This window comes from Hordeum vulgare, chromosome 5H (genome assembly GCF_904849725.1).
Source record: "Hordeum vulgare subsp. vulgare chromosome 5H, MorexV3_pseudomolecules_assembly, whole genome shotgun sequence".
NCBI classification, from domain to species: Eukaryota; Viridiplantae; Streptophyta; class Magnoliopsida; order Poales; family Poaceae; genus Hordeum; species Hordeum vulgare.
In genome coordinates this window covers 509,210,669-509,335,753 of record NC_058522.1, presented here as the reverse complement: position 1 = coordinate 509,335,753, position 125,085 = coordinate 509,210,669, and the positions used below count along the sequence as shown (strand labels likewise).

At 45.5% G+C, this 125,085-nt stretch overlaps 22 protein-coding genes and 2 pseudogenes across 25 annotated transcripts; 11 read left to right on the top strand and 13 right to left on the bottom strand.

Annotated features, from left to right (window-relative positions):
- Positions 1 to 15,404: 15,404 nt before the first annotated feature.
- On the top strand, positions 15,405 to 16,968 carry LOC123451809 (protein PHLOEM PROTEIN 2-LIKE A10-like). Its single transcript, XM_045128353.1, has one exon. It carries the CDS (start codon positions 15,551 to 15,553, stop codon positions 16,625 to 16,627), a length of 1,077 nt encoding a protein of 358 aa, XP_044984288.1. The 5' UTR covers positions 15,405 to 15,550; the 3' UTR covers positions 16,628 to 16,968.
- Positions 16,969 to 17,126: 158 nt separating this feature from the next.
- On the top strand, positions 17,127 to 24,236 carry LOC123451824 (auxin-responsive protein SAUR36-like). Of its 2 annotated transcripts, XM_045128366.1 has the most exons (4): positions 17,127 to 17,923; positions 18,255 to 18,322; positions 22,274 to 22,341; positions 23,582 to 24,236. In XM_045128366.1, exon 4 carries the CDS (start codon positions 23,687 to 23,689, stop codon positions 24,107 to 24,109), a length of 423 nt encoding a protein of 140 aa, XP_044984301.1. In that variant the 5' UTR covers positions 17,127 to 17,923; positions 18,255 to 18,322; positions 22,274 to 22,341; positions 23,582 to 23,686; the 3' UTR covers positions 24,110 to 24,236. The 2 variants fall into 2 exon arrangements, with proteins under 2 accessions (XP_044984301.1, XP_044984302.1); XM_045128367.1 differs by lacking the exon at positions 17,127 to 17,923 and having other exon boundaries at positions 17,974 to 18,322.
- LOC123451828 (auxin-responsive protein SAUR36-like) lies at positions 18,343 to 20,204 on the top strand. Its single transcript, XM_045128371.1, has one exon. It carries the CDS (start codon positions 19,276 to 19,278, stop codon positions 19,693 to 19,695), a length of 420 nt encoding a protein of 139 aa, XP_044984306.1. The 5' UTR covers positions 18,343 to 19,275; the 3' UTR covers positions 19,696 to 20,204.
- Positions 20,322 to 21,626, top strand: LOC123451821 (auxin-responsive protein SAUR36-like). Its single transcript, XM_045128363.1, has one exon. The coding sequence runs from the start codon at positions 21,085 to 21,087 to the stop codon at positions 21,517 to 21,519; it is 435 nt and encodes a 144-aa protein (XP_044984298.1). The 5' UTR covers positions 20,322 to 21,084; the 3' UTR covers positions 21,520 to 21,626.
- A 929-nt stretch (positions 24,237 to 25,165) lies between the features above and the next one.
- LOC123451822 (auxin-responsive protein SAUR36-like) lies at positions 25,166 to 26,544 on the bottom strand. Its single transcript, XM_045128364.1, has one exon. The coding sequence runs from the start codon at positions 25,743 to 25,745 to the stop codon at positions 25,317 to 25,319; it is 429 nt and encodes a 142-aa protein (XP_044984299.1). The 5' UTR covers positions 25,746 to 26,544; the 3' UTR covers positions 25,166 to 25,316.
- A 689-nt stretch (positions 26,545 to 27,233) lies between these two features.
- Positions 27,234 to 28,474, bottom strand: LOC123451827 (auxin-responsive protein SAUR36-like). Its single transcript, XM_045128369.1, has one exon. The coding sequence runs from the start codon at positions 27,671 to 27,673 to the stop codon at positions 27,254 to 27,256; it is 420 nt and encodes a 139-aa protein (XP_044984304.1). The 5' UTR covers positions 27,674 to 28,474; the 3' UTR covers positions 27,234 to 27,253.
- Positions 28,475 to 30,823: 2,349 nt separating this feature from the next.
- On the bottom strand, positions 30,824 to 31,683 carry LOC123451811 (auxin-responsive protein SAUR36-like). The gene has a single exon (XM_045128355.1). It carries the CDS (start codon positions 31,510 to 31,512, stop codon positions 30,901 to 30,903), a length of 612 nt encoding a protein of 203 aa, XP_044984290.1. The 5' UTR covers positions 31,513 to 31,683; the 3' UTR covers positions 30,824 to 30,900.
- Positions 31,684 to 32,416: 733 nt separating this feature from the next.
- Positions 32,417 to 33,478, bottom strand: LOC123451812 (annotated as a pseudogene).
- Positions 33,479 to 33,671: 193 nt separating this feature from the next.
- Positions 33,672 to 34,316, top strand: LOC123451829 (annotated as a pseudogene).
- Positions 34,317 to 35,100: 784 nt separating this feature from the next.
- LOC123451830 (auxin-responsive protein SAUR36-like) lies at positions 35,101 to 35,545 on the bottom strand. Its single transcript, XM_045128372.1, has one exon. It carries the CDS (start codon positions 35,538 to 35,540, stop codon positions 35,127 to 35,129), a length of 414 nt encoding a protein of 137 aa, XP_044984307.1. The 5' UTR covers positions 35,541 to 35,545; the 3' UTR covers positions 35,101 to 35,126.
- Positions 35,546 to 36,765: 1,220 nt separating this feature from the next.
- LOC123451831 (auxin-responsive protein SAUR36-like) lies at positions 36,766 to 37,285 on the top strand. The gene has a single exon (XM_045128373.1). The coding sequence runs from the start codon at positions 36,766 to 36,768 to the stop codon at positions 37,174 to 37,176; it is 411 nt and encodes a 136-aa protein (XP_044984308.1). The 3' UTR covers positions 37,177 to 37,285.
- A 1,103-nt stretch (positions 37,286 to 38,388) lies between these two features.
- On the bottom strand, positions 38,389 to 39,948 carry LOC123451826 (auxin-responsive protein SAUR36-like). The gene has a single exon (XM_045128368.1). It carries the CDS (start codon positions 38,888 to 38,890, stop codon positions 38,471 to 38,473), a length of 420 nt encoding a protein of 139 aa, XP_044984303.1. The 5' UTR covers positions 38,891 to 39,948; the 3' UTR covers positions 38,389 to 38,470.
- A 6,528-nt stretch (positions 39,949 to 46,476) lies between these two features.
- LOC123451818 (auxin-responsive protein SAUR36-like) lies at positions 46,477 to 47,201 on the bottom strand. Its single transcript, XM_045128360.1, has one exon. It carries the CDS (start codon positions 47,110 to 47,112, stop codon positions 46,657 to 46,659), a length of 456 nt encoding a protein of 151 aa, XP_044984295.1. The 5' UTR covers positions 47,113 to 47,201; the 3' UTR covers positions 46,477 to 46,656.
- A 386-nt stretch (positions 47,202 to 47,587) lies between these two features.
- On the top strand, positions 47,588 to 48,369 carry LOC123451816 (auxin-responsive protein SAUR36-like). Its single transcript, XM_045128357.1, has one exon. It carries the CDS (start codon positions 47,783 to 47,785, stop codon positions 48,242 to 48,244), a length of 462 nt encoding a protein of 153 aa, XP_044984292.1. The 5' UTR covers positions 47,588 to 47,782; the 3' UTR covers positions 48,245 to 48,369.
- A 1,093-nt stretch (positions 48,370 to 49,462) lies between these two features.
- On the bottom strand, positions 49,463 to 50,423 carry LOC123451819 (auxin-responsive protein SAUR36-like). Its single transcript, XM_045128361.1, has one exon. It carries the CDS (start codon positions 50,089 to 50,091, stop codon positions 49,636 to 49,638), a length of 456 nt encoding a protein of 151 aa, XP_044984296.1. The 5' UTR covers positions 50,092 to 50,423; the 3' UTR covers positions 49,463 to 49,635.
- A 68-nt stretch (positions 50,424 to 50,491) lies between these two features.
- On the top strand, positions 50,492 to 51,335 carry LOC123451817 (auxin-responsive protein SAUR36-like). Its single transcript, XM_045128358.1, has one exon. The coding sequence runs from the start codon at positions 50,742 to 50,744 to the stop codon at positions 51,201 to 51,203; it is 462 nt and encodes a 153-aa protein (XP_044984293.1). The 5' UTR covers positions 50,492 to 50,741; the 3' UTR covers positions 51,204 to 51,335.
- A 1,105-nt stretch (positions 51,336 to 52,440) lies between these two features.
- On the bottom strand, positions 52,441 to 53,285 carry LOC123451810 (auxin-responsive protein SAUR36-like). Its single transcript, XM_045128354.1, has one exon. The coding sequence runs from the start codon at positions 53,283 to 53,285 to the stop codon at positions 52,611 to 52,613; it is 675 nt and encodes a 224-aa protein (XP_044984289.1). The 3' UTR covers positions 52,441 to 52,610.
- Positions 53,286 to 53,740: 455 nt separating this feature from the next.
- On the top strand, positions 53,741 to 54,349 carry LOC123451815 (auxin-responsive protein SAUR36-like). Its single transcript, XM_045128356.1, has one exon. The coding sequence runs from the start codon at positions 53,754 to 53,756 to the stop codon at positions 54,213 to 54,215; it is 462 nt and encodes a 153-aa protein (XP_044984291.1). The 5' UTR covers positions 53,741 to 53,753; the 3' UTR covers positions 54,216 to 54,349.
- A 901-nt stretch (positions 54,350 to 55,250) lies between these two features.
- Positions 55,251 to 56,561, bottom strand: LOC123451820 (auxin-responsive protein SAUR36-like). Its single transcript, XM_045128362.1, has one exon. It carries the CDS (start codon positions 55,793 to 55,795, stop codon positions 55,358 to 55,360), a length of 438 nt encoding a protein of 145 aa, XP_044984297.1. The 5' UTR covers positions 55,796 to 56,561; the 3' UTR covers positions 55,251 to 55,357.
- A 102-nt stretch (positions 56,562 to 56,663) lies between these two features.
- LOC123451823 (auxin-responsive protein SAUR36-like) lies at positions 56,664 to 58,430 on the bottom strand. Its single transcript, XM_045128365.1, has one exon. The coding sequence runs from the start codon at positions 57,470 to 57,472 to the stop codon at positions 57,047 to 57,049; it is 426 nt and encodes a 141-aa protein (XP_044984300.1). The 5' UTR covers positions 57,473 to 58,430; the 3' UTR covers positions 56,664 to 57,046.
- A 453-nt stretch (positions 58,431 to 58,883) lies between these two features.
- On the bottom strand, positions 58,884 to 59,552 carry LOC123451832 (auxin-responsive protein SAUR36-like). Its single transcript, XM_045128374.1, has one exon. The coding sequence runs from the start codon at positions 59,364 to 59,366 to the stop codon at positions 58,941 to 58,943; it is 426 nt and encodes a 141-aa protein (XP_044984309.1). The 5' UTR covers positions 59,367 to 59,552; the 3' UTR covers positions 58,884 to 58,940.
- Positions 59,553 to 66,947: 7,395 nt separating this feature from the next.
- LOC123451808 lies at positions 66,948 to 70,576 on the bottom strand. Of its 3 annotated transcripts, none has more exons than XM_045128350.1 (5): positions 70,407 to 70,576; positions 70,213 to 70,302; positions 69,713 to 70,115; positions 69,263 to 69,355; positions 66,948 to 67,419 (listed from the first exon to the last, which is right to left on the bottom strand). In XM_045128350.1, the coding sequence occupies exons 3-5, from the start codon at positions 69,969 to 69,971 to the stop codon at positions 67,328 to 67,330; spliced, it is 444 nt and encodes a 147-aa protein (XP_044984285.1). In that variant the 5' UTR covers positions 69,972 to 70,115; positions 70,213 to 70,302; positions 70,407 to 70,576; the 3' UTR covers positions 66,948 to 67,327. The 3 variants fall into 3 exon arrangements, with proteins under 3 accessions (XP_044984285.1, XP_044984287.1, XP_044984286.1); XM_045128352.1 differs by having other exon boundaries at positions 66,948 to 67,423; positions 70,407 to 70,567; XM_045128351.1 differs by lacking the exon at positions 70,407 to 70,576 and having other exon boundaries at positions 70,213 to 70,387.
- A 7,752-nt stretch (positions 70,577 to 78,328) lies between these two features.
- On the top strand, positions 78,329 to 84,528 carry LOC123397793 (ankyrin repeat and SOCS box protein 5-like). The gene is made up of 8 exons (XM_045092324.1): positions 78,329 to 78,486; positions 78,590 to 78,736; positions 78,832 to 78,963; positions 79,066 to 79,214; positions 79,361 to 79,447; positions 79,634 to 79,762; positions 81,230 to 81,382; positions 84,152 to 84,528. Exons 1-8 carry the CDS (start codon positions 78,402 to 78,404, stop codon positions 84,230 to 84,232), a joined length of 963 nt encoding a protein of 320 aa, XP_044948259.1. The 5' UTR covers positions 78,329 to 78,401; the 3' UTR covers positions 84,233 to 84,528.
- Positions 84,529 to 86,237: 1,709 nt separating this feature from the next.
- On the top strand, positions 86,238 to 91,719 carry LOC123397069 (ankyrin-1-like). Its single transcript, XM_045091760.1, has 11 exons — positions 86,238 to 86,322; positions 86,428 to 86,574; positions 86,691 to 86,822; positions 86,924 to 87,069; positions 87,209 to 87,295; positions 87,446 to 87,574; positions 88,562 to 88,714; positions 90,431 to 90,532; positions 90,973 to 91,143; positions 91,227 to 91,306; positions 91,463 to 91,719. The coding sequence occupies exons 1-11, from the start codon at positions 86,238 to 86,240 to the stop codon at positions 91,506 to 91,508; spliced, it is 1,278 nt and encodes a 425-aa protein (XP_044947695.1). The 3' UTR covers positions 91,509 to 91,719.
- The last annotated feature ends 33,366 nt before the right edge of the window (positions 91,720 to 125,085 follow it).

Here is a 125,085-nt window from a genome sequence, read left to right as displayed (position 1 = left end):
TCATTCTGAGCATGGACGGGAGGGACCCGATTGCTTTTTTAGAACTTTTAGAGAGACATTGTGTTTTTCAATTTTAAGGAACCGACATGTGGGCTCCAAATGTCACTTAACAGTCAAACAAACAGTCAACCGACGTGCGGGCCCCAACTATCATAATCAGGATTAATTTTAAAGCACTCGATGTTTTGGATTTTTTTAAAACAACCGACCCCGATTTGGTAGTTATTAAGAAAAAATCCCGATAGTTTTTTGAAACCCTAACCCGTAAAGTAGTAGTATTATGCTATTTACTCCTCGTCCTCACATGCCTGTGGCCCATGGACTATGGAACTCTGCCTGCATGCTTCAAAACACGCGACCTGTATGGAGCGGAGGTTTCTTTGCATCGTCAAACATCTTTTAAAAGGAACCGGTGACAAAAAATTTATCTGTTCATTAGTTTAGCGGAAGAGAGTTACCGGTTTTTTTGTGGGGGTAGAGACTTGCCAGTAAATTAGTAGAAAACTAGGCGAAAACAGATACCGTATTAACTATGATATCTAATCCTCCAAGAGGGTATGCAATGGCATATTTCAAACCAAATTAAAAAAATGGCATATTTCAAAGCCTGTGAACTTTGTAGAGACATCTTTTTCCAAATCAAAGAAGAGTAATTACATTTTACGAAATTCAAAACTTTGCAGTGACATATGTCAAATTCACCCTATCTTGAATGGGTATGTTTAAGAACTTAAATTCACTTAAGAATTTAAAACCACAAGAACGAAAAAATCTTAACATAATATGACAATGTTGTTAGCGCAGTTTTAGAAAATGTTGATAGCCTTAAAAAGAAGACCGTAACAACGAAAAAATGTTCTTGCTTGTCAAAAAATGTATGTGATTTTTTTCTAAAGGCGTATACAACGAAAACAAATGTTTATATGAGGTGTAAAAGATATTTCATACTCCCTCGGTAAAGTAATATAAGAGTGTTTATATCACTAAAATAGTGATCTAAACGCTCTTATATTAGTTTGCAGAGGGAGTACCACTTAAACAATATGCGTGACATTTAACATAAATATCTGGCATTTAAAAAAATTGTTTGTCACATTTTAAAAAATGCTATATAGAATCTAAGAAAAATGTTCACATAGGTCAATAAAATGTTTATTTCCATTAAAATGTACTTGGCAAAAAGCCGACAAAGAAACAGAAAGGAAATAAGAAAATCCAAAGAAAACCAAGAAAATAAAAGTATAACAAAGAAAGAAAGAAAACTGAAAAATGTAATGAGAAAGCAAATAAATTCAAAGCAAAATAAAAAAATCAAAGAAAAATCGTTGAAAAAATCATAAAGCCGAAGAAAAAAATACCAGACCTGAACGAACCAACGGAATGATACCAGAGGCAAGGGAGCAACCTCAATAATGAGTCGGCCCGCTAGACATCTCCCATAGGTGTTTTTATTAGGAATCGGTACGAACGACATATGTTGAAATTATTAATTGAGAAATACTTTTTTTTAAATTACTTTTACTTTTTAAGATTGTAACAAGTGGCGTATTTCATGTGTGCCATTTGTCGTAACCTAAGAGTTTTGCCTTTCTTTGTAGATCCGTAGTTTTAAAATGTTTTATCTTTTATCGTGCGTTCAAATCTCGAACCATTTTTACCGTTTGGTTTCTCGCATCGAGATCTTTAAAACTAAATCCCAAGTTAATAGATTTTTATGAGCTTTTTTTCATTAAAAAAACAACGGAAAATCGTGCCTCTCACGATAGAAAAAACAGAAAACGCGACGTTTCTGAGAGGCACGGCCTCTCATGAAGGAAAAATTATGTCTCTCAAGGAAAAAGACAACAAAAATGTGTTTTTTCTGTTGGCACGGTCGTGCTTCTCACGAAAGTAAAATCATACCTCTCACGGAAGCAAAATCAGGCCTCTCCACGAGGCAAAATCATGTCTCTCACGAAAAAACACATTTTTTTATTTTCGAGACGTACGGTTGTGTCTCTCACGAAAGGAAAATCACGCCTCTCGAAAAAGCAAAATCATGTCTCTCACAGAAAAGAAAAATAGATAATGCATTTTTTCGTTTTCTATATGCACTGTAGTATTCTCGTGAAATCAAAACCGTGCCTCTCACAAAATAAACACGTTTTTTTCGTTTCCAAGAGACACGATCGTGTCTCTCGCGAAGACAAATTGTGTCTCTCGTGAAAACAAAATCATGCCTCTCGTAGAAAAAAAACACGTTTATTTGCGCAATTTTTTTTTAGTTTTTTTCGTTGCAAACTAAAAAATACTGGTGAAAAATGAAAACATAAAAAAAACCGGGAAAACATTCTAAAAAGCAAAAATGCATGCGGAAAAATAAAAAAAAACTCAAAGAAAATACTCAGAAAGCGACACGTAGCGATGGTTGAGAACGGGTCAAGTGACGACACACGAAAGTAATAGCTGAAAGGCTTTAAAGGAATGCTGGTTAACTAGTTACTCTCACAATTTGTAGCCGTGCATAATTTGAGACTTTTTTTTGAGACACTCATAATTTGACACCTGAAGTGCCGAACAGGACATCCCTGATCTCCCTGATCTATGATGGTTGGGCCCATCTGCCAAATTGGGCGTAAATGTGCGCTCGTGCGGCGTGAAAGAAAGGGTCCCATGATCGGGTCAAGTCAGCTTTGGAGTCATCCCCTGCCTACGATTTTGTACAACTGATAATACCATTTATCGTGATTTACATACTTCCTGCATTTCATAAATTAACGTGATCACGTTTTTTGATATTTGAATTTAACCAACATGATCGACTAGGACGGGAGCAGAAATTATATCGTTGTAAATCTATTTCGAATACGAATTTAATGGAATGATGTTTGCTTTCACCATAGTTGTTCACACTGATTAAATTTATGATCAAATTAAAATTTCAAAATGCACGGTCACACTATATTATGAAATGAAGGAAATATCATTTTATTTGTAATATAATTCGGTACCAAAAATACACTTTAGCCTTCAATTAAACCGGTGCTTATTGATTTAAAGTAATATCCATCATGGTTCATATCCCAGAGTTCTAGGTTTACTTTAAGCTTTCCAGCGATGTCCGTTTAATGAAAGGAGACGTTTTCGTTTACTACGAAGCTATTGCGATGAATTTGTCGATATTAAGATGTTGTGTTGGCTCAGTATCTCGTAAGTGCTTGTAGGTGGGATGAGGAAGGAGGGTTACCTGTATGCGTTCATATAGATGTATCTATATGCATGTATGTGATATGCATTTACACTATGTTCAGTAAAATTTAAAATGATATAATTTTAGTTTAGTAGGCCAATAAAGCAAAAGGCAGTTGAGGCAGTTTGGTGGAAAATATGAAAATATTGGTAACACAGGTGGGATGAAAAAGGATGAAACCTTACATATTTTTAAGCAGGAGATATAATCTTTTCAATCTTTCTCTGAGATTGACTAGTTATGTGTACGCGGCAGGCTACTAGCTGTACACGCACCTGCTGCCGGCTTGACCCGTTGCTGCCAAAACCGACGGCTGCTTTTGTTTAATCTTTTCTGTAGTTTTCTTTGTGACAAGACTAATCAAAAAGCTATAAAGCATGACGTGACTGGTGGTGATTATGCAGAGAAATGAATTGGCCAACAGCCCGACGACAATTTCAATGGCAGGCCGTTGCAGTGAGCTGGTTGACTAATGTTGAGTCCATGGTTTAGATGCACTTTCACCTTCCACCATCACTATTTTCTTAGTGCCGTGCAACTTTCACTGGTGCACAAAATTCATCATTAGCCTCGTTCAAAATAGCCATCATAACTACCTACTATGGCTTTTTCAAAGTCATTCCAAGATATATTGACATGCAACTACCACCATGACATGTGCCACCACGTCTACATTGACATTGCATGATCGTAAGATAGCTAACATGATGTTTCCATTAATGTCTATCTCATGCTAGATCATTGTCATGGTACACTACCGAAGGCATTCCATATAAAGTCATCGTTGCTCTGAGTTTTGAGTTGAAAGTGTGATGATCATCATTGATGGAGCATTGTCCCATGTGAGAAAATAAAAGAGGCCAAAGAAGCCCACCAAAAAAAAAGAGGCCAAAGAGCCCACCAAAAAAATGAGAGAAAAAGAGAGAAGGGACAATGTTACCACTTTTCCACACTTGTGCATATTAAGCACCATGATCTTCATGATTGAGAGTCTCTTGTTTTGTCACCACCATATAGCTAGTGAGAAATTTTCATTATATAACTTGGTTTGTATATTTCAATGATAATCTTCCTCAAAATTGCCCCAGGTCTTCGTGAGCAAGCATGTTGGATGCACACCCACTAGTTTTCTTTAAGAGCTTTCACATACTCTTAGCTCTAGTGCATCATTTGTATGGCAATCCCTACTCATTCACATTGATATCTATTGATGAGCATCTCCACAGCTCATTGATATGCCTAGTTAATGTGACCGTGTTCTCCTTTTTTGTCTTGCAACCTCCACCACACTCCACACCACTTACAGTGCTAAAGCCATGGCTCATGCTCATGTATTGTGTGAGAGTTGAAAAGGTTTGAGAAAGTAAAGGTGTGAAACAATTACTTGGCCAATACCGGGGTTGTGCATGACTTAAATTCGTTGTGCAATGATAATAGAGCATAGCCAGACTATATGCTTTTGTAGGGATAACTTTTTTTTGGCCTTGTTATTTTGAAAGTTCATGACTACCTTGCTAGTTTGCTTGAACTATTATTGTTTCCACGTCAATAGCAAACTATTGTTTTCAATCTAATGGATCTGAACATTCACGTCACATAAGAGGAGTTATAAAGGACATCTATGCTAGGTAGCATGAAAGCATCAAAAAATTCATTCTTATCACTTCCCTACTCGAGGACGAGCAAGAGTTAAGCTTGGGGATGCTTGATACGTCTCAAACGTATCTATAATTTTTGATGATTTCATGCTGTTATCTTGTCATCTTTGGATGTTTTATGTACCTTTTATATCTTTTTTGGGACTAACTTATTAATTCAGTGTCAAGTGTGAGTTCCTGTTTTTTCTGTGTTTTTGACTCTTTTCAGATCTGATTTTGGAACGGAGTCCAAACGAAATAAAATCCCCGAAATGATTTTTTCCCGAACGAAAGAAGATCAGGGGGCTTGTGGGCCAAGCCAGGAGGGCTACACGGAGCCCACAAGCCCCCCATCCGCCACCAGGGGGCGGCGGTGGGCAGGCATGTGGCCTCCCTGGCGCCCCCCTGACCTAAATCCTGCGCCTATATATTCCCTAAAATACATAAAAAAATCAAGGGATCCACGAAAATACTTTTCCGCCGCCGCAAGCTTCCGTTTCCGCGAGATCTCATCTGGAGACCCTTCCCGGTGCCCTGCCGGAGGGGACTTTGGAGTTGGAGGGCTTCTTCATCAACATCATCGCCCCTCAAATGACTCGTGAGTAGTTCACTTCAGACCTACGGGTCCGTAGTTAGTAGCTAGATGGCGGTGTGTTTGTCGAGATCCGATAAATTGTGGATTTGTGATCAGATTATCTATGATATATATTTGAGTCTTTGTTGATTTCTTATATGCATGATTTGATATCCTTGTAAGTCTCTCTGAGTATTGGGTTTTGTTTGGCCAACTAGATCTATGATTCTTGCAATGGGAGAAGTGTTTGGTTTTGGGTTCTTACCGTGTGGTGACCTTTCCCAGTGACAGTAGGGGCAGCAAGGCACACATCGTGTAGTTGTCATCAAGGGTAACAAGGTGGGCTCTATCGTAGATATGAGATTGTCCATCTACATCATGTCATCTTGCTTAAGGCGTTACTCTGTTCTTTTGGACTTAATACACTAGATGTATGCTGGATAGCGGTCGACGTGTGGAGTAATAGTAGTAGATGCAAAAAGTATCAGTCTACTTGTTTTGGACGTGATGCCTATAGATATAATCGTTGCCATAGATGACGTCACGACTTTGCGCGGTTCTATCAATTGCTCGACAGTAATTTGTTCACCCACCGTCTACTTGCTTTCATGAGAGAAGCCACTAGTAACACTACGGCCCCCGGGTCTATTCACACCTATCGTTTCCACTTTCACTTTTACTTTGCTTTGTTACTTTGTTGCTTTCTGTTCTCACTTGGCGAACAATCTATAAGGGATTGACAACCCCTTCATAGCGTTGGGAGCAAGCTTTTTGTGTTTGTGCACACACTTGTGATACTCCTTCACTGGATCGATACCTTGGTTCTCAAAACTGAGGTAAATACTTACCACCGCTGCGCTACATCACCCTTTTCGCTTCGAGGGAACACCATGTTGGAATTATGCCCTAGAGGCAATAATAAATATAGTTATTATTATAATTCCTGTATCAAGATAATCGTTTATTATCCATGCTATAATTGTATTGAATGAAGACTCATTTACATGTGTGGATACATAGACAAAACACTGTCCCTAGCAAGCCTCTAGTTGGCTAGCCAGTTGATCAAAGATAGTCAGTGTCTTCTGATTATGAACAAGGTGTTGTTGCTTGATAACTGGATCACGTCATTAGGAGAATCACGTGATGGACTAGACCCAAACTTATAGACGTAGCATGTTGATCGTGTCATTTTGTTGCTACTGTTTTCTACGTGTCAAGTATTTTTTCCTATGACCATGAGATCATATAACTCACTAACACCGGAGGAATACTTTGTGTGTATCAAACGTCGCAACGTAACTGGGTGACTATAAAGATGCTCTACAGGTATCTCCGAAGGTGTTCGTTGAGTTAGTATGGATCAAGACTGGGATTTGTCACTCCGTGTGACGGAGAGGTATCTCGGGGCCCACTCGGTAATACAACATCACACACAAGCCCTGCAAGCAATGTGACTTAGTGTAAGTTGCGGGATCTTGTATTACGGAACGAGTAAAGAGACTTGCCGGTAAACGAGATTGAAATAGGTATGCGGATACTGACGATCGAATCTCAGGCAAGTAACATACCGAAGGACAAAGGGAATGACATACGGGATTATATGAATCCTTGGCACTAAGGTTCAAACGATAAGATCTTCGTAGAATATGTAGGATCCAATATGGGCATCCAGGTCCCGCTATTGGATATTGACCGAGGAGTCTCTCGGGTCATGTCTACATAGTTCTCGAACCCGCAGGGTCTGCACACTTAAGGTTCGACGTTGTTTTATGCGTATTTGAGTTATATGGTTGGTTACCGAATGTTGTTCGGAGTCCCGGATGAGATCACGGACGTCACGAGGGTTTCCGGAATGGTCCGGAAACAAAGATTGATATATAGGATGACCTCATTTGATTACCGGAAGGTTTTCGGAGTTACCGGGAAGTACCGGGAATGACGAATGGGTTCCGGGAGTTCACCGGGGGGCAACCCACCCCGGGGAAGCCCATAGGCCTTGGGGGTGGCACACCAGCCCTTAGTGGGCTGGTGGGACAGCCCAAGAAGGCCCTATGCGCCATAGGAAGAAAATCGAAGAGAAAAAAAAGGAGGAGGTGGGAAAGGGAAGAAGGACTCCACCTTCCAAACCAAGTTGGATTCGGTTTGGAAGGGGAGACCTTCCCCCCTTGGCTCGGCCGAAACCCTTAGGGGTCCTTGGACCCCAAGGCAAGGCTCCCCCTCTCCCCCCTATATATACAGAGGTTTTAGGGCTGATTTGAGACGACTTTTCCACGGCAGCCCGACCACATACCTCCACGGTTTTTCCTCAAGATCGCGTTTCTGCGGAGCTCGGGCGGAGCCCTGCTGAGATAAGATCACCACCAACCTCCGGAGCGCCGTCACGCTGCCGGAGAACTCTTCTACCTCTCCGTCTCTCTTGCTGGATCAAGAAGGCCGAGATCATCGTCGAGCTGTACGTGTGCTGAACGCGGAGGTGCCGTCCGTTCGGCACTAGATCGTGGGACTGATCGCGGGACGGTTCGCAGGGCGGATCGAGGGACGTGAGGACGTTCCACTACATCAACCGCGTTCACTAACGCTTCTGCTATACGGTCTACAAGGGTACGTAGATCACACATCCCCTCTCATAGATGGACATCACCATGATAGGTCTTCGTGCGCGTAGGAAAATTTTTGTTTCCCATGCGACGTTCCCCAACACCTTCTACCTACCCCAAGCCCGCGCCCCGATCCTATCCGCCAGGGCCTACCGCGCCAACCGTGCTGCCAGATCCAGGCCGACACGAGCCGCCGGGACGCCCCGCCGCCGGATCCGGTGAGGCCTCCCCCGAAGCGACGGGATGGGTCGTGCTCCTCCCAGAGCTCAGCCCGACCGACGGTGCTAGCCAAACCGCTCAGGCCTCTCCCACGGCAGCTGTCGATCTATTCTTCACAAGCTCTCCCACTCTCTGTTTGTTTCTGCAAGTGAGCTCGAGGAGGATGAAGGGGTAAGGGGGAAGTGGACACAGGGGCAAAAATGTCCAAAATAGAGCACCGTATGTGGTCAAACGATGCTGAGCAAGAAGAGCCGTGACGGAAGGGCAAAAACGAAAGAACTCGAAAGTGGTGTAGACAGAACCGGTGACTTTCTCAAACTAGGGGTAAAACAGACGAGGGGGGCACAACTAGGGGCACAAAGATAATTGTCCCTATCATATATGTGCTTCAACTCTATATATAATATATGTGTTGTGAAAATGCAAGGAAATAATAGAAAATAAATAAAAGGGGATAATATAGGCACTTTGCCGTCTGCCAGCCGACGACAAAGGCCTTTGTTGTCTGCCAGTCGATGGAAAAGGTGCCACATGGCAGCTACGTGTGCAACCTCGGAGTAGTAGGTCTGACCCATTTGGTCATTTTGCCGTCTGCTCGCAGAGGGCAAATATCTACCAGGCGGACGACAAAGGCTTGGCAGGAGTGACATGCAGCCGCAGGACTACTGATGTCATAGGGCATACGACAAAGGCATGTCATTGTGTCGTCAACTAGCACACGACAAATATGTACCAGGCAGACAACAAAGGCTTGGCAGGAGTGACGTGCAGCCGCAGGACTGCTGATGTCACAGGGCAGACGGCAAAGGCTGACTCTCTTTGTCGTCTGCCTACTGAAGTCAAAGTACGTTGTTAGCCGCCTAACGGGGCTAACCTCCATACGTTGCCATCTATATCCTTGATGTCAGCTTGGCTACTAAGGCCGACGACAAACTTCTTTGCCGTCCGTTGTGGGTTTGCACACGGCAAAGAAGCTCATTACCATGACCTTCAGTGCCGATAGTGGGGCCATTAGCCAGCGGACGACAAAGGTGTTTGTTGTCCATGACCTGGTCCTTTGTCGTCTGCTATGACAGACTGTAAGTGCATCTAGTGCCCTTAGTGATTTTGGTGGTTTGAAGACTTATAGGTTAAGGAACTAATGTGTTTGTAAGTGTACACGTGCTCTATAAGTCATTGAGGAGTTTGAGTTATACGATGAATATCGACCCATAAAAATGAATGTGTTCGGCTCAAGAAAGTAGTCTTAACTTGAAGACTTTGATCGCGAAGAAACTGATATTCCTCATGAAGATATTGAAGATGAGGAATTCGGTGTGTCCTAAAGAAAAACAGTCTGAAGACTTTGAAGCTTGAACATTTACTATTTTTGTTTCATTTTCCTTACTCTTGAGTCATAGGAACACCGTACTGTTAAAGGGGGTCGAAGTAATACTACAGAATGAATTTCCTCACGATGCTCAACCCAAGCCTAAACCTACAAAAGCCTCAAGTGAGGAATATGAGAGACATGAGGACTTTCACACTTGAAAGTTCCGACCGTTGTCGCGACACGCGCCACCTCACTGACCTTATCCAGCCAACAGTCACAATAGTTAAGGGCATTCATGTCAAATCATGTCGGGATGCTCCCAAGCTATAAATAGCCGCCCACACAACCACTAGCTAGTTGGATGCTCCGAGAGAAACTGACACTTGTCATTTAGAGCAACCCAAATTCCTCAGAGTCTTCGAGAGAAAATCATCAAGTGAGGAAATACCCCAAACCAAAAACCAAGTGATTGAGCATCACTGAAGAATTCCTGTGTGGAACTGAAGCCTTTTACCTTTGAGGAGTGCATCCTCCAGACGGCTAGGCGTCCTGGTCTAGAGCATCCAGCAGTCAATTGTGGAACGCCGGGTGACGGAGTTTGTGAGGGTTTGGAAGTCTTCCCTGAAGACTTACCACGAGTATTGGGCGAGGACTGTGTGTCCTTAGCTCAAGGAGAATACAGTAGGGACCGTGTGTCCCGAGACTATGTGTCCTTTGGTTTCAATACCAAGCCGCTTCAAACCAGACGTACAACTGTCACAACAGTTGGAACTGGGTCATCAACAACTGCCTTCATCGTGATACGGGTTCTATTTCTTCAACTCCTTCATTTCCTCAGAATTGTATGTTGAAGACTTTCATCTTTGTTGTTTGAAGAATTTGTCTGAAGACTTTCTCTGAATTTCCTCAACCTCAAATTCTTCATTCGAGTTAATCTTCACCCGCATTCTGTGTACCTGCGTATTGTGCAAACCGATTCTCATAATCTTCACCAAGTAATCTGCTGTAGTAGTCTTTGCACTTCTGACCCTGCGCTATTTCCGTTGCACGTAATTCATCATTGAGGAATTTCCTCAACAATGAAATTCAAAAATTCGCCTATTCACCCCCCTCTAGTCGATATAACACACTTCCACAAACGACAAAGAAATTGTTTCCTGTAGTGAATCTAGAAATCCTCTCAAATCTAGTGATTTTCTCATAATGTACTTCTTTCCTACAAAAATAATAATGGATAAGCCTTTTGATTTCCATCAATGAATTCTAGAATTGACATCGTCCAACTTTCTTGTTAGTTTGGAAGAGAGTTTGCTTGCTAAGATATATGTTATGCAACAATTCCTACCAAATCCCTACTTGATTTTCAAGATCCCAAAACCGTTGTTCTAGTAAAGAAATATTCATAACTCGGGATTTAGACCACCCAGTAGCCCCCATGTCTTTAGGGAACAATATATCTCCGACTTAGCTAGTTGATACTCTTTACATCCTATATCTTCATGCCAAAGCAACCTTTCCCCAAAACAATCAACTATTTTTTCACACCTTTAAAAACTTCATAGAAGGAGAGCACATACAAGGGTTTATGCTATTCAAATAAGAGTTAAGCAATGCTAATATGCCTCCCATGGACAACAATTTCCTTTGTCAACATCCCAACCTCTTCTCCGTATTGTTTCCAATAGGTTTCCAATCCTTCAATTTTTTAGCATTGTTAATGGGGATACCCCAAGTATTTAATAGGAAGTTGACCAACCTAACAAGTAAAAGTATTCTCATAGTGATCTTATTTTTGAACAAACTCCCGAAGCAAAAGGCCTCAATTTTGTGGAAGTTTATTTTCAACTTAGAAAGTCGTTCAAATAAAGATAAAATGAATTACAAATTTATAACATTAACTTCTCGCCCCCCAAAAAATAGGTGTGTCATATGCATATTTGCAAGATTGTATGCCCAATTTCCTTCCTAATGGTCATAGGCCATCCCTTTGTTCAAACAAATATCTATCCTTTATGAATAAGGTAAGAAAGAGCGTGAATGCAATGTTAAAATGAGGGGCGTGGGAGGAGTGAGTCCCCTTGTCTCACACCTTTAGGCCTCCTTTGGTTTGGAGGAATATCATAGGAATTATAGAGGATATGATTCTTATAGGATTTTTTCCTTTAGATCCCTTTGGTTCAAAGTAATTGATTCCTATTCCTATTTTCCAACATAGAATTCGTTCATATCCTCTACATTACAAAGGAAAATAAACATGGTCCTAGGCTCAATGGAAAAAAATCTATGATGTGAACCAAATGACATCTCTTTTTCTGTTCCTACTCATAGGATTTAAGATACATGTCATCTCATTTCCTACAAATTTCCTATTCCTACGATAATCCTATCCTCTGAACCAAAAGAGGCCTTAAAGGTTTGAAACAGGGCCCAACTAATTATGGATAACACACCTTACCATTGACTATAACACCCACAATCATGTGAATAATTGGATTAGAGAGCCCTTTAAGATTCATAATTTACAAAAGGAAAGTCCACTTAATATTTATATGCTTTCTCAAAGTCAGCTTTAAAAAAATACTCCAGATTGTTTATTAATTGGCACATGATGTATAAGTTCATGCAAGGTGAGAATTGTCTCCATGGTATTTCCACCTATCACGAGTAGTCTGTGATCTCCTCAGCACAACCATTCATTATATATTATAAACATTTTTAGTAAGTATCCTGGAACATTAAATGAGGAGGATTTTTATTGTTGCAAGAACATATAGGGCTAAACTAAAGGATCTTATTAGCACCAGGTAGTTTTTGGATCAGAGAAATGGTTCCGTAATTTAATCTATGAACATTAATGTTTCCTTGACAAAAAAGAGACAATATCTCCTTCGAATAATGTTCAACTATGACCCAAAAATGTTGATAGAAATCAATTGGAACCCATCAGGCATCCACAAAAAACATAGGGCTTTAATTTCTTCGAGAGAAAGTTCATCCGAAATGTTGTTTTATATCACTGCCAAGGGCATGATTAAACCAAAATTTAGCATCAAAGCCACTCCTTTCTATAGGTCCAAATAAATATTTATAGAAAACAATTTTATATTTCATAAAAGTACGCCGCCCAAGAAAGAATGGTGCGTTCAAAGCCACTCCTTCGGGTGTTGGAACAAGCAAGAATAGTGCGTTCAAATTTCTAAAAGATAGGGTTCAAAGCCAAGGGAATGACATGCTTTATGTTTTTACCCCATTCTTGGCGTGGATCCAAATCCCCGCTTTGGTTTTGGATGTGCTTTCTTAGGTATGTTTTCTTTTTTCTTTCTTTCTTTGTTTCCTGTTTGTATATATTTGCTTTGATCGAAACAATTGACTCTGGCTTTTATTCCACAGTAGGTAGTTAAAGAGCAACTAGTTAGCAAGCACTTCTTCGGGAACCTTACAGCGATCACTCCCGCGTGCCGCCATTTGGCGTGTTCTCAGTCAATGTCACGTGTCGTGTTCTGAGCGTTCCCTTCGTATTTTTATTTTTTTATTTTTTCGCACGTGTTTTCGGCTTTTTAGAATGGTTTTTTACGGATTTTTCCGCACGGCCGGGCCTATCAAAAAGGGGAAAATGCATTGGATGCAAATTTCAAATAACAGTTGTCACCAATAAATCTAATTTATCTATGTTACATTTTATTGCCATATATAGGCTAATTATGATCAATGGCAACAAGAACTCGGGTGGGTGAAATCTTTTACATATAGGTTTTGCATGGTTGAAGTAGTGCATTATTTTTTATTAAAGTGAGCTCCGTTGCAACGACTACTTGAGGTTACCGTAGTGTGAGGCTGCCCATACTAATTATTCATATCAAACTTTTATACTTGTTTGCAACTTCTTTGTCAATTCGTAGTCATATATAATATAGTGTACTAAATTTAACAATATTTTGTAATAAAAGTTATTTCTCTTTAATATATTAGGCCTTAAGAGGGTACGTAGACTAAAAGCCCTCTTAAGTCTGAGAAGGTAATAGAACTTATATAACCACACTTTTTGGATTAGTTTGTGTCTTGCATGAATATAGTGTATAAGTATTTATCTTACAAGGTGGTCTTACAAGGTGCAGAATGGGATCGTGACACGATTCCTACAGATGCGGAGGCCATCGTGCCAATATCGCTATGCACAAGGCATATCGATGGTTTTTGGTCTTGGGTCCATGAGAAGAATGGTGTCTTCACTGTGAAGTCGTCCTATCGTATGCTTGTTGAAACAAAAATGTGGAGAGAGGCTTGGCTTGAAGGGCGGACAACTTCTTCAAACAATGAGCGAGAGTCTAAAGTAAAGTTCTTTTTGTGGAGACTAGCTCACCAGTCAATCCAACTGCGGATGTTTGTGACGACCGGAACATGTCGACCGATACTAGTTGTGGCCTCTATGGTTCTGAGGACTCATGGCAACATTCGTTGCTCCATTGTACTGTCGCCCGATGTGTCTGGGCGTTACATAATTTAGATCTCTTGGACACTTTAAAAAGTACAAGGGAACTTGAAGCTAAACGATGGTTGTTTGCTCTACTGGATACGTTTTCCACATCGGAATTTATTCAGGTTTCAGTAACCATTTGGGCACTTTGGTACTCAAGGAGACAAGCTTTACATGAAAATATTTTCCAAAGTCGTATTTCCACACATAACTTTATTATGAAGTACATTAGGGAGCTGGAAGAGTGCAAACCTAAGAAGCCTGCTTCCGATCTTGTGCCAGTTCAGCGACATACTCCATTACGTTGGATTCCACCACCATCTGAATTTGTTAAGATCAGGGTTGTTGCGAGAAACCGTGATGAAGGTTCTTTCAGTGTAGTTTGTAGGGAGTCATCGGGACTCTACCTTGGCTCATCAGCGATCAGAATATCCGGGGTTACTGACCCTCCAACGCTAGAAGCTCTACCATGCCGTGAGGCGTTGGCTGTTGCTTCAGACCTCGTGGAGTCACATGTCATCACCGCCTCTGATTGCCAAGCTATGGTGTTGGACATTAAGAAGCAAATAGGGGGGGATGTATGCAAGCATTGTCAAGGAGATTGTTCACACCGCAAGATCTTTCGACGACTGTACCTTCATCTTTGAGGGTAGAGCTTCAAATCTCGAGGCACATAGCCTCGCTAAGCACGCCTTTGGTCTGGATTTTGGGCGCCATGTCTGGCTGTTAAACCCACCAGATCTTCAATGTATCATTGTGAACATTATTGAGCAGTAATAAAGTGTGTTTAGATTCAAAAAATAAAAATACGAAGTCCTTCAACCATCCTCAGTTCAGATCATGGGCGAAGACCACAACGAAGAGCCCGTTGATGATACGACTCATCTCTCATGGTGGAGGTGGCAACTCACGGGTCATCTAGTGTCAATGGTTGTGGAACCATCGCACCCCTGAGATTGGCCTCCATTTATCCAAGCTGTAAGAAAATGATGCGGGGACGGTGAAAGAGAAGGATGCTTAGGATAACCAACTACGACCTCATGAGAGGACGAGCATGAGCACAGAGGAGAACGAGATGATGAAGACGTCGTCATCATCTCCTCCGACTCCGAGGACCAACCCAACCATTTTTATAAGCGAAGCAGTTAAACTAGTTACAGAGTCTACGCGGTTGATCAAAGTCGAGTGTTTCATACAAATGCACAATGCAGGAGAAAATGCAATCGAAATTTCCATTGGGTTATTTTTTGGGCTGGGCTAGACTGCAGCCTCTCAATTAGTCAATAATGGCCAAGAGTGTTTCTCAGCAGGTTTTGGGACGTTAACAACGAGGTGGTTAGTGGCGAGCACGACTGGGTCGAGCTCGGTCAAGTCTCGTCTCGTGTTCCTACCAGCTAGACTAGATCAGTCGATGGCGACGGCGCGGGCCGAGAGCGGGCCGGCGAGATAGCGCACGCCTCCGCACTCTCCCCTCCCCTCCCCCGCCCCGCCCCTCGCCGCAGCCCATGGACGCTCTCGCGCCGGCCGGCCGCCGCCGCCTCCTCGCCGGCGCGGCCGCCGCCACCGCCTGCTACGGCCTCTACAGCCTCTACCTCCACCACCGCCGCCGCATCGCCGCGGCGCTCTCCCTCGCCGACGCGCTCTCGCAGGTCGGCTCCGACCTGGCCGGCTTCCTCCGCTCCGACTCCGACCAGGTGCCCCGCAGCCTGCTCCAGCTCTCCAAGCTCGCCGCCTCCGACCACGTCTCCTCCGCCGCCTCCGCGCTCTCCGAGTCGCTCGCCTCCGGGGCCCTCCGCGCCTTCTCCTCCCACCGGGCCGCCCGGGGCCCGGATCCCCCCTCCCCGCCGCTGCACGACCGGATCTTGGACCGCCTCCTCTCCCCCGACGGCGCCGGATTCGCCTCCGCCGTCCTCGGGGGCTTCGCCAGGAACCTCGTCCTCTCCTGCCGCGATCCCGAGCCTCGGCCCCGCGCCCCTGGCCAGCCGGACTGGCTCGCTGCGCTCTGCAGCGACAGGGGCAAGGAGGCCGCCGCGGAGCTCGTCCGGGTCTTCGTCAGCACCGCCGTCGCCGCCTACCTCGACAGGACCGCGGCCGTGCCCACCTCCGACCAGGTGCCCGCGGGCGTAGTCACCAACCCCAAGCACGACGCCAAGCTCAAGGACCTGCTCGTGTCCGTGTGCAACGGCGCCGTCGAGACCTTTGTCAGGACATCGCGGCAGGTCGCAAAGGAGGCCTCCATTTCTCGAGCTGAAGCAGCAGTAGTGCAAGAGGTCTGCAATTCAGGTCCTAGCTGTGTAATGGAGAGAGTATCCACCACGTTGGCCATGCCAAGCAACCGGAGGTTTGTATTGGATGTCACGGGAAGGGTCACCGCCGAGATGGTCCGGTCATTCCTCGAGTTCTCGACTCAGCGGGTGTCCGCTGGTGCACGGAAGAGCATTGTCGTTGCCCGGGATGAAATCGCCGAAAGGGGTCTCGTCGCGGTCAAGTACCTGAGCGCCAAGTCCATGGCCATCTTCACCTTATGCCTCACAATGTGCATGCACATTTCGGTTGGAATGAGGTTCCCGTTGCCGGCCTAGGCATGGCCTCGTGTGGATTTCAAGGTGACATTGTTCCATTTATCCTGATTGTAGTTGGAAAGTAAAGTATGTAGATGGCAAATTGATCGTTTGCTACTGCTAGCCTTTTTATGTGTTGTTGACTAGCATTTGGAAGCAGAAATCTGTTGGATTTGTAGTTGTTGGTTTGCTGTTTGTGGTAGTCTGATCGGGAGTATATAGGTAGTTAAACAAGAATGGGTAATTTCAGAATTTTAGTGTAATTTCACGTGTATTGTGGTTGTATCCTAGTAATCTTCACCATCTCTTCGGAAAGAAGTAGTTGTCAGTATCTTATTGATGCTGACTTTGATGTTCTTCAACATTCTGTGTGTGTAATTAAGCTATTTCGGGCAACAAGAGCAGGAAACTTCTCCACTTATGCTTGCCATCATCTCTTTGCTATGATTTGTAGAAAAGCAAAGATGAATTGATCAGAGGTTTGTGCCTGGATATTTTTGCATTCTGACTTTGTAGTAGTGTTTTTGTTCCAGTTCAGCTGTTAAATGTAATGTGTCATGTAGAAGTTGAGAAAATAGATAAATGCATGTCTTCTTGAATCATTTCAACTGGATGATGAAATCATTGATACGGACATATGGTCTATTGTAGCTGTTTTTTTTAGCAACTATTGCACCTGTCTCTGGGCAGTTGATTGTTTTCCAGCCAACATCGTATGTGTCATCTCTATCCACTATTAGAGGAAAAAAAATACTTAGTAGACTATATAGTGCAGTCAAACAGCTCTTGGTCACCAAGGAAGTAAGAAGTACACTTCAGTGCCACAGTAAAACCTTAGATGACCGCTCAGTTTGGCACCACTATATATGCTGGCTTCTCCGCTCCTCACTATCGTTTACCAGAACCATCCAGATTCCCACCAAAAAAATACATCCAGATTCCAAAGCAGTACGAACATCTGAGCTCTGGTCACAAGAAAAGATGGTTAGATCGATAAATTTGGATAAAAAGAAGATATTACTGAGGTATCTTATGCTGATCTTAATTACTAATATAACAAGATTAAGTATTGGGAATGGCTATGGGTGGTATAGGGAATGGGTGTGAAACTGGCTCCACATGTGCAGTAGAATATGCATCCATGTTGGATCTCTTGCCACTGCCTGGAAGACTGACGCTGCCACCGCCGCCACGTGTCTGGCGCATGTCAGTGGGACCTCCACTGGGCTATTGATGGTGGGATCGGGCGCGTTTCTGGTCTACGTGCCATAGGGGTGCCACGTGGCGGCTCAACCACCTCGTCCACTGCACACACCGGTGAGGGTTTCAAATCTGCCACACCCTCTTATCAGCAGTAGGTAGCAACACAACTTTTTTTTTTTCAGTTACTTGCTTAGGGGTTTAGGAGAAGGGGTACATCGTATAGCCATTTGATGTTTGCTTGGGAATACACTGGTCAGTTTCTCAAAATGATGTGGATGATTGGTTCTGACCGCTGCCTTTGCTCTTCTGCTCACTAGAAATTAAGATTCATAGTCGTATAATGATACACTGGTAGCGAAGTAGAATGCCTAGTAAGCCATCATTTCGCAGATCTGGTACAGAGCTGTGCTCAAATGGCTAAACCTGGTATAACTATTGGCTGCAGATTATTTGGCATGAGGGCACATCATTTCGGAGATCTGCTGAGGGTCGGAAGTAATTTCTGCAATACATGTAAGTTGCCATCACCTCTGGATGCTTTCATGTTTGTGCATCTATTCATTGATTTCTGAATGTGCCTTTGTGTTAGAATGATGATCTGACCCAGTATGCCCCAAAAATGAATGTGCTTGTGGTTGCATTATTTATGGGATGTTTTTTCTTGAGTACCTTGGAAGATCTGATCCTGCAAACTAAATTGATTTCATAATGGGACAAGATTTCAACATCATATATGATGATGATCCCTAGTTGAATTCCAATCATATAGGCGCCCCTAGAATTTTAGTCCATTTTGGGATCGAACCAGATGGGTCAGAATCAGCTGCCACAGTTGAAAGTTGGAACCAGGTACTGCCCACAGCAAAATACAGACCAGGAAACATGAGTTGGGTGCCTTTGAATCACATGGCGTGCTGCAAAATGCAGACTAGAATATACCTCTTGATATTGCAGCAATTTGCAAATACCAACTCGATCAGGGCCCCATCAGCCCCCCAAGGATAGGGCATGCCACAAGCCATGGGCTTCGTCAGACATCAACCATCTCATGCCAAAACACATTTGAGACATGCTGGTATGGATGGCTTGTCATATATATTTTGGCTTAATGTCTCTAATAGTTGAAGGAATCAGTACTACAGTACACCAGCAATCACGGAAATGGAAGCATTGGCTCCACCCCACCCCTTACTGATAACCAAAAATTTGGTCCCAAAAAAATCTGATCAAATCATTTATCACATTGTCTGCAGCTGCAACATTGCACGCAGAGCACTCATGGCCTTGTCTCCTATGGTCCTGCTCACCACCTTTTCTGGTAGCTACACATAACCCCATCCCTTCAACTATATAAATCCATAACCTGCTCAACACAACTTCATCAGCAAACAAGCACCACAATTTGTGAAAAGGCCTATCACACCATCAGAGCAGAAGTGCAATTTAGCCAAGAGCACATAACAGCCATGATCCATTCAAAGAAGCTTGCTCAACTTGCCAAGAAGTGGCAGAGGATGGTGGCAGTCAGTGGCCAGCAGACTGCAGGCACCGACGGATGCTGCAGCACCACCTCTGTTGCAGACAGGGGCCATTGTGTCATGTACACTGCTGATGGGTCTCGGTTTGAGGTTCCGTTGGTGTACCTTGGCACAATGGTCTTCAGTGAGCTCCTGAGGATGTCTCAAGAGGAATTTGGCTTCTCCAGCAATGGCAAGATCACATTACCTTTTGATGCTTCTGTCATGGAGTATGTGATGTGTTTGATTAAGAGAGATGCCTCTAAAGAGGTTGAGAAGGCATTCCTGAGTTCCATAGCAAGGCCTTGCCACAGTGCGAGTTGTGTAGCTTCAGTGAGACTTAATCACCAATTTGCTGTTTGTAGCTAGTGATAAATGTTTTTGTTCAGTTGAATGTAAATTGAAGAATTGTAGGGAATGAAAGGAATATACAGACTTTTTCTCATCTTAGCAGACCAGTTGATAATTTCACTGAAAATTTTGAATTCCTCATTATTATTTATACCCACATCTTTGGTGTTTGTATTCGCTAAATGTTCTACTCCCTCCGTCCTGAATTACGTGTCTTAGTTTTGTCTAGACGTTCTAGTGTTACATACATCTGTATCTAGACACATCTCAGACAAGTAATTTGGGGCGGAGGTAATAGATAGGACTGAGACAGCTATTAGACTGACCGACTTCATTGCTGAACTTTGAAAGACATTTGCATAAAAAAGGGCAGCCCGGTGCATGTAGCTCCCGCTTGCGCAGGGTCTGGGGAAGGGTCCGACCACTTTGGGTCTATTGTACGCAGCCTTTCCCTACATTTCTGCAAGAGGCTGTTTCCAGTTTGAAAGACATTTGCATAAGTTGTAAATTAGATGGTTAGATTGTTAAGCAAGAGTTGTTCAGAAAGAAATCTGAACCTCTCGTTTTCTGTTTTGTTTGTTTGTCTTTCTTGAAGTTCCTGTTTTTATCAATGATTTTTTTTTCTGTTTTGTTTGTTTGTCTTTCTTTAAGTTCCCGTTTTTATCAAAGAATTTAGCAGCTTCCTGCTACTTTCCATCAAAGAGATATGATTGCTTCAGGTCTTAACTGAGAAATATGGTCCAGTAGAACTGCTTACAGCTCAGCAATGACAATAAGCTAGTTGTAGTCCTGTAGGACCATATAGGAGAGTGTAAGAAGCAGCGACGAAATGGAGCTCACATGAGATGCTACTAATCAAACAGACAATGAGCAAAAGACTTTATGAAATTGCCGGGCAAGCTGTTCACTTATCTGAACCACTAAACACATTAAAACTGGTTGTTCAGAAACAATGGGCACGGAAAACCGCCGGACTATGTATCTCACTCTCTGGGGATACCCAGATCTTCAAATAATTTATATCTCATTTCCCACATAACTGTTCCTCACTGTTCACATATTGGACCCAACTTACATGTAGTCCTCATGACTCATGAAGCATGCCCTGATCCATTAAGCAGGTCAGTATGGCGGTACATTGTGATATCCAATCGCCCAAACACTACCACTGCTGTCTGTAACAAGTGCCAAAGGGGCATCTAAACATTGCATGTTTGAAGCTCATGGCCTTGTCCCTTGCCAGCTTGCTTTGATAGCTCCACTTAAGCTGCATGCCTATCTTCCCCCCCACCTATAAATACATCAGCTCTGAACCACCGGTTCCATCCACAAGCAAAGCACTACCACTAGCTTAGCACTCGACACAAAACTCTTGAGCTTTCTGCCAAGAAAGAAGGTGATACAACCATGGTCAGTGCCAAGAGACTTTCTCAAATGGTAAGGAAGTGGCAAAGAGTGGCAGCCATTGGGAGGAAGAGGCTCATGTGGACTTCAGCAAAAGAAGTCGGTGAGTGCTGCACTTCTGTGGCAGTGAAGGGCCACTGCGCCATGTACACTGCTGACGGGAGGCGGTTTGAGGTGCCATTGGTGTACCTCAGCACGACGATCATCGGGGAGCTTCTGAGGATGTCTCGGGATGAGTTTGGCTTCACAAGCGATGGAAGGATCACACTGCCTTGTGATGCAGCTGTGATGGACTATGTCATGTGCTTGCTCAGAAGGAACCCATCAGAAGAGGTAGAGAGAGCTTTCTTGAGCTCTGTGGTGAGACCTTGCCACTATGGAAATGGTTTGGAGCCATCTATGGGAGTTAGCCAGCAAGTAGCTGTTTCTGGCTTCTGAGGATTCATTGTTGGTTTTACCTTCTATTTTCTGTCCATCCTTTTGGATGATGTAAATAGTTTTATATAGGAGAAAGGGAATGAAAGAATCATATTGGAAGTTGACCATTTGACTCTCGTTTTGGCTCCTGACTGCATAGTTCCATAACTCTTCTTTTTACGACGAATTTAGCTAAGGCTCTATTGTGTAAGACAAGGAAGTTCAGACTAAAGTTGATGAGTCTGAATATTGACTTGTGCAAGCAGACAAAAATTTGAACAGAACTTGGTACTAGTTTAGCAAAATGGTATGGAATCATGGTCATGTAAAGTTATCTTTTGCAATAACTGTTAGAACCTCTTGCAGATTACTAACCTAATTCCAGGTGCTCAAAACTAAAATCCTGTTAAAATTTTGTAGGAAACTGTAAGAACAAAATGTGAAGTGGAGTTCACATATTAGATGCTGCTAATCAAACAGAGGTGCTGTGAGATTATTGAGCAAGTTGTTTGGACCACTGGACACCTTGAATCTGGTGGTTCAGCAGAAACTCATTATGGGCATAACCAACTTTCAGACTATATATCTCCATCTCAGGGTCCACACTATGTATTTTATTGGGATGTACTCAAGCACTCAAATAATTTGTATTATGATGCATAATCACTAGAGATTATACATTGTCTGTGATCATGTGACAGATCCTTACATAAACTGAATGCAAACTAAGAAATTACGATCAGATGGCTAAAGCATGCATAACTATCGCCTGCAGGTTATTTGACATGTGGATGCGGCATTTCCAAGGTCCGCTGAGGGCCAGAAATTACTCTCGCAATGCTTGTAAGCTGCCATTACCTCTGAATGCTTTCATGTTTTCACATGTATAAGTCGATTTCAGACCCTACTTTTCTATAGACTATTTTTAAATACAATGTCTGAAGGATGTACTCCCTCTGTACACTAATTTAAGACTTTTTTGCAGTTCAAATTGAACTGCAAAAATGCCTTATATTAGTGTACAGAGGTAGTAGTTGTGATTGCGTTTTGACATGGATTGTCCTTGTGTACTGTTTTGATCCTATCCTGCACACACAGCTGAATGATATCCAGCATTTTAACATCATACATCATGATGGCACCCAGGTTATGACTTGATTGAAATTAAGTGGATGCAATGTGAACTGCAAAAATGCCTTATATTAGTGTACAGAGGTAGTAGTTGTGATTGCGTTTTGATATGGATTGTCCTTGTGTACTGTTTCAATCCGATCCTACACACACAGCTGAATAATATCCAACAATTTAACATCATACATCATGTTGGCACCCAGGTTATGACTTGATTGAAATTAAGTGGATGCAATATTTTTTTTTGAATTAGACTAATTGCTATTTCAGTATACTAATCTATTCTATGTATATTCAAAGATAATATAATAGAAAGACTCTAAAGCGTCCTAGAAAAAATTATATGTAATTTCTTTTATTCTCTATACCAGAGAGGTTTGTTCTAACAATATCAAATAGATGCACCAGAATTTTGGTCTATTTAGTTGCCCCGGTATGATGGTGTGGATCCAGCAGTCTTGTTTCGAAGTTGAAACAAGACGCAATATCCACAGGAAAATGAAAACTATAGGAAAGATGGCTTGAACGAAGCAATCGTGTGAACGCACTGCAAATGCAAATTATATATTGCTACAAGTAGCTTGTGTTGAATACCGGTATGTTCAGGGCCAGAAGCATAGGTGGTTGCACAGAAACCATGGGCTCTATCACTCTTCTCACGATGCAACACATTTGAGACATGGTGATATGGAGGAGCTGGTCCATAAAAAATATCTTAGTTTTTCTAACCATTGCGCGTACCAGTACTACAGTACTCTCATCCAATCAGTATTGGTTGCTGCATCACATGCCATACAGCTGGTCTCATCAAAATCTTATCAAATCAGACTTGTCTCTTCAGCATTGCACATGCCATGTTTATAGCCTTGTCTCCTATGGTCCTGTCCACACTTGTGCTCATAGCTGCACCTAACCCTTCTATTGCTCTCTTCCTTCAACTATAAATCCACAGCTTGCTCACACAACCACTTCATCCACGAAGGCATGAACAAGGTAGCAATCTAAGCATCACACCTTCCTGAGAAAAAGAGCATTTTAGGAAGAACACCACAGAACCATGATTCATCCAAAGAAGCTGGCTCAACTGGCTAAGAAGTTGCAGAGGCTGGTGGCAGCTGGTGGCCAGGAGACTGCAGTCACTGACGGAGGCTGCAGCACCGCTTCCGTTGCAGACAGGGGCCATTGTGTTGTGTACACCGCCGATGGATCACGGTTCGAGGTCCCATTGGCTTACCTTGGCACAATGGCCTTCAGAGAGCTCCTACGGGTGTCTCAAGAGGAGTTTGGCTTCAGCTGTGATGGCAGGATCACGTTGCCCTGTGATGCCTCTGTGATGGAGTATGTGATGTGTTTGATTAGGAGAGAGGCCTCTGAAGAGGTCGAGAAGGCGTTCCTGAGCTCCATAGTGAGGCCTTGCTACAATGCGAGTTGTTTAGCGCCATCAGCTGGATTTTATCAGCAATTTTCTGTTTGTAGCTAGTGGTACATGTTTTTGTTCAGTTAGATGTCAATTGTCAGGACAGCAGGAAATGCAACAAAGATACCTATTTTCTCATCTTAGCAGACCAGTGAACTTTCTGAAAATGTCATTTTCCTGTGATTATTCACATCTGCATCTTTTGCGTTGCTACTCGATAAATGTTCTTGATAAGATTAGCCAGCTTTCTTGTATAGAAGAAGTTAGCCTGCTAGTCAGTCAATTGGTTTCGTTGATGAATTTTGGAAGACATTTGCAAAATTTGAAAAAAATAGTCAACAAAAAATTTGAAGCTACACTTGCCAAATTAATCAAGCACTGATGAAAGAAGAAAAAATAGAGGGCTTACACCTCGATTACATAATAGTGTCAAAAAGATGAACTTGAACTGGAACCGACCACTATGAACCTCCTTTCTTTTGTTCCATTTGCTTGTATTTCGTCTGACCTTGTTGTAAATTCCTGCTCTGACTAACGAACTTGGCAGCTCTCAACTGAGATACGATTGCCTTGAGTCTCGACTGAGAAATGTGGTCTACATTTGCAATGCTAGCTAGGTGTTGTTTTGTTAAGCAGCGCTTTGGTTGTTGTGAGTCTAGCAACTTGCTGGACAGTTCATACGGTCTGTATGATTTCTTAGGCCCTGTTCGGAGACGCTCCGCTCCACAGCTCCGGGAGCGGAGCTGGCGGAGCTACAGTTGAAAATAAGAGAGCTGAAGTTTTCCAGCTCCGCAGATTCGGGGAGCCGGTAGAATACGGAACAGGGCCTTAATCCCAGCTACTCTCTTCATATAGAGAGGCTGGTAAAAAAGAAGGAAGCAGTCCTAGTATCCTAATGAAAAGCATAATTGTCTACTGGACCGGGGCATTATATTAGTAATCCCATTTGGATGGATTTATCAGACTGGGGGATATTAGTGCTTGGCAGTTTATAAGCTCATTCATGAACATTTCTCCCACCACCTGATCGTTTCTTTGTAAATTTCTGGGTCTGAGGCCACGTAACTGCGCAGAAGAATAAGTTGACTTGTTCTGTTCAAAGTCCTAAAAGTGACCAGTCTGCAGAAAATATACGCTTGGGGAACGATGTTTGTAACTGTTTTTCGATTGCTTAATCAGTTGCAAAACTACTTTTTTTGCATAGAACATCCTCTTTCCTATTTCCTACATCGAACTACTTTACGTACAAAAGTACAAAACATGATGACAATTAGCAACTGTAGACAATAACATGCTGGCTAACTCCCACAGGTGGAGCTGCATAGCAGCATGGCATCACCATGGAGCTAAGGAACGCCGCCTCCATCTCAGCAGAGGCACTTCTCCTGAGCAAGGACATGGCGTACTCCATCACCATGGCGTCACAGGGCAGCTTGATCCCTCCTTCACTGCCTGCGAAACCAAACACCTCTTCGGACATCCGCAATAGCTCACTGAAGACCACCGTACTGAGGTATGCCAATGGCACCTCAAACCGTCTCCCATCAGTGGTGTACATGACACAGTGGCCCTTTCCTGCCACTGCTGTTGAGCACCCTTCGACTTCTTTTGTTGTCGTCGTGGAAAGCCGCTTCTTCCCGAGAGCTGCTACCCTCTGCCACTTCTTTGCTAGTTGAGCAATTCTCTTTGCGTTGATCATGGTTGGTTCTTTTTTGCTGGGAGCTGGAAACTTTAGTTGAGTTGCAAATGCTTTGTTTGTGGATGAAGCGATGCTGTTTTGAGGCTACTGGAGCAAGAATTTATAGCTCGAGACATGAGCCCTGTCAAGTGCCATTGATGATTGGGTAAGGGGACAAGGCCACAATGTTCATTTGTGCAATGCGGCAAGCAGATCAAGGATTGTGTATTTCTATGGGCCAAATGTTTGGTGCATGATGGGTACTGCCATAGTGGCACGTCTGGTGGATAAGTGACACGAGGACCCCATGCTAACAAGATTTCAGCATTGTGCAATGAGATATTGGCAGACAAGCCTTGTGCAGGCATCTTGGGTCCAGCCTTTTGATGGATGGGCTACATCTTATTCGGAATCTTGTGTTATGAGAGTGACACCGTCAAGGATTAGCTACTTATGCTTAGTTGCAAGAGTAATGATTTCACAATGATCAGGGGATCCTAGTCTTGCAATCTGCAATTCATCAACGCTGAGATTGCGATCAGTTGGAGGGTCAGTGTCATGGGGTTAGCTAGCTAGCTAGCTAGCATGGTTTGCACTTTAATGGAAATCATTAACATTTTGATTAGGTTTGATGGGGATTACACTAACTGATGCAACACGAGCAAGTTGCTGAACAGTTTCATAACTCATAATCAATGGGCTACCTGACTTCTACGCGGCATCCATTTCTCAGTGCCTTCTCCGCACTTTCCTGTGGGTCTACAACCAGCTGCAAGCTTGCAAAACATGGATCCTGTAAATTTAGCTGGAAGTCATGTTTGACAGGTATGGACTAGTCTTATGCTGCAGACTCCCCTTTGAGCATTTTCAGGCCTACTGCCTTCTGTAAAGTCTTATATTATCCTTTCAAGGTCCTTCAATTTATATGTAACAGTTAGGCATAACCCATTATTTTACTTTAAAAAATTGCTCTATAGTTTGTACTGCTAAATGAAAATTTGCTCTTCTGCTTTTGAACTTTATGCAAAACTTTATGATATAACTGCTGATATGTCCTGTCGACTGGTGAACATCTTCTAATGTATTCTGAGCAAGAACACCCTCAGTAATTGCAGAAAATTGCTTCTGTAATATGTATCATTTGAGAGAACCGCATATATTATAGATCATCGAATAGTGAAAGAGTTTGAGTTGCTGTTAATTTTCTTGAAATTATTGCTGTACTTGATCAATAAATATAATTCTTTGGTTTATTTAGCATATAATAGAATCACATTTTTGCTTCTCTTAATGGTAGTGTTGCTTGTCACTTGTCAGCGTTAGCTTCTATGAGCTAGACATTGGTAGTCTGAAGCCTGACGTTGGAATATGGTCCAATTCTATATAGTTGTAGTTAAGGGGACTCCGTAAGATGCAACACACTTGGTATGATAATATGTAATTTCCATTCTCTAGTGTTCAACTATTTTCCATCGTATTGGACAAGACATGCAAAATGGAGAATAATGAGGCAAAAACTCTGCATATATTCAGGAGCTACAAACTGCAAGCTGTTGATGCAGCGTTTCATGTGGCACTGTACAGCTTGGATATTGGCAAGGCATCACTACAGAGCTCAGGAACGCCCTCTCTACTTCCTCTGAAGCATTTCTTCCGAGCAAGCACATGACATACTCCATCACCACTGCATCAAAGGGCAGTGTGATCCTGCTGTCGCATGTGAACCCAAACTCTTCCTGGGACATCCTTAGCAGCTCGCCGAAGACTGTCGTGCTGAGGTATGCCAACGGGACCTCGAACCGTCTCCCGTCGGCCGTGTACATGGCACAGTGACCTTTATCTGCGACCGGCGATGTCGTGCAGCATGCTTCGTCATCCCTGGCCACCATCTTGACCCTTTGCCACTTCCTCACCAACTGAGCAAGCCTCTTGGGATGGGTCATGGTCATGGCTAGGTGTTCTTGGTTCTCAGGTATTTCACTCAGAAATGCTTGGTGTGAGTTTCTTGATGAAGTGATGGTGTCTTAGTCTTAGCCCATGAATATATAAGCACAGAGATACGGGACTTACTAGCAGCTGAGAGGGGACAAGGTGTGTGGGCTGGTGGCTGTAAAGGGAGGCAGCCAGATTCAGATCAGATTTTGCTGGGCCATGGCTTGCTGTGTAGAGGCAAAGGTAGCGGACTAGTGGGCTGAGCAATCAGATGCATACTACAGTCCTAGATGCTGAAGTGGGCAGGGGCATTATATGCAACCATCTATGGTCCAGCTTTTATGGATGTGTTCCATTCGCTACGGTGTCCTGTCTCATGAAATTGGGAGGTAAGCTAGTTAGTCTCATTCAAAAGCAATCATTTCTGAATGCTTTGATGATCCTGTCTTTGTAGTTTGTACCCTTGCAGCAACCCGGTGGTTTCAATCAGGTGAGGTGAAGAGCCAGTGTCACAGGGGACACTGCATATGATGGTCAGGAGTCTTTGCTGAGTAGATGCAGAGTATGCTTCACTGCTTTTTGGTGTGCTTTGCACTGACAGCTGCAGCTGCATGCTAGGTGTTTGTTGGTTGCTTCAACAGTACTTTGATTGCTGCAAATCTAGCAAGTTGCCTGACAGATCCATATCTCATGGTCTGCATGATTTCTAGCACCGCATGTGACGGTCACTTCCTGGTATCTTCGCTGCATTTTCCAAGGCCTACAGCAGTTAGTAACCATCAGGTGGCCAACTTCAGCGAGAAAGTCAGTCCATGGCTTCAGGTAATGGCATTGAGTCCATTTCTACGGAGCTGTCATTAGTTCATTTCAGTATTGCAGTATTTTTTGGTGGGGACCAGGACTGCAATAATGCAAAATGAACGTAGAACTCATTTGTTAACTGATAGTTTACTTACATGTCCATGACAGATTGACAGGGACTTTGCTAGCAGTATCAAATTTTGTTTGCTAAACACAAGTCTTGATGAGATGTTGTGTCATATAACTGATTTCTGTATATTCGCCGGTTTTCTGATCCCAATACAAATATCGGCAGGTTTTTCTTTGGTGGTTGACCAAAACACACCAGCCTTTTCTCCAGAAGGTCAGTTTCCTTTCTCCATCTGTGAAGCACTAAAGATTATGTCATTTGTTGTAATATTTTGGGTCTGAGGCCATATAACTGTGCAGAACAAATTTGTCCTGCTTATGCCCTAAAAAACTGTGATCAATCATTTATCTCCCCAACAAAGTATATACATCGAAAGAATATCGGCCTTATCTTCCTTGGCTGTTTGTTTTTCAAGATCAAAATGCTTTACATAAACAGTTTCCCTCTTTCCCCCAGTTTCCCTGTATGTAACTCAGTTACATACAAGAGTGGAAAATAGGTGGCAATCAAGAGCTGCAGAGAGCAACATGCTGAACGACTCCCATACGTGGCGCCAAACAGCTTGCATCATACTGGCATGGTAATGACATTCTTATGGAGCCGAGAAACGCCACTTCCATGTCCATGGAGGTGCTTCTCCTAATCAAGCACATGACATGCATCGTCACTGCTGCATCAAAGGGAAGTGTGATCTTGCCGTAAGCGCCTGTGAAACCAAACTCCTCTTGGGACAACCTTAGGAGCTCGCCAAAGACCGTCATGCCTAGGAATGCCAGTGACACCTCGAAACGGACACTGTCAGCTGTGTACATGACACATCAGCCATTGCCAGGCACCACCGAATACGACATGCTGCACGATCCTTTGGTTTCTTTCTCTAGAGCCACCGAAGACCAGGTGAGCCTCTTCCTCCCTAGGACCACCATCCTCTGCCACTTCTTGGCCAGCCGAGCAAGTCTCCTGGCACTCACCATGGTAGCTACTTGTGTTTCTGGAAACAGAAGAGATTCTTCCGTCAGCTGAGCTTGGAATGGTTTGTCATGTGGATGGAGTGATGGTGTTTGGAGACACTTAGCCACGGATTTATATCTCAGGGCTACAACGGGCAAGAGACAAGGCCATGAGCAGCCACGATTGTGCTGGGGCAAGTGTTTGGATTGTGCTGGGGCAAGTGTTTGGCGTGTGCTGGAGCTTGGATTGGACATTGCCTAGCTACTGAAAATTTTGAATATTTTTCCTCAGATCTCAAGAAATTGTACAGTCCGATGTAAGATTGTTATCATAGGAAATGAAACACGGCGAATATATCTTTTTCTCTCAGTGAAATCTAATACTCTGCCACTCTAAGTCCAAGCACATTATTTGCCGTTGTTTGTACAGAGTACTGGGGAAATAAAAACAAACGATAGCTTAGCTACTGAAAATCTAACATATTTTTGCTAAACAAACCATAGCTTAGCTACTGAAAATCTAACGCTGATGTACTAGCCTCTTAGGAGGATGTAACACCCCCTCTTTTCAATGCAATGAAACGCAAAGGCTTTTTGCGTTTTCTCGAAAAAACAAAAAATCTAACATATTTTTGGTCGAATTTCGAGAAGTTTGTACAGTATGATGGAAGATTTTATTATCATAGGAAATGATACAAAGTGTGTCTTTGTCTTAGAGAAATATAATACTTTGCCACTAATCCAAGCACCTTATTTGCTGTATTGGAAGAGAGTAGATACAAACCGTGGGCTTAGAATTTGTGAACATGAAATTCATGAGCAAGAGGGTGGGGATCTTCTGTTCCGTCGACATCACCCAAAATCTACATAAACCCTATATTACATTGTGAGGTTATTGGCATGAGAATGCTACCTCCGCGATCTACTTAACTTGCCAATGCCACTACCTCTGAAAGCATACGTCCTTTTTGTATGCAACTTATCACATTTTGTGATACATCAGCCCTTAGAATTTATCTTGAGGGTTAAGCGGTGCTGATATATCTTGCCCGACTTGTAAGCTGACAGTAAATTGCTTCTGCAGTACTACTTCTGTAAACAAATATAAGAGTGCTTAGATCACTACTTTAGTGATCTAAACGCTCTTATATTTCTTTACAGAGGGAGTATGTATTAATGAGAGAAGGGTATATGATAGATCATGAAACAACGGAAGAGTTATGGTGGTTGTTAATTTTCTCGAAATACTTCATTAATAAATATATTTTTGTGTTTTCTTAGCAGAGAATAGAATCAAATCTTTGATTACATTGCATAAGGGATGCAAAATCGAGAACAATGAGGACAAAAAATCTGCATATATTCATGAGCTACAAACTGCAAGCTGCTGGTGCAGCGCTACATGTGGCACTGTACGGCTTGGATATTGGCAAGGCATCACTATAGAGCTCAGGAACGCCCTCTCTACATCTTCCGATGCATTTCTTCTAAGCAAACACATAACATAGTCCATCACCACTGCATCGAAGGGCAGTGTGATCCTGCCGTTGCATGTGAATCCAAACTCTTCCTGGGACATCCTTAGCAGCTCGCCGAAGACCGTCGTGCCGAGATACGCCAACGGGACCTCAAACCGCCTCCCATCGGCCGTGTACATGGCACAGTGACCTTTATCTGTTACCGGCGATGACGTGCAGCATGCTTCGTCATCTCTGGATGCTGCCTTGACCCTTTGCCGCTTCCTCACCAACTGAGCAAGCCTCTTGGGGTGGATCATGGTCATGGCTAGGTGTTCTTGGTTCTCAGGTATTTGCCTCAGAAATGCTTTGGTCCGCAGTTTGTTAATGAAGTGATGGTGTCTTGGGCCCTGAATATATAGGCATAGAGATATGAGACTTGCTCGCAGTTGACAGGGGACAAGGGGTGTGCAATGCAATGGTGGCTGTGAAGGGAGGCAGCCAGATTCAGATAACATTTTGCTGGACCACTGTAGAGGCAAAGGTAGTGGACTAGTGGGCTAGTGGCTAGGCAACCAAATGCATGCTACAGTCTTTGATGCTAAATTGGCCAGAGGCATTATGCAACCATCTGGGGTCCAGCTTTTGTAGATGTGTTCCATTTGGTTCGGTGTCCGGCATCACGAGATTGGGAGGTACACTAGTTAGTCTCGTTCTAAAGCAATCATTTCTGAATGATTTGATGACCCTGTGTTTGTACGTTTGCAGTAACCCGGTCATTGCAATCAGGTGAGGTGAAGAGCCAGTGTCACAGGGGACACTGCATATGATGGTCAGGAGTCTTTGCGGAGTAGATGCAGAGTGCGCTTCACTGCTTTTGGGGTGTGTACTTCACACTTACAGCTGCAGCTGCATGCTAGGTGTTTCTTGATTGGTTTACCAGAGCTTTGATTGCTGGAAATCTAGTAAGTTGCCTGACAGCTCCATACCTAATGGTCTGCATGATTTCCAGCACCGCATGTGATGGCCATTTCCTAGTATCTCCCCTGCATTTTCCAATGGGCCCACAACCAGTTGTTAACCATCAGGTTGCCACCTGTAGCGGGAAAGTCTGCCCTGGCTTCAGGTGAGTTCATTTCTACTAAGCTGTCATTAGTTCATTCCAGTAAAAAAAATCAGGGGACCAGGACTGCAGTAATGCAAAATGGGACACAGTGCTCATTTGACAACTGATAGTTTACTTACATGTCCATGACAGATCGGGAGATATTTGCTAGCAGTATGAAATTTTGTTTGCTGAGATGTGTCATAGAACTGATTTCTGTACATTTGTTGGTTTTCCAGTCCCAATACAAATACCGACAGGTTTATCTTTGGTTGACCAAAATACGCCACCTTTTTTGCAAAAGGTCAGTTTCCTTTCTCCATCTGTAAAGATCTCATTCTTTGTATCATTTTTGGGTCTGAGGCCATCTAACTGCGCACAAGAAATTTGGCGTGCTTATGTCCTAAGAAATTGTGATCAATCATATATCTGCGACAAAGTATACATTGAAAGCACGGTGGCTAACTGCTGGTCATCTTCCTTGGCTGCTTTGTTTTCAAGATCAAAATGATCTACATAAACACTTCCTTTTTTTAATCCCATTTTCCTGTATCTAACTAATAAGTTGCATACAAGAGTAGAAAATTGGTGGCAATCAAGAGCTGCAGAGAGCAACATGCTGGGCAACTCCCACACGTGAAACCGCACAACTTGCATCATAGTGGCATGTTAATGTCATTGCCATGGAGCCGAGGAACGCTACCTCCATCTCCACGGAGGCGCTTCTCCTAATCAAGCACATGGCGTACTCCATCAACGCTGCATCGCAGGGAAGTGTGATCTTGCCGTCACCACCTGCGAAGCCAAAGTCCTCTTGACACAACCTTAGGAGCTCGCCAAAGACCACTGTGCCTAGGAACGCCAGCGGCACCTCGAACTGTACACCGTCAGCCGTGTACACGACGCAGCGGCCCTTGCCAGCCACCTCCGAATACGACGCGCTGCATGGTCCTTCGATTGCTTTTTCTAGCACCGCCTATGACCAAGTGAGCCTCTTCCTTCCGAGGACCGCCATTCTCTGCCATTTCTTGGCCAGCTGAGCAAGTCTCGTGGCACTCACCATGGTAGCTTCTTGTGTTTCTGAAAACTGAAGAGATTGTTCTGTCAGCTCGAGCTTGGAATGCTTTGTCCTGTGGATGGAGCGATGGTGTTTAGAGACACTTAGCCATGGTTTTATATCTCAGGCCTGCCATGTGCAGGAGACAAGACCATGAGCAGCCACAATTGTGCTGGAGCAAGTGTTTGGTGTGTGATGGAGCTTGGCTTGGAGATTGCCTATGCTACCATACTGACCGGTCTGGCACGAGGACCCCATGTTAATTGTGAATCTGCAATGCCCACTGGAAAACACAGCAGCTTGCATGTTGCCTGAGTTGGCGCAATGTCTGATCACTCACCCAAAATCATTCATCACATTGTCTGTAGCTAGCGGCAGCAACATTGCATGCAGAGCACTCATGGCATTGTCTCCTGCCCACCGCTCTTACTGATAGCTACACACAACCCACACATCAGACCTACCATGCTCTCTCTTCCTTTCTACTATAAATCCATGGCCTGGTCATCACAAACTTCTTCATCTCTTCTCCAACGAACATCAAATTTTACACCACACCTACAGACTTTCGGAACCAAAGTGAAATTTTGGTAGCCAGGAACACACCAGGCTCAACCATGATCCATCCAAAGAAGCTTGCTCAGCTGGCCAAGAAGTGGCAGAGGAAGGTCGCAGCTGGAGCCGGTGGCCAGCAAGCTGATGAGTGCTGCAGCACGACATCCATCGCTGACAAGGGCCATTGCGTGGTTTACACCACCGACGGGGTGCGATTTGAGGTCCCGCTGGCGTACCTCGGCACAGCGGTCTTCGGCTAACTCCTGAGGATGGCTGGGGAGGAGTTTGGCTTCACGAGCAGCGAGGGAGGTAGGATCACGCTGCCCTGCGATGCCACGGTTATGGAGTATGTCTTGTGCCTGGTCAGAAGAGACGCCTCCGAGGAGGTCGAGAGAGCGTTCTTGAGCTCCATTGCTTTACATTGCCATGGCCAAGACGCATCGATGGGACTCACCCATCAATTTGCTCTTTGTACGTAGCTTAGCTACTGAAAATTGAAAATATTTTTGGTCGAATCTATGGAAGTTTGTACAGCCTGATGTAAGATTGTATTATCATGGGAAATGATACAAAATATATCTTTCTCTCTTGGAGAAATCTACTAATTTGCTGCTCCAAAGTCCAAACACACTATTTTCCTTATTCGTAGAGTACTGAAAACAGAGACAAACTGTGGGCACAAACTGCTGAGGCATGGATGATCTGACTGCAACTCCTATCCTTGGAGAATCGCCAATTTATGACTGAGTGGTGCAGATCGGGGTGGGTTGAGCTGTCTATGTTTTTGCAGGGCATGCCCTCCGAAGCCTGCCTGGGAAATGGGTGCCTCTGCCATCTCCGCTGCCCGCCACTAGTAGTGGCTGCTTCCAGATCTTCATTCCTCCTGTGCAGCATAGTTGAGCCCTCGGCGTCATTCTGGAAGACTGCTAGTTAGATGCGCAGCTTAGTGTCTCCATGCGTGGGCCGGGCGGCATCTTGTCGGCTCCACACTCCTGTGAGATTTTTATACCTAGCCTGTACTAGTCTGCAGCAAAGGAACGATTTGCTCAAGTTCATGACCTGCTTGTTGTGACTCGAGAAGCGAAAAGACGTTTCCTTGTGTTCTATCTCACTCTGATTTTGGTGGGGCACAACGTTCCCAGTTTTTGGAGAGACTAGGATATGATAAATCTTTCTGAAACTGCTTTTGATCTTCTGTTCCACATACATTACCCAAAATCTAGATAAACACTATTACTACATTGAAAGGTTCTTTTACATGAGATTACTGCCTCTGCGATACATCAGTGCTCCGTAAGATGCAACACGCTTGGCTACTAATATGTAACCTCCATTCTCTAGTGTTCAACTATTTTCCATCGTATTGGACAAGACATGCAAAATGGAGAATAACGAGTCTAAAACTCTGCATATATTCAGGAGCTACAAACTGCAAGCTGCTGGTGCAGCGCTACATGTGGCACTGTACAACTTGGATATTGGCAAGGCATGACTAGAGAGCTCAGGAATGCCCTCTCTACTTCCTCTGAAGCATTTCTTCTGAGCAAGCACATGACATACTCCATCATCGCAGCATCGAAGGGCAGTGTCATCCTGCCGTCGCATGTGAACCCAAACTCCTCCTGGGACATCCTTAGCAGCTCGCCGAAGACTGTCGTGCCGAGGTACGCCAACGGGACCTCAAACCTCCTCCCATCGTCCGTGTACATGGCACAGTGACCTTTATCTGCGACCGGCGATGTCGTGCAGCATGCTTCGTCTTCTCTGGATCCTGTCTTGACCCTTTGCCACTTCCTCACCAACTGAGCAAGCCTCTTGGGATGGATCATGGTTATGGCTGGGTGTTCTTGGTTCTTAGGTATTTGGCTCAGAAATGCTTTGGTCTGTGAGTTTGCTGGTGAAGTGATGGTGTCTTAGCTCATGAATATATAGGCATATAGGTATGGGACTTACTATCAGTTGAGAGGGGACAAGGTGCGTGCAATGGTGGTTCTAAAGGGATGCAACCAGATTCAGATCAGATTTTGCTGGGCCATACCTTGCTCTGTAGAGGCAAAGGTAGTGGACTAGTGGCAAGGCAATCAGATGCATGCTACAGTCTTTGATGCTATATTGGGCAGAGGCATTATGCAACCATCTGGGGTCCAGCTTTTGTGGATGTGTTCCATTTGGTTCGGTGTCCTGCATCACGAGATTGGGAGGTACGCTAGTTAATCTCGTTCTAAAATCTAAAGCAATCATTTCTGCATGATTTGATGACCCTGTACATTTGAAGCAACCCGGTGATTGCAATCAGGTGAGGTGAAGAGCCAGTGTCACAGGGGACACTGCATATGATGGTCTGGAGCCTTTGCTGAGTAGATGCAGAGTTTGCTTCACGGTTTTCAGGCGTGTGCATTGCACTTACAGCTGCAGCTGCATGCTAGGTGTTTCTTGATTGGTTTACCAGAGGTTTGATTGCTGCAAGTCCAGCAAGTTGCCTGACAGCTCCATATCTCATGGTCTGCATGATTTCTAGCACCGCATGTGATGGCCATTTCCTGGTATCTCCCCTGCATTTTCCTATGGGCCCACAACCAGTTAGTAACCTTCAGCCAGAAACTCTGTCACCAGGGTTTCAGGTAACGTCATTGAATCCATTTCTACAGAGCTGTCATTAGTTCATTTCACTAACTTTGTATCTGCAATGCCCACTGTAAAATACATCTACTTGCAAGTTGCCTGAGTGGGCACAATGGCTGATCACTCACCTAAAATCTGGTCCCGTGGAGATCTCGTCAAAATCATTAATCTCATTGTCTGCAGCTAGCTGCACCAACATTGCACGCAGAGCATTCATGGCACTGTCTCCCGCCCACCGCTCTTGCTGATAGCTACACACAACCCACACATTAGACGTACCCTGAGCCCACTCTTCCTTTCTACTATAAATCCATGGCCTGCTCATCACAAACTTCTTCATCTCATCTCCAAACAACATCATAGTTTGCATCACACCTTCATACTTTCAGAATTAAAGCGAAGTTTAGCTAGCCAGGAGCACATTACTCAACCATGATCCATCCAAAGAAGCTTGCTCAGCTGGCCAAGAAGTGGCAGAGGAAGGTCGCGGCTGGGGCTGGTGGCCAGCAAGCCGACGAGTGCTGCAGCACAGTTGCTGACAAGGGCCATTGCGTGGTGTACTCCGCCGATGGGGCGCGGTTCGAGGTCCCGCTGGCGTACCTCGGCACGACAGTCTTCGTCGAACTCCTGAGGATGGCTGAGGAGGAGTTTGGCTTCGCGAGCAGCGAGGGAGGCAGGATCATGCTGCCCTGCGATGCCACGGTTATAGAGTATGTCTTGTGCCTAGTCAGAAGAGACGCCTCCGAGGAGGTCGAGAGAGCGTTCTTGAGTTCCATTGCTGGGCATTGCCATGGCCAAGATGCATCGATGGGACTCACCCATCAATTTGCTCTTTGTACGTAGCTAAGCTACTGAAAATCTGTTTTTTTTTGCCTAATCGGTAGAAGTTTGTACAGCCCGATGTAAGATTCTATATCATAGGAAATGATATAAAATGAAAGAAATCTGCTAATTTGCCGCTCTAAAGTCCAAACACATTATTTTCCGTATTTGTATAGAGTACTGAAGAAAGCAGCGACAAACTTCTGAGGCATGGATGATCTGAGTGCAACTCCTATCCTTGGAGAATCATATATTTATTACTGAGCGGTGCAGATCAGGGTGGGTGGAGCGGTCTGTAGGTTCTCGCGGGGCATGGCCTCCACTGAAACCTGCCTGGGAAATGGGTGCCTCTGCTACCACCACTGCCCGCCACCAGTAGTGGCTTTGCTTCCGGTTCCTCGTTCCTTCTTTCCTAGTGTTGATGAGCCCTCGGTGTCATTCTGGGAGCCTGCTAGTCAGTTGCGCAGCTAGTGTCTGCAGACATGGGCTGGGCGGCATCCTGTCGGCTCCTTCACACTCCGGTGAGATTTCTATACCTAGCCGGTGCTAGTCTGTAGCAAAGCATCAGATTTTCTCAAGTTCATGACCTGCTTGTTGTGACTCAAGAAGTGAAAGGACGCTTCCTTATGTTCTATCTCAGTCTGACTTGGGTTGCGGCACAATGTCCCCAGTTTCTGAAGAAACTAGGAACTGATAAATCTTCCTGAAACTGCTTTTGATCTTCTATTCCATAGACATTATCCTAAATCTAGATAAACACTATTACCACATTGAAAGGTTCTTTGGCACGAGAATACTGCCTTTGCAGTCTATGGTAACTTGCCAGTTTTGCTACTACCTCTGAAAGCACGGTCATTCTTGTATTAACACATTTTGTGATACATCAGCACTTGTAGAGTTTTACCCTGGGGATTCATCATTGGGATCGTTCATGAAACTTCTGCTGATGTATTTCGTCTGATTAGTAAACTTACAGCAAAATGCTTATGCAGTATCTATTAATGAGATGAGAGAAGCGTGTATGATAGATCAGGAAACAACGAAAGAGTGGCTGTTATTTTCTTGAAACAATTACTTCATTACCAAATATAGTTTTGTGATTTATTATCTTAGAATAGGAGCTAGACATTTGCACCCTGAACCCTGAGGTTAAAGTAAATCGCTTTGCTGCACCCTATGGGCTAATGGTATATAGTTGTAGTTAATAGTACTTTGTATAATGCAACAAGCTGGTATGATAATATTTAGTTTCTATTCTCCGATGTTCAACTATTTTCAGATGCAAAATGGAGAACAATGAGAACTCTGAATATATTCAGGAGCTACAAACTGCAAGCTGCTGGTGAAGCGCTGCAGGTGGCGCCTTACTGCTTGGATATTGGCAAGGCATCACTGCAGAGCTCAGAAACGCGCTCTCTACTTCCTCCGATGCATTTCTTCTAAGCAAGCACATGGCATACTCCATCACCACCACATCAAAGGGCAGCGTGATCCTGCCGTCGCATGTAAACCCAAACTCCTCTTGAGACATCCTTAGCAGCTCGCCGAACACCGTCGTGTCGAGGTATGCCAAGAGGACCTCAAACCGCCTTCCATCGGCCGCGTACATGGCACGGTGGCCTTTGCCTACGATGGGTGATGTTGTGCAGCATGCTTCGTCATCACTGGAGGGGTTCTTGACCTTTTGCCACTTCCTCACCAACTGAGCAAGTCTCCTGGGATGGATCATGGCCATGCTTGGGTGTTCTTGGTTCTGAGGTATGTAGCTCAGAAATTCTTGATCTGTGAATTTGTTGAAGTGGTGGTGTACTACTAGCTAGCCCATGAATATATAGGCACAACCATATGACTAATTTGCATTTGGAAGGGGATAAGGCCATGAGATCGGTGAATGCAATGGTGGCTGTAAAGGGAGGCATCCAGATTCAGATCAGATTTTGCTGGGCCATGGCTTTCTGTTTAGGCAAAGGTAGTGGGCTACTGGCTAGGCACTACAGTAGTACAGTCCTTGATGCTAAAACTTGGTAGATGCATTTTGCAACCATCCGGGGACTAGGATTTATGGATGTGCTCTTTTCTGCTCAGCATTCTACACCAGGAGATTGAAAGATATGCTGATTCAAAAGCAATCACTTTAATGATCGGATGATCTATATCCGTACCTTTGCCACAACTGCGTGATTGCAATGAGGGAGGTGCAGAACCAGCATCATAGGGGACAGGGCACATGATGGTCCAGGAGCCTTTCGTAGGCAGATGCGGAGTTCACTTCATTGCTTTTGGGTGTGTACTTTGCACTTACAGCTGCAGCTGCATGTTAGGTGTTTGTTGGTTTCATTATATTGAAAAGATAGAGTTTGTTACAATCCTCCTAGGAGGCAGGATACAAGCATTCTAATGCTACTTAGTGTACATCCCATGTCTGCTGTAGGATAACCCGAAGCCCTTTGGCTCCAGCCCGTGCCCATAAGGTAGCCTCCTCCTTGATTTTTGACATTAGTGCAGCAATGGAGGGTTGTGCCCTGTCAAACACGCAATCGTTGCGGTGCTTCCATACCATCCAGGGTAGGAGCAGGGTGATGGATGCCATCCCTTTCCGCTGTGGGTGGGGGGTGTTGTGTCGCGCGCGGTTCCACCAGTCCAGCAGCGAGTCCTCCTGGTTGGGGCATCCTACTAGCAATCGAAACCACGCGAGGACCTCGTGCCAAATCTGTTGGGTGAATGGGCATGCAATGATGATGTGGTGGATAGTCTCAAAGGCTTGGTCGCATAGAAGGCATCGTGGATGGTGCTGCAGGCCACGACGGGCGAGGCGGTCTGCAGTCCAGCATCTGTCCTGCTGCGCAAGCCATAGGAAGAACCTAACCTTTGGCCGCGTCCATGCCTTCCATATCATCTTTCAAGCAGGGCAGGTTACCGATCCATGGAACGTGGCGAGGTAGGCAGACCGTGCTGAGTATGCGCTCGTGGAAGTCCATTTCCATATCAGGCGGTCAGGTTCGTCGGTGAGGATGGTGTCCGCGATTATCTGCCAGAGCTGGAGAAACTGCCCCATCTCGTGTATGCCAAATATGCCCTGGATGTCGCGGGTCCAGCTATTTCCATGTTGACCTTGTGCCACCGTCCTCTGCTTCCGCCGTCGCTTGGGGCAGCAGGCGTATACCAGTGGCGCGATCTCGCTGATTGATCGCCCCTTGATCCAGCGATCCTCCTAGAACAGGGCCATCTGCCCGTTTCCCAGCTCCATGGTCGTGGAGGCAAAGAACAGCGCACGCTCGGTGGCTGAGAACTGAAGGTCGAGCCCAGCCCATGCGTGATCTATGTCTGTTTGTGAAAACCATAGCCATCTCAGCCTTAATGCAAGCCCAGCACGCTCAAGGTCGCGTACGCCTAAGCCTCCAAGGGAGATAGGCCGGCATACGCGTCGCCAATTGACATGGCAGTGCCCTCCCTTAGCTTCGGCTCTTCCAGCCCATAGGAATCCTCTCTGTATCTTCTCGAGCTGCTTGATGACTCGCTTGGGCGGGGCGAGCACGAGGAGCTGGTGGATGGGGATCGCGGCGAGGACTGACTTTACCAACGCGAGGCGGCTGGCGCGGTTTGTGAGGTGCACCTTCCATGCCGGCAGTGCATCGGCAGTCCGGCTCACGACCGGTTGCAGCTGCGCCGCAGTGGGTCGTCGCACCGTGAGCGGGATGCCGAGATATGTGATGGGCAGTTCTACGATTGGGCATCCCAGGTGAAGAACGATCGGTCCAGCCTCTTCTTGGTTGCAGCGTAAGAGTGTTGCGGAGCTCTTACCAAAGTTGACGTGCAGTCCTGACACTCGCCCAAACAGTAGCAGCATCTCCTTGACTGCAGTAATGTCGCATCGCACGGGGTGGTAGAATAGCATTACATCGTCCGCGTAGAGGGACATCGCTGGGATGGCGCGGCGTGGATGTAGCTGTTGTAGGATACCCAGATCGACAGCGCGCTTGACCAGCCTTCCCAGCACGTCGACGGCGAGGACGAACAGCTGCGGCGATAGCGGGTCACCTTGGCGAAGCCCGCGCCGGTGCCATATGGGAGGGCTAGGCTCCCCGTTGACGAGCACCCTAGTGTTTGACGAGGATAGCAAGATTGCTAGCCACTCCAGGAATCTATCTCCGAACCCGAACCGGCGCAGCACCTCGAACAAGAAGGGCCATGCTATGGAGTCGAAGGCGCGCGCTAGGTTGAGTTTGAGCAGCACTCGTGGCGCTCCCAGCTGGTGCAGCATCCGGGCTGATTGCCTCACAAGGACAAAGTTGTCGTGGAGGCTGCGGCCGGGGATGAACGCGTTCTGGTTGCGACTCACCAGGTCATTCAGCTTTGGCGCTAGTCCCAAGGACAGAACCTTGGCGAAGATTTTCGCCACGAGGTTTATCAAACTTATTGGGCGATAGTCGCCCCGGCTGTTCGCGTCGGGTCGTTTCGGAATCAGCGTGAGGAGGGCCTGGTTGAGCCGGCCAAACCCTCGCCCTCGCATTTCGTAGAGCTGCTGGAACACGGCGACGTAGTCGTGCTGGATAATATCCCAGCAGGCACGGATGAACTCAATAGTGAATCCATCCGGGCCAGGCGCCTTCCGGGCCGGCAGTCGCTTCACGGCGTTCCAGATCTCGTCGGCCCCAAAGGGTGCGTCGAGGTCGAGCAGGTCCCGAGGCTCGATGAGCTGCTCCAGGTCTAGCGCGCAGTCGCGCTCCACCGGCGTGCCCAACAGCGCGTCAAAGTGCTCGAAGGCCGCCTCCACCATATCCCTCTGGTCCGTAAGAATCCGATCATGAACGTTTAGGGTATGGATTCTGTTCTTCTGCCTGCGGTAGGTGCATTGCCGATGGAAGAACGAGGTGTTGGCGTCTCCGTCCTGGAGCATGGTGATGCACGACTGTTGGCGTGCGATGGAGCGCTCCAGGGAGGCCAGGCCGAGGTGGACCAGCCTCAACTGCTTGTGCAGCCATTGCTCGCTGGGGGTGAGGATCCGGGTCTCTTGCGCACCATCGAAGCGCAGGCACAACTCCCTGGCTATCACAAGCTTGTGTTTCACATTCCCGACGGAGCGCGCACTCCAGCTAGTCAGGCTGCGCGCAGTGGCTTGGAGGCGAAGCGCAAGGCGCCGGAATGGGTCGTCGTCGTGGACAGAGTGCCATGCAGCTTGCACCGTTTCCTGGAAGCCGTCGAGGCGTAGCCAGAAATCTTCAAAATGGAACCGTGGGCGTCCTTTTGGCAGTGGCGAGCAATCCAGGAGCAGCGGGCTGTGGTCCGATATAACGGACGCAAGGCAGCGTAGGTGGCATTCTCCGTGCATGTCCTCCCAGTCAGATGTGCACAACACACGGTCCAAGTGGACCAGGGTGGGCGGTGACTGCCTGCTAGACCAGGTATACCGCCGTCCGTTTAGGTAGATCTCCTTGAGCGCCAGGTCGTTTATGAGGCGTCGGAAGCGGCCCATCATGCGCCTATCTAGATTCCCATTGTTCTTGTCCTCGTCTTTGTATATGAGGTTAAAATCCCCACACACCATCCATGGGCCGGTGCAGTCTGCACGCACATCACGGAGCTCTTGCATGAACGCTATTTTTGCCGCGTCGTCCTGAGGTCCGTATACCACGGTGATCCACCATGGTGTTCCTGTCGCTGTAGAGAGCTTGGCGGAGACAGCGTTTGTGGTGAACAAAGGGTCTGTGATGGACACCACTTTGCTTTTCCACGCTAGGAGGATGCCTCCTCTCGACCCATCGGCGGGTAAGTACGTGTAATCATCGAACTCTGATCCCAACGCCTCGAGGACGGTCGACGAGCAAATCAATGCCATCTTCGTTTCTTGCAGACATACAACCGATGCATTCATTGTGCCAAGGAGCGACCTAATGCTCGACCTGCGCGCGCGGGCGTTCATGCCTCGCACATTTGCCACAACTATCTGAAGGCCGTGATCCATAGACACGAGATCGACGGGCCTTGCGGTGCGACATGGCTAAGTCGCGACAGTGGCGACGATGGGGTCGGAGGGACTCGACGCTTCCTCAAGGCTAGATGGAATCTCCCGGTCCACCAAGGCAGCGATGGTTGCGAGCACAGTCAAGGGGATGGGCGTGGCGAAGACCCCATCACAGGCGTGCATCTCGGCCTGCGTGATCTTCTGGTCAAGCCCGATGATGCTGAGTGTGCGCAGCACTTGGACCTGCGCCCTTCTCTCCGCGGTCGGAGGAGCGGCTGACTGTGCAGCTTTGGTGGCTGATCTGCCGCGGCGCTGGGTGGGGGAGAAGTTCAATGGGCGATGTCGTGGGCGTCTGTCGGGCGCGGGGAGAGCAGCGTTGAGGTGTTTGGTGGCGGCCGTGAGGAATTCCCCCAGCGTGAGCGCGCGAGGCTTCATCTTCCGCACTCCTGTGCGACGCATCGTGACCGGAGGCGAAGCGAACTTGCCAGGCGTTGGGGTAGCCGACACGGGTGCAGGCTCGTCGTCGATCAGCTGCGGCGTGCATGGCGTCTCGGCCACAAAGCTGGGCTCCTGGCCCAGTAGCGCAAGGGGCCCGAGCGGAGTTGGGCCTGCACCCGGGGTTGCTACGTCTGGGCCTTCGCATGGGCCGTCCTCGTCGGGGTCAATACCGGCCGGTGTGGCGGTGGAGGCACCGTTAGTCTCGTCCTCCCGCGCCAGGCTGCGTGTGGGCCAGTCTGCAGAAGACTCCAAACCAGTAGCAGGGCGTGACCCAGGCGAATCGCCGCTTTGTCCCGACACAGGATCAATGCCAGGGGCGCAGATGGGCCCCGCTGGCTGGGTGTCCGGTACCTCGCTGCAGGGAGGGGGGTCCTCCTGATCCCGAGGTGCGCCCTGGTTGGTCGTAGCGTTGCTGGGTCCAATGGGTCCGCACGACCCCGCGCTAGGCGACATGCGGTTTGAATCGTCGTTGGTCCGGGCCGCAGTCGTGGGTGGGTTCTGGGCCAATGGGTGTTCGCCAGCTGGCGGTGCTTCTGATCCTCTCGGGCAGGCCGTTGTTGGCACGGCAGCTTTCGCAGGAGCGGCCACAGGGGGTGGCCCCTTTGGCTGCCAAACCCGCTTTCCCCTTTTGGCAAAGCGACGAGGGTGCTGGGCCCCGCCACGCTGACCGGGCCAGCCGTCCATCTTGTTCCCCTCGTAGCGTACGGGCGGCGGCGCTGCCGAGCGAGTAGATGGCCAGTTAGAGACGGCCACCCCGTCGGCTCGAAGCGCACGACCTGCCGTGTGCCAGCCGAGGGTGTCGATTGCCATGCCATCTGCACGGCCGGCCGGCAGCGCATCGTTGCGGCGGCGCTTGCGGCCGCGGCGGTGGGCGCGGCCAGGCCCTGGGCCAGTGGCCGGGTCGTTGCCCGTTCCAGCCCCTCCGCTGCCGTCGCCAGGGTCTGCGCTACCCCCCGCGCTACGGGCGACCGCTCTGTCCACCTCGGAGCGAGAGAGCGCGACCGTGAAGGGGTAGATGAGCGTGCGGACGGAGGGCGCGACGGATGTGGAGCCGGAAGGGATGAGCTCAACGATCTCGAGCTCGCCGGAGCGGCGAATGAGGCTGGGGTCGTGGGCGCGGCCAGAGAGGCGGAACACGCCGAGGTCTGCGCGAGAACGCGTGTGTGGGTGGAGGCGCTCGATCCACACGCTGGGTCCGAGGATGTGCTCTGCCGTTGCGAGGTGCCAGGCATGGGCAGGAATACTGCGGAGCTCGAGCTCAACGAGATACTCGAACGCGCCGCAGCCGGCATGAGCGAGCTTGCTCCAGGGACGAAGCGTGAGGGTGAAGTGCAGTCCTCGCACGAAGTGTTCGCCGCGGAGTCGGTCCATGGAATGCCGGGAGCCGAAGATGATGAGGAAATCCTCGGGGTGGTGGGAGTGGACCGTGAAGTCTCCCTCCTCGAGTTGGAACGAGCGGTACATCTCGCCGACGACGTCCTCCGGGGTTACACGCGGCCTGGTTCCAGCGATGGTGGCCACCAGGGCGCGGGACAGCACCACCTCCGCCTCCTCCATCTCGACGGAGCGAGCCATGATGATGCGCGCTGGCACAGGGCCAGCGGCCATCGGCGCTGCCGGAGTTGGGGCCGGAGGGGGTGGGGCTGCAGCTTGGCGTGCAAGTGCAGCACGCGGCGCGGCGGCGGGCAGAGGCGCAGGCCTGGCGCGCAGGCGGGTCTCGCAGTCGCGGGAAACATGGCCGGAGATGAGGCACCGCCGGCACCTGACATCATTGGTACAGTCCCTCACCCTGTGGTAGCGGTCTAGGCAACGGAAGCACATGCCGGCAACCTCCTCCGGGGAGGGGCTGCGCGGGCGTGGGGGGCTCGGCGCAGGCGTACGACGAGGCCGGCGGTGGTGTTTGCGCCGGGGGTGCTGGAACCCGTCCGCGTCCATAGTGACCTCGCGTCCGACACGGTGCACCTCGGAGCGGGGTCCCAGGCGGTCCTTGGCGGGGAGCTTGCCCGCAGCCGTCGCCGTGGCCGCCGCGGGGCCGGCCGCCTCCGGCTCGGCGGCAGCAAGGCGCAGCGGGGCCGCCGGCGTGCGCGCGACCTCATAGTACGAGCGCGCCGAGGAGGACTCCCCATCAGACTCGGCCCAGCGGCGCTCGCCGTAGGAGACGCGGTCGCCGGAGCGGGAAGGGGAGGCACTGGGAGACGCCATGGAGGTGGGGTGGGGTTTGGAGGAGCGCTGCCGGCGGGAATCGACGGCGGCGTGGTGGGGGTGGGCTAACCTAGGCTAGGGAGGGGTGGGAGCGGAGCGGGGGTGGGAGTGGAGCCATCTTTAACAGTGCTTTGATTGCTTCAGATCTGGAAGGTTGCTGGGAAGTTCCATATCTCATTGTCCACCCATGGCCTGCCTGGTTTCTAGCATAGCATGCGTCAGCCATTTTCCGGTATTATCCTTCCATTTAGCTGGGCAGTTGAGGGTTTGCAGGTCACATTTTTTGAGGAAGTGCTCATGCTGTAATATGAGTTGCAATGCAACACTTATTTGATGGTTTATCTTATATCACGAACCTAGCCTTGCCTGAAGATTTACTTGGACATCCATGACACAAAGATAACACGGAAATTTATGTCCCGAGCACAAATTTTGATGAGCTTATTCTGCGTGACAGACCTGACTTTTGAACGTTTGCAGGTTTGCTGGTCCTGATTTGAGTACAATTCGACAGTTTTATCATCGGTTGTCCAAAAGGTCACATACCATCTCCATCTGCAAATATTTTATCATCTGTTGTTGGTTGAACAACTTTCTTCGTAATATTTTTTGTCCGATGCCATATAACTGCACAAAAGAAATTTGTCTACACATACTGCTTAGGTTCTAAAAACTGTCATCAATCATTTATCTTTGCAACAAAGCATATGTACACATTGAAAGACCAATGTCTCTAACTACTGTCCATATTCCTTGATTGCTTCTTTGCTAGCAAGATCAAAATGCTACATATAAACTGTTTTCCTTAGTCTATTTTCCTATATCTCCGCAGATGGTAATCAGGAGCTGCAGACACCGAAATGCTGGCTAACTCCCAGATGTGGCTGCACATGATAGTGGCATGGCATCGCCATGGTGTTGAGGAACGCGGCCTCCATCTCCACAGAGGCGCTTCTCCTGAGCAAGCACATGGCGTACTCCATCACCGACGCATCACAGGGAAGCGTGATTCTGCCACCGTCAACACCTGCGAAGCCGAACTCCTCTTGGGACATCCTCAAGAGCTCATTGAAGATGGTTGTGCCGAGGAATGCAAGCGGCACCTCTAACCTCACACTGTCGGCTGTGTACACGATGCAGTGACCCTTGCCAGCCGCTGACGAGCACAGCGTGCTGCAGGACCCTTCGGTTTCTTCTGCGGACATTGATGATGACCAGGTGAGCATCTTCCTCCCCATAGCCGCCACCCTCTGCCACTTCTTGGCAAACCGAGCGAGTGTCTTGGCACTCATCATGGTTGTTGCTTGTGTTTCTGGAAACTGGAGAAATTCTTCTGCTAGTTGGAAGTTGGAATGCCTTTGTCTGTGAATGAAGTGGTGTTGTTAGGAGGCCATGGATTTATAGCCCAAGGGTAAAGCGGGCGCCCACATATGGTGGAGTGTGTTATGGTTGGGCAGGAGACAGTGCCATGGTACGTGTGGTGCTACGGTTTTGGAAGTCCGTGATGTGATCTGGATCAGGTTTGCTGGGGCCGAGTGTTTGCCACTTGCTGGAGCTTGTGCTGGACGTCTTGTCTGCACATCCGTGGTGATCGGTTTACTGGGGAAATGACACGAGCACGAGGACCCCATGGGGTTCTCTACCCAGAAGCACAATTCAGACATGGATGGTGCTTGAAGATCTCATCAAAATCATTCATCATTATTGTTGTCTGCAACTTGTTGCAACAACATTGCATGCGGAGCACTCATGGCATTGTCCCCTGCCCAACGCTCTCGCTGATAGCTACACACTGCCTCCGCGCATATGGACTGCCCTGAGTCCTTTCTTCCTCCTACTATAAATCCATGGCCTGCTCAGCACATACTTCATCTCATCTCAAGTAGCATCGCAATCTATAACACGCCTTCAGACTTCCAGAGCCAAAGTGAAATTTAGCCAGCCGGGAACACATCAGACTCAACCATGATCCATCCAAAGAAGCTTGCTCAGCTGGCCAAGAAGTGCCAGCGGATGTTGGCGGCAGGAGCCGGTGCCCGCCGTCGGCATGCCTCAGACACGGCCGACGACGAGTGCTGCAGCACAGTATCATCTATGGTTGCCGATGAGGGCCACTGTGTGATGTACACCACTGACGGATCCCGGTTCGAGGTCCCTCTGGCATACCTCGGGACAACGGTCTTCGCCGAGCTCCTGAGGATGTCCGAGGAGGAGTTTGGCTTCGCGAGCGGCAGTGACGGAGGCAGGATCATGCTGCCCTGCGATGCCACTGTGATGGAATATGTCTTGTGCCTAGTCAGGAGAGAGGCCTCTGAGGAGGTCGAGAGGGCGTTCTTGAGCTCCATTGTTGGGCACTGCCACAGCTACAATGCTAGCTGCATGGCACCATCAATGGGACTCAGCCATCAATTTGCTCTTTGTACTTAGCTACCAGCTTAGCTTCTTAAGTATTTTTAGTTAGGACCAAGACGAGCTCTGTACGGACAGCCTCATGTAAGATTCAATGATCACAATAAATGATACAAAGAACACATTTTCTGGGAGAAATTGGATTATTTGACACATCCTTGAACATAGTTCATATATACTAGTGATGGAAGTAGAAAGAAACCATGGACTTGAAGTCTCTGATCAGGTGACTGAACTTGGTAATGGCGCTGCGAGGATGAGAGGATTAGATGGACAATGAACAAACTGCTGTTCCTTCACTAAAGAAAGAGCTGCTGTTCCTACCTCCAACTAGAAACATCGGAGTGAGACTGCATGTCCCAGATGGAGGTGGGTTGAGCAGTTCATAGGTTCTGGTTAGAGGTAGTAACAACGGCTTCCACCATGTCACTGACGGAAGCGGCCAAGTCCTGACATCCATTCCTCGTGTGCTGGAGACTGCTATGCATTGGCTACGCGGATTCTCGTCAGCTCACCACACTTTGGTGAAAAGCTTGCATCATGAGGGACATGGCACATGATGGTCTTCATAGGCAGATGCGGAGTTCACTTCATTGCTTTTGGTTGTGTACATTGCACTTACAGCTGCAGCTGCATGTTAGGTGCTTGCCGGTTGGTTTAACAGTGTTTTGATTGCTGCACATCTGGCAAGTTGCTGGGCAGCTCCATATCTCATTGTCCACCCATGGTCTGCATGGTTTCTAGCAGAGCATGTGTCAGTCATTTTCCGGTATCTTCCTGCATTTAGCTGGACAGTTGAGGGTTTCTAGTTAGCACCCTTGAATCTATCCAAGAGCTTTTTTTAGTTCCATGTTGGCATTTCTTTTGGGAGCATCCTGTGATGCGAGTTGCATATTTCTTACTTTATCTTCGATAATGACTAATGAACCCAGCCTTTCCTGATGATTTACTTGGACATCCATGACACAAGCATACCATGAAAATTTATTTGCCAAGTATATTGATGAGCTTATTGTGGAGACCCGATTTCTGAATGCTAGTAGGTTTGCTGGTCCTGACTTGAGTATAATTGGACGAATTTGTCATCGGTTTAACAACTTGCAGTAGCCTTTGTCCAAAAGTTCAACCTCCCTAATCCATCTGCAAGGACTTACCTGCCCAACCTAAACTTTGTTTGTAATAATTTCTGTCTGAGGCCATTTAATTTCAAAGAAGAAATTTATCAACGCTTACTGCTTAGGTCCCAGAAAACTGTGATCAATCATTTATCTTTCGAACATAGTATATGCATACACTGAAAGAACAGTGTCTCTAACTACTGTACATCTTCCTTGATTGCTTGCAAGATCAAAATGCTACACATAAACTGTTCTCCTTAGTCTATTTTCCTATATTTCTGCAGATGGTAATCAGGAGCTGCAGACACCGAAACGCTGGCCAACTCCCAGATGCTGCGCCACATGATAGTGGCATGGCATCGCAAACGTGTTGAGGAACGCGGCTTCCATCTCTGTGGAGGCACTTCTCCTGAGCAAGCACATGGCATACTCCATCACCGATGCGTCGCAGGGCAGCGTGATTCTGCCACCATCAACACCTGCGAAGCCGAACTCCTCTTGGGACATCCTCAAGAGCTCGCTGAAGACGGTCGTTCCTAGGAACGCAAGGGGCACCTCGAACCTTGCACCATCGGCAGTGTACATGATGCATTGGCCCTTGCCGGCCACCGACGAGCATGACGTGCCGCACGACCCTCCGGCTTCTTCTCTGGACCATGAGAACGACCAGGTGAGCGTCTTCCTCCTGATAGCTGCCATCCTTTGCCACTTCTTGGCGAGCTGAGCGAGTTTCTTGGCACTCATCATGGTAGTTTCTTGTGTTTTTGAAAACTGGAGAAAATCTTCTGCTAGTTGGAAGTTGGAATGCCTTTGTCTATGGATGAAGTGGTGTTGTTAGAAGGACATTTAGCCATATGGATTTATAGCCCAGGGGTAAAGCAAGCGTGTGATTGTTGGGCAGGAGACAATGCCATGGTACGCGTGGTGCTGCGGTTTTGGAGGTGCCGTGATGTGATCTGGATCAGGTTTTCTGGGGCCGAGTGTTTGGCACTTGCTGGAGCTTGTGCTGGACGACTCGTCTGCACAGCTGTGGTGATCGGTTTACTGGGGAAATGGCACGAGCACGAGGACCCCATGGGGTTCTCTAGCCAGAAGCACAATCCAGACATGGATGGTGCTTGAAGATCTCATCAAAATCATTCATCATTATTGTTGTCTGCAACTTGTTGCAACAACATTGCATGCAGAGCACTCATGGCATTGTCCCCTGCCCAACGCTCTCGCTGATAGCTACACACTGCCCACACGCATATGCACTGCCTGAGTCCTTTCTTCCTTCTACTATAAATCCATGGCCTGCTCAGCACAAACTTCATCTCATCACAATCTATAACACACCTTCAGACTTCCATAGCCAAAGTGAAATTTAGCCAGCCGGGAACATATCCGACTCAACCATGATCCATACAAAGAAGCTTGCTCAGCTGGCCAAGAAGTGCCAGCGGATGTTGGCGGCAGGAGCTGGTGCCCGCCGCCGGCATGCCTCAGACACGGCCGACGAAGAGTGCTGCAGCACAGTGTCATCTATGGTTGCCGATGAGGGCCACTGCGTGATGTACACCACCGACGGATCCCGGTTCGAGGTCCCTCTGGCATACCTCGGGACGACGGTCTTCGCCGAGCTCCTGAGGATGTCCGAGGAGGAGTTTGGCTTCGCGAGCGGCAATGACGGAGGCAGGATCATGCTGCCCTGTGATGCCACTGTGATGGAATATGTCTTGTGCCTAGTTAGGAGAGAGGCCTCTGAGGAGGTCGAGAGGGCATTCTTGAGCTCCATTGTTGGGCACTGCCACAGCTACAATGCTAGCTGCATGGCACCATCAATGGGACTCGGCCATCAATTCGCTCTTTGTACTTAGCTACTAGCTTAGCTTCTGAAATATTTTTTGTTAGGACCAAGAGGAGGTCTGTAGAGCCTCATGTAAGATTCAATGATCACAGTAAATGATACAAAGAACAATTTTTCTGTCAATATTGGATTATTTGACACATCTTGAACATAGTTCGTATTTTTTTTTGAACATACTTAGTTCGTATATACTAGTGAAGGAAGTAGAAAGAAACCATGGACTTGAAGTCTCTGATCAGGTGACTGACGCTGAACTCGGTAATGGCGCTGCGAGGATGAGATGATTAGATGGACAATGAACAAACTGCTGTTCCTTTACTAAAGAAAGAGCTGATGTTCCTACCTCCAACTAGAAACGTCGGACTGATACTGCGTGTCCCAGATGGTGGTGGGTTGAGCAGTTCATAGGTTCTGGTTAGAGGTAGTAACAACGGCTTCCACCATGTCACTGACGGAAGCGGCCAAGTCCTGATATCCATTCCTCGTGTGCTGGAGACTGCTATGCATTGGCTACGCGGATTCTCGTCAGCTCACCACATGGCACATGATGGTCTTCATAGGCAGATGCGGAGTTCACTTCATTGCTTTTGGGTGTGTACTTTGCATTTACAGCTGCAGCTGCGTGTTAGGTGTTTGCCGGTTGGTTTAACAGTGCTTTGATTGCTGCAGATCTGGCATGTTGCTGGGCAGCTCCATATCTCATTGTCCACCCATGGTCTGCATGGTTTCTAGCAGAGCATGTACCAGTCATTTTCCGGTATCTTCCTTGCATTTAGCTGGGAAGTTAAGGGTTTCTAGTTCACAGCCTTTAATCTATCCAAGAGCTTGTCTTTACTTCCATGTTGGCATTTCTTTTGGGGACGTGAGCATCCTGTGATGCGAGTTGCATATTTCTTACTTTATCTTTGATAATGATTAATGAACCCAGCCTTGCCTAATGATTTACTTGGACATCCATGACAGAAACATAGCATGAAAATTTATTTGCCAAGTGCAAATCTTGATGAACTTATTCTGCAGACCCGATTTCTGAATGCTAGTAGGTTTACTGTTCCTGACTTGAGTATAATTCGACGAACTTGTCATCGGTTGAACAACTTGCAGTAGACTCTGTCCAAAAGTTCAACCTCCCTAATCCATCTGCAAGGACTTATCTGCCCAACCTAAACTTTATTTGTAATAATTTCTGTCTGAGGCCATTTAATTGCAAAGAAGATATTTATCAATGCCTACTGCTTAGGTCCCAGAAAGCTGTGATCAATCATTTATCTTTCGAACATAGTATATGCATACACTGAAAGAACAATGTCTCTAACTACTGTTCATTTTCCTTGATTGCTTCTTTGCTAGCAAGATCAAAATGCTACACATAAACCCTTCTCCTTAGTCTATTTTCCTATATCTCTGCAGATGGTAATCAAGAGCTGCAGACACCGAAATGCTGGTCAACACCCAGATGCTGCACCACATGATAGTGGCATGGCATCTCAATGGTGTTGAGGAACGCGGCTTCCATCTCTGTGGAGGCGCTTCTCCTGAGCAAGCACATGGCATACTCCATCACCGATGAGTCGCAGGGCAGTGTGATTCTGCCACCGTCAATGCCTGCGAAGCCGAACTCCTCTTGGGACATCCTCAAGAGCTCGCTGAAGACGGTCGTTCCTAGGAACGCAAGGGATACCTCGAACCTTGCACCATCGGCAGTGTACACGACGCAGTGGCCCTTGCTGGCCACCGACGAGCACGACCCTCCGGCTTCTTCTGTGGATGTTGATGGCGACCAGGTGAGCCTCTTCCTCCCGATAGCCGCCACCCTCTGCCATTTCCTGGCCAGCCGAGCGAGTGTCTTGGTACTCATCATGGTGCTTCTTGTGTTTCTGGAAACTGGAGAAATTCTTCTGCTAGTTGGAGGCTTGGTGGTGTTTGGTGGATGAAGTGGTGGTGTTTGGTGGTCACTAGCCATGGATTTATAGCTCAAGGGTGAAGGGGCATCCACAGATGGTGTAGAGTGTGATGGTTGGGCAGGAGACAATGCCATGTGTATGGTACGTGCGGTGCTGCAGTTTTGGAAGTGCCGTGGTGTGATCTGCATCAGGTCTGCTGGGGCCAAAGTGTTTGGCACTTGCCGGAGCTTGCACTTGACGTCTCGCCTGTACAGCCATGGTGAACTGGTGATCGATTTGCTAGGGAAATGGCCCAGAAGCCGTGCACAAGGACCCCATGTGGTTCTCTAACCAGAAGCACATTTCAGACATGGATGATGCTTGGAGATCTCATCAAAATCATTCATCACGTTTGGTGTCTGCACCTAGTTCCAATAACATTGCACACGCAGCACTCATGGCACTGTCCCCCACTCAACGCTCTCACTGATAGCTACACGCAACCCACACGCATATGCACTGCCCTGAGATATCTCTTCATTTCACTATAAATCCATGGCCTGCTCAGCACAAACTTCTTCATCTCATCTGCAAGCCACATCACAATCTACAACACACCTTCAGTCTTTCATAGCCAAAGTGAGATTTAGCCAGCCAGGAACACATCTGACTCAACCATGATCCATACAAAGAAGCTTACTCAGCTGGCCAAGAAGTGCCAGCGGATGTTGGTGGCCGGAGCCGGTGCCCGCCGCCGGCAAGCCTCAGACACGTCCGACGATGAATGCTGCAGCACAGCGTCATCTGTGGTCGCCGATGAGGGCCACTGCATGGTGTATGCAGCTGACGGAGCACGGTTCGAGGTCCCACTAGCATACCTCGGGAAGACAGTCTTCGCTGAGCTCCTGAGGATGTCAGAGGAGGAGTTTGGCTTTGCAAGCGGCAGCGAGGGAGGCAGAATCACGCTGCCTTGCGATGCCATGGTGGTGGAGTACGTCTTGTGCCTTGTCAGGAGAGAGGCCTCTGAGGAGGTCGAGAAGGCTTTCTTGAGCTCCATTGCTGGGCACTGCCACAGCTACAATGCTAGCGGCATGGCTCCATCAATGGGAACCAGCCATCAATTTTCTCTTTGTACTTAGCTACTAGCTTAGCTTCTGATACAGTTCCTTGGTAGGACCGAGAAAATCTCTATACAGTTTTATGTAAGATCAATTATCACAGGCAATGATACAAATGAGTCTCAACTTTCTTGGAGAAATTGGATTATTGGACACATCCTTTATCATAGTTCCGATAGAGTACTGAAGAAAGTAGAAAGAAACCACGAGTTTTCATGGTCGTGATTTCCGCGTGCAGGAAGAACAGCTAAAAGGAGAATATGGAAATGGCCAGAAGGTGGCTGAATTGGGTGACAGTGCAGCGGAGGGTATGGAGAATTGGAGATGGGGAGGATTAGATGAACAATCACCAATCTGCCATACTACCTCTAACTAGAACCACGGATTGAGATTGCGTGTCCCAGATGGAGGTGGGTTGAGCAGCTACTGTTCTGGTTAGAGGTTTAGAACCTTAGAGGTAGGAATGGCGGTTTGTCGCCAAGGAAATGGATGCGCCGCCGGAAGTGTTCAATTATACTCCCTCTGTCCTAAAATAAGTGACGCAAATTTTGTACTAAGTTGATACAAATTTTATACTAAAGCAGCGACATTTATTTTGGGACGGAGGGAGTAGATCTTTCCCTCCTTGGCTCGCCACACTCCAGTGTGAATCCCAGACCAGAATAAGCCCTCTAATCGGTAGTAGTAAGTAGCAAAGCAAGCGAATCTCTGAACAAATTAGGATACATCGCTCTGTTACATGCTTTTGTTCTTCTGTTCCGTAGACATTGCCCAGAAATTAAACAAACCTTGTATTTGAACATCATTACTGTTCTATGCAATTCCAAATGTATGCAAAAACATCTTACAAGATTATGACTGTAAATTCGTTGCTAGGTTTCTGCTAGATTATTTTCCATAAGAAAAGGTTTCTGCTAGATTGATTACAACCTTGCAAGATTGAGAAGACTTTACATACTCCCTCCGATCCAAATTAATTGTCGTAGCCTAAAGTTGTACTAAAGCTGCGACAATTAATTTGGATAGGAGTGAGTAGCATTTTTTCAAGTGTCAACAGAAAGAATGCCGAAGACTCCAATTGAAATATGAAGAGAGTGCCCAGTTTACATTGTCCTTGTATCTATATCAAACTAATTTACAGTCAAGCACTAAACTGATGAAAATTAGGAGCTGCAAACAGCCATTTGTTGGTTAACACCCAGAGATGGTGCTACAGAGCTTGTGTAGTGGCATGGCATCATCATGGAGCTCAAGAATGCCTTCTCAATCTCCACCGAAGCATTTCTTCCAAGCAAGAACATAATGTATTGCATCACCGTGGCATCACAGGGCAACGTGATTCTGCCATCACCGCTTACAAAACCAAACTCCTCCTGAGACATATGGAGGAGCTCTCTGAAGATCAGTGTGCCAAGGTACGCCAATGGCACCTCAAACCGCCTCCCGTCAGCTGTGTACATGACACAGCAGCCTTTGCCTGCCACTGCCATTGAGCAACATTCGGCTTCTTTTGTCGCCGTCGTGGTAAGCTGCTTCCTCCTGAGGGATGCTACCCTTTGCCACTTCTTTGCTAGTTGAGCGATTCTCTTGGCACTGACCATGTTCGGTCCTTCCGAAAGGTGGAAACTGGGGACTCTACTTGAGTTGCAATGCTTTGTTTGTGGTGAAGCGATGCTGTTTGGAGGCCACACTGAATCAAGATTTTATAGCTAGAGCCCCAAGGGAAGTAGGACACTGACAAGCATCATTGGTATTTGGTAAGGGGACAGCGCCATGAGTCTGGTACGTGCAATGTCGCAAGCAGATCAGGGACAATGCTATTGAGATTGGATATTGATTTGAGCCAACTGTTTGGTGCGTGCCGGGTGCATCACCAGGAACCGCCACTGACATGCTTAGTGGATTAGCAGCACGAGGACCCCATGCAAACTGGGTTCAACTCATGGGCGTCAGTTTCTTAGCTATCGTGCAATGATATATTGGCAGACAAGACTTCTGATTGTGATGGGGAAATCTGGCCAGCATGTTCAGTTGCCGATAGTCTTCCTTTAGTTTAGCAGATGAGAAACTGACTTAGTTGGATTAGTAACATTTTTATTAGGTGTGGAAGGGACACACACAACTCTCTGAACATTGTCATAACTCAAGTCTTGTTGATGGCCTACCTGACTTGTAGCATTGCATGTGGAAGCCATCCCTTTGCTTCTTCTCTGCACTTTCCTTTGGGCCTTTAGTTAGCTGCATGTGTGAACTGAATAACTGGCATCTACTATATCTTGCACCGACACTACCTTCTGTAAAATTTGTGGGTAGGACATTCAGTTTTTCAGTAACAGTTGACCATCACTTGCTTTTACCCCAATAATAAAAATCTCCCTTATATTCCATTAAAACCTGTGGAGTAAACCATGTTTTCTATTCCATTTTTGTGTTTGTTATCATACTTCATTTCTTATTGGATTGATGGCACTGCAATAATTTTCCATAGGATTTATCATTAGAATGGCTCCTGTACCACATGGTCATTTCGCAAATTCACAACCTTTTGACCTTTTTAATATACTGGCTTAGACGACAAATTGTGTGTCAACTAGTTGTGTATTCTCTGTGCAGCAGGATGGAACTACCGACATCTAAAAATAGTTGCAACCGTTGTTGGTCTATTGTACAGTTGTATAAAACTGAAACGTAAGAGGAGAATGGCCATAATACTGCTTTGTTGCATTGATGAAACCGTTGATTGCTGCGGTACGCACACAATTTTCCTACTCTTATTGTCTGCTGTCTAACTATGTTACACTATCCAGGCAAAGTACACAAGACAGAAGACAACATCAGAGGTTCTTCAGAAGCTACAAACAACAAATCTGTTGGCTGGATCCAACAGTAGGCATTGCACATCCAGTGTAGTGGCAAGACGTCACCATAGAGCTCAGCAATGCACTCTCGACCTCGGCGGAGGCGTTTCTCCTGAGCAAGGACATGACATACTCCATCACTGCAGCATCACAAGGCAGTGTGATCTTGCCATCACTTGCAAAACCAAACTCCTCCCGAGACATCCTCAGGAGCTCGCTGAGGACTGTTGTGCTGAGGTACACCAAGGGTACCTCGAAACGCATCCCCTCGGCCGTGTACATGACACAGTGGCCCTTGGCTGGTGCAGAACTGCAGCAGTCTTGATCTTCTTTGGCTGAGACGGTGAGCCTCTTCCTCCTCAGTGCTTCCACTCTCTGCCACTTCTTTGCCAGTTGAGCAAGTCTCTTGGCGCCGACCATGGTTGGTTTTTTGGCCTTTGTGTTTTCAGCTGGAAATCTGAAGAAGTGGGATAGATGACGCAATGCTCAGTTGGTGGTGGATGGGGTGATGAACAAGTGATGGTGTTGAGCTAGGAGCTTACTGATTTTATAGGTGAGGGAAAGGGCATTATGAAGGTGAAGTACGGTTTTCATTGAGAAGAGCTGGCAGGGGACAGAGCCATGGGATCAGCGCATGCAATGTCGCAACATGATTCATTTGGATTAGATTGCAGTGGGGCCAAATGTTTGGTATATGCTGGAGCCTATATAGTCATAACTGGGTGGGCATTGGTTGGCTGCCATACCGAACCGTGTAGGCGCGTGGCGAACAAGAGGTGTGTCGAGAGCATGGCTATTGGCAACTTGTAGGGAGGGAACAGTGACGGGTTCCATATTGAGTGATTGAACAATCTCCGTGACGGTGAGGACTCACTTAACCCAAGTGGGATAGATTGTTCATGCACCTGATCAATCTACTCTCTGTTGACATAGGGTTGAAAAGCTTGCTTCGGTCTAGCACATGATGTGTTTGATTCCTATGCTGAAGCACATGTTTCTGATGGGTCTTGCCCTCTTGGGTCTGTATGTATTCATAACAATTTCAATGTGACGTGTCCAGTTAATAGTTGGGTTCTCAAACACAAGTATTTGGACTAAAATTCAGAGTTATAGTATTCCTTTAGCAGATGAGAAACTTACTTACTTGGATCTATTATACTTTGGCGTGTTCTCAACATTTTAATTAGGTGTGAACGGGACGGTGTTAATTGATGCCACAAACACAACTTGTTGAACAGTGTCATAACTGAGTTCTGTTGATGGTCTACCATTGCATGCGGAAGCCATTCCGTAGCTCCTCTGCACTTTCCTTTGGGCTTTCAACCAGCTGCCTTTGTGAAGTGAATAACTGGCGTCTACTGTATCTTGCACCGACACTACCTTCTGTAAAGTTTTGTGGGTAGGACATTCAATTTTTCAGTAACAGTTAACTATCACTTTGTTTTTACCCCAAAAAATAAATCTGCCTCATACCCCTAAATACTTGTGGAGTAAACCCTGGTTTCTATCCATTTTTACTTTTTACATACTCATTGCTTATTTTATTGATGGTATTGTATTTATTCTCCACTGGCCTAGATGATAGATTGTATGGAGACTTGTTGCGTATTCTCTATGCAGCAGATGAAACTATCAACATCTAAAAGTAGAGTCACAACCATTGATGGTCCATTCTAGAATTGTATGAAACTAAAATTTAAGAGAAGAATGCCTGCAAGCCTGCAATTGTTGGTGTCCATAATACTGCTTTGTTGCATTGATGATCAGATTGCTATACATACAATTTTCCTGCTCCTATTGTCTATTGTCTAACTATCTTATACTACACAGGCAAACTACACAAAACAGAGGACATCATCAGGGCCTCTGCACGCATGTTCTTCAGAAGCTACAAACAGCAAATCTGTTGGCTGGCTCCAATAGTAGGCATCGCACAGCCAGTGTAGTGGCAAGACGTCACCATAGAGCTGAGCAATGCAGTCTCGACCTCGGCGGAGGCATTTCTCCTGAGCAAGCACATTACATACTCCATCACCGCAGCATCACACGGCAGTGTGATCTTGGCATCTCTTGCAAAGCCAAACTCCTCCTGCGACATCCTCAGGAGCTCGCTGAGGACCGTGGTGCTGAGGTACACCAGGGGTACCTCGAAACGCCTCCCATCGGCTGTGTACATAACACAATGGCCCTTGGCTGGTACAGAACTGCAGCAGTCTTGATCTTCTTTGGCTGAGACGGCGAGCCTCTTCCTCCCGAGTGCTTCCACCCTCTGCCACTTCTTTGCCAATTGAGCAAGTCTCTTGGCACCGGCCATGGCTGGTTCTTGGTTTTCAAGGAGTGAGCTATGGATGTTGCAATTCTCAGTTGGCGGATGAGCTGAAGAAGTGATGATATTGAGCCAGCAGCTTACTGAATTTATAGGCAAGGTGGCGAGGGGAAGGACATCGTGACGGTGAAGTGGGGCTGTCACCGAGAAAAGTTGGCAAGGGATAAGGCCATGGGATCAACACATGCAGTGCTGCAGCATATGATTAGGTTGGATTAGATTGTGATGGGGCCAAATTTTTGGTGTATGCCGGAGCCTGTATATAGTTGTAACCTATAGGAATTGGTTTGCTTTCTCATCATTTGTGGCTGCCATACCGTACCGCGTAGCGAACATGAGGCGTGTCGAGAGCATGACTCTTGGCACCATGCAAGGAGTTGAGGGACAGCGATGGGTTCCAGCTTGAGGGATTGAACAATTTCGGTGGACGCCGGTTGGTCCGACTCTCTAGCTAGGCGCTTCTTCTGACAGATGACAGATACCTGCAACTGGGATGTGAGTCGTTCATGCACCCATATCAGTCTGTTCTCTGTGAAGATTCAGCCAAAGAAGCTCGTGCGCGGTCTAGCACATGATGTGCTTGATCTCCGGCATCTCACATGGTATCTCTTGGGTACAGTAGTAGAGGACAGGAAGCATACTTGTTGTGAAGCCACCTTTGTGTCCTCTGAAAGTGGCAGGTATATCACATTTCCAAGCTGAAGCAGATGATTCTGATACGTGTGTATGTATGCATATATAATACCAATTTCGATGCGACGTAACCCGTATATAGTTGGGTTTATCGGACACAAGTATTTGGACTCAGTTCAGAATGATCCACAGAGGAGGAAAACCGTAGTTCTTCTAGTTAAAAGAAAGAATGTCATGGCATTCCTGTCCTGGACATGCACACCATTGAGTTGTAGCCCTGCTTTCCCCGATCCTTTTGGCTGTGAACCTGTTTGCATTTTCTAGAGGTCTTTGGGCTTTCTTTCCTGGAGATTTGACTGCTTGGCTTAATTGGCTCGCGGCAGATGGCGAAAGAGAAGTGATGTGTGTTCCAATGTCTGAATTTTGTGGGCGCTTGAAAAGCTGGGTTTAGAGGGGAGGCTGGTGAAGCGAGTTGGCGTTAGAGGCTGGTTATGAAGCGCATTGCGCCTGCCAGCCGGTCAGTCAGCACGTAACGTGCAATGCTGCGCGCGAGCGCTGTCATGAGGTTTCTGAGTTCTGACTGACGGAATAGTATAGATCCATCTCTAGCCAGTGCGTGGACAAGCAATGTGGCTCCCATGCATGCATGCCAAACAACACGCCGTTACACTGCTATACATTTTCTTTTTGTGAAATTTTGCCACACTTTATTGATTCACTGTAATGTCAATAGGTACTACCTTCTGAGACCGAGACGTTTTGACGAAAAGGGGTTTTCCCCGGCTTTGTATTACAAAGCAACCAACCAGAACATTCAGTGCTGGGACGGAAACGACACAGTCACGACCAAAAAAATGAAAAAGAAAATACAAAGGAAACAAATACCGACACCGACGGATTGACAGAAACATAAAAGACTCGCGACCGCTGCACTCACCAAGAGTCTTCCATCAAGCTCCAGGACTCCGAAGCGCCTCCAAGAAGGAATGCGACAATGACGACGCTGTTGTCAAGGGTTTTCTCCGGTACGCGACGAGGCGCCAGGAAGGGTAGCCCCGACGCCCTCCAGGAAGGTTCGACGACACCCAAGGGTGTCACCCCGTCAGTGTCGGCCGGGCCGACAGGGGTTTCTCCCAATCCCAACCTGCACCTCGTGCGCTCCGGAGCCTGCCACCAAACCACCCGACACTGTGCACCAATACGGTCTTGAGGCCCCTGTGTCGTCTCACCACGACACCATAAGTAGAAGCCTACACAACGATCAAGAGGAGCCGGGACAAGGAGCAGCATCACCGTCGGCATGCGGGAGGGCTCAACTTCCACCGTTAACGACAGTAGCCGACCGGACGCAATAGCAGGAGCATACCAGGCCCGTGAGCTCACATGCCCGGCCGGGACCCTCCCCGTAAAGCTCCCGCCATCACGCCGCAACAGGCATGCCGTCGGCAACGCCACCCCCTTCCAAGTTGTTTCGTTTCACCACCATGCAGAAAACACCGCAGCCACGACGAGAGCTGGCCTGCCAGGACCCAGATGGGGCCCACATGGTCCAGGTCTGGGCCAGGGGCGCGCCGCCAGCCACCCCGCACCACCACGCCGCCCTGTCGCCAAGGAGCAGCGTCGCCACCTCACCCGTCGCCGGCCACCATCACCGGGTCATCGAACCGCAGCCGGCCGAACTACACCGCCGTCGCCCCTGTCCCAGGAAGGGGGAACGCGCGCGGGGAAAGGAGGGCCCGCCGCCGCCGGCACCACCCGGGCCAGCGTCGGGGGTGCCCGGCGGCGATGGCAGGGGAGGAGATGATGGAGGAAACGCCCGCGGGGAGGAGCTCGCGTGCCGCCTCGGCCACCTCTCGGGGAGGCGGCGCGAGGGCGTATCTGGGAGGCGGGGGAGGGACGGGGGCGGGGGAGGTGGAGGAGAGGGGCTGACTGGCGACCGGCGGCGGCAAGGGGAGGGCGGAACCCTAGGTCACCCCTGGTTGTGGGAGCTTCTCGGTCGCGGGCTCGGTCCCTGGGGAGGGGGTAGATTGGGGAGAGGAAGGAGATGAGACTTGAGCCGACCGAGACGTTTTCGGATGCTATCATGTTCATATCTCCCTGTGTCTCCAAGTAAGTGTCCCAAACTTAATACAATTTTGTACCAGAGCTAGTACAAAGTTAAGACAATTATTTTAGGACGGAGGAAGTATTACGGATTTATGGGACAAAGAGGAGCCCAAATATGCTCTATATTTAGAGCAACTCCAACCCATTTCGTCTGCCTGCGTCCGTTTGGATCGCGTCGGACAAAAGTTACGGCCCAACGCGTCGATCTAAACCCAAATCGCTTTCGCTTCGTATCCGCGTGGACCTATTTCCGGCCCAAAATTGCGTCTGAAATGCATCGGCGCGGACGCGAAGCGAACGCGGCGCGCACACTCTCACGTCCACGTCCGTCCACACGTGGCGCCGAGCCAAAGCCAGCGGCATTTTTATTAACGACGACCGTTCATCGCGGGTCCACACGTCAGCGACCCACTGACATCATTTTTTAATCCGAGCGTGCGGGAGGCGGGCCTCATCCTCTTCCAGAAGCCGCCCCCGTCCACATCTAGTCACCCATGCTCCCTCGCGGGCGGCAAATCCTAGCCACCACCACCATGGTGTCTTCTCCGCGAAGGACAAGATCAAGTCCCCCACCATCTCTGTCAGCGTGCCGGCACACCAGGCATGGTCGCACTGGGAGCACCGCGTTCCCCTCCCCTACCCCGATATAATGTTGTCGCATGACTGACACTTGGATCCAGAGAGGATCCCAGTGCCAGCAGTGCCGCGGTATGCGCGGGCGCATGCGGAGGAGGTGAGGTGCCAATGGGAGAAGTTGATGCCAGAGCAGTGGTGCAGCCCCGTCTTGCATTTTCGGGACCAAAAAACCAATAGTCCCCATGTTCGGGGTTGAGTCTTGGCACCTTGAGATTTAATTGTTTTTTTATATGAGATATAAACATAGACCCAATAACACAAACATGGTTTTCCAACCCATTCCCCCCTAAAATATCTGATGTTCTTCTGTTCTAATTTGAACTATATTCATTAAATGACTAGAAATTCACTAAATGATTTAAATACAACAAACATATCTAGAAGATGCCAAATTTTGATATATAACATGTAACAACGTATCTTGAATTCATAAAATTAACATAAAATTAACATAAAATCATAGCCAACGGATGAAACAGACATGACTTCGCCTTCAAGGCTGGCACATTCCTTATCGAAACTATGATTATTTCTCGAGAATGTACTAAATGACTATACGAGGAAATAGAGTATAGGAAGAAAATAAATTTAAAAACAAATTATATAGAAAAGAACAAAACATAAAATGCAAATAATAAAAAAAATAATGTATAATAAGAATGAAACAAATGAAGGGAATAAGAAAAGAAACAATTGTGTTTCCGGATTGCACGTGGCAGAAACTGTGTTTGTCAAGTGCCACGTGGCATGAACTCAACAATCTTGCAATTTGCCGAGTGTCGTTGTTTTGCCTAGTGTTTTCTTCATGTAACTAGGCAAGCGCCGGATCTAGTTGTGCTAATCCTAGTGCTTCCCTTGATTTTAATCGCACGGCGTAGAAGTAGTTCAATCGGGTCGATCTTGTTTCCCAATCCCGTCGGAGAGGTAATGTCCGGGGAATTGACAGCGTAAAATTCTGGTTGTTAGAAACGGGGGCGAGACTACTGATGCCTAATTTTATTTCAGACCAGTAGCAAGCCGTTGGATAGCATCCTGCACAGGGGGTGTCTCTTTCCAGGGACTTTTTGGTGTATGGACTAAAAAAAGTCCCTTTTAGTCCCATGTGAAAGAAACAGGAGGGACTTTTAGGGACTAAAAAAGGGTATTTGGGACTAAAGAAAGAATTCCCTATGGAAGGGACTTTTTGGGATTTTTTGGTACTTTTTTCAACAGTGCCCCTACTTTTAGCATGCTATTTAATAACTTCGAGTATATTATTAAGCGTAACGTGATCTTTTTGCATGTCATTTAATGACCTCTAGTCCATGTTTAGTTCTTGAAAAGAAACGGATAGGGACTAGAGACTTTTTAGTTGGAACTAAAAAATGTCTTAGGACTTTTTAAAGAAGCAGGGCCACAATCGTTGAATAAGCAGTGCAGCTTCTCTTGGGATTTTTCAAAACGGGAGCCAATTGATACTGATTGCGTGTGATTCCGCCGTTGAATTAGCTATTATCCAGGAAGTTAGTTAGTGCTTCCAAGCTCTCTCAAGCACGTAGCTTTGCTTCCAAATACAAATTATTGCATCCTACACATAATTGCTTCCTACAATCCCACTATTACGAAATTACATTTCCATTTAGCAAATTTTAACATGCTCCCTTTTACCCCCTCTTTTTACATGTGAAGTCAGAAGGTAAGAGTTAATCAGACCACTAGTGAATGAGATTAACAGCTCAGGTCTGTTATATACTCTTAGCTCTCATGTGAAAAGAGGGGATAAGAGAAAACATGTTAAAACTGCTCTTTCCATTTAATATACTCTAGGCTAGAACCTCCACTGATCAAAAAATTGTTTTCGCTGCTACTAAAAATTCCTTACAATGCTAGTGCTTCTATCTAATAAAAAAACCTAAATCCAACATAGTAACAAATTTATTATGTTTCTTAACGAACAGAAAAAGTGACCATTCATTAGAAATTTTACTGCTAGTGCAATTGGATTTGCATCAAAATAAAAATCAGTTTCCAGTTGCAAGGTAGTATTTGCTTCCGTCAAGAGAAAACACATTTCTAGGCGGCGACAACACGTCTTACCCACAAACAATGCTTCACTTTTTTTTCGTATTGTTGTCAATCATATGGAAGTGATGCTTCCAACACTGCAACATATGCTTTATAATCCATTGCAAAAATAATAATCTCCAAGCATTGTGAAGTGATGTGCTTTCATTGTTTTTCATATATGATTTCATATGTTATGCTTGCAAATTGGTTTACTAGCAATTTCATAGCAGTTGTGACCCCATCCTCTCTTTCCTCACTTTGCTACATCCATAGTGTCCAACCTAGCCTCAACAAAGTCTACTTCCCCCACAAGTCACTGGGTGTCGATGTCGCCGTGCCGCACGGGAGTCCACTGATGAACATGGAAGCTGGCACTATGTAGGGTGTAACACTCTTAATCCATGATAAGCGAGTGTGCATCTTGCTACTTCGCTTCCAAGACGATAATGAGACAATAGCTACTGAGATGATTGATTTTGTTCCATAGGTCATGCCCAGCATCGATTACCACTCAATGCTCACCGTAGGAAAAGCATTTCTTCCGCTCCGGCAGCCATTGCAGAAATTTATGAAGCATTTGTTTGATTTGACTACAATTAGAACACCTATAAAATAGTACGAAGCATGGAAATGAAGCAAATAGAACACAATGTGGAAGCACAACCGTGCAACTATTGAAGCCAATTGTTGAAGGACGTGGAGTTTCTGCTCCCGAGCTCATTTGAGCTCGGGTGAACAATAAAATCGAAAAATGTTTAAAAAATCTGAATTTTTTAGACCAATTTTGACAAAAGTTCTAAATGCATGCAAAAGTTTGGCATGAACTAACATTTCTACAAGGCGTGGTACAATAAACAAAATGGATACTATGAAAATAAACAACCTATGGACGAGAGCGATTTTGGTGGCGATCTGTCAACAAACTTCGGGATATGTATATATCCGGTGCCGAACGGCGGATAGATCCTTCTCCGAACTCAATGCTTCTCCCAATCTACAATGTCGACCAACGTCGACAGCGTCTCCGCCTCCAACCTCACCGCCACGGCGAACAAGTGCCATTTCCACATCCTCACAATCCAAGGGTACTCGATCGCAGTTCAAATTGTTAAACGGTGGCTCGTCGGTGAATTCCAAAACGTTCGAGGCGGGTGGTCACAGCTGGCACATCTTGTTATACCCCAATGGGGCATTCGCCGGAGCCGCTGCTGACCGCATCTGCCTCGGCCTCGGCCTCGCCGGCAGCTGCGACCATACAGTCAGTGTCCATGCCCGGTTCACTATTATCCCTCACCCCGGCCGGCCGGCTCCGGCGACAACCTACTCCAGCACCTTCTGGTCGAACTTGGAAAGTCACATGGGTGCCAATCATCGTGCTCCGCCCAGTCCATTGATCACGAGGGCAGAGCTCGAAGAATCGCAGTACCTCGTGGACGACGGTTTCGCCGTCCGGTGTGATATCACCGTTGTCACCGTACGGGGGATTAGCGCGGGAATAGCGCGCAGCTGCAAGGACCAGCTCTGCAAACGTCGCCACGCATCAAGCTGGGAACCATCCATGTCCAAGACGACGCCGCCCGCCGCGTCGCCGCCGTATGGGGATTAAAGCGGCGTGGTTTTGCCTCGTCAGCCGCACACTGCCATGATGCCCGTACGTACATGTTTTCCCGATCGATAGCGACTGATATGTTTCCGATCTCCGTTGCTAGTATATTTATTAGATGCTTTCGAATTAAACTTTCTTCGCCGAGTCATATTTCTGTTGCTCTTTAGAAAATACGATCTATTTTATCAATTTCTGTTCATCGGTGTGATGCAGGTACTTTCGTTTTTAATTCAAGTGGATTCCGAATTCTTTCAGCGCCACATATATATATACTAATACAAATGCCCGTGTGTTGCACCGGGCGAAAAATTCGTCCAACGAGCTCTTCCTCAAACCTCCATGTGTAGTTAACTCTACTGGAAGAAGGGGACACGTTATAAGCAGGTAAAACTTTGCTCTTCTACAAGCTACAACAAAAGATTATGAAAAGTTTATTAATCCAATTATTCAATAGAAGATAATGGTACAGTTGTGGGTAATGGAACATACACATTCTATATATTACCCTGATTTTTTAATTTGGAGGCAATTGACAAAAGAAATTTGAGATAAACATGACCATTTTGTGTAAGCAAAATAACACAAATAACAGGAAGAAATAGGATACAGAGATTACCACAATGTCAGTACACAATCTGACTTCATCTATCAAGACTAATTAGTTGTTCTCTTTTAGTGATAATCTTCTATCTGGGAGAGTTGCAGACTTGTTCGTAACAAAGAAAAAATAATTTTTCTGAATCATTAATTCTATGCACCACCTATCATTCAAATAGGAATATGCAGCATTACGATTGAAGAATAGTGAACCTGCCCGAAAAGGTTGGATGAGTCATAGTTTTGTTGGGGCTAGAGTATCTCCATGAACCCACATCATAACCATATTATGTCATTCAGTAATCAAGCAGTCCGGTTGAATCCATCATAATCGATGTCCTTGCTGTTGGGTCCATGCCTTCCCGCCTAGAGGGACCCCATCCTGATAGAAGTTTTCGCCGTTGAATTCATGCCTTCCTGCCTACACGACAACACGCTGATATGAAGTTCTGGATAATATACTCTTAGAGTGACATTTTTCTTTCAAAAATATTAACCAAGTAACCCTAAATCTAAATGCAGAGTTGCAGAATATACATAAACAAAGCATATTCTGATCACATGTCTATTTAAACAAATCATTTTCCATGTAAAAAGTCTATTTCGGTAAAATAACATTTTTTGCTCAGTACAATAGTAAAACCATCTTACAGTTTCATCAGTTGGCCATGGTTCAGCTGGCCATGCCAATATAAATATTATGCGGTATTTTAATGTTATAGAGTACCTCTTTAAGCAACTTGGCTTCATAATATATTTGTATTATGACATATTTTTCTCGAGCACATTTCATGGTAACACAAATTTTACTATATTAGTTCTAAAATAATGTTGCTAGCTTGATGTCATTCTCTAGTGCAAAATGATAAACCAGTGAACAACTTACACTTTACTCAAGAACAACAATAATATATAATGTATCATGTCCCACAGAAACACCCACTATGTTGTCTTCTTTATTGTGTTTTTCAACCAACACAGATTTAACTTTTCTCAGACTAAGGGCTAAATAATCCATTCCTTGTCTTAGGTTCTGGTACTTCAGAGTGTATTCAATGTCTGCTAGTGCATCAACACTGCCAATTGTCTCACTCTTGGATTTCATGACGCCCAACAACTTGCCACAAAGACAGCTAGTATCTTCAAGTAACGATAAGCCTTGCATCTGCAAGTTGTCCACTCTAGCGTGAAGTTCCAGGACAAGACGATGTGAGGATAAACTTAATCCATTCCCACTGCTTTGTAGACGGTTTAAAATCCCTATGTTCTCTTGCTGAAGAGACTCTACTTCAAGGTTACAGGACTGAATTTCTTTTCTCAGCTTTTGCTCAACTCCAGTAAGTCCCAAAAGTTCCATTTGCATCCTGGTGATGCTTTCGCTACTTCCAACAGATCTATTTTCTAATTCAGCACTAAATCCTTGCCTGAGCCCATTTATTGTTTTTTCCTGCTCATTAGATGCCCCTTGTAACCTTGCAATCACCTTGTGCAGTGCCCTACTGTTATCTTCTTTGGATTTTAAGCATTCTTGGATTTGGTCCCTTTCTTCTGCAGCTTTTGTAAAGCTATCATGCAACTCTACTGAGGATCTACATTCAGTTGCATATGGGTGGCTTCTAGGGGTGAAATCAAAATTAAAGAAGGCCCACTGGTGTTATGCGCATGATGTGAACATACAGGGTGAACTCAGGACTACTGACATAATATCTGGCAAGAAATGCCTTGCTTATATCTCATTCAGAACACAGAGCATTGATTCCGGCTCAACAAAAAGAACAGGGAGCACTCCAATTAATTTACATAAAAAATAAAATCCAAGAGACACCTTGGAATTATCAAGCCATACAAAAAGCATATCAATTTATAATTTGTTGCTTAATCGACCTTCATTTTTATTTTCTATTATTAGGCTACATGGAGAGGACCTAATCCAGTTAGTGTACCATGGATTGGATTCGTATATTTCAAGCTATCTGCAACCTACTACCTATCCATCAAATGTACAGACTACAGAAGTACATGCTGCAACTAACATGACAATTATATGAACTGATCAACCAGGAAAGAAATGGAGGAAAAATGATGGAAAATGATCACTTGCTCTAGCAGATACAAAATTTTCACAGAAGTCAAGAGGACAAAGCATGTCCATTTACTTATGAGAGATGGCAATGGTGACCTGAATTTTGATTCTATAGTACAGAGTGCCTTATGGTAGCTGAAAAGAGAAAGACCACCCTTACTTCTAAGGCAGACTTACCTAATGGAAGTGATAGCCCAGCCCTCATAACCGCAGCTGGTATTGACAATGGGTCTGTGTTAACAAATAGCTGCTTCGGGACACCAACTTTACCTGCAAAAATCAACTGCACCATGGTGATCAAATCAGCCTTTGAGAAGGTTCCAAGAACCAACCCATTATATCCAAGCTACAGACATTGCAGGAAATAGTTGATGAAAGCAGATAAAAGTTCACTGCAAATTTAAGTGTATAAAGATAAAAGATAAACAATAGAAAAGGATCACAATCTTCAACAGTCATTGGTAAAGGGGTCAACATGAGAACAAATATGATAGCTCAGGTGACAAGAGAATAAAGGGCTCTTGACGGCCAAATGTACAGTAGAGTAGAACACATTGCCTAATACTACATTTAATAGCATATCATATACCCTTAACATATCCATATCACTGCTTTTGGTGTGCTCACCTTTAACTTTCTCCATCTCATCATTCAGTTGTTTGTTTTGCAGTTCCAAACTTCTAATCTTGTTAGAAGCCTCAACTCGTTTCGATTCAAACAAAGTAACTTCTCTCTGAAATGACACATTCTGCTCTGCTAGCTCCATTACTCTATCCCGTAGTCGCTGTTCTTCGGCTTGAAATCTTGCCAGCCTGGCTGACCAATCATTTGACCTTCTGTCAAGCTCCCGTTCCATCAGTCTTCTCATTCTCCAGGCTTCTAACATTCGCTTTTGAGCTTTTGACAATTCTTACAGAACTATGCCACGCAGGAACGCTGGTGAACAAGGCGGGAGGACGTGCTGCTCCATCGCCGGATCCTCGCCGAGTGCGCCGACCCCGACAACGGTCCCGTCTTCCACGTCCGATTCCTAAGGGTAAATTCATTCATCCATTAAACTCATGAAATCTTCCCTGCACACTGTCGCTTACTGTATTATCATGCTCCTCTGCTTCCTTGTGCAGTACCTTCAGCAGGACAAACCTCTGGCTCCAAATCAAAACGGTAATTGTGGGGGATCCCTGGCTTCCATGCTCACGTCGAGGTCGATGTAGTGGCTGCATCCCCGGTGGGCGCGGACACAGACAGACAAACAGAGAGAGAGAGGTGTTGGTGAGGTGAAAACGCGGGCGTGGACGGGGGGTGGGCGGAAAGGACGGACCTTGGCGGGAGGCGTTGGTAGTTGTCCTCGAGCACGCGGTTGAAGAAGGGGTCGGCGAGCGCCTCCTGGTTGCCGACGGCCCGCAGGCGGTCGTAGATCTCCCTCCTGACGTCGGACAGCAGCACCCCGCCGCCGCCGCCGTGGCCGGAGTCGGCGGTGGCGGGGGTCGGCCAGCAGCTCTCGCCCGCGCCCTCCCCGTCGCCGCCGCCGTGGCCGGAGTCCGCGGTGGCGGGGGTCGGCCAGCAGCTCTCGCCCGCGCCCTCCCCGTCGCCGCCGTCGGCCATCCGGCTGCCCGCGCGCGGGGGGCTACGCGGCGGCCATCGCGGCGGCCTTTATGGCCGAGAAGGGAGTAAGGGGAGACGGGGTCGAGGTGGATGGTGACGACGGCGACGTACGGCAGTGGGTTTGGGATGGGGTGGGGGTGGCGGGCGGGGTAAGGGGTGGCGCGGCGGATTGTCGGAGAGAGGATCCCGCGGTGGAGGACGGCGTAGATAAGGTGAGCTCGAGGTCTTTTTCTTTTTAATCAGCGAAACGTTTTTCTTCTTCACTTAAATCTGGACGGCGGGTTGAATACCAGAAAACAGAAGGATTTGTTTTTGCAAAACCGCCAGCGACGGACGGCAGATATATATTAGGGAAGATATATATATATTAGGGAAGATACATATTTGCTAATCCGCTATATATGGTGCATCTTGAAATGTTGATTTTTCGGCTAGTCAAAAAAATAACAATTCATGTTTCATATTAGCTTGTGGCACCCTGCCAGGGTTCTTACATTCGCCCAGTCCAATCTTCGAGGCGCTTAGGCCCATTTGTTTATGGCACCCTGCCAGAGTTCTTAAATTCACGTTTCATATTAGCTTGTGGCACCCTGCTAGGGTTCTTACAATCTGCTATTTTGAGGTCGGATCACTACATGGAGCCTGACATCCCGGTTGTTCATATATAATGTATCGTCTTGTATTGAGCCTTTTGCACAGTTCATATAGCCAACTTGCTTCGTCCATATTTTGTTGCATCGATGCAGCCGCTCACACGCGGGACATTGGCGGATGAAATGTTCATAATGGGTATATGCATGGACAAGTTTAAATTCTTTTGTTATCGTGTCCTAAAGGAAAATGCAGAACGATGATTTATGTTCAAGATGATTCCGAGTATAGGACGTGGACTGCCCGTCATGATCTCAACTTGGAGAATTCCATGTCTCTGGTCAAGGTCTTCCCGTGGATCCTCTTGTGGCAGGACAACAGCTACTCAGCCTCCCCTTCATAGCATCGGCTTCCTCGACCGCTCCTACTATCATTTTCCTCCCACACTTTTGAAACTTCCACTCACCTTTTCTCCGGCTGCCTGCGACTCCGATACATTTGGTTTTGCCCATCCGAAAGTCGCCATTTCTTGGGATGATACTCCATTGGTGATGCCTATCGAGCTTTCTCGTCTCTCCACCATTCGTGGGGACTATCTCTCTGAGGAACCCCCATGGTTGCAATCATGTACTCCCTCCATTCGAAATTGTCAAAAGGAAGAAGAGGGGTTGATGGAATAATTGTTGTATTGTTGCTTATTTTGGAGTACAAGTCAAGGCATGAACAAATCCTAGTCTATCTATGTTTCCTAAGCAATCACGTTACTAAACATCCCTCCGCGGTCACAACGGTAGTGACCCAGACGGTGAGACTAGAGAAGAATCCGAAGGTAAGCCAACAGTCATCCCCCCACACTCAGAACGGTCGATGCATCACAGAAGTTGTGGCTGGAGTGGAAATCCACGAGCTTGCTCAAATAAGGCGGTATCCCTTTGTGCGTTTGTCGAGGTAGCCAAGAGCTTATGGTGGTGTAGTTGTGGTCGAGATAGCCGTGCGAAGAATGTTGTGGTCGATGTCGAGTCGGGGTAGCCGGTGTCGAGGAAGTCGCTGTGGAGCCGTGGAGCCGTAGTAGCGCGTCCTATTTACAGCGCTACTGCTAAGTAGCAGCAACGCGTGATGTTTTCTAAGGCTACTACAAGGCTCCTACCTATAAGGTTTTTCCTACTAGTGGGGTGCTGATAGTCCGAGCCAAATACCAAACAAACCTCGCATCAAAGCCTGACATCTAAAACCGAAGTCCCCAACCAAGCCACATTGCCGGGTCTGGGGCACAAACCGGTTCGGCATATTCTCATTGGCGGTCGCCGCCGTCTTCCATCGATCCATCTTAAGGGCACTTGCTGACGCATCGACCTTGTCAGACCTGTCGTTGACGTCAACACGACGCTTGACAGCGAGATCCTCCTAGGCGAGTCCGCCTACATGCATCAGACGCCGAGACTCCACAACGCCACGCCGCCGAGATGCGACATCGTAAAGTGCGGAGGAAGTAACACCGCTCACCTCTGGACCCCCTCCAGCCAGTACCTCCTGCATTGCTGGCTACTTGCCGCGATGCCGTGCAAGTCCAGCCCCGGGAAAGCACCCAGGGAATCACGAGCTTCAAGACGACGCCCTCAAGAGGGGAAGCGACGTGGATCGACGCCATCGTCCGACCCTGCACCGCAGGAACTAGGCTTTCACCCGAAAAAAGTGACCCGAGAGCGGAAGAGGTCGGAGAGCTCCATGACGGCCCCCGGGAGGAGAACGACATCCGGAGATGTCGCGTCGTTGGATTTCACTCGGTGCCACCGTACCTGCACACCCTCACGGTGCCAGACAAATACGGGGAACCCCAACGCCGCCGGCCTGCGAACCCATTGGCCCAAGCACCTCCTACACGGCAACAACGACACGCAGGACCGCCAACCTCACCGCCGACCAGAGCCGACGGGCCAGATTGGGCCGAGCCCACCGCGGTCATATATGACACCTCGAGACGCCGTCGCATCGAGGCAGCCACGAGCGGCCGACAGACCATCACCCGTGAGAGGACGAGGACACCAAGCCGGGCAGCTACCACGTCGGCTGGAGATGCCGAGGACGAGAGCGTCCCACCACCACGGGCTCATGCCGCAGCCGAGGCTGTTGTGCACGCGGAGAGCCCCGCCGCCACCATCCTCCGACCCGGGCTTACTATATAACTATAGGAGAAATTGTAAAGACAGTTCCCCACAATTTTTATTTCATACAAAATTCCACCGCGTTGCAACGCGAGGGACATTGTCTAGTTGGTAAAATACTGATGTGAGACCTCAATTAAGCAATAGAGATAGAGGGGTAGTATTTTACTACCTCCGTCATAGTTTAGAAGACACGGTTAAATTTACGTGTGCTTTCACAATAGACGAGGATTATGACGCATTGCATTTAGTTCTAGTAGCTAATTAGTATTCAGTTGTACTACTTTTATATGCATGTGCAGTGTGAATGCTATTTTCCAGCCCATCTCACAGTCAATCAATAACCACCTAGGTTCGAGAGAATTTCCAAACACGCCTTCTAAACTGTGACAAAGGGAGTAGTGGAGATACTATGGTACTACTATATGATACTTCCCACCATGAGTAGCCTTAGAGCAACTCCAACCGGCCGATCCAAACGGACGGCGATTTTGTCCTTTTTGTCCGTTTGGGTTAGCCCGCGGATACCAACGTCCGCTTGGGCTTTTGGGTCGGTGCATGCGTCCAACGCTGGCCCGACCGATATTTGCCGGCGCGTGCAACTTTTTTTAAGACATTTCCAAAAATGATAAACAAACATTAAAAATCGACCATGAAGACCGGCGAGAGTACACGCGTCCCATTACATTAATTAAACATAAAAAACCCTAAACTACGAGGCTGCCCTAGGCCGCGGCGTCGTCGACGTCGGGGCCGGGGAGGTCAAACAGCGTCGGCGCAGGGCCGGCCCAGAGGAACGTCATGTTCTGGAGCGCAGCTACCTGCGCCTCCGTCGTCTGTCCCGTCGGCGCGGGTTGTGCTGGTGACGGTGGCAGTGCAGCACGGGTGCGCTCCTCCTCCTCAATCTCCCGTCGTTCCTCCTCTACCTCCTTCTCCAACGCCATCTGCCGACGTCGACGCGCTCCTCCGCCAGGTGCTGCGGCCTCTAGTGCTGGAGGTAGGCTTCCTACTGCTGCGGTGTCGCACCCAACCAGATGGGCGGCGCGCTGACCCGGTCGCAGAGACAACCAGTCCACTGGTAGACCACGCACTGCGCTGAGGCGAGGACGGAGGGTTTTGGACACAGATGAGGCTGAATCCCACCCCGCGCTAGGATTAAAAAAGGCCGACCGTGGTCGCTTCCGCATGGACCCGTGGAGGACAGACGTAATAAATTAAGTTGACTACCAGTGGTTGAGACGGACACCGAAAGGGCGTGCGCGCGTCCGCTTCGCGTCCGCACCGACATATTTCAATCATAAATTTGGATCGAAAATAGATCGGCGTGGATGCGAAACGGAGGCGTTTGGCAATGAATTAGCGGGTTGGACGATCATATTTGTCCCACAGAACCAAACAAACGACAACAAAAGAAATGGATGTTGCTCTTATGCATGCCCGTACTTCTTCCTCCTAATTAATTTTGCATGCAAACCAAGAGAAAGGGAGCTGCGTGCAACCAATAAAAAGGAGCTGCGAGCACGCGGTACGGCCAAGAGTAATTCTTGCGGTGGGAGAGAGAGAGCCATTGCAATTAATTAGCCTAATTAATTCTAGCAAGCCTCAGCCGTGTGGTGTTTCGGAAAAATAGAAATTGCTAATGGGCCCTATACAGCGAACCGAAGGAGTATATGAGATTATTCGAATTAAAAATGATCTTAGGTACGCATAGCACTTACTACTGTGCATTATTTCGCCATAAAACTCTATGGGACGCTTTGGTCCAAGTTTTTGATTAAATTTTGCAGGATTCTGTTCGGTACTCCCTTCTTTTCGGTTTATATGGCTTAAATCTGAAATCTCATCAACCAAGATGAATTGTGAGTGGATGACACTAGTTTTAACTAGCCAATGAAATATTTCTCACATATTCAATTTTCAATGCAATAAATGTAGCATCCTACTTTTCATTGGACTTGCATGATAGATGTAGAAAACGATGCATGCATAACCACTCATCTCCTTTCTCTGAACTCTATGAATTAAATATGGCGTGGGACTCAAAACACTTTAACTCTATTAGACTCAAAATGAGCCTAATATAATGGAAATCTGAAAAATTTAAGATGAGTCCTATAAACCGAAAAGGAAGGAGTAGTAATTATATTTTTTCCTTTATTGTAGGATTTCTAAATGATAATAATTTTGTAATAAAAACTTATTTAGAGCCCGTTGGCTTATAGGAATGGATTCTTATTTTTATGTACGGTTGGAATCAATCCTCCACATTTCAAATTAAAAAAAATCCTACAGTATATATCAAATTAGAATCTCTTTGCCCATTGGAATTAAAATACATGTCATCTCACTTCATATGATTTTTTCCATTCCTATCCTATGAATCAAATCAGGCCTTAGAGTTCATTTGGTTCAAAGAAATTGATTTCTAGTCCTATGTATAATAAGAATCAATCCCTAATATTTTAGAGAAAAAATATTAGCCTAGACTCGATGAAAATTTTCCTATCATATGCATCAAATGGAACCTCTTTCCCTAATGAAATTTGAATACATATCATACCACTTCATATGATATTCCCATCCTATCTACCAAAGGAGGCCTTAGAGTTCATTTGGTTCAAAGCAATGGACCTTCAAAATTTCTATGGAATGCTTACAATACAATTTCATAGGATTCATAGCAAAAGGCTAGGCCCTCTTGAAACAACGCCTTTAGTCTATGACTACTATGACATCCACTCTATCTCCCTAGAATTAATGTTCCTGTGCTTTTCGTGTGGTGAAATGAAACCTCGTCTAATGAATTGTCATGACACCCTAATCTTATGTTTTCTTATTCCTGAGTTTTTCAAACAGTGTGTTGCTACGCACACGACATCTCTTTTGAAATAGGCTTTCGTCCTGCTATATTAATATAGCAATCACACAGTATTCCTATTGGAGCCTCAACACAAGCACGCCCAAACAAAACAAAAGAGAAACAATAGAGAAATTAATATCAATAACGTTCATGGATTTACGAAAACGATGATGACCCGCTATCTTCCACCCTCTAGAGAATTCCCATGATGCTCCTAGCACTCCAAAACACCGCATACCAAGCAGTTCCTTCAAAAAGGAACGCGATGATGACAACGCTGCTGCCCGGGCTGGTCCTAGGTTTTCACACTAAGGGGTGTGGGGAAGGGGTATACATGACACCGTTCAGGAAGGAAAGGCAGTGCCCACGGGCGTCATCACGTTGGTGTCGAACAAGCTGACAGGGTTTTGTCCCGATCGCCAAACAAACACAACCCAGACGATCCATCACACTCCACCAAACTCGTCGCCCACCAAACCGCGCCACAATGGTCTTGCAATCACCATCGCCGTCTCACAATGGAAAACGTTGCAAAACTGACAGGCCCGAGAAGAAACAACCGGGAACAAGGAGCGACAGAATCAGCAACCACCAGGGAGGGGATGTCCTCCACGGCCATCGGCGATAACCGCCCGGACGCAATATCATGAGAAAACTAGGCACCCTACCCGAAACGGGCTTGTGAAGCTCCGATCGCCTGCCGCGTCTCAACCACCCTGCAGCCAAGCGGCCGTGCCATTGCCACGTCACCACCCTGAGCTGCGCCACATGAGACCATGCGCCGTCGTCAAAACCGTCGACGACCTAGGTGCACCGCCGTCGGCCACCACCTCCAGAGCAAGGGCGTCTTACGTGGGAAAGTCGGGGCTGCAGCCGCCAACACCACACGACAAAGGCCCAATGACGTACGCCGGCAGCGACGAGAAGGGGTTAGGCTGGAGGCGCTGGATGGAGGGAAGGGACACCCCAGGTCGCTTCACTCGGGTGGCGGGGGCGGCAGGGTGGGAGGGGTGGGTGGGTCTTGCACATGACATTTTTCAACCGATTGTTGTATGATACTACAAATCAGACAATCCGTATGTACCACTAGGTACGTGCAACGCAGCCAGTGGATTAAGTATCGTGCCCGAATCGTCCAACAGGTTTGGTTTTTCAAATCAAATTATACAAACCAAGGAATCCTATTTACTTAGTAGCATTACTATTGCTAGTAAAAGTACTCGTGCGTTGCACCAGATGAAATAAAAAAAAAGATTATCATTAACCTTTGTATGTTGTAATTTAATGTGCCATTCGTTGCACCGGAAGAAAAAGAACTTCACACGTTCATGTTGCCATTTTTCATGTTCGACACTGTCATAGATGACGGTAGGAGTTTTGGTATCTGCAATTCAAAAAATTAATAAAGCCATGTCATTATCTCTGATGATGCCTCCTTCAACATCACACTATCACACTATCTAGGACTTCGCCGCCACAACCGTCACGCCCGCGATCTTCGTCGGTTTGGAGGCCATCCCGTGCACCACGTCTTAGGCATGGCGCCCGCGATCTTCGCCGGTTCGGAGGCCATCGGAACGGTTTCCACCGCCGTGCACCACGTCTTAGGCATTCCGGTGCTTCGCGTAAACCGGCCACCTCGGCGGTGGCGCCGCTCCCGGCCTGGATTCTTGCCGGACCGGCTGCTCCGAACCGACGAAGCAATGGAGCCCGTGAACGGAGCAATGGACGTCGATGCCGTTGAGCCGGAACTTGCGGTTCCTCCACCACCACATCCATGTCCAGTGTACGGATGGGGGCCATGCGTGACTCCGTCGTCGCGGTCTCGACCACTGGACTACGTGGTCCAGGAGGATTCCAAAACAAAAACAATGAATGGCAAAGTCAAAAAATCTCCGCGTTGGATAAACCGATAAAGATCCCTTCATTAATATTGGTTGGCACCTCACCTACTCTAACGCTTCATTAACCTTCCTCTCTCTCGCTTCCTTGACGTCTCTTCCTCTTCTTCAGGTTATGTTCCCTTCCCCCATCCCAACTTAAAACTCCACAGAACACTGGATTCGCGTCACCCGTGCGCCCAAGATCTGCGTCCACCATGGCCTCTTCCTCTTCCCGCTTCTCTGTCCAGAACCGCATCGCCCTCCAAGCCGCCCGCGACGGTGACCTCCGCGTCCTCAAGGGTAACTGCTTCCTTTTTTCTCTCTCTCTCTCTCTCTGTATGTGTGTGTGTGTTTGTGTCAGCGTGTGTGCGCTTAGGACCAACAAGAATGTTCTCTTTGGTAGAAATGGCGGAGCAGACGGACTTGCGGGGAGCCAAGGACGTGGAAGGGGCTAACGCGCTGCATCTGGCTGCACAAAAGGGTTGCCTGAAGTGCTGCAAGTTCTTGATAGAGGAAGTAGGTCTTGGTGTCAACTCAGCGACCACCACCGGTGCGTGCTCTCAGATGGCGCTATCGATGGATTGCATGGCAGATTTTGTCTGTGCATGTCAGTATCGGATCTCATTTGATCTCTTTTTCTTGCAGGCAATACACCTTTTTGTTCTGCTGTATACGCCGGGCACGTCCAGGTTATGAAGTACCTTCTCGATAGTGGCGCTGACCCTAGAAAGGCGACCGCTCAAGGCATGACGATGCTGCACCTTGCAGCCGGGAGAGGTGATTTCCCCTCACTCTAGTCTTCAGTCTTCGGAATTAAAGAAAGATCTTTCATGCAAACGATATGTACTTCTATCTTAATTTGTTGCGCCAACACATCAGGGCTATGTGAGCCTTTAGAGCTGTTGCTGTGCCATGGAACGATTCCGGTGGACATTATGCTCGGGGCTTATGTCGGGGCGCCATTGCACGCCGCTGCCACGAGGGGCCAGCATCAGGCTATGAAGATTCTGCTGGAGCATGGTGCTGATGTATGTTTCTCAAGTCTCAACTCAGTGTAACCGAATTGCGTGCATATTTCTAAATTTGTCAGCAGAATACTTTTGGTGGGCAATTTTTTAATTGTTGTTATTATTACTTCTGCCATCTGACAGTTTTTTTCTCTTTCAAAAATCAGCCCAACATACATATGGATGATAACGTATCACCACTCATGCTGGCATGCTGGGAGAAGTCCCTCAAATGCATGAGGCTACTGATTGAGGTTCAGTAACTCATTCACCACACCTAAATGGAGTGTTTCTTTGTGCCTGTCCGAACTCTTGTGCTAGTATAGGAAAATGCAGGCTAGCAAAACAGTCTTACTACTTTGGTTGATCTTACAGTCTCGTGCATATGGTTACTGCTTCAACATTTTCTTACTTTCTGCTATGTATTTTCAAAATAATAGGCTGGTGCTGATGTCAATGGTAACTCCTACTGCGGACCGACTCCTCTAACATATGCAGTGGAGGCTGGCTGCACAGATATTGTCAAGTTCTTGCTTGAGGCTGGGGCAGACCCTAATATTCCTGCCGAGGTTAGTTTGACTCTTATGTTTATTTTCTTTTCTGTACTGGGTTTTAAGTTTCTAATTTAGCGATCCCATGTGGTTGAGTCGTCGTGTGAACCTAAGGCCAAGACAGAGAGAAAGTGCTTTGTATAATTGAATTTTCAATCTAAACTACTACTCTCTCTGTCCGGAATTACTTGTTGCACAAATTTATAAAGATCGATGGATGTATCTAGAACTAAAATACATCTAGATGCATCCATTTCCGTGACAAGTATTTTCGGACGGAGGGAGTACATCTGTTCACAAATATAAGATGTTTTAGATATTTAATTTCAATATGGACTACATACAGTCTGAAATGAGTGAACAAATACACTAAAATACACCTATACACATCTGAATCAGAAAAATGTCAGAACATGTTATAATAGTGAACGGATGGAGTATATAATAATACGGCGGAAATTGCTTTGGGATCTCGGGCTCCGTGGAGCCTATATTTCTAAAAAAATCATAATTCAAAGTTTGATGCCAAAAATAATATTTGAATTGTGCATATGTGCTGATTTGCAGCTCTAGTGATATATTGGTATCTGTGCCATGGTTTGGCATAATGAAGTATCATACCACGTGATTATTACCTCCTCCAGCCGGGTTTATTATGCCGAGAAAGGTGTGATAGCTCCCTGGTGCGTAGGCACCCCTCTATGAACACTAAAATCAAAAAAATAGAAAATAAAATCAAAAAAATCTGAAACTTTACAGCATCAACGATGATCAAACTTTGTAGGTTCCTAGAGGGTGTAGAACTCCTCGAATAGTTTTTTGGCATGAAAACTTGCAACCACCTACAAACTTTCATCATCTTTGATGCTGCAAAGTTTCAGATTTTTCTTATTTTGTTTTCTATTTAATTTTGATTTTACTGTTCATAGAGGGTGCCTAGGGACCCGGGAGCTGAAAATCCACTCTCTTATTATGCCCCATCTTATTTTGGGCTAAAATTTGACCACATGTTTAAGTAATAAAATGTAAACTATATGTCAAAAAATTAAACCATTGGAAACCTCTTTTGTATACAAATCATAAATATATGCTATTTGTAACATATATACTTTGCATTTTGATAGTCAAATATACGGTAAAAGTTTGACCCAAATACGAGGGTGCCTAATAAACCCGAACGTATCTAGTACTATTTAGGACTTAGGAGGGGATCTACTCTTGACGGTTTATCTCTGTGCCAATGTAGGGTGATTTGTAGTACTTGATCTTGCTGACAAACATATATAAGTGGATGTCGTTTTACTATTGATTAGTTTGTTTTCTTCATTTGACAATACCATATACTGCGATTTATTGGGATGTACGTAGGAGTATTTGTTTTTATTTTCACAATGTTTTCTGGTAAAAACAATAGCTCGGTGTTATGATCCATTTCCATTCATGCTGGATTATATTACATCTCCCTGTTCTTTTGTTGAAATATAGGGTGGGGATATTCCGATCAAGTTAGCAGCAGTTTGTGGTCGACGTGACCTTGTCAAAATTCTGTTTTGCAAGACAAAACAAGTTCCATCTCTGCCAGTTTGGACTGTTGATGGGATAATGAGAACCATGGGATCTCCACTTATCAGGCATCAGGTATATGTGTGTATAAATAACTAACAGATCTTTTCCTAATACATTGTAGTATAGCATGTAGTTTTTTTTTTCTATTCAGAGCACAGCAATTACTTACATATGTTGTCAGTAATAGTTTATATGGATCTAAAAAGCGAACACCGAAGTATCAAGTATGAATACATACTCGTGAGCTTGAACTGGTTATTTGCCTTGTTTAAAAAAAATAAAAGTTGAACTGGTTGTGTCCTTGAATATTACCCCCTTCATCCATGTATCCTTGCTCCTTTCTGTTATCCAGGTCCATGTGTTAATTTGTTCACTCAACAAACCTGTAGTAAACAATAGTATATTGTATCTTTATTCCGTAATACTTGTCATCCTAAAAAATAGTATATTGTATCTTATTTGTTAACTCTTCTTACTAAAATATATAAAATGTCAGGAAAAATACTTTTGTTGTATAACTTTTATTATTTCTCTTGACATATGCATATAAAACGTAAAGCCTACGGAAGTGGCATGTTTCTACGAACAGTATGTACACAATTTTTGATTGAAACAAATTGATACAAGCAGCAACAACGAAGGTCTTCGATCAATTCGAATGCTGCATGAAGGTCCCTTGAAGTGCATGTCACGAGATTCTTCCTACTCATGTTGACTTTTGTCCATATCTCCAGTAATTAAACTATGGAAGATCGGAAGATCAAACCTGCAAGAGCTAGACTAACCTGACATGATTGAAAGGCCACATGAGTTGCCCATCTCAAAGAGTGGGTCCCTAAGATCCCGCTAAAACTCTGGCCACCAAACAAATGCTCCGTATCACAGAACTACAAAAAAAAAACAATACACAAGTCGTGAGAACCAATTTAGGACAGTATAACCGCACCTAAAGCGAGTCTTCTCAGCGATTTACATTTATGACCGTCCGTTTTCGTGATTAGAATGTTTTTGGCCGTCTGATCAAATGTGTACAGCCATCTCTCCCGCATGTGTTAAATATTGGCCCAGCTGTCCTAACGGGCTGCTGCTCTGCAGACCGAAACGAAGGACTCTCGTTAAATGGGGCTCTTCTGCTAGCCCGTGTGTAGCCCACTCATCTAACCTCGCACTCGTTATTTGTTTTATTCACTCAGGGATACAGAGAGGGTGTTGCGCTTCGCCCCCTGCCCCGCTCCCTCGTCTCCTCCCCCACGCCGTCTTCGGTCTCCTCGGCCGCCTGCTCTCTACCCCTGTGGCGTCGGCCCCTCTTCGTTTGCTACCGCCACACCTCTCCCTGGGCGCCATCCCCTCCCCCATCCGGTGGCTCCTCTTCCTCATTTCTTACATTCCCGGGGGCGGATGTTCGCCAGGAGGTGACTCGATCGGCTGAGACCGGGCATGGAGTTGGCGTCACCAAATCCTCACGGGATTGCTCCAATGAGGAGGTGCCCTGGCCCCCGAAGGTGAGGTCCCATGTCTCCCTCCGATGCGCAGTTCATCTCCATCAAGCGATAGAGAGAAGGGGGAGGGCTCTGGTCTCTGTGAGAGGAAAAGGATTAGAGAGGAGGCCGGCGCGGACAGGGTCTGCGGGAGAGATTGAGTAGGGGAGAGGGTGTCAGGCAGAGACGCGAGGGGGTGGCTCGATCCAGCCGCCGCGGGCGCCCAATCCCCCACTGTGAAGAATGCCCTCCCCTGTGTGGTTCCCTGTGCACATTCCGCTGCGGGCGCCTAACCCTGACTGCCTCCGGTGCCGCCCGCAAAGCCTCTGGACCGTCCCCCACAGCCTTGCCTCGAACCAGCATCTCCCGTGCCTCCCTGCCATTTGGTATACGCCACGGTCTGGAGGCCGCTATCTCCGCTTGAGCTGATTGGGTAATACTGCCCTAAATTTGGCAATTTCCTTTGATATTCTATAGGATTGTGGAACGATGTTAAACTGGAGTAATGTTGCTCTTTTGTTTGTGTGGCGTCTAGATTAGCTACAGAACCAACACTAGCTCAAGCACTTGTGAGATATTAAACTGAATTACTAATCAGGCTCTCTGTACGTATGTGTTGGGTCTTGTGTAGGCATAGACAGGCTTCGAACTTGTTAATTTAATTATCAATCAACCACTAGACCTTGTTGTACATGATCCATTGCCAGGCGTCCAAGGGCTTCATTTTTTTTCAAGTTCAGTTCATCTATTTTTTTTGGAATTCTTTCTGTAAAATTCATAAAACTTGCGAGCCAGGACAGGAAAGGCTTCCATTTTCATACTTTTTGCAGCTCCGTGCAGAGCTGTTTACTTTAGATATGTTACCTGCTACATCTACACACATTTCTGATCATAATGTAGACTTTTGAAAGAATTGTAGACCATAGTTCCAGGAAAAAAACTTGAGACATAATGCTTTGCACTGTAGCACTACCTTAGTCTTGCATCTCGATACATGTGTATAATCGAGCCCTTCTATGAAGTCAAGAAATCTTATTATTATTGCAGCGCAGGGCATATCCTTAGTGTGCATATCTTGTTCGTGCAGAATGGGGCCTAAAGATTAGTGCGATGCAATGCACATAATAAGTTATTTCTTACTGATGTAGTGGATGGTAATTACCATGGTCATCGCTCTAATGTTAATTCAGCACTATCTAGAAATATATTCATGATTTCAATTTCATCGTGGGCATCCGCGCTAATGGATACCAACTTTAGTTGTTGCCTATGACATATTAAGCTCATTTTTAAAACTTGCCACTCATACATATTGGTAACTGTATGGTATGGTAGGTAAACTTATTACAGGATTGTCTTGCAGGAAGTATTGGTCAAGGATTTCTCCAAGATAAGGAAGTTTATATTGAGAAGGAATTGGGGTATGTTTGAAAAGCTAACATAAAATAGCCTTGGAGTATGTACCAGTGTATTTTATTGGAATCTGGTTAGATTTAATAAGTAGTCTCCAATTCATGTAGATGCATAGTAGTATCAAGGATCAACATCAAATGTTCCGTGCTATGTAATTGTAGTCTAAAGTGAGATGCTGTACAATGGGGCAGCTCACATTATTTTCCATTTCATTGTTCTTTTCTAAGCTACCTCTGGATTTTCATTTGCTATATCTGAGTACTGATATGTTGTAGTTGTAACCTAATTTTTCGTGTTCATTGTCTATGGCATTTGTTTAGCAGGTCCCTTTTGTTGTTGTGACTAGAGATAAATCCTAAATCTGCTGCCTCTGGTTGTCTCAATCTCCTCATCTGCTATAATTTAAACTGCAGCTACAATACCTTAATATTTGCAGTCCTGATATATAGATTGGCCCTTCCCCCCTTGAATTATATGCATGTACATATTTTCCCCACTGATGTTGCCTGGTGATGGTAGCAAGTGTGGGTCAAAATTGGAAACTTCCAAATGGATGTGTACCCTGTGACTTAATGTTATCTATTGCATCATGTTAGCACTAAATACATGTTCAATTTGGATCTGGCAATAAATGAGATTATGTCACCTCCAGAGAGTTCTAGCTGCATCATTGGTCTTAAATGATACACTTATATAAATTGATAGTAATTTTACTTCAGTCTTTTGCATCTTCAAATATTTACAAAAATCATATCATTTTGGATCATTTTATTGTCACAATGAATGGGCGCGGCAACGCGCGCCATTAATGATCTAGTTGGTCCATATGGTCGACCGATGCGGAGTGACGAAGGCAGGAAACCTTATTCAGTACGTAATTATCACAATCGCTAGGATTTACGTTGGGTCTGACATCCTCGTCAGATATCCAAACTACATGCCAGAGGTTGATCCTGTTGGTTAAACTCTGAACCGTAGCGTAGCCGGACCGGTTTCCCTTGTTCTTTGGCTTTCGCAGGCAATAAGACGCAGAGGCCGCGACTTGTGTGCGCCGTGCCTGACTAGGTCTAGGTAGTGGCCGCGGTGAGCACGCCCACCTTGCGGACGTGGGATGGCACGTTCAACATGAGCGGGGCACGGCGTACGAATCGGGCGCTCTTGTTAGGGATTCACGAGAATAAGAGGCAAGAAAAAAATGAAAAGCAGTAAGTTATGCGACGCGAAAAACATTGTCGAATTCCTCCCGGTTCACCGAGAGCGAGAGAGAGCACGAGCGATCCCACCGGATCGCGTGACAGATCTGCACCTCCACCCCTCCCGTGCCATATTAGATCTTGAAGCTAATACTGAGATTGAGATCAATTTTATAAAATAGAAATTTGCAATTTTCACATAGGTAATTAATTTTATTGGGAATCACATGCTAACTATTTTACTTGATTAATTATTATTAGTGTAATATCTCAAAGTTATGAACGTGTTAATCTACCATAATCTAGAAATTCTCACATCTCACAATTATATCATAAAAGTATAGTACGGTAAAAATGGAGATAAATTTGAAATTCTCACAAAAGGCAAAATATCAGGCTGTTAATTTAATGCACCTATTTTTTAATATAAGTCAAAAATCAGTAGATCTTGGTAGTGTGTGCCTAAATACATAACGACTAGTAGATCTAAAAGCATAAAGACTGCAATGGTCGCACAAATATTTTATTTCACGTACCGAACAATCTGAATTTTCATAAAACTATATATTTATTTCTTGTTACCATTCAGCAAATTTAAGATAATTTCCTCACAATTATGAGTGTCACCTTGCTACTTCTATTAAATACTTCCTCTCTCCGGGTTTAAAGGGCTGGTGGGGCTGAATCGCCTCTTCTCTCTCCTCTCGCATAAAAACCCCTCTTATCTTTGACTTCCTTGTCGTCTCTTCCTCTTGTTCAAGTTCCGTTCCCTTCCCTCATTCCATTTTAAACTCCACAGAACACTCGACTAGCGTCACCGTGCGCTCAAGATCTGACTCTACCATGGTCTCCTCCTCTTCCAACGTCCTTGTCGAGAACCGCATCGCCCTCCAAGCTGCCCGTGACGGCGACCTCTGCGCCCTCAAGGGTAACTATCTCTCTCTACCTCTCTCTATCTCTTTGTCTCTCTTGATCTCTCTGTGTGCACGTGCGCATGTGTGCTTAGGGCTTACAATAATGTTCTCTTTGATAGAAATGGCAGAGCGGATGGATTTGCGGGGAGCCAAGGACGTGGAAGGGGCTAACGCGCTGCATCGAGCTGCAGACAAGGGTTGCCTGGAGTGCTGCAAGTTCTTGATAGAGGAAGTAGGGCTTGGTGTCAACTCAGCAACCACTACAGGTGCGTGCACTGTGTCTTGGTGCTATCGATGGATGTATCATGCATGGCAAATTGGCAACAAGTTTGTCCGTGCATGTGAGTACCGGATCTCATTTCATTTCTTTTCATTTTTGCAGGTAAAACACCTTTGAGCTATGCTCTATACGCCGGGAACGCACGGCTTATGAAGTACCTTATCGATCATGGTGCTAACCCGAAAAAGGCGGATGCCCAAGGCTTGACGATGCTGCACATTGCAGCCGGGAGAGGTGATTTTGCCTCACTCTAGTTAGTCTTCAGTCTAAGATATTCAAGATCTAACCTGCAAAAGATCTACTTCTGATCTTAATTTGTTGTGCCACCACACCAGGGCTATGTGAGCCTTTAGAGCTGTTGCTGTCCCAAGGAATTCCTGTAGACATTATGCTCGTGGTTTATGTTGGGACGCCATTGCACGTGGCTGCTTCGAGGGGCCAGCATCAGGCCATAAAGATTCTGCTGGAGCATGGTGCTGATGTATGTTTATGAACTCAGTATAACCGAACTGCGTGGGTACTTAGAAATTTTGTGGCCGAATGGCAGGCATTTTCTTTTCATTATTATTAATTGTGCCATCTGAGATCTGACTGTTTCTTTTCCTCATTCGGGAAAACAGCCCAATATTCTTATGGATGATAACGTATCACCACTCATGCTGGCATGCTGTGAGAAGTCCATCAAATGCATGAGGCTACTGATTGAGGTCCAGTAACTCATTCACCATACCTAATTTGAGTATTTCTTTGTGCCTGTCCGAACTCTAGCTTGCTACTTTGGTTGATCTTACAGTCTCGTGCATATGACATGGCTTCAATTTTTTCTTACTTTCTGTTATATATTTTCACAATAATAGGCTGGTGCTGATGCCAACAGTAACTCTTACCGCGGCCCGGCTCCTCTTACACACGCAGTGGAAGCTGGCTGGACAGATATTGTCAAGTTCTTGCTTGATGCTGGGGCAGATCCTAATATTCCTGCCGAGGTTTGCATGATTCTTATGTATCTTTGCTTTTGTGTATTGGGTAATTTATGTGTAAGCTAGCCTCTTGCATTTCCCATGGGAGAGTGCTTGTCTGAACCTAAGGCTGAGATAGATAGAAGAGATTTTTATGAAGTAAGTTGTCAACTTAAAGTACTATACATAATACGATGGAAATTGCTTTTAGATCTCGGGTTCTATTGATCTTGATTTTTGAAAAAAATTAACGTTCAAATTTTGATGCAAAGAATAATGATTAATTTAAATTGTGCATATGTTTTGATTTGCAACTCTAGTGATTTGTAGGTATCTTGTTCCATGGTTTGGAACAATGAAGTATCATCCCACATGATTATTACTGATCAGATTTATTGGTGACAGTTTATCTATTCCAATGGAGAGTGGATTTTCAGCACCGGGGTGCCTAGGCACCCTCTATGAACAGTAACATGAAAACAAATGGAAAAAAATTAAAAAAATCTGAAACTTTGCAAGATCAAATATGATCAAACTTTCTAGGTGGTTGCAAGTTTTCATGTAAAAAAACCTTTGAGGAGCTGTACACAGGAAAAAAAATAGCACTTGAAATTTTGAGCACTTTTAGCACTGAAATCTGAAACTTGTTTGTATACCTTTCTCTACAACATATTTTAACATGAAAACTTATAAGAACCTATAAATTTTGACCATCTTATATGTTGCAAAGTTTCATATTTTAAAACTTTTTTCTATTTTATTTTTATTTTACTGTTCATAAAGTGCTGTTACACCTTTCTCATTCCAATGTATGTAGTACTTGATCTTGCTGACAAGAACATATAGATGATGTAGTTTTATTATTGATTAGTTTGTTCTATTCATTTTCCAATGTACATAGAAATATCCCTTTTTATTTTCACAATGTTTTCTGGCAACAAAACTCAGTTTTATGATCCCTTTTCATTCATGCTGGATTATATTATATCTCCCTCTCTTTGTGTTGTAATATAGGGTGGGGATATTCCAATCAATTTAGCAGCAAAGTGTGGTCGACGTGACCTTGTTGAAATTCTGTTTTCCAAGACAAAACAAGTTCCATCTCTGCCATATTGGACTGTTGATGGGATAATTAGAACGATGGAATCTCCACTTATCAGGTGTCAGGTATATGTGTGCAGAACTTACTAACAAATATAGCATCCTTGTATCCTTGGTGCCTTCTGTTTTCTACGTCCATTTGTTTCTTTACTGCACAAACCTGTACCAAACAATAGTATATTGTATCTTTATTCGTTAATACTTGTCATCCTAAACAATAGTATTTTGTATCTTTATTTGTTAACTCCTATTAAAATATATAATAAATCCACATTGTGAAAATGGAAAAAAATTGGCATGCAAAATTCGTCTGTAGTATATATATTGAACAATTTCTCTTGACATATGCATATAAAAAGTAATGCCTACAGAAGTGACATGTTTCCATGAATAGTGTTTTCACGGTGATAAAAATACAGCAAAAACGAAGGTCTTCGGTTTATCCGAATTCTGCATGAAGGTCCCTGCTTGAAGTCAATATCATTAAATTCTTCCTACTCATTTTGACATCAATTTGTCCTCTCCAGTGATTAAACTATAGAGGATCGAACCTGCAAGATCTAGACTAATCTGCCATGATTGAAAAGCCACATGAGCGGCCCATCTCAAGGAGGTCCCTAAGATCCCTTTAAAACTCAGCCCGCCAAACAAATGCTCGATATCACTCAACGAGTGGCAAGCCCAGTCAACACTCCAAACCTTGATATTGATATATGCAAACATCCAAAAAAAATAGACAAGTCATGAGACCGAATTGGTCCATATGGTGGACCGACGCAGAGTTATGAAAGCAGGAAACCGTACTCAGTACGAAATTGCCACAACCGCTAGGGTTTACGCCGACATGAAGAAAACATGGGCCTAACATCCTGATCAGATATCTAAACTACATCCCAGAGATTGATCAGCAATTCCATGCCTCACGTCCCATATTGCATTTTCAAGCTAAAACTGAGATTATAAGTAATTTGGTAAGACAGAAAATTGAAATTTTCACATAGGTAATTAACTTTATTGGAAATCACATACTGCCTATTTTTCTATATTAATTATTACATCTAACAATTATATAATAAAAGTATACTAAGATAAAAGTGGAGATAAATTATTGCACCTATTTTCATTATAAGTCCAAAATCAGTAGATCATTGTAAGTGTGCATAAATACATAATGATCAGTAGATCAGAAAATATAGTATATTCAAGAAGCATAAGGGGCTTCAATGGTTGCATAATCATATTATTTCCCGTACGGCACAATCTGAATTTTCATAAAACTATATATTTATTTCTCAGTACCATTCAAAAAATTTAAAATAATTTCCTCAAAATTATGAGTATCAAGTTGCTAGTTTTATTTAATAGTCTCTCCATTCCTAAATGTAAGGTGTATTAGTTTTTTAAAAAGTCAGACAATGTCTTTCTTTGATCAACACTATGGCTATATAAATATTTACAATACCAAATATATATAATATAAAGATATATTTTAGTGAGAATCTAGAGCTGATGATTTTGTATTCTATATATCGATATTTTGTCTATAAACTTGATCAAAATTTGAGCAGTTTGACTTTTTGAAAAAGTAATACACCTTATAGTCAGGAACGGAGGGAGTAGCGAGTATGAAGGACAAATTTAGGTTATGTTGGTTCCACAACACTCCCCCTCTGGAATTTGTAACTTGAAGTGGAAACAAATAATCATATGATTCTAAACTAAGGAATTCGAGCCAAAGAGATTATTATATACTATGCTTATTAAATTTGATACTGCCTTCAGGATCCTGTTCCTGGGGAAGGAAACATAACTGCTTTGAAGTCACACGGGAGGGCTGCATTTGCAAACAAGGACTACCATGCCGCACTATACTTCTTTGGACGGGTGAGTTATGAAACATCAGATGCCCAGCAGAAATTGTAATGACTTCAGTTATTCTTGCAGCATACTACTCTATAAAGTAATATAAGACGTTTTAGATCACTATCTAAAACGTCTTATGTTAGTTTACAAAGGGAGTACTAGTTATCACAACATGAAATTTTCATAGATTAGTTGATTTTTATGTTGAAATATTCGTAGAAGGAAGGCTGCCTCACATCAGATGGCATGAAAAGCAATTACTCTGCATCCCGTATCGTGACTAAAAGGCCACACTAAATATTTTATCTCTGCTTTGGTTAAATCAGGACCATTCTTATTTCTTTAAGGCATAACTGCCCCGGCCTTCGCATTGATTGATGCACACTGCCATCAGTAGATATGTTTGAACTAATGAAAGGATCCTGCTAAACTGATTGCATGCATGCTGGTTGTTAATGCAGGTGATTGAGATAGACTCATCTGATGCCACCATGTTTTCTAACCGGAGCGCTTGCTGGCTGCGGATGAGGGAATTGGAGAGCGCCTTGTCAGATGCTCAACATTGCAGAAAGCTTCAGCCTGATTGGTGCAAGGGATGGTTCCGTGAGGGTACTGCTTTGACATTCATGGAGGTATGGCCAATCTAGCCTCGCAAACAGTCAGATTCAGTTTCTCCACCTCATCTCCTTCCCGTTGTATTTTTTTTTCTGTATAGGATTACCAAGGAGCAGCTGATGCATTCCGGGAAGCACTGAAATGTGAACCTGAGAGCGATGAGATCAAGAGAGCTATAGGGTAATCAAGATGCATTTACTTGTTTTCCTACTTGCCCTATTGAATTAATACATCGTCCAAGGAGTAAGATAAACATGGAAATCAGAGCTCTTTCTACTAAGCTTAGAAATCTGTGAAATTATTGTCGCTCACGCATTTCACTCTTGTGGATTACAGGGAAGCCATGGAGTCTGCTGCTCGCTCTGGAGATAAGAACCCTTGAGCTGGCATATAAGCTTGTATTAGTAAGAGGGAATTCAGCCCGCCTATCCTACCTATGATGTGATCATATGTCTCTACTGTCCTACTAGACCGCGTGTTACGTGGTTTGCTACTAGACAGCTTGTTTGTGTTTTCGAAGTTGCTGAACTTAGCTTCAGCAATCTGGAATTTATTTTGGGCGACAGAACCTTTGAAATGTGTGGCAGCTAGCATGTGCCTAATGTGCTATGTGATGGGGATTATAGTATCTGGGAATTTTGATACATTATCGACGCCTCACTAACACGGAGTGGAAACATGTAGAAGAGTGTTTGGAGAAGCGGATAAGCAGTTGGAAAGAAAAGTTGCTCTATGTGGGAGGAAGACCAGTCTTGATCAACTCAGTTCTCTCAAATATGGTTCTTTATATGCTCTATTTTTTCCAACTCCCTAAACTGTCTTGCATAGACTGGAGTACTTTAGATCCAGGTTCTTTTGGCAAGAATATAATGATAAGAAAAAGTATCGGCTCACCAAAAGGAGCACGGTTTGTTGACCGAAAGATGGCATGGTCAGAAATTAATAAGCTGCTCTGTTTTGGACCAACACTCATGAGGAGCACTGGCCCGGGGGTTGATTAAAATAGTCCGCGGGTGCTGGCGGGTCCCTATGCAATTTTATTAGGTGATTAGGCAAATGTAGTACCAATGTTGAGCCTTGCCAGACCAGCTTTAATCTAAAACGAATTATCAAGGGGGTTCCCATAACAACCCCGACCGTGTTAGGAGCGCTCGATTATGGAACATAACACCGGTAGCCGGAAACTAAGGGGGCAAAGGTGGAACAAAACATCAGAATAGAAAAGGCCGAGCCTTTCACCTTTTACCAAGTATATAGGTGCATTAAATTAAATAGCATTTAATATGGTGATATAACAAGGAACCCATGCTTTCGCATGGAAGCATCTGCACCTGCAACTAGCAACGCTATCAACAGGGTTAAGCAAGCGGTAACATAGCCAATCAGTGGTTTGCTAGGTCGAACAGGTTGAAGGTAATCATGACATTGTTGAGAGGCTGATATTTAACAGGTGGTAGGCAACTAGACATAAACGATAGAAGCGATAAACTAGCATGGCAATGATAGTAATGATATCTGGTGAAATGATCATCTTGCCTGAGATCCCGCTTGGAAGAAGAATGACTCCGTGAAGCCAACGAACCGATGTAGTCGAATGGGTCCTCACATCCGACATGCTTGCGGAACTCTATCGAGACGGAGGAAACCGGAAACACAAATCATCACACGATGCACAACACAAATGATGCATAAGCAGCTGAAAACATGCAAGTCACGGCATGACAATCCACACAATCAAACACTACACATTAAGTGGAGTTCAATACGCAACGAGTTGCATATTGACGAAACTCCACGTTAATTATTTAGTTATATCCCGATTAGGTACACGGCAATATTAAATGTGATTAAACATGGCAAGAGGTGAAGCGCAATTAATCTACCTATCTAGGCATTTTAAATGAGGTCGGAAATAACATATAACACCTCCGAGACGACCTCACATGTTAATTTACAATTCTGTCCAGATCTGAACTAATGCATTTAATTAGTTGTTAAACAGCAAAACAAATAGGTTCACGTGATTCTACGCGTCATTTCAGGCAATCTACACATAAAGATCATCTCTAACGGAGCTACGGATCAAAAGTTACAAGCACCGCAAGATATGATGGCATGAATGCAATATGTGTGCAACGGCGGCTACGAGCACTTCAACACATGCAACCAGCAAGAGAAAATGAAACTACACGAGATTCTAAGCAAGTTTCATATAGGACACGTTCAAATCGGAGCTACGGTTCAAAAGATACGAGCAAATCAAGAAATCACTACAATCTGCCAAAATCAGCCACATAGCATTTTCTACACCCCACAACTACGAGCTACACTACCCCGATAAACTCAAGCAAGGCATGACACGAAAGAGGGCAAGATGCACTAATACAAACAACCAACAACAACTAGCATGGCATCATGGATCACTAGGGAAAGAAGACACAAAATGACATCTCACACACTAGTTCAGACTTAGTGAAAATCACACCTCACGAAAGTGCAGTTTTCGATCTGAAGCAATATTGACTGCAGCAAAACCTATATCTACAAGACTCCAAATGGCATAAAATTTTGCAGCATGCTAGAGAAACATAGGGCTACAACTAACTCCATTGGACCAACCTCAAAAGAGCTACAGTTCCCAAGATGCAAGCAAGACAAGACAGCAACAAAATAATAACAGATCCCAGACTTAGAAATATTTCAGCTCCTCCAAATCAGCACTATTTCTATCAACTTGAGAGCAAGCAAAAAACACCTAAACATGCATTTCTATTGCAAACAAAAAAATCAGGGGCTAAACAAAACATCTAAGAAGAACTCCCTAGTTGACAACTAATTCAAACGAGGCACGGAATAAATCCTACGAATTAAACAAAAGGGCAACTTAGCAAAATATCTCGCGAACTAACTTGCTCTAATGCTAAAACTAATTGCACCCCGAAAACATATAAAATATGTGGGGTTGCACAACAATATAATGCCACACGAAAATGCGAGAAAAAAAACCTTTACACGGGAAAATAATCTAGCGGCAAATCCTACACGTAAAAATACCAATGACGGCTCTAAAATACATGCAAAAATGTTTCCTTAAACATGGACATTTCTAATACGGCATACGAGCAATCCGGACTTGCGCGAAAATTAAATACGGGACGTATCCTATTGAAACAACACGTAAACCTAGGCATATGGCGGCTCAAACTTCGTCAGACAATTATGCATGTTTTAAGTTCGTATTCTACACGCAAAACTACACAAAACCATATAAAATACGCCTCGTTCCGACTTACGGATAAAAAGTTTCGGGCATTTTAATATCGTCATATCTCTGGAATTTTTTATAATTCTAAAACTAACAAAAAAAACGCTATTGGGCTGGACAGGGCGGCGCAGGTTAAAACCTAGCACCTAGTGCGCGTTATAGGCGACAGAGGGGGGCCTCACCTTTGCGGGCTTGGCCCAAGCGGAGGAGAGGGTCCGGTCGAGGCACTCGGGCCGGCTTGGGGGTGAACTGGGCCGGCCTGGGCGGCTGAGGGAGAGGTGCAGAACTGGGGCGGCTCGGGGCCCATGCGCTGGCGAGGCCAGGCACCGGGCGAGCGAGCGGGGGCTCTGGCCACGAGCTCCTGTCGGGCATCCATGGCGGCACGGGCACTGCGGCAGGACCCCGGCGAGGCCGGCGGGACGCGGAGGGCTGGATCCGATGGGGCTTCGCCGGATCTGGAATTTAGGCATTTATTGCGTGCTTTACACAGGAGCTAGGGGCAATAGTCGCGACGGGGCTTATAAACCGATGTGAGTGGCCTTCGCTTAGCAAGGTGGGACTAAACTTCCACCCCGCCTCGGTCGTGCCAGCACCACCCCTTGAGTGCCGGTTGGATCCACCAACCGGGACTAAAGGTGAAATTTTGCCAAACGAAAGGGCGGGAGAGCCTGCTCCAACCGGGACTAAAGGTGGACTTTAGTACCGGTCGGAGCCACCAACAAGGACTAAAGGTGAAATTCGCCATCACAAAGGGCGGGAGCCCCAACCCTTTAGACCTGGTTGGTGGCTCCAACGGGGATTAAAGTGTTGGATATATAACCAACAAACCTAGGGAAATTTTCAATCCCCATCGAGTTCTTCGATCTCTCCTCCTCTCCTCTGACGGTGCCGCCGACCACCTTGACGCCACCAGGCTGCCGGACCTCACCGTCGACGCCCTCGCCGCGCCCTGCCCCTCAGCCCCAACGCCGCCGCGCCCTGCCCCGACGCTACCGCTCCCCGTACCCTGCCCTTCCCTGACATCGCTGCTCCCCGTGCCCCTGCCCTGCCCTGACGATGCCGCGCCCCGCACCCTGCCCTTCCCTGACATCGCTGCTCCCCGTGCCCCTGCCCTGCCCTGACGATGCCGCGCCCCTGCCCCGACGCAACTGCTCCACAATCGGCCGGTATACTCCCTCCTCCCTCCTTCCTACCTTCTCCGAAGTCATAAAATGGAAGATGTTTGTTAGTTAGAATCAAACATGCAGGAAGAGTTGTATCATAAATAAATTTAGGATAAACTCAAACATGGACCAGATGGACCTACATAAAGAATGCTAAGACCGACCATAATATCGTACATTTAAATATGTAGGAAAGATGTTAAATGGATCTCTTAATAATATTCTATCAGATTCAAATCTCGACTCGAGTATTTTTCATATGAGTGTTTTACAAATTTTTTGTGAACTTCAAATTGTTATTAGTAGTCGCTTTTGCTTTCTTATATATCTTCAAATAGACCTCTCAACACTCATGAGGGACATGTATTAGTAGTCACTTTTGCTTTCTTATATATCTTCAAATAGACCTCTCAACACTCATGAGGGACATGTATTTGTATTTCTCACAAATATATTGAGGAGGTTTAACGTACATATAGCCCCTACCAAAGATGCATGATTAGAACAGACGTATACCTTGTCGGATTGCATATCTAGCAGTTTTATATGTGCATGCATATGTCGTTATTTGAGATCTTGCTATGTGGTTCACCTTATCTCTTATTTTAATCTTCATTCAAAGGCATGATATTGAGTACATGAGTGTTGTTTACATATATTGTTAAGGTTTGTCTGTTCAAATATATGAAGCTTTTTGTAGAATGGAAGTTGCTTTTGTCAAACTATTGATGTCTTTTTATATTTTCCAAAATATTGTAATATAAAAAAGTACTTGGCTAGTCATACACAATTGGGAAGAACATACGAATACAAACAACACAATCATGGGTGTCGGATGCCCCCATACCTTACATTGTTGATGATCTGGCTGTTGACTAATGCTAGAAGTTCTCCCACTCTTGGAGCACGTCAAGGGCAAAGGGTCGGAGCCCCAAAATATGATAGAATTATTTCTACATGTTTGCTTGGTACATTTCAATATTTGAAATACATTTCAAACAAAACTCTCGGTTATAGTGGCTCCATGATGCACACAAACTGGTTATTTCCGCATGTTTGCTTGGTACATTTCAATATTTAGAATACATTCTAAACAAAAATCTGCTAAGTCTGAAACTGACAGAATTAGAACTTGCCATGTTTCCATGATGTTTCCCACTAATCTATAACTTTTCTTAACATGATCAGTAAACATGTTTTTCCATGCTTTATCATTACATTCATGCCATGCTTTTTTGTTTCCTTGTAAAGCTACTTTAGCATGACCTAAAATTGATCTAAAGATGACATGTTAATTATAACAGTTTGTTGTTAACAGTAGGTTGCAACTTGTGAGTTCATTTGTAATTGATACATGCATCATATGTTTTTGCACCATGGAACATTTTAAACTATGGCATGTCTACTATAATTGCATATCTTTTTATTGCTCTTTGGAGTTTGTTTTCCTAGTGTAACATCCATGCCAAAACTGCTTGTCAATGTTCTGCCAGCACCTACATTGCATATATTTACTAAGTCTATATCTATAAAAGCATGTTTGCATCTTGTTGACTTCATTGCAATTAATCCATGAACATAGGAAATGTCTGGCGACGATTATTGTGAGTGTGAACTCTGCGGCGACTATAGGGATGTGTGCGAGAGGCCTCACCTCCGAGACGGCAGGTTCTTCGCCATCAATCTTGACGAAACTTGCGATGTTTGTACGATATGCAACAATGACAATTGTTTTTTGGTAATTAAGCATGACTTCTGTTTCTTTACTTCAACGTGTAATTTCTTTTTTATACAATTCGACTAGTTCCTCCCCTGCCATGCAAGAAGGTATGTCTTGAAGAGGCTCGGTTTTGAAGACCACGAGAGTATGGAGACAAGGAGAGCTAACCTGAGAACTAAACATGGTCACACATTTCTGGTCGAAGTAATGAATGCAGTTAATAACACATAATTAAGCTGCTCAAATTGGGAAGCTCTTTGCAAGACATATGGATTTCAGGAGGATATGGAAATAACCTTCGATCTTCTTCGTGAAGATCATATTGAAGGTAACATCGACATGTGGGTGGATGTCGATATGATTCCTGTTTTACCTCCATGTGAGTTTGGGAATCATATTTGTCAAGTAATTTGCATTCTATATTTAAAAATAGTTGGTGTTCATCCATACTAAATTTGTTAATTTATAATTTATAGATTATTTTATTTCTTCGACTGAAATATGGAAATTAACTGACACGACGTACTACACTTATGAATCACATCTAACTTGGGAGGAGAAGCATGTTCTTATCAACTTTGTTATTGGTGTCCTAGTTGGTAGGGACAACTTCCGGTATAATTTGGGAACTGACCCAAATTATATATTTTACATGCCACTAGTGTATAGGTTGACCACAGATGACATTCGTCGAAATATCTTGGCAAGAGTTGCCAATTAAGTACACTGCTATTGCGTAAATGGTGTTGATTACATTGCTAACTAGGCTACTATTATGTTCTTCAAGAGAAACTGTTAAATGATGTTGTGCCTCCTTTGATGCATGACAAAGGTTATATGACAACTAAAAGCCCTATGAGGCCCCGGTTCTTTTTTCCATACCCGACTGAGCGCAACCCACAAAGACGTCTTCAAACTGAAGGATGGAGAGAAATAAAAAAGGATCGCAAACCACAATGGAGACAGTTGGATCTCTCTGGTTCATCAGGGAGACATAGGTGTTATTATGTTTTATGATATTTTACCTAGGAGAGAGGACTAGGTCCTATGAAAGAGACGTTTTTCTGGTTTTTATTGACTTGGCATGATCGATTAGGATGGTTATTATTATGAGGTTTTTTGTGTTTTATGAGATTTTAACTTGGTATGATTGATGATGATGAGTTGTTAGATGAGTAACATAATGATGAGTTATATGACATAATATTTGATTAAAGTTGGAGCACCTTAGTAGTAGCGCGGGCACCCGCGATACTCCCTCCGTCACGGTTTAGAAGGCACGCTTGAAAAATCTCTGAGAGCAAGGTAGTCATCGATTGGTTGTGAGATGTAGCAGGTGTAAATGCTAATGCGCCTAATCAACTGAAAAAATACTAGTACTAATGTGTGAACAACAAATTGGAAAGGCGCATGCATGAGTAGTACTAGTACTAATTAATAAAAGTAATTGCTTTCGCGCCTTAAACCTTATTTATTTTGAAAATGCACGCCAGGCTAACTGTGCCTTCTAAACCGTGACGGAGGAAGTACTAATAGTCCAAAAACCGGCGCTACTCGTAGGGTTTCCCCTGGTAGTGTCAATATATGTAACGCCAGGGCTTAGCATCGATTTGAATGAATAACATAAAATAAAAATGAAACCCTAAATGTAAATGAATTGAAGTATAAACACAAAAAAAGGTGAAACACAATATGAAACCCCTAAACCCCTCCTTTCAAAAAAAACAGCGTCTGGCAGCTCCTGACGCATGGCCGTCTTTTAGTCATCCGGGACTAAAGGTCCTTCTGCCCTCGCGCGTCACAGCGGTCAAGTGAAGCACAGTTGGGCCCGGTTCATAAAACAACTGGACTAAAAATTCCGACCTTTTGTCCCGATTGTTTAGTGCCAATTGAAGAACCAGGACTTAAAGGCCTTCTAAAACCTGAACTAATGGCTCGTTTTTTACTAGTGCTTTAATCACTTTCACTAATGTACTTGTTGCCTATTCATTTTACTCCCTCCGTTCCTAAATATAATTCTTTTTAGAAGTTTCATTAGTAGACTACATACGGATGTATATAGACATACTTTAGAGTGTAGATTTAATTATTTTGTTTCGTATGTAGACACCTAGTAAAATCGCTTAAAAGACTTATATTTTGAAACGGAGCGAGTAGGATTTTACTTAAGGTCACATACAAAACAGATGACTGCACGCATGGCATTATAAATTAAAGTGACACCAACTAGTTCTCTTGGCGATGCAGGAGAGAGAACACATACTCAAGCTGAAGAAGGCAGTGTGTTGCGTAACCTCATTGGGTCCAATACTAATATCCACATAGCGGTGTGTCATAGGATTGGGAGGCATGAGGTACATACGGATTGGGAAGCATGACGAAGAGAAAACGCAAGCACTATACTAAATCATAACTGGTGTTCAATGGCGGACCGAATACCTCCATCTAGAGGATAGTGGACGATGGAGACCGACGGCATGGAGTCGATCGACGCGCCATCTTCATGGAGTAGCTCGATAAGGATCTGAAGGTTGCAATATCTTGTCAACCTGCTGTAATAAAGTTGTGGAATGGAAATTAGGGTAAATCGCAACACATCCTTGAAACAAGAAAAATCAAGCAACGTTGGAAGTTTACAATTTAAATTTTGTTCATGGAGTATGTAGAAGATTTCCATAATACTTAGGAGCTGGGTGAACTGCGTATGCGGTGCCCGCATATATTTACTAATTATTATTATATTTGCAACTTTTTGGTCTGATATAATTAATTAGCTAGCTGGTTTCACCAACTATTTTCAATTTTCACAAGGGCATCTCACACAAGCCTGACGTGGGCAGGGGTGCTCGGACACGTGTGCCGGACGTGGCGGGGTTGGACGTGTGCGCGCCGACGCATGCGTTGGACGTGTCGTGGTAGACAGGAGAGCGGAAATGTGTGGCTTTTTTTGAATACCACACCTCCTTTGTTAATCGGCTACAATTGTAGCATCAGAAACAATGAAAGGAATAAGAGCTAACGGGACTGCATCCAACCATACATATGGAGGAGTGAATCTAGCTAGTCTAGCTAATTCATGGGTTATTTTATTGTTCTCTCTATGACAATGTTCAAAAATAATATGATTGAAATCTAAGGAAAGAAGTAACAATCATCAAAGATCGCGTTGATCACCGAAGATGAATACCCTTCTTTGAATGCTGAAATCACCTCCACATTATCTGAGTTTACTTTAATTTCCCTGCATCCACTCCATTGAGCCACGTCTCAAATAACGTGTTCATACTCATTGGAGAAGTAATGTTAAAAGCTATATGAATTTCACGGCGTAGAAGTATGGCCAAAGGGCACTCATGAAAGAGGTGTTTAATAGTCTCATTTTGATGACAAAAGCATCATCTGAATTACCTACCCATTTTTGTTTAAGCAAGTTATCCTCGATAAGTATCACTCCTTTCTGAACAAACCATATGAAAATCTTAATCTTCAGTGGTACTTTAATTTTCCAAAAGTGTGGACAAGTAGGTATCATTCCGACATTAATAAGGTATACATTGATTTCACTGAGAAACTACCACTTGTAGTTAATCTCCAATGCATTGTGTCATGTTGGTCCGACAAGTAAACTTACATCAATCGGCGGACTAGATGGAGCCACACATCCAACGTTCTCCTACCAGAGATCTACTAAATTGAATATTAAGAAAACATGTTTGCATAATCGTAGCAACATAAACATCCTTGCATTGTATAATATTATATAAAGCCTGATATTGTGTGTCTAGAAACGTCTCTCCTAACCACGTATCTTCCCAGAACCTCGTTTTGTTACCATTTTCAATGTGAAACTTCACCTTGTGGGAAAAAACTTCTTTTGTTCAAATTAAACCTTTCCAGAATGATGAGTCCGAAGGTTTTACTGTAACTTGAGCCAAGGTTTTGTGTTGTAGGTACTTATTGCGCGAATTTGTACCCATGTACCTTGCATCTCCACTGATAGTCTATATAGCCATTTGCTCAATAGGCATTTATTTTTAATTTGTAAATTCTCGGTGCCTAACCCACCTTGATCTCTGGTTCTGCACATCATCTTCCATTTAGCCAATCTGTATTTTGTTTTACTATAGTCACTTTGCAAAAAATCTGAATAGATAGAAATCAAGTCTTTTCCGCACCCCCACTTGTACTTCAAAAAATGACAATAAAAACATAGGCACGCTTGTCAATACTGAATTTATTAACACTACCCTCCACCATAAGACATAAGCCTGCCCTTCCAGCAACTTTGTCGTTTTTCAAACCGATCCTCTATACACTTCTATTACTTATTATTAAGTTCCCGATGATGAATAGGGATACCCAAGTAACTAAATGGAGAGAACCCATTTCACGTCCGGATAATTGTTTATATGTATATTGTTCTTCCTTCACATGTTCAAAACAGACCAAATCGCTCTTTTTAAAATTAATTTTGAGTCCCGATAACTGTTCAAACAAACATAGTATCAACTTCATATTTCTAGCTTTGTCAAGATCATATTTCATGAAAAAAATCGTATCATCCGCATATTGTAGGATGGACACCGCCCATCCACAAGATGTGGAACTAGCCCTCCTACTAGATCACTCGCTTTAGCATGACCTATGAGAACTGTGATCATATCAGGTACTATGTTGAATAAGATCAGGGACATCGAATCTCCCTGTCTCAATCCTTTGTGGATTTGAAAATAATGATCCATATAATCATTCATCTTAATCCCAACATTACCACTTTGAACAAAAGAATCCACCTGAGTCCTCCAAGCCTCATTGAATCCTTTCATTCGTAATGTTTGTTGAAGGAAAGGCCATTTAACTTTATCGTATAGTGGCAAACAATGTTCCTTTAGCTACAGCTAGTGAACGAGCGAGCCGGTATAGCCTGGGCCTGGCCACGAGTGCCCCTAAGAGCAATGAGAACACGTCAGATGCTAGAGAGCACAGATCGTCTTCAACCGTATATAAAATTATCTGAAACCTCAAGTGATAGACGCAAAAACCCACCAAACAAGCATGCAGCCAAAGTGGCATACTTGCCCCACGAATGTGCCACCTTCAACTTGCTTTCTTTGGTTAGGTTTATTAGCTAGCTCTGTGACTTCACCAATCGTTATCAATTTGCAGCGGCTGATTTGAATGAAGCTACAACGGGGTTTATGGTGCTCTCAATGCTAGAGCAACACACGGCTATTTCCTAGGGTTTCAAGGAAGGTCACATGCATAGCACATGCCTATATATACCCGTGGCATTATAAAAGTGGGACAAACTAGTTCGTCGTGTCCTTCAGGAGGGAGAAAACATACTCAAGCTTGAGTAGGCCAAGCATACTCAAGATGGAGAAGGCAATCGTTGTGTATACCTAGATGATCTTGCATCCACTTAGCAGTGTGTCATGGGATTGAGAGGCGATAGGGACTCAGAAGTGCGAAGAACTGAAAATCTGGGTAGCGTTCAACAGAATTATTGTCCAATGATCCAAATAATATCTCCATCTAGACAATCCAAATAATATCTCCATCTAGACGGTAGTGGACGAGGGACATTGGCGGCATGGAGTCAATTTGCAATCTTAACAGAGTATATAAAATTCCAAACTTGGCTTGTTCCGAGCGCTCTACGAAAATAGGTGTGAAATAGTGTTATGAAGAAACAATAACACATCTTGTAACATGGAAACAGTTTAATTATTAATTTTATTTTGTTAATGGAGTACCTCTTACATTTATGAATGAATAGGGAAAGGTACCATGCATAATATTATTAGGCTACCTCCAATGCATCTATGCTAAGGCTGGCCATAGTGGGAGTAACTTAGGTAGTATCATGCTTTTGGGACTAGCAAACATGCTGATGTGACAGACAATTAAAGAAGAGAGAGATATGGTTAGAGTAACATAGGTAGATACCGTAACATGTTAAATGTAATGCTACAATGTGTCTTGCATGTCAATAAATAAGGTCATCTATGATACTACTTTATGATACTATGCACTATGAAAGTAGTATCATACAATAGTATCACATGCATGATACTAGTATATGATACTTCCCACTATGACCAGCCTAAGCATCATTCGTCTAATGATATAGCAACTAAAGTTATTCACGCATTGGTGGGTTTTATTTATTTAAGTGTTTTGCGTAGATTCACACGCTTGTCATTGTTTTTGCCTAGAGTTATCACATTCGTCTCTCCCCTCTTAATTACATTGCCACATCAGATTTTCCGCCTACACGACAGTCTTGGCATTTATACAAGGTGGAGCATTAGGAGAGGCCTTAAAGCTTCCATTTACCTAAATTTGTAATGCATCGACACCTTCTTTGCTTTGAAGCGCTCAATTCAATAGTTTTGCTATGCCAACTGAAGCTAATACCACTATCTATATATTCTGGCTAGTCCAATCAAGTTAATCAACTTGTCAGAGTCGCTACTCTCAGGATCGGCTTCGTAGCCGTTTGCAACAAGCTCTTGACGGTCAGGCTTGGACTGATGTTATCGTTACGTCAAACTGATTGTAAATTGTGATGGTAACCTTCATTGATCGAGGCTGTTGGTAGTGACTTACTCTTGTTTTTGCCCGATTGCCTACCAGTGCGAGCTTTAGCTTCACTTGTGTGGCACGTCAGGTCAAGTACTCCCTCCCTTCTTAAATATAAAATCTTTTAGAAATTTTATTATGGACTACATACAAAGCAAAATGAATGATTGTACACTTTAAAATAGATCTATATACATCTGTATGTAGTTCATATTGAAATCTCTAGAAGGTCTTACTGAGGACAGTAAAACCGCACCTAAACCGGGCTCTCTCAGCGATTAGCAATTTCGGTCGTCCGTTTTCGCGATCTAGACGTTCATGGCCGTCGGATCTCGTCTGAAATGCAATGTGTGCAGCACTGTGTGAAATTTGACCCAGCTGTCCTGTGGGCTGCTGCTCCAGAGGCCGAAACCAAGCCATTTGGTCAACTGGGTCGGCTATTGCAGCCGATTGGGCTAACATTGCTGTCGGAAGGTGGATTGTGCACTCGTTGTGCTTGCTGCTCGGTGGACAGAGAGGTGGATCGGTGACAACGGCGATAACAGCCACTCGTGAGGCGGTCGACGCGCGCGACGCAATCGAGCGTGATTCAGACGAAGTGCGTGAGCCGTGCCCGGCGACGCGGGTGATTCGTCCTGGTGACAGTGTGACGAGCACTCAATTCGATCAGGATCCAAGCGAAGCGCTCGGCGCTGCCGGATGCGACCACGACGACTCGCTTGAGTGGGATTCTGGATAGACGAAGGCGAGGCATCCATCCCGGATCGATCTAACGCGACGCGTGTCAGGATGCTGCACGGTGAACCCCCAATGTGTCGCCGCCATGCCCTCCTGCTATGTATGTACACAGGTAAGCGAAGATCTGAAGATAAGGAGGTGCTCCCATTCTTATTTTGTTCTACTCGATCTTCTTCTTGCACTCCACATTTTTTTCAAGGAGAGCAGAATTGTATCCCTCTCCTCTAAAAAAAGGAATAAGAAGATGTCATTATGGTATCATTATTCATTGCAATAGGTCACAGAGACGGCCTGGAGAAGGTACTCCCTCCGTCCGCGAATAAGTGTACGTATAGACATTTTAAGATAAATTATAGAGTGAAATAAAAAACTACATTGGAAAGATGCAAGCTATCATCTCTCTCATCTTTAATTACTTCATATCCAATGAGCTAAGTGCATGTAAAAAGTAAGGAGACCATGTGTTAAATGTTATTGGTCTTGATTACCGTATGATGAGAAAGAAGCATGTTTTTCTACTTTATAGTGCATTGAAAAGATAGATGTACACTTTTTTATGGACAAATTTTAAAGGTAAATGTACACTTATTCGTCGACGGAGGAAGTATATGCCAAGATCATATTCGGCGCACATGCACCTATCGTTTTGAGGATGCTAAGAGCATGGTTAATAGTATAGCCAACTGCTGGCTATAAGCCATCTTATAGCCCACCTTATAGCTAGCTTGTACAATAGTTAGCTACAAAAGAGTACTATTTTTATCATATATGGCCCACTTTTCATTCTCACAAAACACCTAGGAATACGTGCTAGAGCTGGCTGTTCACGAAGAGCCCGCTTCCCTTCTCTCTCCTCTTCTCTCTCTCATCCAACTCAGTAAAAATATAGTATTTTAATCCTTACAGTCTGCTGACTGTACCTTATTATACTTGCTCTAAGAGACGAAGCAACACATGAGAGTTGAGAATTCTGGATGATTTCCAATATGTCGAGAGATGAGATCGACTAAGGCTCATTGCGTCTGCTATCTATCTATCTGTAACAGTAAGTATGGATTATTATGGTTGTCTTGTTTTTGTGTCGAATGACCGATCAAATTCATACCGACATGTAGATGTTCTATTCTCCCGTCCCGTTGTGTACACTGTCAATTAACTGAGAAAAAAATTAATATGCGGACGACTAGGTTCCTTCATCTCCCTCGAAGAATAAATCTTCGCTGATTTAAGTCCCCATTGATTCTTTTCATCTTCCCAGTATTTCTATCTCTCTCTCTCCATTACTGACCCAAGCCTTCGAGGGAACGCCATTGCAATCAGCGCTGCCACCTCGAACGCGACAACTTCCGTCCGACCGGTCAGGCCTCCGACGAGCACTACATCATCAGCAAGTCGCTGACGCCGGTCGAGATCTTCGAGCTCCCCAAGAAATGCACCCTCATACTGGTGCTCACGGGCTAGTGCGTGGTCTTCGCGAGCGCTGCGGCCTCTACGACACAGACTCCGGCACTAGATACTCCTACCCGTCCGATGGTCAAGGCCGAGCCCGAGTTCCCCGACCAGTGTATGGGAGGAAGGGTTGGTAGGCGTAAAGGGATGGAGGGCCTCCAGCTGCTACACGTTGGATTCCACATGAAGGTTTTTCTGTTCTGTTTTTTCAGAAAAAAATGAGCAAAAGAATCGGGACAAAGCAACCCATGTTTATCTCTCAATTTTCTGATAGTAGGATCCTGCTATCTCTCCGACCTTGCAAAGCAAATGGGTTGGCAAATATATGTCTCCAAATATACTCATTTTACTTCTCAGTTTTTACTGTTTGAGAAGCACTTCGGTACACCTTCACTAAACGTATAAGGACAGTATGGTCATTACACGTTCTGTACATTATCCATCGCTCCATCCGCCCGCCCGTCGTACGTACGACACGTCAGCCCACGCGGCGGCGCTTGGGTTGGAATAAAAAAAGAAAAAAACCCATCTTCATCACGCACGCCTCCGCCGCCACCGCCGTCGCGACTCCACCACGCGACGTCTCCACCGTCGTCTCCGACGCCGACATGGCTCCACCCCCGCCTCCGCGGACGCCGCGAGTCCACCATGCGTCGTCTCCACCGTCGACGGGACTCCCCCCACCGTCTTCATCGCCGCGAGTCCACCACGCGACGTCTCCTCCGCCGCCGCCGGTACGCCACCGCACACGTCTCCACCGGCGACGTGACCCCCTCCCTCCGCTTCGACGCCGGCGGTTGCAGTGACCGACGTGGCGTACCATCTTCAAACGCCGACGTTGCAGCCACCGGTGCATCGACGTCGAACACAGCGAACGATGTCAATCAACCCTTTGACGACGGACAGTAAGTTTTTTTATTTAATCCATACAATTTTTCATGATTTTATTGTATGAGTGTTTATTGTGACAATGATACAACACCTATTGAAAGGTTTATTATTAGAGCAAGACAACACCGGATATGCTGGCGATGACTCTAGTAGTGAGGATGAATCATCGTCATTGAATGCAAATAAATCACTCGAACACAACTATATGAGTCAGGATGAATCATATAGTGGTAATGTAAATGTTGTGTACGTTAACTATAAATAATGAAAATATAAGCTATTACATTAACACTTACAATTGCTATTGAATTTAAATCGGTGCATGTCAATGATGACAATGACGATTACGGTATAGATGAACAATCTTATGCTGAAAGTGGAACCCAGGTATGTTTCAAATATGTGGTTGTATTATTACTAGCATACAAATTGTATTACCACTTACACTTTTGAATCTGCACAGAGCAATACCGATGGTGACACTGAGGCGAAAACTTTACATGATGACAATGATGAGGATGATGACAATGTTGAGGATGATGATAATGATGAGGATGATGACAATGCATCTAATGAAGGAAATATGAGGGAAGTAAGTTATATTACATGTTCAAATTACTCATGAAAACTGAAAACATAGAAAAAGACTGACGAACATGGTGATATGTCTTATTTTGCAGGGGGGTGTTGATGGTCCTAATGGGAACGATGAGCATGTTGACGATCTTGAGTTTGACCTTAACATCGGCTATGATGAATATCAGCAAGAGACATTGGATAGGCATTGGGAAGTCATGGCCAAGACATTCAGGTCAGAAGGAGAGGCGTACATGTTCTATAACCAGTACGCGAAAGATCGTGGATTTAGTATCAGGTGGGACTTGAAAAGATTTGAAAAAGGTTCCCAAAAAGTTTTACGCATGAGGAGGTATCTCTGTTCCGGGGCAGGAAAACGACAGGCAAAATTTTTATCCATGGAAGACCGGACCCGCAGACTGAGACCGGAGAGTCGATGCTTCTGTAAAGCCCATTTAAAAGTGAAGCTTGATAGAAAGAGTGGACTTTGATATGTAAGCAGTTTCTTCGATGATCACAGCCATGTTCTTGCGAAACCGGACGAAGTCCCTTTCCTCCGGTCTCACAATGTGATCAAATATTTCGAGAAAGCAGAGATTTTAGCTATGGCAGGAGCTGGGATAAGAAAGCACATCATTTTTGACAACTTTGTCAGCAGGTACGGTTCGTACGCTAAGACAGGGTTTGGAAGGAGGAAGTTGTATAATATGTGCTACAGGAAGAAGATGAAACTGCTTGTCCAGGGTGATGCTGACACTGCTATAGGAATCATGTTGGCTAGAAAGGACAGGGATCCGGATTTCTTCTTTGAGCATACTGTTGACGCTGAAGGTAGGTTGAACAACCTGTTCCGATTTCGTCGAAATTTTACGTGTCATCATTGAATGTGCATTCTCAGGTGCCACCAAAAGTTCAGTAAATTTCATGAATGTATCCATCTACATCATGTGCAACCCATCGGTGCCGGTATGGACGAAATGAGTGTTACAACGCGATCTTGCAGCTTCCCTTCATGATTTTTTTTCATTTTTTCCACGCTTCCTAATGAACTTCACAAGGCTTCACGTCAAATTTTAGAATTTTCTGGCAATCCGTGTTTTTTTTGAATTTCCATTCAAAAACAGGCAAAAACAGATGTCGGACGTGACGCAACGTGCGTTTGGTCTCCGATTTCGTCGAAATTTTGGGTGACATCATTGTATGTGCATTCTCAGGTGCGTGTAAAAGCTGGGTAAATTTCATGAATGCATCCATGTACATCATGTGCAACCCATCGGTGTCGGTCTGGACGGAAGGAGTGTTTCAACGCGTTCTTGCAACTCCCCTTCATGATTTTTTTTTCATTTTTTTTCCACGCTTCCTAATGAACTTCACAAGGCGGCACGTCAAATTTTAGAATTTACTGACAATTCGTGCTTTTTTTGAATTTCCATTCAAAAACAGGCAAAAACAGATGCGGACGTGACGCAATGTGCGTTTGGTCTCCGGTTTCGTTGAAATTTTGCGTGACATCATTGCATGTGCATTCTCAGGTGCCAGCAAAAGTTGGGTAAATTTCATGAATGCATTTATGTACATCATGTGCAACCCATCGGTGTCGGTATGGACGGAAGGGTGTTACAACGCGATCATGCAACTCCTCTTCATGAATTTTTTTCATTTTTTCCACGCTTCCAAATGACTTCACAAGGCTGCACGTCAAGTTTTATAATTTTCTGACAATTCGTGCTTTTCTTTTAATTTCCATTCAAAAACAGGCAAAAACAGATGTCGGACGTGACGCAACGTGTGTTTGATCTCTGATTTCATCAAAATTTTGCGTGACATCATTGCATGTGCATTCTCAAATGCCGGCAAAAATTGGATAAATTTCATTAATGCATCCATGTACATCATGTGCAACCCATCGGTGTCGGTATGGACGTAAGGGTGTTACAACGCGATCTTGCAACTCCCTTAATGATTTTTTTCATTTTTTTCCACGCTTACTAATGAACTTCACAAGGCGGCACGTCAAATTTTAAAATTTTCTAGCAATCCGTGCTTTTTTTGAATTTCAATTCAAAACACACGCAAAAACAGATGCCAGACGTGACGCAACGTGCGTTCGGTCTCCGATTTCGTAGAAATTTTGCGTGACCTCATGGCATGTGCATTCTCAAGTGCCTGCAGAAGTTCAGTAAATTTCATGAATGGATCCATGTATATCATTTGCAACCCATCGGTGTCGGTATGGACGGAAGGGGTGTTACAACACGATCTTGCAACTCCCCTTCATAATTTTTTTTCATTTTTTCCACGTGCCCTAATGAACTTCACAAGGCGGCACGTCAATTTTTAGAATTTTCTGACAATACTTGATTTTTTTTAATTTCCATTCAAAAACAGGCAAAAACAGATGCCGGACGTGACGCAACGTGCGTTTGGTCTCCGATTTCGTCGAAATTTTGCAAAATATTCATATAACTTTTTTCCGTTTTTATAGAATGTTCATATCTTTAAAAAAAATTATAAGCTATTCGTTTTTAGTTTTTCCATTTTTGTAAACTTTATATATATACATATATATATATAGGTACATATATATCTTATCTAAACAAATTTAAATATTTCGAACAAATAGTAATAATAACACTTAATTTAGATTCATAATAAACTTAGATAAAATCTTATAGTTCATTACCGATTACATTGGAACCTAATTAAAAAACTAAAAACAAAATTTAATTAAACATTACTAAAATCAAAAACTAATCTAATCAGAATCGTCCAGGTAGACGACGCTCGGCCCGTCCACCGCGTCGTCGCCGTCCGTGCCGTCGTCGTCGTCGGAGCTGTTGGCGAGGCCATCCGAGTCGATGTCGTCATCGTCGTCGTCCTCGCTGACGGGCTCCGGGTTTCCCGCCAACGCTGCCGCGATCTCCGCCTCTTCCCTCGCCGCCGCGGCCGCCGTCGCCTGAGACGCCCGCAGGGCGACGAGTAGCCTCGGCGAATCGTCGGGGTCGCCGTCCTCGCGGAGAACGAACTGCTCCGGCGGCAGTTCGTACTCCGGCGGGGCCACAGCCATGACCATCGCCAGAGCCGTCGGCGGGGGGTTGGGGATTGTCGCCCGACAGCGGAGCTGGATGCCACCGGCGTTGCCCGCCGCCGCCGCCGCCTGCCGGTGCCGGGTGATGACGTCGTAGTAGCTTTTCCCGTCCCAAAAAGAGTGGCGGCCGTTGATGTTGTGACGGTCGCCGGGATGGGTCCGGAGCTCCTCCGGCGTCGTGGGGTCGTCTTGCGTCGGGTATCCGTCCTTGCTAACCCTCCATGGCTTCGCGAGGCGGCACCCCGGCGGGACGAGGAGGCCGTAGCTGTGGAGCTCCGCCGTCAGCGGTTTGTCGAGGCTGAGCAGCCAGTTGCTCTCCGACGCACTACCGGCGCCGGAACTGCTGCCGCCGGCCAAGTGAGCCATTGTCGGGACGATGGAGGGCAGGGGAGAGGAGAAGAGAGCATCGAGAGGAGGGGCGGGACGACGGAGGGCAGGGGATCCACTACTGGAATCTGCTGGTTTGCCGACAGCCAGAGCTGACGGCAAAGGATAGCTTAACTGATGGCAAAGGCTTTGCCGTCAGTGTGCTGTCGGCAAAGGTACCGGCCAAGATTTTATCGGCAATCACCTTCTTTGCTGACAGCCAGAGATCGACCGACAGCAAAGACTTTGCCATCAGCTTTGTGGCACAGGCTGACGGCAAAGAGCAGTGGCGGCAACGGCGCAGGCCGAGCTCCGTTTGAAGGTTAACGGCAGGCTTTGCCCACAGCCGTAGCAAAGCTGACGGCAAAGCCGAAACCCCTAGGTCCCCTAGTCCCCTCTTTGCCCACAGCCGTAGCAAAGCTGACGGCAAAGCCGAAACCCCTGGGTCCCCTTGGCCGCCTCTTTGCCGACAGCTGGAGCGCAGCTGACGGCAAAGCCGAAAATGTGGTATTCCCAGAGTTGCCAGGAAACACAGGCTGCCGCCACGTGTCTTCTTTGCCGTCAGTCCACCGACGGCAAAGCCTTTGCCGTCAGTAAGCTGTAGGCAAAGACCCTCTCTGCTTTTTTCATATTTGTTTTCTGTTAATTCCCTGCATTTGCAAAACATAGATACAAACAGCAGCATATATATATTTGCCCAGCCCCTAAACAGCACCACAAGTGCATCACAAAGTGCAAACAACACAACACAAGTGCAAACAGCACGAATATATGTAATTAAAGTGCAAACAAGATCACAAAGTATTACAAAGCATCACAAGTGCATCCACAAATACAATTGCATTACAAAGTTCATCTAATACTACACAAGTGCATTACAAAGTCCCTCGAGCATCCATCCATATGCCATGTTGCTTTATCAAAATCTGCATAATGAGAAAGAAGTTAGAAGAAGAATACAATAAGAAAGAAGTTATCTAAATTAAGCTAAGCAATTAGAAGAAGAAGTGGAAGAAGAAGAACAAGAAGAAGAAGTGGAAGAAGAAGAACAAGAAGAAGAACAAGAAGAAGAAGTGGAAGAAGTGAAAGAAGAAGAAGAAGAAGAAGATAGAGAAAAAGAAACAAGAGAAGTTATCTTTTTCTTCTGTTTCTTCTTCTCTTATTTCTTCATCTCTTGTTTGTTCTTCTCTTCTGATTTCTTTTAAAACTTTCTAAACTAATTATGTCATTTTTGAGCTCTAATATCAACTAGAATTTACTAAGCTAACTAAACCATGGCTAATATCAACTAGAATTTACTAAGCTAACTAAAGCCTGACATAATCTAAGTTGATCTGAACAATAGGAAGAATAAGAAGGAGAGGAATAACTTACCGAATGCCAAGAAACGGAGGGGAAGCTGCATCTCCGTTGGTCGCTGGGTTGCTAGGGCTCTCACCAGGAGAAGTAAAGGGATCGTGGGATTCAACTATGGAATGATGCTGCAACAAGGCAAGAGTTAAAATATGTGGTTAGCACGGCGACAGACAATGGTATAAGACCGTGCAAGGTTAGTCATTGAAAGGGAACTCACTGTTCCCACCGGAGAAGGCATCGGCGGAGGGGGCGGTAAACCTTGCTTCTCACACATAGCCTGCAAATTAGTTTTCGAGGAGTCAAAGAAATAGCCTTGTTGCGTCTCACACATAGCCTTGCTTCTCACACAACTGACTTACCGCAACGAAGTCGTGCATGGACTTCGCATGGGCATTATTGTGTGCCCTCTCCTCGTCAAGCAACCTCTGCGTATTCCGGTCCCTCTCCTCCAACAAGAGCCTGGTGGCCTCCCTCTCCTTCATAAGTGCGGCCTGCAACCACTCCTCAAAAGGAATTTTCATCATCCATCCAGGGACAAAAGAACGAAAGAAATAATGAAGAAAACTAACCTCGATGGCAAGATCAACTGGCCTCGCGCGTTGCCGTATTGCAGGAGCGGAGCTCGTTTGCCTCGACTTGATCTGAGATAGAGTCTCAGTGATAGGGACGAAGCCATCACACATGGCCAGCGTGCCATGACTCTTACCGCCACCAGAGATCATTAACGCCTCTCGATCGATAGGATTCTGGCTCGGGTCAAAGTCAGGCCCGCGCAGCTGTTTGACCACCTTAGAATAAGACGTCATCTTGTTGTAGGCGGACAGGCTTGTGTACGCCGACGGCCCGTCCCCCTCAGAATATGCCTTCGCCGTCTTGTACGAGCCCTTATGGGCCATGCTAAACGCGGCGTATCCCTCAGGCTCGGGCTGGTTATTGTGTTTGGCCTACACGAAAAGACAAAGAATTAGTACAACAAAAATCATGAACGAACGAATTATTGATGAATTAAAACAAGGCACACATACCCATTTTTTGGCGTATTGCTTGATGTTGGCATTGCCTTGGTGGTGTGGCACACGAACCAATTGGGCACGACGGTCCTTGGCCATAGTATGCGTGCTCAACCAAGCCTCTGTGCACCACCTGTCCGCTATCATCTCCCAACAATCCATCTTATCAGCCAACCATCTCGGGGGCACCTATGAATGTAAGTTAATGAAGAAAAAAACTAAGTATTATAACTAAATGGACCTAACTAGCCCTAAGAATTGATCTTTGGAATGTACATACCTCCATGTACTCGGTCTTATCAAGGAAAATCTTTCGACATTCAGTCTTTGTCTTCGGCTCCCCTTGCTTGGCGTACCAATCTCGAACAGCCTAAACACGCAGCTCGTGCCTCGTGTTATTTAATAAACTCTTGCACTCTTTCACGAGGTTCTTCTTGGCCGCCTCCTCCGTCCCCTCCTCGACCCTAAAGTAACTCTTCAATTATGCCAAATAGATGCATAGATGAATAGTGAAATGATTTGGAAGGAAATAACAATATATAACATTGTATACTTTTTATTGGGTAAAATAATAGTTACCCAAAAATCAGCCAACACCTTGTCGGCCACGCTCACGCAAACAACACCATTGACATGTGTGTTTCCCGGGAGCAGAGCGGCTTGGTAGTGCTCCCACTTGAGTCCTGGCTCGGGAACCATACCCTCACCGGGCAACTGCACTATCCCGGGGAAGTGCTCCCTAAGTAAAGCACCAAGGAGGCAGTTTGGATTCCGGGTATTCTGCGGGTAATCCCACGCCCTACATAATGATAAGGCAAAGACATTAGCTACTTGGTGAAATATAATGATATAAGGTACACAATATATATCAACTTACTTCTCGCCATCTGGCTTAATGAACGGCATGTGCTGCAACTCCAATCGGTCTGGAACTCGTGTCATACCACGTTGGTAGACCGACTTGCTGGCAGTCCCCTCAGCCTCTGCCTCAGCCCCCTCCGCCTCAGCCTTCGCCTCAGCACCCTCCGCCTCAGCCCCCTCCGCCTCAGCCTCCGCCTTAGCACCCTCCGCCTCAGCCTCCACCTCAGCCCCCTGCATCGGTGTCTTCTCCTGGACGGTAGGATCCCGCACCGGTGACACCCTCGTCTGCAAGGGTGAAGTGGCTGAGACAGAAGTAGCCGAGGGTGGTGGCGACTGGCTCCTATCATGCAGCCTCCCCCTCCCACGACCACGTCCTCTGCCTCTCTTCTTTCCTACGCCTCTCCCACGGGGCTCCTCGGCAAAGCTCTGCAACAAAGTTCTCCGTAGCTGCCCAGGTGCTATCCTCAACTTATCCCCGCCTGCCATGTCTCACCACCTGTAACGATAAATAGTTAAATAATTAGTACAAATTTAAGGACAATAATTAAATGAACAATAATAAATACATGAATAATTCAACTAATAATTGAATAATTAAACAACAATGTTTGGATGCATACAAAGTACTAATAGTCTGGATCATCTGTCTCTTCTCCATGGTCAATTGAAGCAAAATCATCATCAGTATCACACGTGTCGTCATGACTGATATCGTCATCGGGTTCAGGGACATCATGTGGAAGGCCTTTTTGTAACCGATCAAGCATTGATAGCTCATCGGCATTGGTAACTTCTTCTACTTCCACTTCTTCCTCATCATCACGTGAGTCTTGTTCCTCCGTGTTCAGGGTGGACGTAGAGCAGTTTCGGGTACGACGTCTGACACCACGTGATTCTTGGTAGAATTCTCCATCATATGTTATTGGGTCAATTTGAGGTTCATAATCGTCTTCATTTGGGGGAGGTGGTCTAAGATGTGGCGGCACATCCAACACGACATACCAACCTTCTAGGTTCTTAACACTTTGACGACACTATGGCAGATAGAAAACTTGGGTGGCCTGTTGAGCCACAATATAGACATCGGCACCGCTTAACTGCCTGTCTTGTCGAATTTCGACAATCCCAAGATGTTCATGAGTCCGTCTTGTCTTAGTAGGATCGAACCAATGACATTTGAACACAACAACGTTTGGAGGATTTTCACCATAATAATGAAGTTCGTAGACTTCTTCAAGTCTTCCATAATACTCGACACCTCCCTCGCATATAGCAGAGACACCGGAATTGTTTGTTTTTCGACCTGGCATTGAAAGCTCTTTGCTAGCAGTACGAAAGCGATATCCGTTGATGTCGTACTTCTGAAATGTACGGACCTTAAAGTCGAAACCATTAGCTATTTGTCTCAATTCATCGTCGACTTGCTCATCTGAATTAGCCTAGAAGTTAAGAAAAGATAGAGTTTGGTGTGTTACTCATGAGTAATAGCAACAAAGGAAATCACTTATTATATATAAGGGAGGTACCGTTTTTTTGAACCAAGAGATGAAACCGGGATAGCCGCCTCCTGTCTTTTCAAGAAGTTCATACTCGAAAATGAAATCTTTTTCTATTGCAACACCATTCAAGAATTGTTCGACGTATCGACTGTATCAATTAATAATAGTTGATAGACACAAAACTTTTTCAAAGTTGCGAAACAATGTACACAACACTTACTCGATGTATGGCCGAACTTCTGTTAAATTGTTCAATATATACATCGTTAGTGTGCGCCACTCCTCGACGCACATCAACTTTGGTTTTCCCACACCAGAAGGTGCGAGCTTCCCTTTGAAAAGGCTGAGATTGGATTCACGTCGTCGTTTGGGGTCGCCCGGATTGTACCGAGGCTTTGGATTATGCAAGCTGTGCATAGTGGCATCATAGTGTGCTGTTACGAAGTTTGTCTCCTCCTCGGTAATGAACGCCTCGGCCATCGATGCTTCAATTCTACGTTTATTTTTACATTTTCCTCGAAGTGTCTTCTGCATTCTTTCAGTTGCATAGCACCAACGATTTTGCATAGGGCCACCCAATCTTGCCTCGGTTGGGAGATGCAAAATCATGTGTTGCATCGGATTAAAGAAGCCCGGTGGAAAAATCTTCTCTAACTTGCGGAGCAACTCAGGCACCAACTCTTCCATGTCATCTATCAAGGCACGCGACAACTCTTTAGTACAAAGAACACGGAAGAAATAGCTCAACTCGGCCAATACTAGCCATTCAGCCTCGGGGATATAGCCACGCAACATCACCGGCATTATCCGCTCAAGCCATATGTGCCAATCATGACTCTTGAGCCCAAAAATTTTCATTTTTTCAATGCTCGCTCCCCTCGCTAGATTCGCAGCATACCCATCGGGGAACAACAACTTTTTTTGCACCCACAAGAGGATTTCCCTTATTGCTCCCTTCTCAAGATTGTACCAGGCAGGTGGTTTGGACCAATTTTTTCTTCCTTTCGGTTCTCGCATGTTTAGTGATGGCCTATCACACAGAGTCTCCTGGTCAACTCTAGCCTTTGTATTATCTTTGCCCTTATCAGTGCCGAAAAATGTGCCAAGAAGGGCCTCGGCGATATTATTTTTAGTGTGCATCGTGTCAATGTTGTGTGGAAGTAAGAGGTCTTCGAAGAAGGGGAGATCCCAGATGCATGGCTTGTGGGTCCAGGCGTGTTCCTCATTATAACCCAAGAAATACCCTCGACGGTTTGGATCAGGCTCCATAGATTTTAACTGTTCATTAATTTGTGCCCCCGTCAACGCAGGTGGTGCTGAGTGTTTGACAACTTTACCTTTCATGAAATTCTTCTTGTCTTTTCTGAATGGATGGTCCATAGGCAAGAACTGTCTATGCAAGTCAAAGCAGGAATACTTCCCACCCGCCGGCAACCAATGAAACTTAAGAGCTGCCTTGCATTGTGGGCATGGGAACCTTCCATGCACACACCAGGCAACGAAAAGCGCAAATGCTGGCAGATCATGCAACGAGTATTGGTACCAAACATACATTTGAAAGTTCTCTTTCTTAGCTGCGTCGTATGTGTTGACCCCATTCACCCAAGCTTCTTTCAAGTCATCCATCAGCGGTTGCATGTACACACTCATATTCTTCCCAGGGTATTTTGGCCCTGGAACTATCAACGTCAGAAATATGTGCTTTCTTTGCATAATGGATGATGGTGGAAGATTGAGGGGAATGACAAATACAGGCCAGCAACTATATTGGGTAGCCGTCATACCAAAAGGATTGAACCCATCAAGGCTGATGGCGATTCGACAATTCCTTGGTTCTTTAGCTTCTTCCTTATGTATACTATCGAATGCCTTCCATGCGTCACCATCTGAAGGGTGTACCAACATCGGAACTCCGTGTTCATCTAATTCTTTCCTAATTCCATGTTTGTGCCATGTCATCTGTTTTGCTGTTTCTTCGAGCATGTAAAGTCGTTGAAGTCTTGGTAGGATCGGCAGATACGTAGGACACTCACGGGGATTTTGCTCTGCTTCTTCTCACCTTCACCGTTTTCTACCTCAACATATCTGGAGGACTTGCAAAATGGACAATATGTTTCGTTCGCATACTCTTTCCTAAATAAGGCACATCCCTTCTCACAAGCATGTATCTGCTCATACGGCATCTTGAGTGCACTAAGGATTTTGTCTGACTCATATAGGTTTGAAGGCATAATATGACCTTCTGGTAGAAAGCGCCCAAATAGGGTCATCACTGAGTCAAACAGGTCTCTTCCAATGTTGAACTGGGCTTTTAGAGCCATTACTTGTGCGATGGCATCTAGCTGAGAAATCTTAGTGTGCTCGTGAAGAGGACGTTTTGAAGACTCCAACATGGCATAGAAGGCTTTCGCGGATTCCTCCATCTCTTCGTCCTTGTTCCGAGCATCATCAAAGTCATTCACCATGTCTTCAATCCCTGTACCATAATCATCGGTGCGCCGACGCAACACCTCGTCTCTGTTACGTTGGGCCGACTCACCATGAAATGTCCACAAGGTATAGCCAGGAGTAAAACCACGCATCTGCAGGTGTTTACCCATTACATCCTTTGTCTATCGCAAATAATTCTTGCACTTAGTGCAGGGGCACCATGTTTTTGGCTGGCCTTTAGAAAACGCCGTTTCCACGAATTCATAGGTTTTGCTCAACCATTCATCGGTCATATCTCTCTGACTATGGTGACCGGTGTACATTCATTCACGATCAGTCATTCTGGCAAGCTAGCTACATAGTATCCACATATAAAACAATATAAATTATCAATTCATCAAGCTAGCTACATAGCATCCACGAAGGCCGAAACAGAGCAAAATAAAGGGGGTGGAGGAGGAGTTAACAAATGTGCTCACTTTCGAATGCAGGGGAGGTCGTCGAAAACCAATCCCTCGCGGAGAAGCTACTGCACATTTAAATGCACTCAATCAACACAAATACGCACTCGCGGTAATTAAGCTAACCAATACTAACATCTATTATTAATAATTTATTATTCAAGTTTTGTTACTCTTCTCTTCTTCTATTTCTTTTCTTCTTATTATTTTCTTTCTATTGCTAACAGCTAGCTAACTAATACTAACAGCTAGCTGACTAATACTAACAGCTAGCTAACTAATACTTACATGTACTAACATGTATTGCTAACTAAATTTAACTAAAAATCTACCACTAAGTAATTGCTAACTAAATTTAACTAAAAATCCACTACTAACATATCTAACTAAGGCCTCCTTTGATTTGAAGGATTTTTCATAGGAAAAACGCAGGAATGCAAATTCCATAGGATCTAACTAAGGCCTCCATTTCAAACGTTTCATTTGTTTCATATTCATGTACTTTTCCTCTGTTTTTCAATCCTCAGTTTTACACATGCATCTTCTGTTCTTAAATAGTTGTAACCCATAAAGTATTTTTCCTAAGCATGCAATGCTTCCACACCAACAAACAATGCATGTATGCCACATAATTAATCTACAATCTCACTAAATATTTCCATGTTTTTGCGATCCTGTAAATCTAAGAGGCCCTAACATAGAAAAAATAAACTAAAAAAACAAAAAAAGGGGGAGGAGGAGCTCACTGGCGAGTCGGGCGGGGCTGGCGCGGGGCGGCGGCGAGGCGGGGCTGGCGCGGGGCAGAGGCGAGTAGGGGCGGCGCGGGGCAGAGGCCGGTAGGGGCGGGCGCGGGGGCAGAGGCGAGTAGGGGCGGCGCCGGCGAGTAGGGCGGCGCGGGGCGGCGCAGGGCGGGGCGACGCAGGGAGGGGCGGGCGCGGGGCGGCGCCGACGAGCAGGGGCGGCGCGGGGCGGCGCAGGGCGGGGCGGCGCAGGGTGGGTGAGCAGGGTGGGAGAGGTACGTGAGAGAGAGAAGAGGGGTTAGGTCGTGGCACGGGGGGATAAGGCACGTGGCTTTGCCCTCAGCCAGCTGTCGGCAAAGACAGCCGTTAGTCTTTGCCCTCAGCTGGCTGTCGGCAAAGACGGCCCCCGTTAAGCACTGGTCGAACGTGCGACCGGGTTAGCCCCCTCTGCCGTCAGCCTCCCTATGCCGACAGTGTCTTTGTCCTTTGCCGTCAGCTGGCTAACGGCTTAGATAAAGCGGACGGCATAGATTTTTCTATGTCGTCAGCCTCTCCTATGCCGACAGCATTTATTTTGGCTGAGGGCAAAGTCTCTTTGCCGTCAGCCCCGTGAAATTGCTGACGGCAAAGCTTAAAGCTGTCGGCAAATTATGTTTTTCCAGTAGTGAGAGGAGAAGAGAGCGACGGGTGTGTGGACGTGCCGCGGGACGCCGACTATATATAGCGCAACGATGGAAGGGGAGGCGACGGGGTAGTTGGCCGGCGTTACTCCCCCGGAGTGAATGCGCGACCTCGGGGGTGCGGCGGACCGACGGTCCATTGGCCGCGTCGCCTCGGGAGCCGTCGAACCAGCGGGCCAGCGGCGACGCCGTCAGAAACCGATATGACGGGGCTCTGACGACGCGGTCGCCATTAATGGCGTCGCCTCGGGAGTCGGCGAACCAACGGGCCATCAGCGATGGGCGGCGGGTTTCGAGGCGACGGGGCACTGACGCGGTGATTAATGGCGGCGGCTTCGGAAACCGACGCGACGAACTGATCACGCAGCGCGCGATTAATGGCGCGGCCTCGGGAACCGACGGTTTACTGATCCGAATCCGGCGCGACCGCGGTCAGGCCGACGTGAAGACGCCACATCACGCTGAGTGGACGCGGATACGACGCGTATCTCAGGGTTCCTGCACGTCGCTAGTCTGTCCGTTGGCGCCCGTCGGGCTGACGCGCGTACGTCGGAACGGGGAAAAGACCATCCTGCCCTTTGTTACGAAGGGGTATCGTTTAATCTGAGTCGTCGTCGTTGTGTTTGGAGTTGTACCGAGGAAGAACTGTTACTCTATAACCGGTCAGGTTACCATGTAACAATCCAATTTTTACTGTATTTGCTGGCTCGTGTAGTCATTCCCTGCTTAACCTATTTCATGCAGGTATGCTATTAGGACTAAGGGTGAAAAATTGCGCATGTTTTAGGCACATGCAAACCATCTGGCGCTTTTATCTCCTGTTTGGTGCACTTATTCTCTCGAAGTGCATGCTGGTCATAACATTCTGGTCAGAGCGGCTTTAACCGCACAAAACTGCCAAAAACCTCAAGTGGCTGCCGCACCGACTGGCCAGCTCCCACTTGCTTTTCTTTGGTCAGGTTATATAGCTAGCTAGCTAACTTCACCAACCGTTATCAATATGGACTGGCCAGCTCCCACTTGCTTTTCTGAATGCTAGAGCGGGCGAGGGGTGTCCTCGTGCTCTTATTGCTAGAGCAATATGCTGCTTACATAGCACATGTATACACGCTGCCAATATAAAAGTGGTTCATATATATATACTAGTCCGCCTAGCACTCCAAGAGGGAGAATACATACTCGAGCTGGAGAAGACAATGCGTTATGTATATCTTATTGGATTTTGTATCTACTCAGACGTGTGTCATGGGATTGAGAGGCAATCAGGATTCAGAAGCACGAAGGAAGGATGGATTCAGCACTGTGTAGGACAAGTTTTGTACGGTGATTCATGGACCGCCTCCAAATCTCTACTGCTTGGGTTGGTAGCCGACGTTCATCGGGTTTTCTTCGTCACTCCTTCCACCGTTGGTTTTTTTCGTCTCTCGTTGTATCAGTGTTTGGTTTTTTTTCGTCTGTTCCCCTCGCATGTAAGAAAAACAAATCAGCCAACGACACTCCCCTCGATCTGTTTCTACATCGATGGTTAGGACGTCACACCCGCCAGAGCCCATCGCCGCCGTCGAGGTCTGAGAGGAGCCGCCGCCGTCTTCCCCACCCAGAGCACGGCCCTCTCCCTCGCCAACGCTGTTGTCCACTCACCTTCTTTCCTTAAAGCAGGGAGGCCCCAGATCGAGTCGAGCAACCCAGCAGGGCGGTAACCAGATTGGCCACAGCTCGTTGGGATGTATGGTTGCATTTGCTTGAAAGAATTATGCAGGTGCATTTATCTGAACAATCAGATAGTATTAGGTGGATTTTAACTAAGAATGGAGTATTCTCAGTCAAGTCCATGTATTCACATCTGATAAATACAAGAATTTTATCAACATCTGTACCTATTTGGAGGATCAAGGTACCCCTCAGAATTAAAATATTTATGTGGTTTATACACAAAGGGGTCATATTAACCAAAGATAACTTACTTAAGCGCAGTTGGAGAGGAAGGCCTAACTGTTGCTATTGTGAGCAAAATGAAACAATTAGAGACCTTTTCATAGAATGCCCTCTTGCAAAATTGCTATGGAGAACTATTTAAATAGCTTTTAATATCAGCCCACCTACATGTGTTGGTTCAATATTTACAACGTGGCTAAATGGAGTTGACGTTAAAATATCGAAACTTATCGGTGTTGGGATATGTGCTTTGTTTTGAGCAATATGGAATACCAGAAATGACATGATCTTTAATGGCAAGAACTTCAACAATTTTTTGCAGGTTATATACAGCGCAACGTCTTGGATCCGTACGTGGTCGTTACTCAGTCATGCGGAGTACAGGGATCTTATGGATATTGGGTGCAACCGATGGGAGATGGCCACACGGGTTATCTTCAACCGATTTGGATGGCGTGCTAATAATAGACTAGATGCATAGGCATCGTAGTCTAGGTTTAGATACGCCGGATGTGGCATCTTTTTACTATTTCATTCATGCTTTCTTTTACACTTTGGACTTTTTGAGCTCTTTGGATCTGAGATACTATTTTATTTATCTTTAATAATATGGCTGCATGCATCGATTGATGCAGAGGCCGGGGGCTCGTTTCCTCCTTATAAAAAAAACCAGATAGGCCACACCCAAATCTCTTTCAGATAGGCCGCGCGGGGAGAGATAGATTGAGGGGGTGGGCACCTTCTGCGTCTTCTCTCTCGGGACGCCGCTCCGACCCAACCCGATCCTGGGACGCCCATCGATTCGGGTGTCATTCATTCTCATCACAGCTCTAATGCAGGGATTACGAGTTGTGCTAATTTCATTTGCTAGAGACCAACTTGTGGTTCTGTTATTGGCAAATTTGTGCCTTCGAGATTGCTGCTCGCGTTTGTGTTCTCGAGCTGAAAATTCAGATTATTACCCTGTTTGGTCTGTTGCTGCAGACCAACAGACCATTCCGCCCTACTATTCGTTTCCTGCGAGCAAGGGACCGAACTGTTGCATCTAGATGGCTGGTGGGCGATCCATTTCAGTAGTTTATACTTCAGTCAGTCCGGAAGAAAGGTTCAGGAGCTCAAGGCATGCTTTTGTGTTAGGTGAGATGTGAATTGATTCTGACCAATATGAAATTCATTCAAATTTTGTTGCTGATGTATCTGCATTTAATTTTATGTGCACAAAAGCGTCGTAGTTGAAAAGCCAGAGAAGAATATATCACTTTGGTACATATTCAAGCTAGGGTTTTTCATTTTCTCCTTCCAATACATTTATCATGGGGTCATTTGCCCATAAAAGACATACATGATGGTCGTCGTTGGACAGATAAATTTGGTTACTTCTACCCATAAATTTCATGTCCTGGACATGTATATTACACATCTCTTGCAGGATATATTAATATTAACCTATGTGTTCGCTGCATTGCATTCGCCTTTTTTTTAACAAGGCAGGGCATCCAAAGGTGCCAATTTCATGCAGCTCCAAAGCAAAGTACAACAGATATAACAGAGGCCTGGAGAGGAGAGTAGAGATGCCTGGGAGCTGAAGAGAGGATACAACAAGGAGGTTGATCAAAAGACCAGTCTGTTGATCAGATCCAGAAAAACTAAGAGAGGAGCAGCATACGGAGACTATTTAAATGTAAGCTAATGTAGGAGCCAGCACTATCAGAAAGTTTAAGAGAACACACAAGTTGGGGTTGCACCAGCCGAAGACCACAACTGCTAACTTCCTTCAAAGATACTATAGCCAAGACACCTGAAACATTTCCCTCATCTAAAAACAAAGTGAACTCAGGGCAAGCATGTAAGGGCTTCCACCAAATGCAGATTTGTCCTCCAAAAACAACAGCAATGGATGAGAAGGACTGAAGAATGATATTTGTAAGCTTGGTTCAGGCTGCGCCGCTTCTATCAATTTAATACACGATATTGGTAAGCTTGGTTCGGGTTGTTTCTGACAATGACTGACAATCTGTCTCCATGTCATTCCTCTTATATGTACATAAGAATTGTGTGCATAGATCAAAGTGTGTGTAAGAGGGTTGTTTCCATATGTGTTGTGCTCCCTTTATTATTTTATCGATGTAAAACCCTTGACAAATTACCCTTGCATGTTGTTTGTGACTGATACGTGCAGGTTGTTTGATTAACAAGTAATCATTGTGATAATGGAGTTGGGCACTTGTGGTGGCGCATCTTCTTCCTGGGCATGAAAAATTACCGTTCACACAAAGGTTTTGGATGTCTTAAGCCCAGGAAGGTTTTGCTTTAGTAAGTCGGGTGATATCTGTTGGAAATATGAGCAATTTACCAAAGGATTTTATTAAAAGAAAAGCTAGGATAAACCTAACCATCATAACTAAGACGGAAGAAGACATGCAATATAGAGATGAAATGACAGAAGACAGGTGCACATATGATCTAGAAAAGAACATATGCATAACCGTTCTATATAGACAAGGTATCATAGGAAGTGATGAGCAGACACGATACATATCTAAAAGAGATACTATAGCAAAAAGTTGCGATAGAAACTGAAAGAAGAAGAACATGAGTACGTACTGAGTTGCAGCAGCAGGATTGGTGTTGGCGTTGTCGTTGGCCATGTTACCAGAGAGGTGGTCGACGTCAGGGAAGTAGTCGTCGTCCGGGAAGAAATCGTCGGTATCCGTGATGGAAGCCAGTAGTCGCGCTGAGCGCTCCCCAAAAACCTTATCGCCCTTCTCCTGTACAGGACTCGCAGAGACGGAGTTTCAGAGGCCTACTGTCCAAACGAACGGTGCACGTCGAAGACGGGATGAGGAAGAACGTAGCAGCAGCACAGAGAAAGGAACCGGTGGCGAGAGGAACTTCTGATGCGTTCTTCTGGAGTGGAGCGATCTCTCTTTTATAGGCGCAGGAGAAGAAGGCGAGAGACCAGCGACGGGAGCCGAAGAGAGCGACGGGATACTAAACGAACAGACAGCACCGAAACTGCAGCGTTCGGTTTCAATATCCACTAGCAAAACATTCAGCTTCTCCGAGTGGACTTTTAAATACCAGTTGTGTGTGGCAAAAATTTAGTTCGGCTCGTTCCCGCAACCCGCGGCGCGTCATGACGAGGC

What these genes read in the sequence shown, in the direction of transcription:
- LOC123451809 (XM_045128353.1), top strand. Translation starts at nt 15,551, where the DNA reads ATGGACGCTCTCGCGCCGGCCGGCCGCCGCCGCCTCCTCGCCGGCGCG.
- LOC123451828 (XM_045128371.1), top strand. Translation starts at nt 19,276, where the DNA reads ATGATCCATTCAAAGAAGCTTGCTCAACTTGCCAAGAAGTGGCAGAGG.
- LOC123451821 (XM_045128363.1), top strand. Translation starts at nt 21,085, where the DNA reads ATGGTCAGTGCCAAGAGACTTTCTCAAATGGTAAGGAAGTGGCAAAGA.
- LOC123451824 (XM_045128366.1), top strand. Translation starts at nt 23,687, where the DNA reads ATGATTCATCCAAAGAAGCTGGCTCAACTGGCTAAGAAGTTGCAGAGG.
- LOC123451822 (XM_045128364.1), bottom strand. Translation starts at nt 25,745, where the DNA reads ATGATCAACGCAAAGAGAATTGCTCAACTAGCAAAGAAGTGGCAGAGG.
- LOC123451827 (XM_045128369.1), bottom strand. Translation starts at nt 27,673, where the DNA reads ATGACCATGACCCATCCCAAGAGGCTTGCTCAGTTGGTGAGGAAGTGG.
- LOC123451811 (XM_045128355.1), bottom strand. Translation starts at nt 31,512, where the DNA reads ATGTTATCTGAATCTGGCTGCCTCCCTTCACAGCCACCATTGCATTGC.
- LOC123451830 (XM_045128372.1), bottom strand. Translation starts at nt 35,540, where the DNA reads ATGATCCATCCCAAGAGGCTTGCTCAGTTGGTGAGGAAGTGGCAAAGG.
- LOC123451831 (XM_045128373.1), top strand. Translation starts at nt 36,766, where the DNA reads ATGATCCATCCAAAGAAGCTTGCTCAGCTGGCCAAGAAGTGGCAGAGG.
- LOC123451826 (XM_045128368.1), bottom strand. Translation starts at nt 38,890, where the DNA reads ATGGCCATGATCCATCCCAGGAGACTTGCTCAGTTGGTGAGGAAGTGG.
- LOC123451818 (XM_045128360.1), bottom strand. Translation starts at nt 47,112, where the DNA reads ATGATGAGTGCCAAGACACTCGCTCGGTTTGCCAAGAAGTGGCAGAGG.
- LOC123451816 (XM_045128357.1), top strand. Translation starts at nt 47,783, where the DNA reads ATGATCCATCCAAAGAAGCTTGCTCAGCTGGCCAAGAAGTGCCAGCGG.
- LOC123451819 (XM_045128361.1), bottom strand. Translation starts at nt 50,091, where the DNA reads ATGATGAGTGCCAAGAAACTCGCTCAGCTCGCCAAGAAGTGGCAAAGG.
- LOC123451817 (XM_045128358.1), top strand. Translation starts at nt 50,742, where the DNA reads ATGATCCATACAAAGAAGCTTGCTCAGCTGGCCAAGAAGTGCCAGCGG.
- LOC123451810 (XM_045128354.1), bottom strand. Translation starts at nt 53,285, where the DNA reads ATGCAGATCACACCACGGCACTTCCAAAACTGCAGCACCGCACGTACC.
- LOC123451815 (XM_045128356.1), top strand. Translation starts at nt 53,754, where the DNA reads ATGATCCATACAAAGAAGCTTACTCAGCTGGCCAAGAAGTGCCAGCGG.
- LOC123451820 (XM_045128362.1), bottom strand. Translation starts at nt 55,795, where the DNA reads ATGGTCAGTGCCAAGAGAATCGCTCAACTAGCAAAGAAGTGGCAAAGG.
- LOC123451823 (XM_045128365.1), bottom strand. Translation starts at nt 57,472, where the DNA reads ATGGTCGGCGCCAAGAGACTTGCTCAACTGGCAAAGAAGTGGCAGAGA.
- LOC123451832 (XM_045128374.1), bottom strand. Translation starts at nt 59,366, where the DNA reads ATGGCCGGTGCCAAGAGACTTGCTCAATTGGCAAAGAAGTGGCAGAGG.
- LOC123451808 (XM_045128350.1), bottom strand. Translation starts at nt 69,971, where the DNA reads ATGTTAGAAGCCTGGAGAATGAGAAGACTGATGGAACGGGAGCTTGAC. An exon ending in TGAGATGGAGAAAGTTAAAG is followed by an intron (nt 69,356 to 69,712) that starts GTGAGCACACCA and finishes TGATTTTTGCAG; the next exon opens with GTAAAGTTGGTGTCCCGAAG. An exon ending in TGGGCTATCACTTCCATTAG is followed by an intron (nt 67,420 to 69,262) that starts GTAAGTCTGCCT and finishes TCGTGTAGGCAG; the next exon opens with GAAGGCATGAATTCAACGGC.
- LOC123397793 (XM_045092324.1), top strand. Translation starts at nt 78,402, where the DNA reads ATGGCCTCTTCCTCTTCCCGCTTCTCTGTCCAGAACCGCATCGCCCTC. An exon ending in CAACTCAGCGACCACCACCG is followed by an intron (nt 78,737 to 78,831) that starts GTGCGTGCTCTC and finishes TTTTTCTTGCAG; the next exon opens with GCAATACACCTTTTTGTTCT. An exon ending in GCACCTTGCAGCCGGGAGAG is followed by an intron (nt 78,964 to 79,065) that starts GTGATTTCCCCT and finishes CCAACACATCAG; the next exon opens with GGCTATGTGAGCCTTTAGAG.
- LOC123397069 (XM_045091760.1), top strand. Translation starts at nt 86,238, where the DNA reads ATGGTCTCCTCCTCTTCCAACGTCCTTGTCGAGAACCGCATCGCCCTC. An exon ending in CGACCTCTGCGCCCTCAAGG is followed by an intron (nt 86,323 to 86,427) that starts GTAACTATCTCT and finishes TCTCTTTGATAG; the next exon opens with AAATGGCAGAGCGGATGGAT. An exon ending in CTCCACTTATCAGGTGTCAG is followed by an intron (nt 88,715 to 90,430) that starts GTATATGTGTGC and finishes TACTGCCTTCAG; the next exon opens with GATCCTGTTCCTGGGGAAGG.